Raw genomic sequence first — 144,179 nt, forward strand, 5'->3', positions numbered from 1 at the left:
GGGTACCTAGCCTTTCAGTACACGCATTTCCAGTCTCAGTGGTACCAAACGCTTCCTTCCTCTCCAGCCTCCATCGCTACTCTGACAAGAAGTCCCTTCTGTTCTGAATCACCACATGCCCGCTCACACCACCAGCGCTTGGCGGGAGCATTGAGTTTTGTCTTTTCCTCTCTTTTCACCTGGGAAATGTTGATTTCTCCTCTAAAAGTGACCACTTCTCTAACTTCCCGGGAAAAGACAATTGTTCTTTTCTTGTATTAGTCAGTTTAGAGCGCAGTAACAAATTAGCATAGATTAGGGATTTGAACAACAGACACCCACTTCTCACAGTACTGGAAGATGAAGGTCCAAGCTGGAGATGTCAGTGGGGTTCTGGAGAGGACTAACTTCCTAGTTTGTAGATGACTGCCTGGCTGTCAATTCTTTCCATCCTCATTTGATTGGGGGCAGGAGGGGGGGGGTACACTTTAGTGTCTTTTTTTTTTTAAGGTCACATACTCTAAGACCTCCACCCTCATGCTCTTATCTGCATCTAATTAGGTCCTAAAGGCTCCAATACCACCACAGCATATGACTTCCCAGGGGACACAAGCATCCCCCAGTCTGTTGCATTCTTCCACCTGCCTTCATACTTTCCTAGGTATAACCGTTATGGGGGCTGCAAATACCGAACACTCACTGTGTGTCACCGAGTCTTTATTTCATTAAATCTCCTAAGTCTCTGAAGGGGGTTGGTACTTCTGCCCTTCCCCCAGAAATGAGGGACATCCCACTCACCCAAAGGGGTTCCTGACCTCAAAACTAAGGCGTAGCCACCCTCCTTATAGTGCATAAACCAGGAATTAATAAGTATTTTCTGTCAAATGCCAAAATGTAAATAGTTTAGTCTTCACAGCCATATGGTCTCTATCCTGACTATTCAACTCCTCCATGATAGCACAAAAGGAGCCACAGGAACGATATAAATGAATGAGCATGGCTTTGTTCCAATAAAACTTTATTTAGCACTTTGGAAATTTGAATTTCATTTAGTTTTCACATGTCACAAAATAGACTTCTTTTGATTTTTTTCCCCTAACCACTTAAAAACATAAAAACTACGCCTAGCTCGTGACTATAATATAAACACATAGAGCTTGCTTATCCCCAGTCTAAACAACCACAGTGAAATTAAAACAGTAATTATTTTTTAAAACATGTCTCCCTTCTTGTGACACTCCTCCAGGATTCACCCTGTGTCTATGAGAGTCCACTTAGCAGTTCCCATTTCCAGGGCTTTTCACTTATCCTGCTGCCTCAGTCCAACCCTACTCCACAGGCCGGGGCTGTTGGCTCAGCTCCTTCAGGTGCTGACTCCGATGTTTTCCTCAGCCAGACTGGCCCTGGCTGCCCTCCTGGAAGCTGGGACAGCCTCTTCTGTCACTCAGGTACTTTACCGTTCCCGATCTTCCTCCATGTCTCCCCGTCTAACCAGACATATTTGTCTGTCATTTATTATGTTAACCTCCATGAGGAGGTTAGCAGAATTCAGCCAGGGCTTGTCTTCTGCTCTCGGCTGTAAAACCAAAACCTAGAAAGTTAGAGCCCCCAGTGAGCACTGAGTTACCCGTGTCACTTACAGACATCCAGCACAGAGCACTCAGCATTAAAAAGCTAGGATGAAGCTGGGCACGGTGGTGCATGTCCATGATCGCAGCACTCAGGAAGATTGCCAGGAGCGTGAGTCAGACAGGACTACACAGAGAGACTATGTTAGACAGGGTTACGCAGTGAGACACCGTCTCAAAGCAAACAAACAAACAAACAAACAAACAAACAAACAAACAAAAGAAACAAAAAGTCAACAAAAAATCAAAATTAACTGAATACGTAAAAAAAAAAAAAAAAAAAAAAAAAAAAAAAAGGCTAGGAAAAAGAGCCAGGTGTGGTGGCATATACCCATAGTCTCAGCACATAGAAGGCTGAGGCAGGAGGATTGTAAATATGAGGTCACCCTGGACTACTTGGTGAGTTCAGGGTAGCGTGGGCTACATAATGAGGCCTTATAATAATAAATGAAATGAAATAATAAAAAAAACCAACTTGGATGAAGAGCTTGTAAGCATTGGATCCTATGTTTCACCAGAGATCTGACGGTGAGTTTGCAGAAAGCCTTCCCCGATGTCCGTGGAGTCCATGAGGGACTGACACAGGCCCTGGCCTCTTCTCTTTGAGCTCCCTGGTGGGTGGCTCTGGGCTGAGCTTTCTTTGCTGTGTGAACTCCTGACCCTGCTCCTTCTGGAATGCTGAGCTGGAGGAGGAGGCAAGAGGTGATGAGGGCCTGGGGATCGGTCTCAGACGGAGCAGCAGATGGAGTTGGGGACAGCTTGGTGAGAGTGGCCTGGAATTCTGTCAGAAAAGGGAAAAGGTGTGTGCCAGGGCTCCTGGCGAGCTGGCAGAGGAGGCCTGGCTTCTTGTTCAGTTAATTGAGGTAATTTCTGCTGCCACCTTTTGGATAGAAGTGAGACTCTCTCTCTTCCAGCCACAGATCTCTTCCCGGCCTCTTGCCACATTCCATTGTACAGAGGCAGAACTCTAAATTTAGCTCCATTTATTTAGCTATTCCTTAAAATTTTTTGTCACCTAGAAAAATAATTACAGGATTTCTCTGACAGCCTGAGATACACGGAGTGCACCAAATTACAGGTATAGTTTGGAGACCCAACTGGAATCACCAAATAAAATTGACAGCAGTGGCCTAATTCCAGAATAATCTACACGGTACTGGAGAGATTTTTGTTCCTGAGGCTCTTCCTTTGAATCTGCATATTAAAAGCCAAGAGGTCAAAAGAACTGAATGAAACTAAAGGAAGAGACCTTGAGGCGTAGACATGGGCCCAGCTTTCCTCCTGTTTGGTAGAACTCATGCCTGAGAAGGCCACCTTGGCTGGGCAGAGTAGAATCCAGCCTCTGCTCTGGGCAACCAAGAATCTGACCAGGTGAGCATGGAGAGGAGAAGACAGCTTCCTCCTTTTCTTCTTCCTCCCTCCTTTGTGTTTTCTATCATCGTAAACTGCAGAAACTGAAGCCGGTCTCCCAAGGCAAAAATGACATCTGGGAGACGAGAAAGCAACTCACAACTCTGCTGTGGGATGGTCTGTATGGCAAATGTGTTGCTGATTGGTCAATAAATAAAACACTGATTGGCCATTGGCTAGGCAGGAAGTGTAGGCGGGACAAGGAGAAGAATAAAGCTGGGAAGTGGAAGGCTGAGTCAGAGAGACACTGCCAGCCGCCAAGATGACAAACAGCATGTGAAGATGCCGGTAAGCCACGAGCCATGTGGCAAGGTATAGATTAATGGAAATGGATTAATTTAAGCTGTAAGAAAAGTTAGCAAGAAGCCTGCCACGGCCATACAGTTTGTAACCAATATAAGTCTCTGTGTTTACTTGGTCGGGTTTGAGCGGCTATGGGACTGGCAGGTGAGAGAGATTTGTCCTGTGGGCCAGGCAGGAAAATTCTAGCTACACAACTCCTTCTGGGAAATGAGTGAAGAAAGCCACAGAGAGATGGAGAAATCTGTTAGTCGTTCATTCGTCAAGCAGGGCTGAGGGCCTTCATCTGCAGGTACAGATCAGGGTCTCTTGAAAATGAGGGAGACAGAGGAGTTAGCCGACTTAGACCCGCAAAGGCCATAGTTAAAGGACTTAGAAGGGACAACCTGTGCCATTGGTGCCTTTGGATATCCCCCATCCCCTGCCTGTCAGTCAACTCCTGGATTTGTTTATCATAGCATTCCTTTGGGAGAGAAAGGTTTTCTAACGGAGGTAGCCCCTAGAGTCAGGAAAATGTCTAAGGACTCCCTTTAAAACCTAGTACCCAAGAAGCTGAGGCGGGAGGATCACTCCAAGTTCAAAGCCAGCTTGGAAGACTGAAACACAGCCCGAGACCAGGTTTCAAACAACCAAAAACAAGGGCTGGTTATGCAGCTGAGCCCAAAGCATACTTACCCAGCTTGCACAAAACCCTGGGTTCAGCCCTCAGCACTACATAAACAAATAAACTGCCAATCGTTGCAGCCCTCAAGAGGGGGAGAGAAGAGCATCAGAACTTCAAGTTCATCATTGGTTAAAATAATGAATTAGAGGCCAGCCTGTACTACATGATACCATCTCAAAAACAAGCAAACCAACAAATCAGCATTTCCTTGGGAAGCTAAATCTACAGGAGTTAACCTTTGCACAGCCGTTCATGTACCTCTGAAACACACCCCAAGGGCTAGCCTGAACTTTCCAGCCCCACCCTCTACATGTCCCCACTGAATAGCCCTCCCCACACCCCCTGCCCCTGGCCTCATGCTTTCGATATCTTGGCACAGGCTTGTTCCTCTGGCAAAAAGTCCCTGAGCCGACTTGGGGACTCAACACCATCTTCTTGTGCAGGGTGCATCTACCAATTCAGCAGAGGAGCAACCTCGCCTCTGCTCACTGGCTTTGCCTGGCTCTTCCTCCTTCATCTGCTTAGTAACCAGTGCTCATCTCTTCCCAGCTTTCATTCCCAACAGCAATCTGTCACACGTGCTCTGCTCCTCCACAGATCACCGGGAGCTTCCTGTTCTGTTCCTCATCCTCTCTTCATAGGCCAGGAGAGTAGCAGCACTGTTTAGTGAATGTCCATAGACTGCCGACGGTGAAAGCAGCAGCAACACCAGCCGTTTAGAGAGAGTGTGAGCTGCCGAGAACCACAGTTGGTGTAGGCATTGTATTATTTAACACATACAACAGCCGTATAAGGAAATTCTACTTTAGCACGTACCAAGCGGTGACATGATACCTGTGAGCTATGAATGCAGCCCAAAACAAATCTGTAAATTTACTTAAAATATTATGAGATTCGCGACTGGAGAGATGGCGCAACAGTTAAGACTGCCTGGTGGTTTTCTGAAGGACCCTCTAACTCCAGCTCTAGGAAAGAAGACTCCCTCTTTTGACCTCTGCTGATAATGCACTAATGTGTATGTACCAACACACACACACACACACACACACACACACACACACACACACAAGCACATGAATATTCAGTAGTTGTGAGATTTAAACATTTTATTTACTATCATTGTGTATGTATGTGTGTGCATGATGGGGGTCATGCACATGCCACGATTTCCATGAAGAGACCAAAAAACAACTTTATGGAGTCAGTTCCCTCCTTCTACATTCATACAGGTTCCAGGGATCAAACTCACCAGGCAAGCTCTTTACCCATTGAACCATTACGAGATATTTTTGTAATTTATTTTATAACTCAATTGTGTGACTCTCAAACATGGACTATGTAGATGACAACATCATGTCAAACATTAAAAGGTCATATTCCTACATCCAACACATATTCCCATTTTGCAGAAAAGGAAATGGAGGCATGAAGTAATTTAAATGATTTTCCTGAGCTCTTTCACTTAGTGAGAGTGAGGGCCAGAGGCCATAGCCAAATTGAACTAATGAATGAGAAAAGAAATGATGTCTTTCGTAAGCAATGTCTAGAGCCTCTGCTCAGAATTTAGATAGGGCCCCATTTCAGTAGTAACATTGAACCATGTCATTGTCAGGAAAAGTCTCTGGGAAATGAAAGTGTGGATCTTTGTGGGAAAGGAGAGGCCTTGAGTTCTTTAGCCAGGCATCATCCCACAATTCCCAGTGTGAAGTAACTCTTCCTAAGAAATTCCTAAGAAAAACAAAGCAAGAAAGTCATTCCTCTCTAATCTCCTGCCACCCAGGCTTCCCTCCCTTCTCACACTATCCATCACCAATTCCAGAACCACGAGCTTCCCCAGCGGCTGGAAGGGTGCTTCGAAGAGGCTCACATATTCCACCCCTCCCTTCCAATTCCTCCCCTAGCCCAGTCCCACCACGGCAGAACACTGCCTTGAAATCTGCATGCGGGAGAGGTTGGGAAGGCTGAAGAGAGCAATTTTGGTTTCACATCATTTCTTTGTATAATGTTGTATCCTCCTGACTAGTCCCCATAATACAGCTTAACTCCACCAACTGCTGCCTTAGAAGAAAACACTGAAGACCTATCTTTAATGTCACAGGAACAATGGGCGTCCTTCCAAAGGAGGAAAATGACTTGCTTTGAAAGAGTTGGAGAAAAAAGGTGCAGAATGTTCCAGCTTAACGTGAGGGGGGAAGCAACTTAGCAGCTGTGTGCCGGCTCCCGGCTGCAAGACAGAGCAGCTCTGCCAGCATCCCCCGGCTGTGCGGAGCACTGAGGCAGAAGCCTCTTGGCGAGGTGGGCTGGATAGTGCCGCTTACTCTGAGGGGGATGGGGAACATCCAGTGGTCTGTGTGCTGTGGGTGTGGAGTTTCTAGGGTCAAGTTGATGGAGTCTGTCTTCCCTTCACAGACCTTGGAGGCTCCGTGCTTCCATGAATTTCTGCCAAGTAGTTCTTTTCTTCCTTTGGCCAGAGTGGTGTTTGCATCTGGCCGCTAGGTTTGAAGACAAGTCTAGATACTGAGCACACTTGTCACAAAGACTTGGTGCACTAAACACCGGGTACACATTTTGAGGCCTTTCCTGTGAGCTAGGCATCTCCTGGGGCTACCTGCCCAGGTTCAGATTCCACAGTTGTCACTTCAATTCTGATATTTCATCTACATAAAGCATCTTGGAATTTCCCAATGAAGCAGTTTCATTTGGGTCTGCCCTTTGACCCAGCACCTTTGTGCATATTAATTTCTCTACCTGAAATGCCTCCCTCCCCAGAACATTTTCCTTATCTTCAAGACTCAGCTCACTGGGTAGGGGTGGCACATACCTGTAATCCCAGCCCTTGGGAGGCAGGAACATTGCAACAACATCAAACACATAGTGTCTACATAGTGAATTCCAGGCCACCTAGAGATACAACCGAAGGTTTTTATCTAAAAAAAAAAAAAAAAAAAGACCGGGAGATGGCTCTTGGTAAAGAGTTTGCTGGTATAAGCATAAGGACTCAAGTTCAGTCACCAGTACCCATGTAACAGCTGGGTGTAGTGTCATGAGTATAGCCCAGTGCTAGGGAGGCATCGCAAGGAGGACCCCTGGCCTTGATGGCCAACCGGTCTAGCCAAATCTGTGAGTTCCAAGCCAATGAGAGACTCTGTCTCAAAAAACAGTGTGGGAGCTGGAGAGATGGCTCAGTGGTTAAAGAGCACTTGTTTTGTCCCAAGTTTGAACCCCAGCACCTACATGGCGCTCACAACTGTCCATAACTCCAGTTCCAGAGGAGCCAGTCCTCTACTGCTCTCTTGGGACCTCGGCAGGCACTAGGTACGCATGCGGTAAACAGACACGCATGCAGGCAAAACACTCATTTACATAAAACAAAATAAATCTCTAAATGTGCAAAAGTTAAAACAATGTAAAGAGTGATTGAAGAAAACACCTGGCACCAACCTCTGGTCTCCACAAACATGTACATACACACCTGCTCACATTTGTGCACACACAAAAAAACACATACATACAAAAACAAAGACTTAGCTCAACTAGTTCTTCCTTCTGGCACTCTACCTACTCTCCTCAATGAATCTCCCACCTTCTTTTGGGCTCCAGGCTACTACCATCACTGCAGATATTAGCCTGCCTGGAATTCATTGATTCCCACTACTGCTACTCTATTGGTTGGTGATCATTTCTGTGATTATGTTGTGTCCCCTAATATATTGTGCATCCTAATAAACTTATCTGGGGTCAGAGGACAGAACAGCCACTAGATACAGAAGCCAGAAAATGCTGGCACACACGCCTTTAATCCTAGCATTCCAGAGGCAGAGATTCGTCTGGATCTCTGTGAGTTCAAAGCCACACTGGAAACAGCCAGGCATGGTCACACACACACACACACACACACACACACACACACACACACACACACATGCCTTTAATCCCAGGAAGTGATGACAGGAAGCAGAAAGGTATATAAGGCATGAAAACCAGGAACTAGACTCTCATTAAGCTTTTAGGCTTTTGAACAGCAGTTTAGCTGAGATCCATTTGGATGAGGACACAGAAGCTTCCAGTCTGAGGAAACAGGATCAGCTGAGGAACTGGCGAGGTGAGGTAGCTGTGGCTTGTTCTGCTTCTCTGATCTTCCAGCATTCACCCCAATACCTGGCCTCAGGTTTGATTTTGTTAATAGGACCTTTTAAGATTCGTGTTGCACATTTCAGAAGCAGAGACCTTGTCTTATTTGTGAAAATATAAAGGGAGCTACGGCAGTAGACCCAGCTCAGTGCCTAGGTCTACTGTGTGCTCAATGAGCACTCTTTGAATTTAGAGGATCGAAAACAGATACTGGCTAGAAATGGAGGGTTAAAATGTCTACGTGCTGATAAGTAGGCCCTTATCCTAAAACAAAGTAAAGAACCTTTGAGTGTGGGACGCCTGTATCCTACCTGTGTTTGAGTCACCTGAGGGGCTTATTAAAGCGCCAATGGCTGAGCACATGACAATGTTTCTAGCAGCTGGTTTGGATGGTTTGAATCTGAAACATGCCCCACAGATTCCTCGTTTGAACACTTGGTCCCTAGCCATTGTGACAACTTGGAGATGTGGCCTCCCTAGAGGAAGCAGGTCCTAAAGGACGTAGTTTCTTCTCCTACTTCTGAGCTTGCTTCTGCTTCCTGGTTTTATGATACGGACAGTTGCCCTCTGCCACAGGCTCCTGCTGCCACGGAGTCCTGTTCCAGAACAGGGGACTAAGTAACTATGGACTGGACCCTATGAAACCATGAACCAAGATCAATGATTGCTTCCCTAAGGAGTTTGGGTTAGGTATTTGGTAACAGCTTTGCAAAGGTAACTAATATGGTGGGCCTTTGAGATGTGGATGCGGTGGGGTCTGGGGACCACACTCTGAGAAACACTATGGAGGCAATGTCTTTCCTCTTCACTTTCACTCAGCTCCTGTCAGAGAAGTTCCTCACTCACACCCCACACTGGGCACTGACTCAGGGTTCCTTGCTTGCCCTAAGCAAAAAATCAGAGAAGCACAGGAAGCCACCTGAGACTGTTCAACCACCAAGCCTGATTCCAGGGCCTGAGGTGACCCAAGCCTCTGTATTTTGAGCGATGTCTTAAGCAGTGCCAACATTCTTCAGTAGGAGCTGGCAAACATCATCTGTGCAGGACCAGGTAGTAAACATTTAGGCAACGTAGACCATGAAATCTCTGCTGTGATTACTCAACTCTGCTTCTAAAGCCTGAACACAGCCACTCTCAATGCAGGCATGGCTGCATTCCAATAAAACTTTATTTGTTTACAAAAGCACATTGGAAAGGCGGGATTTTCCCAAATGGGTTATAGTCAGCCAATTCTGATTATGGAGATTTGAGGGAAGAACAATTTGTACATTTGAGATGATAAAGTGGGGTGAAGAAGGTCGAAGAGGAGAGAAGGAAGAGCTGGTTTTGCAGCTTCAAATTAATTAAGCTCTGAACAGGGGAAGGAGAGGAGGGAGGGGCTTGTGGGCGGAGGCACAGATTGAACAAAGGCCCAGAGGAAAGATGGAGAACATGGTAGAAATAATGAAAAGACCGGAATGTGGGCAATTAGACTATGTTAGCTTCAGAGTGACCCACTTAATCTTCAGTCTTTACCCGCTCCCCACACCAGAATTTAAAGTGTGTTTTAGAACATTTACCGGGGCGGCTGTCCTGGGAAATAAAAGGTCAGGCAGAGGTCAAGGAGTATATGATGTGGGACAATATATCCCTGACTCTTGGTTCTCTTACCATTGTTGAATTCCAGGTTCAGTTACAGAAGCAGCAGCAATGGGGAGTCCTGAGATTTTGAGTCCATTATTATGTGTTCCGCATTGTTGGTACCTTATTACACTATCACACTTAATATTACAAGTCTGTACAATATGTCACCAGCCCCATGCTGGAGGACCCCAAAGGTGATGGTAGGGTCATCCCTATTCAACCCACATACATGAGAAATGATGATTCTGTAAAGAAAAGAAGTATTCTGTTACCAGAAGAGGAACACAGTTCAATTTTTCCATGGTCCAGCATAAATACATAGAATTTTCCCCAAGACTCCCACCAAATGTAGTAAAAACATCTAACACTAAGCACACACTCATATATATTCCAGAGGGGAGAATCATAAAATGAATGGCCTTTGTTAAACACTTAATTTATGCCAGTCATGATAATTGTTTACTTGTATCAATTTATGCAATTCTGTAAGATTTCATAATCCTATATGATGAGTTAGTTATTGCTATTTTTATCCCCACTCCTAATATATACATATATGTGTGTATGTATGTATGCATGTGTATATGTATGTATGTATGTATGTATATAGAAACTGAGGAACAGAGAAGAGGTATAAATTGCCCAAAGTTACTCAACTGCTAAGTAGAGAGTATAATCAGCAATATGACTCCAAAGCAACAGCTCTTAATTCTTGTGTTGCTTCAGTTTCTTCTACTTCCGTTGTCTCCAAGTACAGGTTTTCTGTTATTAAATTTGAGCTTTGATATAGATAGTTCTAGTCTTTGCATCTAGAAATTCATGGTTAAATAACCTTCTCTCAATTCTTCCCTTACACATAGCTACACAACGGTAGAGAATGATGTCCTCTTGGAAAAGGACATCAGGAAAGCAAAGCATTTCAATGACTAGTGTAGAGCACACACCACCAGGAACACAGTACAGATAATGGAGACAAGCATTTCAATGACTAGTGTAGATCACACACCACCAGGAACACAGCACAGACAATGGAAGACAGGCATTTCAATGACTAGTGTAGAGCACATACCACAGGAACACAGCACAGATGATGGAGACAAGCATTTCAATGACTAGTGTAGAGCACACACCACCAGGAACACAGCACAGATGATGGAGACAAGCATTTCAATGACTAGTGTAGAGCACACATCACAGGAACACAGCACAGATGATGGAGACAAGCATTTCAATGACTAGTGTAGAGCACACATCACAGGAACACAGTACAGATGATGGATACAAGTATTTCAATGACTAGTGTAGAGCACACATCACAGGAACACAGCACAGATGATGGAGACAAGCATTTCAATGACTAGTGTAGAGCACACACCACCAGGAACACAGCACAGATGATGGAGACAAGCATTTCAATGACTAGTGTAGAGCACACACCACAGGAACACAGCACAGATGATGGAGACAAGCATTTCAATGACTAGTGTAGAGCACACACTACAGGAACACAGCACAGACGATGGAGACAAGCATTTCAATGGCTAGTGTAGAGCACACACCACCAGGAACACAGCACAGATGATGGGGACAAGTATTTCAATGACTATTGTAGAGCACACATCACCAGGAACACAGCACAGACAACGGAGACAAGCATTTCAATGACTAGTGTAGAGCACACATCACAGGAACACAGCACAGACAATGGAAGACAGGCATTTCAATGACTAGTATAGAGCACACATCACCAGGAACACGGTACAGATGATGGAGACAAGCATTTCAATGACTGGTGTAGAGCACACACCACCAGGAACACAGCACAGATGATGGAGACAAGCATTTCAATGACTAGTGTAGAGCACACATCACAGGAACACAGCACAGATGATGGAGACAAGCATTTCAATGACTAGTGTAGAGCACACATCACAGGAACACAGTACAGATGATGAGGACAAGTATTTCAATGACTAGTGTAGAGCACACATCACAGGAACACAGCACAGATGATGGAGACAAGCATTTCAATGACTAGTGTAGAGCACACACCACCAGGAACACAGCACAGATGATGGAGACAAGCATTTCAATGACTAGTGTAGAGCACACACCACAGGAACACAGCACAGATGATGGAGACAAGCATTTCAATGACTAGTGTAGAGCACACACTACAGGAACACAGCACAGATGATGGAGACAAGCATTTCAATGGCTAGTGTAGAGCACACACCACCAGGAACACAGCACAGATGATGGGGACAAGTATTTCAATGACTATTGTAGAGCACACATCACCAGGAACACAGCACAGACAACGGAGACAAGCATTTCAATGACTAGTGTAGAGCACACATCACAGGAACACAGCACAGACAATGGAAGACAGGCATTTCAATGACTAGTATAGAGCACACATCACCAGGAACACGGTACAGATGATGGAGACAAGCATTTCAATGACTAGTGTAGAGCACACACCACCAGGAACACAGCACAGATGATGGAGACAAGCATTTCAATGACTAGAGTAGAGCACACATCACCAGGAATACAGTACAGATGATGGAGACAAGCATTTCAATGACTGGTGTAGAGCACACACCACCAGGAACACAGCACAGATGATGGTGACAGCAAGGACATCTCAGTTCTGGGTCCTCTGTGGCCAGCCTGGCTTCCCCTGGGTCTGTTCTTCAGCCGGAACTCTTATTTCTGGATGCTGTGGTCCAGACTAAGAGACACAATGAGAAACTTTCCCTTCTCAGAGCTTCTCAGCTTCCCTTTGAGTTCACCAGCCCGGGACTGTCCCAGTGGCTGACCACTGTAGATTGTTCTAGTTTGCTTTTTGTTGCTATGATAAAACACTTTGGCCAAAACAATCTGGGGAGGAAATGGTTTATTTCAGTTTTCACTTCCAGGTCATAGTCTATCACTGAGAAAAAGCAGGGAAGGAGCCTGGGACAGAAACCATGGAGGAACACTTCTTACCGGCTCCCTCTCTAGAGTGCTCTTGGTTATCTTCTTATCCAGCTCAGGCCCACCTTCCTATGGATGGTGCTGCCCACAGTAGGCTAGTGCCCGTCCCCCAGTTAGTCAGTAATCAAGACAATTTCTCATACACTTGACCACAGGCTAACTTGATCAATACAGTTCAGTCGAGGTCCCTTCTTCCCAGGTGGTTCTAGAATGTATCAAGTTGACAGTAAAAACTAACCAAGACACAATCATGGTTTTCTTGAATATTAGTGAGATCTTGGTTGATAGACATTGAATCAAACCCAAAGTCAGAACAGCAGGACCTTAGATCTGCACGGTTGTCTGAAGTCTTCTTTCCTTTGGCAACAGGTCTTCTGTGGTCTGTTTTGCATGTTCACCATATAGTAGGACGAAGAGGTAAAATGAAAACCTCCAATTTCCCCTTGCACCCTGAGAACAGCTTTTGATGCTATAGAAGAGGGAGGGTCTGGAAGGTGATGGGGAATCTGCTTCTAGGTCCCAAGCTTTCCTCCTGTGTTTCTAGCTTTCTTTAACATCATTTATGGTAAGTGTAACTTGGTGTGGAGAATTGGGCTTTTACAGGTCATGTGACTCTTCTTGGTGACCTGGACTGTTGGCTAATACAGGATGGGCTTTTCTGAGAAAATCTCTTTTGTTCCCATGCAGCTCACTTCAGTCTCACAGCACATCACCAATGGCCATAAGAGATGAACAGTCTTCTCTAACATCACTGTCCTCCTTCTTCAGGACACGGCTTGAGTCTGAAGATATTGTATGCAACATCCATCATCGTAGACTTGAGTGTTTTCTGACTTTCCAGCCAGTAAGAAGTGGAAGTCTTTGTTCTGTGTAGCCCCTGTGCTTCATCCAGCTCTACATTTGCAGATGTTATGGACAAAACCCTATTCCCATGAGATAAAGTCATTATTATTTAGGACTTAATTGAAAATGAAAGAAGTCTACTTTGAAAAAGCTGCAGAGAGAAGGGAATGTATTGGTTTGCCTAAATGGGAAATCCAGGCTTTCTGCTGTCTTCACTTGTGGCTGTTTCTAGACCTAAAATTTGCCATCCATATACTCTTCCTCTTTCCAAAGTTCAGCTCTTCCTTCCTTTGTATTGGTTTCATTCTCTAATGGGAAGCTCCCTCAGCAATAAAGCTTCAATTCCTCCCCCACTGTTTCCAGGAAAATTCCTGTGACTAACATTCATCTGTTCACCTTCAGCCACATGATCCACCTTCCATCAGTTACCATGGACAGAGAAAATGCAATACAGTAGGTGGTCACACCCGGCCATGTGGCCAAATTTAAAGTCAAGAAGTGGAAATCCTTCCCATCTAACACACAGTGTACGTGTGAAGGGTATTTTTCCTAAGGAAAAAAAAAAAGAGTATTTCAACAGAAGTGGTGCTCCATGGATAGACATTACAAACCACTTTGTGGACCATGACTATGTTGGCCACTGTGTCCCCAGAGTAGAGCCTGATGCATTGGGTAGGCTCCATCGATTTTTGCTGAATGGACAAATAGAATTCAGAGATTATGTGTGTATTCTAACTACTCTGGGAATAAGCCCATTTGAAGATGAGCTCTTCAGACTGCCATGAGTTCAGGTGTATACTCTAATTTCAATGACTTCTGGATTTTCCTAGTGGGAAAATTAATTCTTTCTCTTATAGGGACCCATCTTCCCAACATCATTACCAGAAGGGAACTCTAACAACTTTCATGCCCTTCCAACTTAAAAAATAACAACAGAAAAGTCTTGGAAGCTTCAACATGGTATACTCATTTTTTCCCCTGAATATTCATTCTACAAACATTTACGGAGTGCCTATCACATAACAGACTCAGTGCTAGGAACTCGGATGAACACATGGAAGGCCATAATTTCTTTAAGAAACTCAAGCCTAGTAAAGACACAAATAAGTAACTATTTGTTTAATTAATTTGATTTTTCTTTGAGACAGAGTCTCACTACATAGCTCTGGCCATCCTGGAAGAACTCACTGTATAGACCAGACTGGCCTTGAACTCATAGAGATCTGCCTGCCTTTGCCTCTGAGTACTGGGATTAAAGGCATGTACCACTACATCCAGTTCAATAAATGATTTTTTAAAAAATTACAGGCTTTGGTATATGATCTGAGTTTGAAATATGGCTTTGTCTCTTAATTACCAATAAAACATTGGGAGAGTTAGCCTCTTCAAGCTCTAATTTTTCATTAGCAGTAAAATTGGTCATAATGAGATCACTAACTTCCTAGAGGTTTTATGTGGATTAAATAACAGCTGAACCTCATGTAGCTAGAGCCTGGTATGAAGAGTCGCTCTTCTGTTTGAGGCTGTGAAGGTTAAGAAGAGAGAGCAATGACTCCAGCCTGTAGACATCACAGGTTTGATAGAAGGCATGAGATTTGCACTTCTTCTTAAAGATCATCAGGGGAGTCCAGGTGGAGAGGATGGCGGGGAGGAGGAGGAGCCTTCTGCCAGAATGAGCAGTGTACTCAGAGCTTTGAAAGCCTGAGACAAGCTGGGAGGTGTGGAGCAGTAAACACATCCAGCTGCCTGGTGTACTGGTGGGATCGTGGTAGGAGTAGAAAGGTGGGAAATGACAACATTCATGGGAAGATAGAAGATTCTGGAACTTTGTTCACTGAGGGAAAAGGGGGGGACCTGGAAATCTCTGCCTAATGGCCATCCGTCATTGGTCTCCCATGTGAGTATCAAATCACCGTATTTCTCCTGTGCACACTAAGATGGTGCTTTTTAAATGGATGAAGGCCCACTTATAGTTCCTTCCAAATGCTCACAGTACTGTTACTCAGAGTTTGGTTTGAACAGGGCAGGGTTGTGAGCTAGAGATTTAATAGATTTAATAGAGTGAAATCCGCAGAGTGTGTTGATCTCTCTGTGGTGATGTGCAGTTGCTCCTCAGTGACTCTGCAGGATCTGGGGACACACTGTTTCTACTCAGAGGCAGCAGAGTGCTGCAGTGCTGGGAGGAATGCAGATGGGTGGCAGGGGAGGCCTTGCTTCTTCAGGAATTCCCCACATCAGTGTCACAGCTAGGATAATCTGTCACAACCAGCGTACAGACATCCCTGTTTGACAGTAGGGATGTCAGATGCTCAGGCCTATGGGACCCCTTTCAGTAGGTACCCTCCAGCCCCTACTCCTACCTCCCATCCCCACATCCCACACCCCGCCACCTGATGCTCTCCTGCCCATCTGAGTCATGTGCTGAGCCTCTCTCCTCAAACAGAAGGCCAGGACTCTGGAGCCTTACTTCTGGTGCTCTCTTAAACCTATCTTATGTCCCAACTCCCAACCTGATGCAGGTTGCTAGCCATTAAAGAGGGGGAAAGGTCTCCAGTTTCAAAATCCCAGCCTGCTGCTTGCTGATGCTACAGGTTCCCTGTGACTACACCCATAAAAACAACTTCGTAGGCAGAAGTTTCTGTCCTACCAGCAGCTCCCAAATAAACACACTAGTGTTTCACTCCAGCACTTGGGATCACGAACCTTTAGTCCCAGCACTAGGAAGGTTGAGACAGGAAGTGATATGGCTGGTCAGGGAAAGGAATATAAGGCCGGAGGAGACAAGAGCTCAGGTCTTTTCAGGCTCTTGCAGGCTGATGAGTTGGTGAGTTAAGAGGCAGCTTGCTCTGCTTCTCTGATCTTTCAACTTTCACCCTGATATCTGGCTCCGGGTTTTTATTAAGACCAATTAGGATTCGTGCAATGCACACTGAAGCTTATATTAATTACAAATGCTTGGTTGATAGCTCAGGAGTATTACTAACTAACACTTACAACTGAAATTAACCCATTTCTATTAATCTATGTCCTGCCACACGGCTTGTGGCTTTACCTGTCCTCCAGCATGTCTTGCACCCTCTGCATCTCCTGGCAATTCTTCTGACTCTGCCCTTCTTCCCAGAGTCCTCTGTATATAGCTGTCCCCCCGTACTTTCTGCCTGGCTACCAGCCTGTGAGCTTTTTATTAGCCAATGAGAGTAACACATAGTCACAGTGTACAGAAGGATTCCCATGGCATGTGCACTGTCTCCTGACAGGGTCGGGGAGGGCTGGATTTTCTGCACCATGCTTCATTCTTCCTTTCCTTTGAATCACAGCTTCCTTTCTACCTGGCATATATAGATGCAGGTTCCCAGTTCCATGAGCAGAATCATTAAATATTATCCACACAGAGCTGAGCATGGGGTAAATGCCTGTAATCTCAGCACACAGGGGACTGAGGCGAGAGGGTTTGCCACAAGTTCATGGCCAACCAGGGCTATATGACAATACCTTGTCACAAAAAAAAAACAAAAAAAAAAGCAAAGAAAATTATTCATACACAAAAAATAGTTATTTAATTCTCTGTCCCTTCTAAAGATTATGCCCCCATTTTACTATGAGTACATCCCCTTTTTGGTCCCTGGGAATTCTGGTTATGGTTTGAGGTAGTTTGAATGTGATTGACCTCCATAAGCTCATAGGGAGTGGTACTATTATGAAGTGTAGCCTTGTTGGAGGGAGTGTATCACTGTGGGGGTGGACTTTGAGATCTCCTATGCTCAAGTTACACCCAGTGTTCCAGACCATTTCCTGTTGCCTGCAGGTCAAGATGTAGGACCCTCAGCTCTTTCTACAGCTTCATGTCTGCCTATGCACCACCATGTTGTACCACGATGATAATGGACTAAACTTCTGATAATGTAAAGCCACCCTAATTAAATGTTTTTCTTTATAAGAGTTGCCAGGGTCATCGTGTCTCTTCACAGTGATAGAAACCCTAACTAAGACAAATCCACTGTAAGATTCTCTCTCCTCATGCATTTGAATTTGTTAGGATGAACATAATCGCTGTAACAAAGAGGCTCTGAGAAACTTCTTTTCATAGTGGGCAGCAGTAATGAAGAGATGCAGAACTGGTCAAAATGTTGAAAACAAGAGCCACAGTGGTTATCCCTAAGTAGGCATCTTCTCCTCCCTGCTAAGGCTCAGGGAAGACTGTAGAAGAGAGGACAGACAGGATGGACAAGACGGAGGATGGGAGGGAGTGTTGCAAAATGCTGTCCTCCGGATGGGACAGAGCTGTCACACTCATGGCTTCATAGCACCTGTGGTTACCCGTACAAAGTCAAGCCAGTCAAAATTCCATTCCAGCGTAGTCAGGGGAGGCGCTCTCTAGGATCCACCCCTGTTGTTATTGCTGGGGAGGGAGAATCATTGTTTTTTGAGGGTGCTCCCACTGGTGGGATTCCCATGTTCCTGTGGGTGGCCTCACACCCATGAACTTGTGAGCAGCACCAATTAAACTTATTGGGTTATTTAAAGAAAAAAGACATGGAATTGGGAGTGGAACCTAATGGGCAGATACAGGGAGAGTTGGAGGAGGGAAATGGGAAATGGATATGATCATATTTCTTTGAATACTTGTATGAACTTCTCCAGAGTGAAAAAAAAATTTAAGATTTATTTTTTAAAGAAGCTCAGAGATTTCAGAGTGAGCACTTTAAAAGGTCATTTTTTTCATTCATACCCAGTGTGGGTGTTCTTCACAAATTGGGAGTAGATAAGGGGAGAGGGAGACAGGGACTCCTGTTCCAGCCAGTGATTACAGGTGGCAGGCTGTGCCATCTCCACCTGAAGCAAGAGGAGCAGAGCGGGAGGGGTTGGAGGTGGGACAAGCTTCACCCCCACTCTGGTGGTTTGGACGAAAATGGTCCCCAGTTGATAGCTGTTGTAGATGTCAGTGGTAGCAGGTTTTAAGGTTTCAAAGGACTCACACCGTTTTGGATCAGCTCTCTCCATCCAACATCTGGATCAAGATATGAGCTCCCAGCTGTTCCTGCAGCCAAGCCTTTTCTCTGCCACCCTGGACTCTAACCCTCTGGGACCCGAAGCCCAATTAAACATGTACTTTTATAAGTTGTCGCCCAATTAAACATGTACTTTTATAAGTTGTCGTGGTCATAATGTCTTATCACGGCAATAGAAGAAAACTAGTACGCCCACTCAATACGATTGCACTTACTGTAGGAAATACCACACTGCTGGAGGAGACAGAACAGGAACCGGGGAGCTTGACGAATATTTAGTCAGGTCACCATGACATGGGTGGGAAGGTCACAGTCAGGACACACTGAGTGAGAATCCAGCTATCACAGCACACGGGGGCAAATCAGAAAGGCGGCAACAGCACTTGACATCTCTGTCACATTCGTGGAAAATCATGGAAGGCAAGGTGAGGATGGCCAAATGTCAACTGACCTCCAGAGAGGCTGCTTGAGGGAACCTCACAAGTTGGCACATAGGATCAGGCCTGAGGGCTGAGAGGCCAACCAGGAAACGCCACATGCTTAGGGTCCTCGGTAGACATGGCAATCAAAGAGACCAGCTGGTGGGACAAGCTTAAGAATAAATAAGGGAACTGCTTGGTGAGCTCATCCTAGCAGATACCAAGTCTTTGAGGAAGTTGACAGACACGTGGGAGGCGAAGTCTGTGAGCAAGGCACAAAAAAACATTCCTCCAAGATGGAAGGGAAGTGCCATAAGGTTGGTTAGAGATTTGAAAAAGAGGAGGGAGGGAGACAGTTGGAGGAGACTCTGAGCAAATGGCTGGAGGGGTAGGAGGGTCCCAGCCCCACTGTGTGGTCCTGAGGTAGAAGGTGTGAGAGACTGAGCACATCACAGCCCCACAAGGTACTGGAGCAGTGCACCCTAAAGTTCAGACACCAGAACAAGCCGCAGAAACGCATGCCTTACAGTCACCGTGGCTGAGAAATCCAAGACCAGAATGCCTGTGTTGGCGAGTCTGTGGGAACTGTCTTTTGAGTTGTAGAGCACAGCTCTCCTGCCTCTTCCTCTAAGGGCCCAAATCCCATTCCTAAGGGCTCCACCCTCAGGACCTAATACTTCTTCACCCTGGCCTCGACGCCAGCTAAGATCATAGTTTCACCACACACGGAGGGAAGAGGGTACCAAACACTAGAGTTGGAAGATGTGGTGGGATCAGAGGCCCCAGGATCTTCGGTCAGGATGCTGGTGGAGGGGGCAAATCAGAAGACCTTTGAGCATAAGCAAGCACCTCACTTAACCCCAACACCCCAGCAGAGGCCTGCCATCTTGTACCTGGGCCACAGCGGATCTGCATGTGACAGACAGAGAACCAGGTACCTTGGACTGAGAAAGCTGGTAGACTGGGTGATGATTGGTGCGTTCTGTTGCCTGTAAGCTACATACCACTATCTAAAAATGGAATAAAATCCTATCAAGGCTATTTGAAAAACGACATGTTGCCTGGAGAAATAACCATTCTCCAGGGTCCGATACACATTCTTAAATTTTATGTTTCCATTTGTTTCCAGACATGCGTATGTTCCCTCTCCCCCTCACCTGAGTCCCCTTTGTCCCGTAGACACCTCTACTTTGATGTTATACACACACACACACACACACACACACACACACACACACACACACACACACAATTTTAGGCCTAGACACATCTTTAAAGGCTAAAAGTATGAAGAAAATTACATGTAAAACTGAAAATAGCTAATTGTGAACAATAACAAACATTGCAACCAGGCTCACCTCGTGAAGAACTGAGCTCCTCTGGGACTGTTTACTCACTTCAGGAGACTTATTTGAGCCAGGAAACTTTTTAGCTCAGGTGGGAAATGCCTGACCCAGGAGCCGAGAAAGCGCATTTCCCTGGAAAAAGGAACGATGGATTCTACTTTAAAGGTTAAATTTCGATCTGGGAGCCATAATAGGACTGTCAAATAATTATTATTGTTATTTTTACAAATCTATTTCATTTTAAAACAAGTTGGGAAATTTCTGACTTCGTTTAAATGAGACCTCAATTCTCCCAGGCCTGATCTGCCACCTGAGGCAGGACCGCCCGCTGAAGCAGTGCTGCGCTGAGTCATTAAAATGGCAGCTCCCACTGCGAGAAATAAAGAAGCCAGACTCTCACTGCAAAGCTGCTGAACGGGAGGGGGACGGAGGAGGAGGGGAGCTAATTTTTGCAGGCAGCTCCTAACGCTTCTTTTCCTGGGCACTCTTAGTCAATATTTATCTAGCTATTCACAGGATGATAACTAATCATTTGTCTCTCTCCTTTCCGCTATCTCTCGCGGCCTCTTTGTGGTGCACTGAACTTGGGCGACAGAACAGGGCTGTAACTTCTTCATCCTGCAGAGAGGATGTTGGATGTAAAACCTGTGGCTGAAGTGTCTTCAAACGGTGAAGCCCCGGAGCAACTGGTTGTGGGCAATGAGGCTGAGGTTCCCTGGTTTCTGGGTGCGGAACGTAGAGTGATGATTTATTAAGTGAGATGGAGTTTTCTAGGGTTTTTGTTATTGTTTTTATAGTATCATTTGGAGAAGGGCTGTATGGTGTCATTTGGAGAGGCTTTTCATGGTGTCATGTGGAGGGGGTTTTCATGTGAGGGGTAGGGGTATGTGCATATGTAAGTGTGGGTGTGCTCACAGAGTCCAGAGGGGGATGTCAGGTGCCCTGATCTATCTTCTCTGCCTTAATCCTTTGAGACAGGGTCTCCTGAAGAACCCAGAGCTAGGCTGGCAGCCAGTAAATCCCAGTGATCTTCTGTCTGCCCCAGCAGCACTGGGGGTACAGGTGTGAATGCATCCATGCTGGCTTTTTACATGGAGGCTGGGAATTTGAATTCAAGTCCACATGCTTGTGAGTAAGTGCTCTTACCCACTGAGCCATCTCCTCAGGACTCCTGAGGGAGTTTTTCTAGTGTCATGTGGAAGGGGCTGGCCAACCCAGTCCCAGTTTCCTACTTCCTGTGGCCCAGGATAGTAAAATAGAAGAAATCATGTTTGCCATTTTGAAGTGCAATGGGATGTATAGCTAAAGCCATCTTTGTTATTTATTTATTTATTTTTTTTAGCAGCAATCTGTCTTTGTTGGTTTGGTCTACAGTATCTCTTATTGATCTTTTTAGTTAGTATACGATGTAATGGGTTTCATTATGATATTTTCATACAGATGTATTAGTTTATCTTGTTCTCATTTTTCCCATCCTTGTTAGCCTCTATTATCTCTGCCACCATGCCTCACTGGCACCCTTTGCCCCTAGAAAATCTTCTACTTTCATGTGGTGTGTGTGTGTGTGTGTGTGTGTGTGTGTGTGTGTAGACAGACATATTTTGTTTCTGAGAGAAGACATGAAGACGTCATCTTTAGCACTCTAGCATAGAAGACCTCAGCCTGCATTTCAGTCATTATTAAAGAGCCAGAGAAGGCTTGGCTGACTTCTACCTTGCCTTACTGACAGAGTTCCTTATCCAAAAAGGCAGTGGATAAGGGGTCAAATTCCCTGGGAACACTCTAATTTGGATGGAGGTGGGCTTGGAAACACCCAAAGTAGTGGAAAGAGAGGCTGGAGAGATGGCTTAGTGGTTGAGGGCACTGCTTGCTCTTCCAGAGGACCCAGGACTGACTCCAAGCTCACAACCATCTGTAACTCTTTTTCCAGGAGATTTCACTCCCCCTTCTGGTCTCTGTGGGCATTACACACACATAATATGCAGATACACATGTAGACAAAACACCTATACACTTTAATTTTTTTTAAAGTGAGAAATGAAGAGGGCAGGGCTAAGTAGGGCGAAGGGGAGGTGGAAGTCAGGTGCAGTTCCAGTGGATTGCAGGGGAACTCTGGGCTAGGGCAGTTCTTTAAAGATTTTCAGAAAGGAAATGAGAGGTCTTGGCTCTCACACTCTCACAGCATCTAGTGACTGGACAAGGGCTGTCCCCAGAGACAGGCTACTGGAATGAGCCATTCTCTTCAGCCCAGCATATTTCTGTAATTAAGCAGTAAGCAGACAGTACTCCCCCCAGCTTGGGAGGGGAGATGCACCTCAGTTCTGAAGGGGAGCCAGGAGACATGTCACACTCCAACCAGGGTATAGTTTATGCATACATCATTTACAGCTGCAGCTTCTCTTGGATGCTGAAACATGAATCCCCGTAACATTTGTTTCTGAATCTATCATTTGCACGACATGCCACATCTATTGTCTGGTCTCATAAATCATAACAGAATGCTCGACAAGGAGGACCATGATCTAATTCAAATCCTCCCCTTTACAAAGAAGAGATGTCAACATCACAATGATAGGAACAGTCCATTCAAAATTTCAGCACCAGTGACACTGCCAGGAAGGATCCAGGCCTTCTGACTTCCAATGCACCATTTTGTCCCCTTATTCATATCAGCTGTCTCCATTTCTTCCTAGAGTGATCCTGAAAATACGGAAGAAAGGTAGATTTTCTTCATAAGAAGTGAATGGACAAAGCTTACTCAGGTAGTTAGCAGCAGGATTCTAACATAGGTCTTTTGGGGGAACAGGGCTGTTGCTCAGCCAACCTCAGCACACCCCCATTTCAGGTCAGCTCAGCCATGCCTGCATTGGTACTGAACATTGCTGGACTCTGATAGTGTGGCTGTTTGGTAGACACTGCATCAACTTTGAACAAGTTCACCTCATCTAACTGAAGGAGAAAACAGAAAATAACAGATTATTTAAATGCTACTTGGCCAGTGTTCCAATCAAACAAATCAATGAGCCAACTGAGAAGGATCTCAGCTCAGGCTGAGGGCCTCTTGCAGAAAGTGACTGTCACTGTGCTGTGTCAGAAACAGCAGAGGCAAACACATTCTAGTTCTCCACCATGTCAGACTTCACTGAGTAACAATTAACTCACAAGGTACAATGGTTTCACTGGCAGAAACCTGTGTATCAGAACCCTTCCTTCCCTTGATAGTGCTGGTCAAGGTAAATACAAGTTCTTTTATTTCTACCTTAATTACTAACATTAACTCAGATCACACATTGCACATCACATTATAAATCTTCCTCTCTCATTGGCTATCTATATCTGTATCTATATCTCTATCTATTTCCATATCTCTATCTCTATATATAGGGAAGTTACAGAGTGGTTACAAGGGGGCCTGAGAGGCAGAAGCTGACGAGGATGCAGCATCTGTGAGAGTGAAGTCACAAAACTAGGCTGGAGGGTTGCTGGAAACGCAGCTGCTGCCTTAGAACCGAGCTGCAATGTCCGAGTTGAGCTGCAGAAGTGAGGTGTGGTGGAAGCTGGAGAGGAGAAGGTCAAGACCAGGTCCACATGAACAGAGGATGGACTGCGGGGTGGCAGTTCCAGATGAGTACGTGGGTGGATGAATGGGCAGCAATTCTAGGAGGCAGAGTCAACAATGGGAATTGAGCCACGATGGAGCCCCTGGGACAGTCTGGAGTTCTCTACCTGTTGGTCCCTTGAAGCACACTCCCATGGTCAGATGACAAGTCACTGGGGCCATTACCATGGCTGTATTAGAAGTCTTCTTGTGCCTTCTCATCGGTCTGGTGTGTCTAAGTTTCCATGCTCAAAAGGTTTTAATAAACCAAAATTTACTCTGATAAATTTACAGGGTGGCACCAGTTCTACTTTTTGGAAAGAGTTATCCAAAGTTATCTTTGTCTTTGTGGTTCCAGACAGATGATATTGTTCACATGTCCAACAAGGTTCACTTATCCTCCATCCTCAAAATAAAATCAGAAGCCTCTTGTTAAAAATAGTGTCTCTCAAGGCAAGGCACACTCTAAACAATCGCACTTGGAGTAATTTAGGACGGGACTTAGTCTAAACAATCGCACTTGGGCGTACGATGGAGTAATTTAGGACAGGACTTAGTCTTATCTCAGCAGTGACTCTAAAGGCATTCTCATTTGAATGACAGGCAGTCCCCAAACACAGTCTTCCTACACAACACCACCTGGTTTTCTGAGGCATCCTCTACATAGCCAGTGGCTCCATCATCAATTTACTCAATGACGAGAGCTTGGCAACTATAAAACAAGACTTATCTGTCCCTTATCTGTACCACACCAAGGATTTACTAAATGCTCTCAAATCTCAGTACTTACATGTCAAGATTTTTTAACTGGGTGAGTAAAGCCCTCTTATGTAGTCTTCCAGTCCCAAGTCTTACCTCATTCTTTACATTGTATTCATACCACCCTTCAATAGAGCAAATGAGCCTTGGGCTATCTCTGTTAAAAGTCCTTCTGAGACCTTCCATGGCTTTCTCTTGATACCAAGTTCTTGACAACCCTGGCTTCACATATTTCTCTTTTCATGCAATACCTTTAATGGAGTCCCCCTCTGGCCTTGCAAACTCCTGCTCTTAAAAATTCAGCTCAGCACCATTGTTTCCAGAAAGCCCTTGCTGATACCTCATTCTGATAGCAATGACCCCAGGGCACCCTGTGTTTAACCCAAATGATCCCTAACCATGCTTCTCCACTCAAAGCTGTAATTGTGTCTTTCCTGCTGAACTGTGTAGTCTTAGGGAAACAGTGACTCACTCCATTCCTATCCCAAGCATCTGGCACAGTGAAGCTGGGGGACTACAGAACAGAGGCAATCCAGACCTGGGGCTGTAGCTTATTTGGTAGAATGCTTGTCTAGCATACAGAGCCCTGGATTCCATCCTCAGAACCACATACACATAAAAATAAACTGGGCATAATGGTACAGACCTGAATCTCAGTACTAAGGAGGCCCAAGAATTCAAGATCCTCCTTGGCTACACAGGGAGCTCAACACCAGCCTGGAATACATGAGACACTGGGGGGAGCATGAGACAGCTTTAAGGAGGGGACACAGTTTGTGCAAAGCCACTGTGGGTGATAAAATTAGGATACGAAAACTAACAGCAAAGGGTGTCATGGTCTCATAAAGGGGAGAGGAAACTTTCTCTAGAAAGGACCAGATAGAAAATATTTTAGGCTTTCAAGTGAAGTCAAAGACAGCCATGTTGGTACCTTGTTTAATCACTTAGCAGGAAACTACCTACAGACATCAGAGCCATTCATTCTTAGCTGAGGGCCAAATGTAGGTAGTGGCCTGGAGTTTTCAAACCTTTCCCACAAAAGATGAACAGTCATGGCCCACTGGGAAGGGACAGCAAAAATGATGAGTGAAGTTCCAGATCTGGCTCTGTAATTCCTGGTGAGCCACCAAAGGGTGAAACAGAAGCAACAGGATCTTATTCATGTCCTATAAAGGCACAATTAGCTGTCACCCAGAATGGACAGTTGAGTCATCTGAGCCAGCAAAACAACATCCAGGCAGTTACCACCCCCAAATCCATTCCAAACCTCTCTCTTTCCTAAGCACAGAATTACTGGAGAGAGACAGAGCTAAGGACTCTATAATGTCTTCGTCTTTCTGCAGCAACCAGGGCCCTTGGATTTAGCAGGACACTCCTAGGAGACAGCTTTCCTTATCACTTCTGAGGACAATGCAAGGGTCACGTGGAAGCAGTGGTGCAGAGGCCCTGAAGAACACCTGCTGTGGATCTGCAGATCTGGTTCTACCTGGGTTTCCCAGGGGCAGTCCTTATCTACCCAACCTTTACTTCCACATCAGCCCATCTCCCATACTTACCTCCAAAGCAGGTCTCAAGCCACTCTGGAGCTAATCCAAGCCTGGCTGAAGGAGGAAGGAAGCTCGGCCAGGTCAGTGTTCCAGCACTCTACAGATAGCAAAACAAAGAGGGCAAAGGCTGATGGAATCACCCCGAACAATGAAAGCAGGATATCTCCTCCCTGAGAGGTCGGCCCAGACTAAGATGGTAATGTCTGGGAATAAAACAGGCAACTGAGTCAGAAGGAGGCTTTCTGGAATGAATGGAGGGATATGAGTAGCTGAATCATAGGAACAATGACAGGCTTTTCCAAATGTCTGCACGAGTTAAATGGGGACCTGCGTTCAAGGCTTGTTTTGACTCAGTGGGGACCTCTCAGGAATGACTTGCTCTCACCTCTGTGTGGACACGCCCCACCTTTCTGCCCACTGAACTTTCCTCTGCTGTACAGGAAAGCCACGGTTAACCTGACTGTTGGCTCAGATGGTGGATGTCATAATTCACCACTCTCATGCTGGCTCTACATTTTTAAACAATTTCTAAAGGAGGAATTGGTTTCTAGAGCTGGGGGAAGATCCAGTCCATTTCCACCTGCGACAAGGAGACCGAATTAGTCCCTTAAATGTCCAATGCTCACTGTGATAGCTCTGCCTCTCTCAAAAGCTCAGTATCCAGTCGTAGTCTGAATCTTCAGCCAATCACCTTGAGTTCCAGGAACAGGAAGACTAATTATATGACTGCTCAAACCGTCCACAAACCACAATGACCCCCCCCACACACACAAACAAGTAAATGAGGGAAATTATCTACGATGATGAGGCTGAACCTTGGAGCCCAGCTAATTTGATGGGAACTGTATTGTCCCCTCTATCAATTAAGACTTCTTTGAGCCACCCTTGCAGAATCAGATCTGAGATAATGATGAACCCGACCACACCTTGATAAGACTGTTTAATTATACATGCCTCTTTACCCAGCCCAATTCTTCTATCAAAACTTTCAGTTCAGGTCAGTGCTGGAGAGATGGACTTGGAGTCACTAAATCTCTTCTCAAGGTGGCCATGCCACTTAAATCTTCTTTGCCCACTAACTATCTCTTTGTTTTCTCTTCTTTGGTTTGTGGTACTAGATATTGAACTGGAGACCTCATGCATGTCACCCAAATGCTCTATTATTGAGCTGCAGCTGGCAACCCTTGATCATCTCTTTAATTGGTGCACTGAGACTCATGACCAAGGCCAAGTGTCTCCGATCTGTCAGAGCAAGGACTTTGGCTCTGTACTCCCATAACAGAACTATCTACAGCTGGCCCAGAATAGTCCATCCCATTCCTGTCAACGGCCAACTGCGTCAGATGAGATATTCCAACGGGTAGCTACATCTGTAAGGGTCTTCTAAACCAGATCCTCACATTTTTAACCTTAAATGTCAAATTTGTGATGGGTGTCCTGAGTGGAGAATTGCAGTTGAGAATATAAATAGTGTGGACTGTACATAATGCTGTAAATACAGCACATTATCATCCACGCCTGCCACTCTGCTGACCTGCAGAGACCTGGTTACTCTCTACTGTAGAAAGAAGACATCTTTTCATCTGCTAAGAGAACATAATGGCTAACTCTCATGTTTAGTGCTCAGAAATAAAGGGTTCTGGGGTAGGCAGATGAATTACATGACATCTGTAAAGGAGAATTTCTGGATTAAGCACTTAGTGACCTATTTTGAGGTCCTCTCATTAAGATGAGGTACAGTTGAAGAGGTGGCTGCAAGGACTACCAGTCACCCCAGGCTCTTGTCACCACTGCCTTAGCTTTGGAGATCTAGTAAAGCAGGCCTGTGAGCTGGGAGAGTTAAGCCTGGCCAAGACTATGCTAAGTCCCTATCTCCTTCATACTACAGCCGTGGCTTCACTTGCAATTTTGCAATTAAAGAACAGAGTTATTTATTTTTAGTTTATGTATATGGGTGTTTGCCTGCATGCGTGTATATGTACCACATGAGTGCCTAGTGCTTGTGGAAGTTAGAAGGGGGAATCAGATCCCTTGGAACTAGAATTACAGATGGTTGTGAGTCACCATGTGGGTGCTCGGAACTGGACCCAGGTCTTCTGGAAGAGCAGCAAGTGTTCTTAATCACTGAGCCATTTCTCCAGCCCAAATCTTGCAAATCTGCAGTTGTGAAAAAATGATATAGTCAGTAGAAGCCACACTTTGGATTTTGATGGTTTCCTGAGCTAAGGTTATATGACACAATCCTCTCTTTATGCTGAGGTGGGTAGTTGAACCTCAGTTCCATCAGACACGTGATCAGGCAGTGAACCCAAACAATCCTTCCTCTACAGTGTTCTGTATTGTTAAGCTATGATGTTGTTTGGGAGAGTGGATGGATTCAGTGCATTTTCAACTGTATTTATTATTATTATTTTCTATTTTTCCATCTCTTTCCTCTCTCTCTCTCTCTCTCTCTCTCTCTCTCTCTCTCTCTCTCTCTCTCTCTCTCTCTCTCACACACACACACACACACACACACACACTGTGTTTTGGTAATTTTTCTCTCATTACTCTCTCTCATCACCAGCCCACTCCTTCTGAACCCCTTCTTTTTCCCCACCAAGCTCCACTCTCCTTCCACATTTTTGTTGTTCTGTGTTCTTAGGGTTACTTACATAACCACAGGAGCTATTTGCTGAAGCAGGGCAAGCTTCTACTGACTACACAGGTTGTAACTAATCACTGTACCAGTGTGCCACTCAGCATCACCCAGATGATAGGAGAAGAGTGTTTTTAGCATGTCGATTTCCCAGTGGCACTCTCCCAGTTGACAGCGAATTCTGAAAGTAGCTCACTGAGAAGGCCATAAACAAATGGGAATGCCAAAGTCCCCCGAAACACCACAAGTGGAGCTTTGCACGGGCCCTCAGGTTCCCTGGATGAGACAGCTGTCCTGTGTGTTCGATCCTTCTGCAGGATCGCCCTCAGCTTCTGCTCGGCAGATGCATCTGTGGTAGGCTGTTCTCCTGGGGCAGTTCCCCTAGTCAGATTGCATGATAATCAACTATTTCATTTCATCAACATGACTTCCAGGGCCACTTGCTTCCTTCCTACAAGGGTCCTAGTGTCGTTCCTGTGAATGGTGTTCATTGTGTGGCCCCCACACTCGGCACAGCACCGCTTCCCCTCAAGGTGTCCCTTAGGTCACAATCTGGAATCACAGCATGGGTGAGACTTACAGCTGCAAGCTCTCCTGGAGAAGGCCCTGATAGCAGACCTACAGGCTGGCGGGGACAAACTGGCCCATTTTGAGAGAGGTTTCACTTAGCTTTGCAACACTGCCTTCCCTTGGGTGAGTGTCAGCCACATCAACCCTGTGCTTCAAGACCTGTGAGATATAAATCTAGCTAGCCATTACCTGAGTGAACCTTCCAGCTAGCCTGCTCCCCAAACACATCAACTCATAACAGAACATCGCAGGATCTCTCTGCCTGGGAAAGAAACTAAATTTTTGTACTGGACACATTCCCTCTAGAGGGGTAGAAGGAGTGATACTCTACTAACATAATAGCTAGCGATTCAGGAGTTCTGTTTAACATTGACAAGTATTGGTCAAGCGATGACTCTGCACAGGCAATATCCAAGCACCTTACATGTATGAAGTCATTTAAGCCTCCCAGCAATGAGCCTAAATATGTGCTGCTCTGAGTCTGAATATGAGAGGAGTAAGGCATAGAGGGCTAGGGGTGTGGCCTCATGGGTAGAGCACTTGCCTGGAGTACATAAAGCCCTGAGCTTCCTAGCGCTGCATAAACCAGATATAGTAGCAAACGTCCATATTCCCAGCACTCAGGAAGTAGAGGCAGAAACATTGGGAGCTCAACATTATCCTTGGCTACAAAGAAAGTTCACGTCCAGCCTGTCTCTCCCACCCCCTTACTTTGTACAAAAAGTAAGGTATGCAGAACTTTGCGGCAGAGAGTACCCAAGTGTGTGGCTGAACCCAGGCTGCTGGCTCCCGAGCCTCAGATTCCTAACCTTTATGTCATTCCCAGGACTGGATGTCATCTTCTATCATTCAGTCATCGTAAGTACCCCAAGAGCTCACCTGGTCCCGTTTTACAGAGAAGATGCCAGTCACAGACTTAGTGGCCCACGAGGACATTTCAGGCACTTCCCCCAGGGACTCAAACTTGACCCTTGTTGCTTACAAAATAGATTAATTTCCCACAACTTTTCAGGCCTGTGAGCATGAGAAAATCGGGAGGTGAAAGAGTGATTCAGAGGAGAGGGCAAAGTGCATATTTAGGGAACAGTTAAATCCGTGAAAGACTTCTTTTCCACACATTAGTGGTCTGAAGTTACACCTGTGTTTCTTGGTTTGCTTTGTTCATTTAATGACATGAAAACGTGGCGGACTGAGACAAACTGGGGACCATTAACACATTAAAAATAAAACCCCTGGGCAATTTTACACAGACGGCTAAAAAGCTGTGACATCATGTCTCGTCTTTGGTCAGAGAGCTTTGCAGCAGGCCCCATGTATGTGCTGGCCATTTGCAAGGCAGTATTTTGGCCCATATCTGCAGCTTCCCTGGCCCAGTCACAAAGGGAGGCACACTCCATAGAGCTCCTACCATCCATCAATGGGCTATGCTTTTAGTCTCAGCTTTTAGAGCTACCCCATGGGGAAGGGCAATTGTTCCTCCTGATCCCAAGGGAAGACATCAGTTTGGCTGTGACAGTCCCCTGAATCATACACATAATTGTTCAGGGGGAAGTATTATAGGACCAATAAAAAGAAAGCTGTGCTGTATTATTTTGCAGGTTCCAACTGGTTGAATGTAAAATAAAACAAAACAACAACAACAAAAAAAGAAATTACATCCTTGATGCAAAATTAGAGCATTTAACATTTCTATTTCTTTCAGACGTTTTAATCTATTTCTCCATGAGGACAGCTAATGGTCGTCTAAAAGCTCTTGCCACTTTTCTGCCTCATTTTAGATGCCTATTTTCTTCAGCTAGGCCTTCCCACAAAACCATGTTCATTTTGTTCTTAAGATTTATTGCCAAGGATACAGTTCCTCGAGTAATTTAGGAATTATCCAAAGAATTATTAGAGGATTTAAGTTGTCATATAGTGGTATTAATTTGCCAAGAGATCCGTGAGGCCTTTTTCCCCCCTGAATGTCTATTGGTGAGAACATTTTTAGGAAAAATGATTGAAGCCACAATATTCAAACTAATTAATAGTAAGAAAGATAGAAAAATATAACATACTGTTATGAAAAAAGTCCACTCATACACATAAATGTATACTGTATATTACATTCACACCAAGCAAAGCCCCAGAAAATGTTGTGACATTGTTTCTGCCCCCCCCTACACAAATACATTCTATTTTTCCATCATCATGTACATATCCATGATGTGTAAGCTGATCTAAAGGAGGGATAACATACTCATTGATGAATGCTTTTCTATTTACAGTTCTGTTCCAAATACTAATTACACTGTCCTTTGATCTGAGGCTTAATAATAAGAAACTATTTGGGTTTCAAAAGTCATATTTAATATCAGAAACCCAGTCCTTTAAAGCATTTCCTTGTGTTAGCTACTGCTGAATGAGCCAGATGGTCTTAATTAAACAGCCAACCGTGACACGGAGGCGCACACAGAAGCCCAGCCAAAGGCTTTGCTGACTCTCCGTCCCGCTTGAGCACATTCACACGCTTTTGTCTACAGTGTATCTTGGGCAGCATCTGTTTTGCTCCTAAATCACCCCTACAATGATCAAGAAATAGGAATTATTTGCCATCGAACATTTCTATAATTTGTAGGGAAACGCTGTGAACGAGTTCAAAAGACATGTTCAAGTGCAAAAGGAGATCCTCGTGGACTTTCTAAGGTGCTGGTCCAGCTTCTTGCTTACTAAGCTGAAGCAGGTATTCTGGAAGTAGCAGCTAGAAGAGACTGAACTGTGAGAAAGGGGGAAGAGTGACCTTCCTATTGGTGCAGAGGATAGAAAAGGATACCTTGTGGTTGGGTAATGGGACAGAGGCTGAGAACGAAGTTGGAACTTGCCACTCAAGCTGAGAATAAACAACGGGGCAATCCTTTTGCTCTCTTTCTTATGCTGTCTTCAGTGAAGACCACATTGTTCACAAATGCTGTTGTAATCAGTTCATTCTCTGGGGCATAGTCAGAGAAGAGGGCAAGGAAGGACTGATAGGCTGGTTAAATTCTCATATAACTAAGCCAGCCATCACAGTGACTCCAGTCTACGGGCTTGAAACGTTGTAAGTAGCACAGTAGTTTTAGAAGGTGAACCCACCTAAACTGAACCCCCATTCCTTCCTGTGTAGCTCAGGCCTAAGATCTGTTATAGAGTACAAGTAGAAAACACAAACAAACCGAACTGTGGGAAAGCACTGGCTACTCAGGTTCCCAATGGATGAGCGTTGTTAGCATTCAACATTGACTGCAGGCAAGACAGTTCACCCCTCTGCAAGTCATGTTCCCAGCTGGGTGATAAAAGGCTTTATCCAGACTAGCCACAAGCAGTCCATGACCAGAAAAGTACACACACAGAATCTTCCTTGAGTAGTCATTGTGATCATTCATAGCATCTTTGACCTAATTTAAATATTAAGTCAGAACACTGCTTCTTTGCTGCAATTTCTACAATATGCATAGAAAACAATTTTTAAATTAACACTCAGATTTATTGTCACAGGCAATGTGCCATTAGATTATATATTTCCCCATGGAAATCAATTGGGTTACTTTTCTTTTTATTTTGACTGATGGAAATTTTACAAGTCATTTTTGGTCAATGGCGTCTAGTGCAAAATAGAAATTTATCATTACTGAGGAGCTTAAGTCCTTTGGAACCTTAAGACTGAGGTTTTCGGTGGATTTTGTAGGTGATGTGTACCCAGTGTATCTTAATTAACTTACGGCAATTCTGTACAGTAGCTAGAAATCAAGGGCTGATGGCAAAATGCCTTGGAACTAATGTTGTGACATTTTGTTAACTACGACAAGCCACTCCCCTGACAGTTCCTGATAACTCCTGCAGAAAATAAAAGCAAAAGAAAGCAGCTAGCAAGGGTTTCCTTTTTGTTTTCAACTCCATTTTTGTTGTTGTTATGGAGATGGGTTCTAAGGAGCCCAGGCTGGCCTCAAACTTGCTATGGAGCTGAAGGTGAGCACATACCCCAAGCCTTCTGCTTCTTTCTCCAAAGTGCTGGGATTACAGGAGGCACCACCACATCCAACTCCAATTCCATTTCTAAGGGCTATGATTGCTCTAGGAGATTTTGTGTGCACTCTAAATTCCATGTGAAAAGGTAAATCTCCCAAGAACAAAACAGCGCACAGCAAGCTACTACCCTAGAAAAGAGAGCTGCTTTCCTAGTACTCTGCCTGTTTCTCTCAGCGCTCCCAAGTCATACTAAGCCCAGCCACTGTGATCTTTACCCAATGCCCTGCTCTGATGCTCTTCTTGCTTCATTACCTTTAAGGCCTACCTAACACCTGAGATTTTCCCCCTTGAATCATATCATGTTAATTATATTATAGTCATATCTCAAGCATATTAATATGCTAGAGTTGCCATAACAAAATGCCACAGAGGAGAGGAATTACACAACAGAAACTTATGTCCTTCCGGTTCTAGGTTGGAAGCCCAAGATTGCAGGTCTTTGCCAGGTTGGTTGCTTCTCAGGCCTCTGTCCTTAACTTGCAAGATGGCTGCCTTCTTCCTGAGTCCAGTCATAAACCTGAGGCTTTAGCAGGACCCCAATGCCTCCTGCCCTCAGAATGAGTTCATTGACTCTTCTGAGCCTTGCTACACATCCGACACATGCACTTGATTCACTCCCTGTCATGACCGAATGACCGTTTCTGCCCCAATGTTCTTAGAGATTCACTGAAGAGCTCTTCTTTTCTGGAGAGCCTCTCGGAGAGTTATCATCACACATACTCTTGGGGTATTTTCTACCTCTTTGATGACATAGACTTGTTCTGTCTGCTAATTGATTTAATTATTGGTATCTCATTACCTTTCCAAAACTATAAGCTCCCTAAAGCATGGAACCAAGTCTCATCCATCTACATTCAAGCCCGCTGTTGCAAATGATTCCTTTCTATTAAAGGAGCAAACCACTCCAATGTAGGATGTCCACTTGAAGCTGAGACAGGTGCTGCCACTGCTTGTTGACATGTAGGTAGCCTTTAACTCCTGACACTCAACATAGAATGACTGTGGGCCACAAGGGCAATATCTCTCTGTGTACACACAAATGCATACACATGCATACATACATCTTCATGGGGACACTGTGTAGTAGGAACATCTATCCCCTTAGCTAAACAAATACATTTGCATCCTAGGAAGCAACAGAAGAGAATCACCCTCCTCACAGGCACCAATATTAATTTCTTGGGCTAGTATGACAGACTACCACAAACTAGGTGATCTGAAACAACAGAAATTTATCCACTCACATTTTAGGAGCTCAGTTCAAGTGGTAACATGCTCCCTCAAAAGCAAGCAGTCCAAAGTTTTGACATTATGGCATGATGCTATCATTGTTGTCTACGAAGTTCATGCTTAAGAATCTTGAGTTACAAACGAAATCTCATATTGTTTTAAGTGAGCTTATGATTTTGTATTGGGCTGCCCTCATAGCCATCCTTGGCTGCATGCCTTAACTTTTTGTTGCTTCTGGTGGTTTCCTGAAACCTCTCAAGTTTGTTGACTTGTGTATGTAATGGCTAATCTTAATTGTCAAGTTGACACAATCTAGAATTACCTGGGAAGAGTCTCATTGAGGGATAATTTAGATTAGGGGATTAACTTGATCACATTAACTGAGGTGGGAAAACCCACCCACCCTGGGTGGCAATATTCCCTAGACAGGAGATCCTAAACTGTAGAAGAGTAGATAAGACAAGTGGGTACAATCATGCATGCATTCATTGTCCTTTGTTTCTTATTATTGATGTGAGGTGACCAGCTCTCTCAAACTCTTGATGCTATGATTTCTACACTATAATGGTCTGTAATCCAGAACTATGAACTGAAATAAACCCCTTTCCCCCTAAGATTGCTTTTGCTGGGTATTTTATCACAACAACTGGAAATGAAATGAAAACCTGGTGTCATTTCCGCTTGTCTCCTTTCTCTGCATCTCTTCTGTAAGGACACCACTTACATTGTAAGGCTACCCTCACCTAGTATGGCCTCATTTTATCCGGTCATGACTGCAAGCACACTGCTTTTAAATAAGGTCACATTCCCCAGTGCTAAAGCAGGGTGTTTCAGCACATCTTCCCAGCTCACAACAGCTCTGCAGCCCTCTTGTCCAGCGGATGAGCGCCTCAGCAGACAGCTCCTCTCCACTCTCTAACAAAGAGACCATAGAAACTTCAAAGCCCTTGAAAAAGAACTGATAGTTCCTTAGGAAAACTAACTTACCATGAAAAAATTACTATATGCAATTGTAGTAAAATATATTTAATATAAAACTTAGTAGCTTGGCCACTTCCAGGTTCAGGCTCACGGGCATTAAACACACTCACACAGTTCCACAACTGCCACAAACCACCTTCATTCCCCGTTTTCTTTTGCAAAACAGAACTCAAAACATTGACTGGTCCTAGCAATAGAGTCTCCATAATAGACTGGTGTCATAAGCTGATCTGGTGCAATTAAGAAGACTTTTACATTGCTTGTCCCAGAATGCGACTCAATTCCCTCATTTGACTGATGCAAGTATTGCCTAAGCAAAGGTGACTTGACTGGAGTCCCTTGGGGATGTTTGTGACAAACCCTCATGGGAAGCATTACTAGCCCCATTTGAAAGTACATTTAAATGAGTGTAGTGTTACAAATCCTGTTTGCAGCCCTTACCTATGGCAGACACTGCTCGGCATACTGAGATGTATCTTACCTTGAGCTCTCAAGTCTATCGTAGATGGAGATATTTAATACTAGAACGTCCCTGAGAGCACATCTTCTGTTGTTTTAAGATTGGGTCTAATTAGCCTGAGCTAGCTTAGAACTCATTATGTAGCTGACGAACCTTGAACTTACTATCTTCTCACCTCTGCTTCCCGGTGCTGAGATTTCAAGCATTTGCCGCTGCACCTAGTTTATGTAGTGCTTAGGATTTGATCCAAGGCTTTGTATGTTCTAGACAAAGTACTCTACTGACTGAGCTACAGTCTCAACACTTACTCCAAGTTTTATTTTAACAAATAAATACTTAACCTAATTATTTGTGTGTATGAGTGTGGGCGTGAGTGTGTACTTGTATTCAGCTGTACGGGACAAGACTCCTGGGAATGATTAGCAGTGTCTGTCAAGAATGTAGACCCACATAGGAGTGTCAGACACAAAGTACTGCAGTGCCGATGGTGTAATTACTAGTTCTCAGGATTGGTGACACTGAACGGAAGTGGGAACGTGATCCACGGCATCCATCAAGTTTGTTAAGCACTCCCACCACGGCTGATTTAAAGCAACCAAAAAGTTTCAAACTGGCTCTCAAATTCCTGGACATTGAATAACCAGTCTTCATGACTTGACAGGCGCCAATCCCAGCACCGCATTGTATCTGCTGATGATGTGTATTTACCATTGCACCTGAGACTGCCTTGTGCTCTCCTTCTCCTTAGAAGTGAATTGAAATCCAGAGTTGGGGGCACTGAATCAAGATCATATAGTAATTACCCCAGCATTTTGGAGTTAGTAAGGAGGGATGGGAGTTCTAGGCTAACCTGGATGACTTATCAAGACTACGTCTCAAGAACAACAACGCCTTGTCCAGCAAGGCTGTTGCCCCGGCCAGTTCCTTCTGTTGTGGCGTAGAGACCCTCAGACACTGGCAAAAAGAAACTACCAAGAGACACCCAACACACTCTTGCTAGGCGTGGTTGTTGAAAACTACAAGCTTTGAGCAACGAAGGCTTCTGGCTACAGCTCAAGCAGGCTTGCAGACTCCTGCTTTGGCTGTGAAGACTCAACTCCTGCCTCTCGCTTGAGGCTGCTGTGCTGGACGCAGGTACCTTTCCCTCCTCTGAACTGCAGTTGCTTCCTTTGGCCACATAGACCCAAATGAGAAAGCCAAGGAACTGACTCACTATCTAGTCTATGTTTTCACCTCCAGGCATACAATTTAGGAACACTTAGTGACACTCAGCTACACTTAGGGACACTGTGACATTTAGTCCTTGTTATTCAAAGCAGAATTGAATTCATAAGTTAAAAGAACACTTAAAGTGAAACACACACACTCCTTATACCCATGCTTCATCTGAGCCATGCTTCTTTATATTCTAATAGCAAGCACGTTATATTCACTTCCCAGGGATGTTCATACAGTAAACTTGTAAGATCTTTGGGGACAGGAAGTTGTTCTTACTCGTATTATATCAGTGAACAAATGACCATTTAACCCATCCTTCTTATTGGTCACTTTGGCTTACTCATATTACACAAACCCACATGATCCAGAAGAGACTGATACTGGAAGAAACTAGAAAGCAAAGGACAGAGATAAAGCCTAGCTTGGAGCTCTATTCTAATTTCAGTGAGAAGGGGCTAAGAGAAATTTTACAGCTGCCAACAGTTCTTCCAAAGGGCCCACTTAACTGAATGTCCTCTTTCTCTTCTTTAATGCTGATGACCAAGGGCTGACCAAATCCAGCCACTTCTGCTCTTGCATGGTCTGGGAGTCAGAGAGGCTTTTGCGTTTTTATTTTATTTCATTTCATTTTAAATCAAGTGTATATGTATATACTAAGTGAGTATGTGTATGAGTGAGTGTAGGGACCCATGGAGACCAGAAGAGGGCACTAGATCCTCTGGAGCTGGAGTTAAAGGCAGTTGTGAGGCATCCAACCTGGGTCCTGGGAAACAAATTCAGGTTGTCTAAAAGAGCAGTATGTGCTCTTAACTCATAACCATCTCTCCAGCTCCTGCTTTTACTTCTGTTTTATTATTATTATTATTATTATTATTATTATTATTATTATTATTATTATTTTGGGGGACAGGCTCTTGCTAACTAAGTAGCCTTGACTAGCCCAAACTTCCTATGTACCAGGCTTTCCACAGACTCAGAGATGCACCTATCTCTGCCTCCCATGTGCTGGGATTAAAGGTGTGTGACAGTCATTTGTACATTTTTAAAATGTATTTTTTTATGTATGGAGTGTTTTGTCCGTATGTACTGTATAAAGTATGTGCATTACATGTACATTTGGTACCTGCAGAGGCCAGAAGAGTGCATCAGATCCCCAAGACTTGGCATTATATTCAGTTTGTGAGCTGCTATGTGGGTGCTAGGAATCAAACCTGGGTCCTCAGAAAGAGCATCAAGTGCTCTTAACAGCCAAGCCATCTCTGTAGCTCCCATGTTCACATCTTTAAAAATATTTACTTTTCTGTGCATTGGTGTTTTACTTGCATTTATGTCTGTGTGAAGGTACCAGGTCTCTGGAAGTGGAGTTACAGACAGTTGAGTTGCCATGGGGTACAAGGAATTGAACCTGGGTCCTCTGGTAGAGTCGTCAATGCTCTTAACCACTGAGCCATCCCCCCAGTCCCCACTTATACATTTTTAAAGGATTAAAAACCTCAGAATAAGCCGGATGGTGATGCACACCTTTAATCCCAGGACTCAGGGGCAGAGGCAAGCAGATCTCTGAGTTGGAGGCCAGTCTAGTCTACAGAGTGAGTTCCAGGATAGCTAGGGCTCTACTTTGTCTTGAAAAAACAAAACAAAATAACAATAAAAATACAAAACAAAACCAAAAACCCTTAGAAGAATTATGACACATGTGAATTATATAAAATTCAGATTTCAATGTCCATAAATAATAAACTTTTATCAGAGCCAAGTTGTGCTTATTCACTTATGGGTTGTCTGTGGCTGTTTCAGTGTTATAACGGTACAGATGAATAAATAGGACAAATGCTCTATGACCCATAGTAGTTAAGATGGAGATTATTTGATTTAAATGTGGACATTTGGCAGATACTTGTCGGTGACTATTGGCCAGGGCCTAGTTTGACTATATTCTAGTAAAAATAAGAATTTCTTGTGTTCATAGTTATAACTACCTACCTCCCATTTCCTCGGTCTAACATCCTATCCCCAACAGGTGTCCCCCACTCTCATGTCTTTTTTTCCCTCAATGAACTACTAAGTCCAGTTAGTGCTGCTCCTTTGTGCACAGGTGTCACTCAGTGCAGTATGGAAATCCAGGTGACCACAGACCCCCAAAAGAATGATTCCCCCTCCCCCAGCAACCACCGTCAATCTCCAGTAGAGTCTCAGGAAGGGTGGAGCTTGGTAATCATCATCTTCTACCTAGAACAGGATTTTGGTTGGCTTGGTCTTGTACAGGTCTTGTGAAGGCATCCACAGCAGCCGTGAGTTCGTAAGTTCAGCAGCTATTTCATGTCTAGAGGACAGCATTTCATGGACTCTTCCCCATCCTCTGGCTCTCATACTCTTTCTGCCTCTTCCTCAGCAAAGACATTTTTGTCCTTGATATGACACTGCGTGACATCTTTATAACCGTCTCCATTCCTTCAAATTATCTCCACTTTCCATAACTTAAATTTTTTAACTCAACTAATATTTAGGTTCTACTCTAATTCTGATAAACAGTTCATTTTTAATCACTTTTAATAATTTTATGCTGAGTCCCTTTATGCCTCTTGATTTAAAATAGCTAATTTGTATTAGTCACACAAAATGACTCTTCCCCTTAATCTGTGTCCACTAGATTCTGTCCCCTGACTGTTGGGGCTATCTTAATCTACCTTAGGACTTTCTATGTTCTAAGTATGCCACAGGTATAAATCATAGGAACAGTCAGACGCCTGAGCCCCTCAGAAGACACCTGCTTCTCCCGTGGCCTCTGCATGATCCCCTCTTTCCTAGCATGTGGTCCAACAGCAGCCAGCTCATGGTAATAATTTAGGTGCTGATCTAGCTGCCAAGATGGCCACTAAAATGGGGCTGGACTTTGCTATGAGAGTCTCAAAAATGAAAGCCAAGAAACACAGGCAGATTTATCCAACCCAAAGTCAAGGCCAAAATTCCAAAGAACAGAAGTAATATGAGCATCAAATGAGGCAAAGGTGTGAGAAGAACAAATACTCAGTGTTGAACAGGCAGGGTCAGGAAGACCCACAGATACCCACTGTAAGGGAAAGCAGTCTCGCCGAGGTTATGCTCCATTCTCCATGACCTTCCACACGGTTTTCACCATGGCGACAACCCTTGGTTTTCTGAGCTTCCAGTCTTGCCAAGTATTTCACCTCATCAGACTCCTGTTTCTGGAAAAAGCTCAAGGGAAGTTGTAAATGCTTTGCAATCCCAGGAGCTTACAGAAGATTTCAAAAACAATTGGCTAGGGTGGTGGGGGGCAGTAGCCCTGTGGTAGAGCACTCACCTTACATGCACAAAGTCCTGGGTTCAAAGGCCAGCAATGCAAGAAAAGGGCTGTATGAAAGGCTAAATGAGTTGTCTGCATATTCCTTACACTGGGTTTTTGAGGGAATGTGGGGTTATTTTGTTCTCTTTTTCTAGTTGAATTCATAATTGGGAGTAGGAATTTTGGGCAGTAGTCCTAAAATGCGTGTGGGTTAGACCACGCACCATCTACAATCTATAACAAGATCGTCAAGGGCCTTGCATGCCAGGCCAGGGAGTGTGATTCCATTCTGTCAGCACAGGTGTCGCTGAGAAGATAACAGGGATTTGCTAGAAAAATGGAGTTCTGACTCGAGCAACTTCTTTATTAACAATTACTGCGCAGAGGCACTTCTGTGGTTTGAATGCCAACACTGGGACCCCTGTTATTGTCATTTCCAGGGATAACAGGCAGGGCTGATACATTTCTAGCAAACGTGGGTCGTCAAACACAGATGTGCCTCTGTCAGATGCAGCTGTCCTCAAGGAGTTCACGGCTTTTGTGGCTGAGTAGGATTTATTTCTCCGGTCATTCCCCTGTCCTTACGAAGGCTGTGGAGTAGCAGTGTCAAGATTTCCCGACTTCTTCAGCCTTAACACCTGTGCCAGCGATGAGTCAAAGAAGGGGTGAATCAGCTTTGTGGGGGGGCCAATGGGTCTCAGGGAAGTCAGGGTCTGTCACCAGAGAACCCTAAAAATGGCTTTGTAAGCCACTGGCTATTTCACGTGATCCTCTCAGAGTCCCAGTAGAGATTGGTGATTGCTTTTATTTCTTACTTTTCTTCTACTGGAGGCAGTTTGGGACCCCCTCACCGAAATGCTGTGTAGAGAGTTACGATCAGGCTCAGTGGAGAAGGGCACCATTTTCCAGTAGGAATGTCTGAGAGAGGAGCAGAAGAAAAAGGAGTGGGACAGGGGTCACGGTCACTGCCCCAGGACCTTAGGAACCTGAGGCCCCTAAGAATGAGACTGAATCCTTCCAGAACAGTTTGTTACTTTCTTTACATTGTCAAGCCAGGGAAGAAGTGTAAGAAAGAGGTGGCCGAGCCTCCAGTCAGCTAACTACAGGAATGCCTTGACCATGCAAGAAATGGTTTCTTCCCACTGACGGTGTCCAGATCTGTCCTTTACCGGCCATGCCACCTCCATACATCTTAATCTCTCTCTCTCTCTCTCTCTCTCTCTCTCTCTCTCTCTCTCTCTCTCTCTCTGTCTGTCTTTCATTAGAAAAAGGAGGTTGTCTACCCAATAGCCATTTCCTTTCCCTTTTGTCTTTACCAACAAATTCATCCTCCTGTGGTAGAGACTAAATAGAGAAGATGTTAAAAATGTTAAGCTCTGCAGCTAAAGTAAAGTGGGGCACTCTGTGGCCTATAAGATCTGAGAGGCTTACAGGATTTACCACGAAAGATCACAAGGGAGGTATGTGCAAGCGTAAATCCCAGCACATACATGAGGCCCTTCCTGCCATCAGCTCAGACTTGGACCTGTCATGCCTTTAAATGTCAAAGCAAGCTGGACACTAAGGGTGGGGACAACTTTGCTCAAAGAAAGCGGTGTCTGCTGGCAAACAGGTTGTGTGCAGCACAGGTCTGGTTTATAAAACTGTCCAGGAAGTGGAGGCCTAGAATGAAGGTACTGGGGAGGTGGGGGGATGAGAAATCAGAGAGTCAAGACTAGTTTCTAATGCTTCCTCAGTTCAAGGCAAGCCTGGGCCATGGGACACTGTCTCAAAGTACCAGCACAGCCGGGCAGTGGTGGCGCATGCCTTTAATCCTAGCACTCGGGAGGCAGAGGCAGGCAGATCTCTGTGAGTTCAAGGCCAGCCTGGTCTACATATTGAGATCCAGGACAGGCACCAAAGCTACACAGAGAAACCCTGTCTTGAAAAACCAAAAAAAAAAAAAAAAAAGTACCAGCACTACTAACAACATATAACACTCACTTGAGACTCAGAACTGTGAAGCCACCTTGAGAAGAGGACCCAAAAGCAGACAGTTGAAAAGTATACAATTGCTGATCAGCTGTGTCCCCCTGGAACCTCCTGCCTGCAGACCGCTTGCTATGTGAGAAAAATCTGCTGCCTGCAGACCACTTGCTATGTGAGAAAAATAAATGCTATTGTTCAGATCGCTTCTGGTCAATCACATGACCAGACGTGAATGGGAAAACCTGTCCTCATTGGTGATTATATAGAGAAAATCAAATCTACATCAGAAGATCTTTCAGTATTATTACTTCTAAGAAACCATTCAACCCCTGTAGCATGAAACTGGAGCCATTGGTTTCTGTTAATGGAGTCTGCGGATTTGGAAAGAGCACACCGGCATTGAATTGTGCACCTATAATGTCTATAACTAGATGACTAAAGTTATGGGTGACTGCATCACCAAGAGCTGGAATACTTGAAGGTTTTTTTCAGGTAAGTCTGATAGGTGCCAGCTTTCACCTTGGCTAGGACACCTACGTAGACATTTTCCATGTGATTTCCTGAAAGTCCCATAGCATGGTGGCTGAGGTCTCAGCATGTACATCTGAAGAAAGCCACATTGCCTTCTGTGACGCACTCTTGAAAATCACCAAGCTACCATCTACTATATTTGCAAGCCCAGCCTACTCAAGAGGAAGGACTGCAGATGCCCAGTCTAAGAAGTGCCAGGTAGGGCATGGAGGGAGAGTGGGAGGTGTTTCTGCAGCCAGCTTTAGAAGCAGGATCTTTACACATGCTTACTTAGAAGAAGAAACGAGAGCATTATGTAAAGTGCTCCACCCGTTCACACTTTCTCGGCCTCTCTCACCCTCACCTGAGTATACTCATCCCTGTGTGTATTCTGGGTACCTCCTCTACACCACACCTATTTTCTGATGTGCTGATTTCCCTGTGACTCTCATTTTAAATACAATAGTAAAGCCTTACAACAATGATTTGTCAAGAACTAAACCATTAACTGGCTCTTACTAAATCTGAGGTAAATGGAAATTCTCAGATATATTCCTGTCTTGCCAGTACAGGCTTCTTTTAACCTAAGGGAGAGAATTTTTTTTTAAGAAAGTTTTTTTTTAATTTGTTTAATAATACAGTTTTTCACGATATTTTTAATCCAAATTTTTAAAAAGATATATCTATTTATTTTAATGATTCATTCATTTTATGTGTATGGGTGTTTTGTCTGCACACCAGAAAAGGGCATTTGGATTCCATGGAACTACAGCTGTAGACAGTCATGAGTCGCCATGTGGGTACTGTAGACAGTCATGAGTCACCGTGTAGGTGCTGGGAATGAACTCATGACCTCTGGAAAAACAGCCAGTGCTCACCTACTAAGCCCTAAACCCAAAATTTTCCATCAGAGATTTTCTCTTTAGCCAGGAGCTAGACCTAGGGCCTCATTTTGATGGCCAAAATCTTAATACCTTAATACCTGTGACCTGAGAAGGTTTTTTTTTTTTTTTTTTTAAGAAAACACTTAGTGCCAAGGACCACCTAGTACCCAATTTTTAACTCAATTCCAGGTCTGAGCCCCTTGCAAATGAGAAAAGAACCTCCCTGTGTCTTTGGCAAGCACAGATAAAATGTTGGAGAGGATCTGCTAGCCAGCTTCCCATCCCTAGTGAAGTGCTGGGAGTAATCAGTGTATAAAGAGAGAAGATGTATTTTGGATCACAGGTTTGGAGGTTCCAGTTCACGATTAACTGGTCCTGTTTCTCTGGGGCCTCTGGTGAGGATGCCAGATGGCAATGGCTGGAGGGGTGTGGTAAAGCCAAACAGTTTTCCTGATAGATAACCAACAAAAGAAAGAGCGGTGGTAGGAGCCCCAAACCCCCTTCAAAGGCACACCTCAGTGAGCTAAGCCACTCTTCCTAACACTTTCTCTAAACAGTCTCCTTAACAGCACCTCTCTGGGTGATCCATCACCATAATGGGCACTGAGGACCCTTTGAAGATCAAAACCATAGTAGAGTCATTCCCAAACTCACACTCCATAGTGTTGCCTGAATGTTTACTTGTTGCCAGAGAATTAGTAATCAACACACTTGGTGGAATGGTTCCAATATTAGTTCACTAAATAGAATGGCTCAACCATGTAGATTTTATTAACCTTTGCGAAGACAACACACATGGATTTATTTTAGACACAAACAGAATCTCATAGAGCCTGAAAATGGTTTCAAGTTCATGTATCCATTCAGCCCACACAATGATCCCTGCTATGTTGGGGACAGAATCAGGCATTGAGGTGTGGGAGAACAAGGCCTCATCTTTGGAGACCTTGGCATCTAGTGGAAAGAGAAGAATCCAGGCCAGCCAGAGCACCTTTGTCTCCTCTGGGGGTGTATAGAGAGATTCTAAGGCATACTTCTCAATTTGTACACTGAGAAGGCTGGGGCATTTTGAAAGGTCTGTGGGAGCTCCTGGAATTAAGGGGTGGGCAAAAAGAGGGGAGACCTACAGGTTAATTTCCCTACATGCCACTGGGGCAATCCATATATATATATATATATGTTAAGTTCTAGATTTCTAATACAAGATATCCAACAACAACAACAACAAAATACTAACCCTACTTTTTAAAAAATGCTTACTGGGGACATTTGCATTAGAAAGATGCTTCCTAACGGTTACAACTGAAAAACTTTAGAATTTATATGTAAAACAAATATATGAACATTCTGAAAGAGATGAAAACAGCATAGTTAAGAACTTCTGGACCTCAAGGAATAACATGTGGTGTGTTCCTGGGGTTTTCTTTTGCTTCATATATCCCAAATTTGGAGCTGAAGAAACTGTCACCCAGACACACACTGAAGAAGGAGCTGAAGTCAGACGTCTAGATGAAGAACCTGGAAAGGGGAGGCCTATGAGAACTTGCAGACAATAAGCACTGTGCTCCAGGCAACCCCACAGAGAAAGGCTATGCGCCCCCAACCACACAGAGAAAGGCTATGCACCTCCAGGCCCACACACCAGCAAAGACAGAGACTTCCACTCTAAGTGTCACAGTTTTTAAACTGAGATCAAATAGTGGTTCAAGGAACTTAAAGAAAAACAACAAGAATACAGAAAAAAAAACTATTTAAAAATTGTTTTTAGTTAAAAATTTTCACAAAATATATTTTGATCATATCCTTTCCCCTCTCCCAACTCCTCCCATGTTCTTTCCACTTCTGTAACCATCCAACTTCATATTCTCTCACAGTCTTGCTCTCAAAAAAAAAAAAAACAACTTTAAAATAAAACCAATAAGACAAACAAAACAAAAATCCACAAAAAAACATAAAGTCCACTCTGTGTTGGCCAGTTGGCTAACTTGTCCTGGGCACAGGACTGTTCTGGGTGTGGTTGATATACCCAATGACACCCCATTGGAGAAAACAGCCTTTTCCTTTCCCATCAGGTATCAGTTGAAAATAGCTCATTGGTTACTGGTGGGATTATGTGTCCACTTCCCCTGCTCAGTGTGGAGATTTTGTCTGATTTGAATGTGGGCAGGTCTTGTGCATGCTGTCACAGGCTCTGTGAGCTCACCTGCGTATCAGTTCTATTCGGAGAGCTAAAACCAGAGAATAAAATCCACAGGCATCCTTGTCATAGCAACAGCTACACTGACTGTAAATGATGGAGGTTCAGCAATTGCAATGCAGAAGTGGCTAGGCTTGATTACATAACATGACCCAACTACATGCTGCCTCAAAGAAACTCACCTCAGTTATGACAGGCAAGTTGAAAGACAAAGGAGAGACATATTAATCCAAAAAAGCAGGAGTTGATGCCTTAGTATTAAAGTTGATTTGAGGACAAAGGAAACTTGCAGAGACAGAATGGGACACTATGTTATGGTAAAACAGTCAATTTGCCAAGAAGACCACAACCCTAAATTCATAAATAAGAACAAAAGAAAAAGAAGTAAAATAAAGGCTAAAGGGGAGAGGAAAGGGGGAACACAAACTTTAGAATACGTGAATTAAAGCCAGGCAGTGGTGGTGCAAACCTTTAATCCCAGCACTCGGGAGGCAGAGGCAGGCGGATCTCTGTGAGTTCCAGGACAGCCTGGGCTACAGAGTGAGTTCCAGGACAGCAGGGCTACACAGAGAAACAAACAAACAAACAAAAAAGAATTAAAATGGACACATCAAGTCACAATTATGTTTGAAACTTCAAAGATCTTATTCCAACAATTAATAGAACAATAAGACAGAAAAAGCAGTAAGATTAAAGAATAACAACCAATAAAAGAAAAAGACCTCATAATCAACACACACTCGCATGTGTACACACCCACCGTTAACCAACAGAATCTACCAAAAAACAGTGTATAATATTTCCAAGGGCTGTGGTGGTATTTTACTTGTACTGAAATGTGATTTTAATTGTATGTTAATAAATAAAGTTGCCTGGGGGTCAGAGTTATAGAGCCATAGCAAGTGCGTGGCGGTGGTGGTGCACGCCTTTAAGGACCTGGAGGGCGGTACATACAGGCAATGACAAGGCAGTCACGTGTTTAGTTTACAACCAATGAGAAGGCAGAACATCTAGAGTATTTAAAGACGTACACACAGGAAGTAGGCCTCTTTTTCGGAGAGCTCTCTTGGCTGAAGCAGGATAGCTGAAGCAGCAAGGGTAAGGCTCTTAGTTCTGACCTCTTGGCTTTCTTCTCTGAATCGGCTCTGTGTTTCTTATTTAATAAGACGGTTGGTTACATCTACATTTGGCGCCCAACGTGATAAGAATCCATTAAAACCGCTTAACTTGGCTTGGCGGCAGGTCCGGGTTCCCGCCAGGGCGGCCGGCAGGTCTGGTTTCCCGCCAGGGCGGCCGGCTCCCTAGCCCGGGCCCAGGTCGGCTTGGCCTCAGGCCGGACCAACCTTGAGCTACTTGCTTAAAGCCAGTGTTACAAACAACTCAGGCCTGCCCTGCCGAACAGGGCCCCTGCCTGTAAAACCAACGCACGTGGTTGGAGCTTAAGGTAGCCAGAGCCAAGGCTTGACTAGGCTCAAGCGGGAACACGTGGCTGGATTCAAGCTCTTAGGCAGAACTTGTGGCTACGCTTGCTCTCTCTCTCTCTCTCTCTCTCTCTCTCTCTCTCTCTCTCTCTCTCTGGACTCGCACCTCGGACACTAGGTGGCTGTTTGAAATTCCCTCGGATTGGTACTGTTCTACAAGGACTTGGTAAGTCACTTAACATATCAGATATTTTAAAGAAAATTATTTAAAAGAAAAAAAAAATTTTTTTCCACATTAAAAAAAAAATGGGTTTTCTGTGTACATTGGAAGAAAATTTGTTTGCACTTTTAGACAGTCTGACAATGGAACAGCTATATGAGAAGATTACTGTTGATCGAATTATGCATTTTATTACTATGTTTATCCTCATTTTACTATTTAAAAAGATAGTCAATTTAAGTGCCAGGATGACAGCTTTAGAAAAACCTATTAAACCTGTAAAAACTCAGACAGAAGAAACTAACAGTGAAGCTGCTTCAAGATTGGATCATAGGGTTACAGAAAGAAAGCCTGTTTTCACACAGTCACCCTTAGTTTGTCCAGTAACCGTACAGCAGTCGCCTGATCAAATGACTACACAAAATATTTGGGCTCCAATTGATATGATAGATTTACGAAGGTTTAAGGAGGCAATAGTATCTTATGGTATGCATTCCCCATATGTAAAGCAAATGTTAAACTCTTGGTCAACATATAATAGGATTGTACCACAGGACTGGCGGGAGCTGGCACAAGGTGTTCTTGAACCCAGTCAAAGGCTTCAGTGGCTAACTTGGTTCAAGGACGAAGCTAAAAACATAGAAAAGCAGTGGAGGGATAAAGGAATACAAGTCTGCCAGGATCAGCTTATTGGAGAAGGTCAATATGCTTCAGCACAAACACAATGTTTATATGATGTCCAAACCCTAATTTTATGTCGAACAGCAGCCTTGAATGCATGGGACAGAGTTGAGGAACCAGGAAAAAAAACTGAGTCATTTACAAAGGTTGTACAAGGCCCAAAAGAATCTTTCACAGATTTTTTACAAAGACTGGCTTCAGCAGTAAAGAGAATGGTCCCGGATTCAGAAGCTAGTAAGATAATAATTGAATCTTTGGCCTTTGAGAATGCGAATGCAGCATGCAAAACAATAATCAGGCCGTTAAAGGCAAGATCTGCACCTTTGGAAGATTGGATTAGAGATACGGTTAATGTTGAAGCTCATGAGCATGATGATACATGGGTAGGAGAAGCAATTTCAAAAGGTTTGAGGAATGTTAGATGTTTTGGATGTGGAAAGCAAGGACATTTGAAAAGGGACTGTAAACAGGTCATTCCTAGAAACAATGTTTCTTCAAGGAACAATGGCAACAGAAAGCCCCTTCCTTCTGGAGTATGCAGAAGGTGTGGTAAGGGAAAACACTGGACCAACGAATGTAGATCAACAAGAGACAGACAGGGTAATCCTTTGCCTCAGTCTTCGGGAAACTCCCAGAGGGGCATCATGCAGGCCCCAATAGCAAATCCAGTTCAAACCTTTCCTGCAGTCATAGAGGAAACCCCTACCCAGAGCAATTAAATAACCAAATACCTATTGGAATAAGTCATGCTGGTCAGGATGATGAAACAGATAGAATAGAAAATTCAGGAGCAAATATAAAGAAAATTTTTTGGCAAACTTTTATTAATGAACAAAGACCAAAATTATCGATAAAAATAAATGGTGTTTTGTTGTCTGGTCTGGTAGACACAGGTGCGGACATTACCATAATTGCACCAGAATTTTGGCATCCAACTTGGCCTCTTCAGGAGGTAAATGTTCAACTGTTAGGAATTGGGACATTATCTCAGGTGAAACAGAGTGCAAGATGGCTCAAGTGTATAGGTCCAGAAGGACAGAGAGGAAAATTGAAACCATATGTAGCTAACATAGCTATGAACTTGTGGGGTCGAGACTTGTTGCAACAATGGAATACTCAGATTAACATCCCTCTAATCTCAGAAACAAATCATAAATTAGCACATGTTTCTGAGAGAAATATTAGAAGGCATTATTCTGAGTGGTCACCAGCCATCCATATTATACAAGAACAGGGCACAACAACTGATGATCTTCCAAAGACACCAACAGCTCTACCTTTAAAATGGTTAACAGACAAGCCTGTATGGGTCCAGCAATGGCCTTTAACAACAGAGAAACTCCAGGCTTTAGAAGAGCTGGTAGAAGAACAGTTAAATGCTCAGCATATTGAGGAATCAACCAGCCCTTGGAATTCTCCTGTATTTGTTATTAAAAAGAAATCTGGTAAATGGAGAATGGTAACAGACCTTAGAGCAATTAACAAAGTAATTCAGCCAATGGGCTCTCTACAATCTGGAATTCCTCTGCCTACTCTGTTACCAAAAGGATGGCCTCTCATAGTTATTGATTTAAAAGACTGTTTCTTTTCAATACCGTTACAAGAAAAAGACAGAGAAAGATTTGCTTTCACAGTGCCTACTTATAATAATTCTCAACCGGTTAAAAGATTTCAATGGAGGGTCCTCCCACAGGGAATGTTGAATAGCCCAACTCTGTGCCAAAATTTTGTACAACAGCCATTGGAAGTGATACGTAAAAAATTTCCTAAATCTATAATTTATCATTATATGGATGATATTTTACTAGCTGACTCAAATGCAGATACTTTAGAAAGAATATTTGAAGACGTAAAGAAAATTTTGCCTTGCTGGGGATTACAAATTGCTCCTGAAAAGATACAAAGAGGAGATTCTATTAATTATTTAGGATATAAAATAGAGCTACAAAAAATTAGACCCCAAAAGGTGCAAATTAGGAGAGATAGACTACAGACTCTTAATGACTTTCAAAGATTATTTGGAAATATTTCTCATCTACGAACTATTGTTGGGGTAAAAAATGATGAACTGCATAATTTGTTCAAAACCTTAGAAGGTGACAAGGACCTAAATAGTCCAAGAGAGTTATCACCTGAAGCTGAGAAAGAATTGGCCTTGGTAGAAAAGAAAGTACATGAAGGGCATATCGATCGTATTGATCCAAAGCTGGATTGCATTTTGGTTATTTTACCTTCTAGGCATTCTCCTACAGGAATATTAATGCAGAGGGAAGATATCATATTAGAGTGGATATTTTTACCAAATAAACCAAACAAAAAATTAAAAACTTATGTAGAAAAAATCTCTGACTTGATTTGGAAAGGAAAATTGAGACTTCGTCAATTAGCAGGAATAGACCCAGCAGAAATTGTCGTACCTTTAACTAAGGAGGACATTGAAAAATTATGGACAGAAAGTGAACCTTGGCAAAGAGCTTGCAGTAATTTTTTGGGAGAAATTAACAGCAAATATCCCAAAAGCGATAGAATTGATCTTATAAAGAGAGCTGATTGGATCTTGCCTCGAATTGTACGGGTAAAGCCCATATCTGGAGTTCGTACATTTTATACAGATGCCAACAAACAAGGAAAGGCAGGTTACAAATCAGAAAATTTAAGTAAAGTGGTTCAAAGTCCTTATAATTCAGTTCAAAAATCAGAATTATATGCTATTCTATTGGTATTAATGGATTTTTCAGAACCTCTCAACATAGTAACTGACTCTCAGTATGCTGAAAGAGTAGTATTACATATTGAGACTGCAGAATTTATCCCTGATGCTTCAGAATTAACTTCATTATTTATTCAATTACAAGATACAATCAGGAAAAGGAGTCATCCTTTATATATAACTCACATTCGATCCCATACTGGTCTGCCAGGCCCTCTAGCACAAGGCAATGATGAGATTGATAAGTTATTAATAGGAAATGTGCTGGAGGCCTCAGAATGTCATAAAAAACATCATGTCAATAGTAAAGGTTTAAAAAAGGATTTTTCCATAACCTGGCAACAAGCCAAAGAAATAGTAAAGAAATGTCCTACTTGTTCCTTCTACAATCAAACACCATTACCAGCAGGATGTAACCCAAAGGGTACTCAAAGGAATGAAATCTGGCAGATGGACGTGTTTCACTTTGCAGAATTTGGAAAACTGAAATATGTACACCACACTATCGATACTTATTCAGGATTTCAGTGGGCAACTGCTTTGAGTTCTGAAAAAGCTGATTCTGTAATCACTCATTTGCTAGAAGTTATGGCCATCATGGGTATACCTGCACAAATCAAAACTGACAATGCTCCATCATATGTCTCTGTTAAAATGAAACAGTTTTTTGCTTATTACAATATAAAGCATATTACAGGCATACCACATAATCCTACAGGTCAAGCAGTTATAGAAAGATCAAACAGAACTCTAAAGGATATGCTAAATAAACAGAAAGGGGCAACAAAAACCCCCAGAAATAGACTGCATAATGCTCTATTAACTTTGAATTTTCTTAATGCCAATGAGAAAGGAACAACAGCTGCAGAGAGACATTGGATAATAGAAAAAACTACAGAATTAAATCAGCCTATATATTTTAAGGATGTGCTGACCTCAGAATGGAAACCAGGGTATGTGTTACATTGGGGACGAGGTTTTGCTTTTGTTTCTACAGGAGAAGATAAGTTGTGGGTACCATCAAAATTGATAAAGGTTCGATTTGAACAAGAGAAACCTCTTAATTAGAGGAGGTGATAGCTCATCAACCAACATGAACATCCAATTTAAACTAACTTATACCAGTAACACATGTCTTTTCATTTAATCAGATAATAACTTGCCAAAAAGGAACATCCCCAAAATTAGTCTTGGGGAAAGGTTTTTGTTTTTGTCTTTTAGGAGAATGAAGGTTAAGGAATCTGAAGAACACTGGACAAATAAGACAACTGAAGGAAAGGGACAAATCATCTATCCCAGGAAGCAGAGTGAAATGGCGTATGGGTATATATTATCTAAAAAATTTTATGTCTTCCTAAATGTTTGTTTCTGCTTTTCTCTAAAGATTTAACACTATTGGTCTTCTAATAGTCCCAGTCCAATTAAAATTTAAAGCTGACTTTGGAGTTGGAGAATGGCTCTCTCCTTCTTTAAACTCAAGCATGTTGTTAAAAGAAAAATGCAAACTCCCTGTATCATGCCAGAATAAAAGAGCCATCTTCTGCTATGAGACAGGAGAAAAGCCAAATTAATTAAGGGACTATTCTATTACTAATCTCAACTCTTTGATTCTATTCTGATTCTTTAAACTTTTCTTAAAGTATAAATTTTATATCAAAACTTACAAGATTAATATATATAGATATATAGATATATAGATATATAGATATATAGATATATATACATTTTAAACTTTGCTAAGATATGAATGGTCATATAGAGTACTGATTAATTCTTAAAAAAAAGGCTTCAATTAGCTGCATATATATGTCTTTGTGTTCGAGTCTCTTATCAGTTTTCTGCAGGAATTCACGGCCAGGCCTAACACCAACTGAAGTCTCCAGGAAGAAGTTGGGGCCCCACAACAACAACAATTCCACGTGGACAATAATAACATCACTAAGCTGACAAACATCACCTACAGATCAGCTTTGAACTACAAGGTGCTCAGAGCAATTTTGAGATGACTAGCTGAGATGATCCAGTCTCAAAGACTACTTGAATAAGGACTTGAGATAAAACCTGAACTTTGGCATTATACACAGAATGGATAATGAAGGATATAGTTACCTTTCCTAGAATTTGACAATTAACCTAAAATTTTTCTTTCAGGATAAAGATAACTTCGCCCATACCCAGCAGGAAGCAATTTTAAGAATACGACGCCCACATTCCCAAAGAGGTGGTGTGGGGTGGGTGGTTTTTTGGTCTTTTTAATGGGTTTTGGGTCTGGGATAATTTTCATTGTTTAGGGGGGTTGGTTACAAGTTGTTGTCAAGGGTTAGGAAAAAGACTAAGCAGATTAGATTTAAGGTTCTTATTTTAAAAAAAAAGAGAGAAAGAAAGAAGAAGAAAAAGACAATTACTAGTTTTAAATACTTTACATTGGATTGGATTGTTTTATATTGTATACAAATTATATATATTGAAATTGATATTGTTAGAAAATGCTATATGTATATTTCTAATTGTACTTATATCGTTCATTTAACAATGCAATTTTCTGATCCTTGAATATTATTATTACCATTAGGATATAAAGAAATGATAGTTAGTAGTTAGACATTACAATAGAACTTGTAGTCATATTAGATATGTTTTAAAAATTGAGCAGATATATTTTAGATAGGTCATCTTCAAACCCTTCAGAGATCTACAGAATATGGCATTTAAAATGTTTTAATAACTTAGAAAATTTTTCTTTTTTGTTATGACTATGAGACATGTCGGCTCCTGGCAGTACCAATCTACTTCAGAGAAAATATGGGCATTGAAGAAACTGCGTATGGAGTTAGCTTTCATTGTGGCAAAAGTTAGCCACTGGACAACAAAGTATCCTCGAATCAACTGATGACAAAATGGACAGACAGGACATGAAACAAAGGACTACTGATTCTTGCCTAAACAAGCGTGGTTATGGCTTTATCAAAAGGCATCTTCTGAGGCCAGGACAATATGGCACCATCCCTGACGTGGCCTTCGCAACTCGGAAAAGGTACAGTGCCCTTTTCTTCGAAGGCAGCTGAACAGGCAGTGGGCCGATGGCTTCTGATGTGCTATGGAACAGCAGCTGAAACAGTTATTCTTGAAGAGTAACTAAGCTCACGCCTCTCAATAGTAGACTGGCATTTGATAGAGAGATGTGGAGAAGAACGGGATGCTGAGATGAAGCCATATGTACACAGCCAAGAAGAATGGAGAGCTGAACTAAAAAAACCATCAACATTTTCCAGAATTTAAAATCCTGAATCATGACATGACATTAGTGGAATTCAGGTGTTTCTGGTGCATGGACTGCTCTCACCCAATGTGAGGTTGAACTGTTGACCTTGTGTACATCCTACTTCACAAATGAGTCTGTCAGATATGCTAAGCCTATATAGGCTGAAGATGATGCCCCAGCATTGCGGAGAAACCTCAGGTGACTGTCCAGGCAGTTGGCTGTTTCTGTCAACTCACAAATTTTTTGGAAGTTGCTTGCATGCACTTTCTGTTTTTATTTTTGTTAGCTAATATTATTTCCTTCTTGGGTCTCTGAGGGAGTTGAAGATTAGTTAGTTACAGTTGAAGGTTAGTTAGTTGAAGATTAATTAGGATAGAAAGTGAATTAGATACATTTTGGACTTAACAAAATAGGATAATGAAATTATCATCTCTGAATTTGTCAAATACAAATGGACTAGACATTGTTTAGACATTTATTATTTGTATATATTGTATATAGTTATTGTACTTTTGCATATAGTTTTTCTTTTGTTAGTTATAACCTTTTTCTTTTTTTTTTCTTTTTATTAAAATAGAAAAGGGGAAATGTGGTGGTATTTTACTTGTACTGAAATGTGATTTTAATTGTATGTTAATAAATAAAGTTGCCTGGGGGTCAGAGTTATAGAGCCATAGCAAGTGCGTGGCGGTGGTGGCGCACGCCTTTAAGGACCTGGAGGGCGGTACATACAGGCAATGACAAGGCAGTCACGTGTTTAGTTTACAACCAATGAGAAGGCAGAACATCTAGAGTATTTAAAGACGTACACACAGGAAGTAGGCCTCTTTTTCGGAGAGCTCTCTTGGCTGAAGCAGGATAGCTGAAGCAGCAAGGGTAAGGCTCTTAGTTCTGACCTCTTGGCTTTCTTCTCTGAATCGGCTCTGTGTTTCTTATTTAATAAGACGGTTGGTTACATCTACAAAGGGCCCATGCAATATATTTCAAAATAGGCCACATTCTGGGCTATAAAATAACCTAGTCAAATTTGAAAGGTTGAAATGCTATGAACTGTGACCACAATGGAATCAAACTATACACTGATAACTGAAAGACAATGGTAAAACCTCCAAATACATGAAACTAAACAAGTATGTTTAAGTTATTCACAGGCTGAACAAAAAGTCTAAGGAGAAAACGCTTAAGCTCAAAGAAGTGAATGAAAATAAAAATACAATATTTCAAAATATTTGACACAACCACAGCCACTGTGAGAGGGAACTTGACAACATTACCTGCTCAGTCTAGGAAAGAGGACGGATGGCAAGGTGGCTCACTCCTCTAAGCTTCGCCCTCCAGGGAATAAAAGAGCAGAACTAAACCAGAACAGCAGCTGGGGAGACGGTTCAGCCAGGAGGGCACACTGCTCTTCCTGGACCTGAGCTCCTCTCCTGGCACCATGTCAGAATGCTCACAGCTGCCTACAAGTCCAGCTCCAAGGGATCCAATGTTTTTAGTCACTATGGGCACTAGGACTCATGGGTATAACATCCCCCATACACATAATTAAAATAATAAAATAAACCCTTTTTAAAAAGCAGAAGAAAGGAAATTGAGAAAATAGGATCCAAGCAATTAAAAACAACAACAACAACAACAAAAAGTAATGAAGAAGCAATGTACCAAAGATGCTCCCATGAAAAAAATAATAATAAAATTGACAAACCTCTGACAACACTGATAATAAAAAGACAAATTGTCAGTACCAGGACTTAACATCACAATAACCAAAATGACAGTGTGGACGTGTTACAAATAACGTCATATACGTGATTTGACCTTGTAAATACATCAAATGTGTAAAAGTCACGTACCTCTCCAGATTGCCCACCATGAAATGCTTTGGATGATCTTATAACTATTAAAGACATTGAAGTCATAGCCTTAAACTCTCCCCAAAAGGAAATTTTCTGGTCCAGATAGCTTGCTGGAAAATTCTAACAGGTGTATAAAGAAAACCAGTGTCAATCTTACATGATCTCTTCCAAAAAACAGATGAAGGGATTCCCCTCCAGTTGGGGCACAAAGTACTTCCCTGATACCCAAACCAGACAAAGCATATAAGAGAGACCAGCAGTCCTTCTGAATACAGACAACAAAGTCCCCAACAAAATATTGGCAAATAGAATTCATATGTGAATATGTAGAGTTATATAGAAATATATAGAATTCAATATATGAAAAGAATTAAATGCAAAGAGCAGTAGATTTATTCCAGGAAATATAAGGCTGGCTCAGTATTTGCTTATTCAATACAGTGGATCACTTGAAAAGGTTAAAGAAAATTCATAGTAGAACAGGAAAGCTCTTTACAAAATCCAACACTGATTCATGACTAAAAAGGTGAAATGTGAGTGGTGCTGCCAGGAAGGTTGGTGAGTGAGGGTGTGAACCAGCTTTCCTGCTACTTGAGCTGTGGGCACTGCAGCTGGAGCTGAGGATGCAGGCTAGTTGCATCTGGAGGCCGTATGGAAGGGAAATCAAGGCGGTATTTCGGTAACCTGGGAGTTGGTGCTGGGAAAGGAGAGTTAGAAAAGCTTTCAGTTACAAAGGGCCCTTAAGAACGGTATGGATTGCCAGAAATCCTCCGGGATTTGCCTTTGTGGAATCTGAAGATCCTAGAGATGCAGAAGGTTGGATGGGAAGGTGATTTGTGGTTCTCCAGTAAGGACTGAACTATCAACAGGCATGCCTCAGAGATCTCATGTTGATAGGCACACGCCCAACATCCCTTTGATCTTAATGATAGATGCTGTGAGTGTGGTGAAAAGGGACATTATGCTTATGACTGTTACTGCTATAGCCCTAGAAGAAGCAGGACAAGATGTAGATAACATCCCCCATCCAGAGGTCATGACACTCTCACAGGACACAAGCCAGGGAAGGGGGTCAACATTACCCTCTCCTCTACTTTCAAGGTCTGTGTCTTTTTGTAGATTAAGATAAGCTTCTCTCAGAGGATCTAGAAAAAGATCAAGTCCCCACTCAAGGTCTAGATCAAGATTCAAGTCTATTTCACTACCGAGAAGCAACTGAGCAAAATTCAGATCTCTGTCGCCTAAAAGAAGCCGTTCTCCATTAGGAAAACCGCACAGAAGTGCAAAACCAAAAGAATGGACTGCTGTTTTCAAGTTCACCCTGTAGGGGAAAGTTGTTTGGTTTACATTATCATCAGGGATTTGTTACATCTGTAAAATATAATCTAATCAAAATGGATCTGGATTATTACTCTGTACAATTCAGAGCAGTAAAATACTGTTTTGTTGAATATATTAACATCTTATGGTCTGAAAATGTGGGTTTTTATTTGACACATTTAAATGAAATGTTTCTAACTAGGAAAAAAAGGTAAAATGTGATAGACACATACAATAGAATATTAATCAGCTGAAAAAGTACAATTATATAATTTACAGGAAATTGATAATTGGAACTGAAGAGCATCATAGTTAGCAATGTCAGCCAGATTCAGAGAGACACAGATCACATGTACTAGGCTTTTTCTTTTTGAGCCACCAACCAGTTCTCAAATCACGACACGGAGATGTCTTACTTGTTATGAATACTTGGGCTTATTTTATGCTCATTTCTTGCTAGTTCTTATAACTCAACCTGGTTTTCACCATCTATGTTTTGCCTGGGGCTTTTTACCCTTCTTTCCTTCTGTATGTCCTACTCCATCTAGCTAGCTGGAGGCTGCCTGGCTGAACCCAGGCATGTCCCTCTCTTTCTCCCTCATTCTCTTCTCCTATTCTTCCCCCCTTTTTTTCTCTTTCTCTCTCTCTCTCTCTCTCTCTCTCTCTCTCTCTCTCTCTCTCTCTCTCTTTTTTGCCTATATTTCTCTTATGTAGTCTCTCTGCCTGCCAGCCCCACCTATCTCTCTCTATTGGCCATTCAGCTCTTTATTAGACCAATCAGGTGCCTTAGACATGAAAGGTAAAACAAATGCAACCCATCTTTACATAATTAAACAAATACAGCCCATCTTTACATAATTAAACAAATACAGCCCATCTTTACATAATTAAACAAATGCAGCACAAACAAATGTAACACACCTTCACATAGTTAAAGTAATAGTCCACAGCATAAACAAATGTAACACATCTTTACATGGTTAAAATCATATTCCACAACAGTCATATTGTTGTCATTCATATATATAATCTGGACATGACATTTTTAAAAGTGTAATATATATGGAAGTATAAGGGGGCCTACTTTGGAGAGGGGAAAGAATAATGGAATATTCTTATATGTGTGTGTGTGTGTGTGTGTGTGTGTGTGTGTGTGTGTGTAAAATGTCAGAACAAAGTCCACATTTTTATATGCATAATGAAAGTTAATTTAAAAAGACTGATAGCAGACTTCTGGTCTCCAGCACAATGAAAAACTAAATACGTGTTGTTTTAACAAATCCAAAACAAATAAAAAACACACAAAACAACAACAACAAAAAGAAACACTGCTCAGCAAACTAGGTATCAATGGGATTTCTCCAAATTGGCAGTCTACAAAAAATGGTTAACATTAAGCTGAAGGATGAAGGATGAATGATTTCACACCATGACTGGAAGCAAGCCATGGGTTTCCTACTCAATACAGTCAATAAGGATGGATGGGACAAGTTAAGAAACAAACTTATAGCAACTGGAAGGAAGAGTAATATTGCCTATATTAGTAGATAATGTGAATGTTCATGTAGAGAAACTCAAGAAACCTGCCCTCTTGAATCCCAGGGCCAGCAGAGGTAAAAATTGCCAGCATTTATGTATGTATGTATGTATGTATGTATGTATGTATGTATGTGTGTATTTATTTATTTATTTTAAAGATTTATTTATTTTTATTTTATGAGTGTGTTCCTGTGTGCACTTATGTGCACCACAGGCATGCCTGGTACCTGAGTAGGCCAGAGGATGGTGTTAAATCCCTTAGAACTGGAGTTATAGGTGATTGTGAGCCACCATGTGGTTGCTGAGAGCTGAGCCCAGGTCCTCTGCAAGAGCAATGAGTGCTCTTAACCACAGAGTCATTTCTCCAGCCTCCCTTAAGAGAGAGAGAGAGAGAGAGAGAGAGAGAGAGAGAGAGAGAGAGAGAGAGAGAGAGAGAGAGAGAGAGAGTTTATTTAAGAGAGAATCTCACTAGCCTGGCCTGGATGGCTTAGAATTCAGTTATGTAGACTAGGCAGGCTTTGAACTCAGAAGGCCAACTGCTTCTGCCTCCTGAGTGCTGGGATTGGAAATGAACTCTACCTTGTTTATCTTGAAAAGTGGAGGGGGCATTCAGATTACTGCTTTATTTGCTTATTTTTTATGATGTTAACTTGTTTGCATGTGTGAAGGCCGGAGTTGGTTCTCTCCTTCTACCAACTGGACCTGGGCATCGAACTCAGGTGATGAGGCTTGGGGGCAAGCACCTTTACCCACTAAGCCATTCTACAAGCCTTTCACACCTGCAGTGCAGTTCTGACATTAATTATCAACACATAAACATTAGACTTAAAGATGCAGTATCTTGAAAGTAACTTTAAAGTTGCTACAAAAGATTTAGCTGTAAATCTAACAGAATACGTGCAGGACTTGTGACTGAACATGCACATTGGTGACAAGTATCAAAAAGGGTATAAATAAATGAGGAGACACACTGGGCTCATACCTTGGAGGGCTCAGCATGGTTAAAAAGTTACCTCACCAAACCAGTACACGTACTTAACACAATCCTTTTTTGTGGAGATAGAAAACTCTCTGATGTATGTATTTAAAAAAAATCAAAGGAACTAGAAGAGCCAAAGTGTCCCTAAAATAAGAGGCATGTGGAAGGAATCCATCAATAGCTAATCAAACTTATCAGGCTATTGTAGCAGTCACGACCGTGGGAGCTAAGTGCAAGACACCAGGACAAGTGAGCCAGAACAAAGAACCTATAGGTAGAGTCATTTAAAAAATGCATGTCCAACTGATTTTTGGTTTAAAAAAAAAAAAAAGCCAGGCAAGCTTTCCTTTCTTTTTTTTTTTTTTTTTTTTTTTTTTTTTTGAGACTAGGTCTCACTATGTAGCCCTGACTGTCCTGTAGCTTGCTATGTAGGTTGGCCTCAAATGGAGATCCACCTGCCTCTGTCTCCCAAGTGCTAGGATTAAAGTGTTAAATGTATCACCCTGTCCAGCTAGGTTCTTCAATAAATGTCGCTAAAGCTATGGGATAGCCATGGAGCAAAAATAAAATAAAACTTAAGATTCATACACTATACTACAATTAAAAAAAAATCAATCACAAGTTTAAATGTAAAATGTAAAACCACAAAATCTTCAGGGGGGAAATGAAAGTCTTTGGCATCCGGGGTTACGCAGCACATTTCGGGGGTGTGGAACTCAAAGTACACTCTACGGAATGAATGGTGGATGAGCTGAACTTTAGATAAAGACCTGAGAACTCTCCCTCTGTAAAAGATCCTGAGGACAGAAAACTAAGAGCCCGCGAAAGAAAGAAAGTTGTGTGAAATCACATGCCTGACAAAGAATGACTACCTAGAATATTCAAAACTCAACAGTAAAGACAAAAAAACAAGCGATCCAATTATAAAATTGGCAAGAAACATGGAAAGACATTTCAGCGCAGTGGGTTCACAGATGGGAAATGTGCACATGACGGGTGCTCAACATCATTAGCTGTTAGAGAAATACAAATTAAAGCTGCGTCGAGGAGCTACCACACACCTATCGGGACAGCAACGGTGAAAAGCAGACCAAATGCTAGCAAGGAGGCGAGAAGTACATATTGTTGGTGGAAATGGAAGCTGGCAAGCCACTCTCAATGACTTTGGCACTTAAAAAAAATGGAAACATAAAATACCATATGACCCAGAAACTACTCCTAGGCACGCAGCCCTGAGAAATGAAGATTTGCACTGATTCAGAGATCTATCTGTACATGTCCTGGTTAGTTTTTTTTTTTTTTTTTTTTTTTTGGTCAACTTGACACAAAGCTAGAGTCATTTGAGAGAAGAGGAGACCTCAATTGAGAAAATATCCCCACCAGACTGGCCTATGGGTAAGCCTGTGGGGCGTTTTCTTGATTAGTGATGGAGGCGGGAGGGTCCAGCTCACAGGGGTGCTGCCACCTCTGGGCTGGTCCTCGGTTATATGAGAAAGCAAACTGAGCAAGCCGATAACCAGAACTCTTCCGTGGTCTCTGCTTCAGTTCCTGCCTCGAGTTTCTGCCTTGACTTCCCTCTATGATGGCCTGTTACAGAGACAAGTACGCTGACATGAACCTTTCCCTACCCAAGATGCTTTTGGTCATGGTGTTTTATCACAGCAACAGAAATCCTAACAAAGACAGTACAGTCACAATAACCAAAGATTAGAACAACTTTGAAGTCCTTGAGTGGGTGGGTGGTTAAAAAGCTGTGGCACATTCAAATTTTGGAATATAACTGAGACATGAAAGAAAGAATCTGCTGGCACTTGCGGCAGCCTGATGAATTTGTTGTGAATTATACTGAGTGACAAAAAAAGTTCACTTGAAAAGTTACCTGCTGTTTGATCCTATTTATGTAAGTTTTTGAAATGACACATAGAAATGGAGGACAGGTGGGTGGCTGCTAGGAGTGAGGGGAAGAAGGAAAGTGTGTGTGTGTGTGTGTGTGTGTGTGTGTGTGTGTGTGTGTGTGTATGTGTGTGTGTGTAGATAGCTCAATTAGCACCATGAGCCTAAGGACCTGAGTTTGGTCTTAGGTACCCAGGTAGAAAGTCAGACATGGTCGTATGCACTTGTAACCCCAGGGCTGGGGAGGCAGAGATCCCTGGGGCTTGCTAGCCAGCCAGCCTAGCCTAATTAGCTAGCCCTGGGTCCTAGTGAGAGACCCTGTCTTAGAGAAAAACAAAACAAAACAAGGCACATGGCACCGAGCTTGTCCTCTGACCTCCGCAGTGGGCATATACGCCTGCACACACGATCAACCACACCCAGAGATGGGGACAGAGAGAGTCGCCTCTCTCGTGGTATCTTGGTATGTCAGAGCAGATGAGAAACTGTGACCTTCCTGAAGATAGATCGGCACCATCTGAGGAAGTACCTAAGAGTCTAAAAGCACAGAGGAAGCATCATTTATTAACGGTGGCTGGCAAACTGGCTCACATCTAAGAAACAGGTGCTAGCTTTAGAGACTGGAGAGCAGTCGGAAACTAGAGGGTACTTGCCTTATGGGCGAGCATTATGGACTCTTTTAGTATATCCTATATAAATAGCCCATAATGGGAGCGTAATTTTAAAAATGGAGACATGGATGGCATAATTGGATCAGAAAGGGCGGTGCTCCCAGGCAGAAGGAGCTCTCTAGAAGTGGGTTGGGGCACGTCTGGGAATTTATTCCCCCACTGAAGTGGGTCTCTGCTTCCTTGAATTGATGCCAAAAGTATTTTCTTCTAAGAGTGAAATACCACTTCATGCTTCATGGAAATGTCTCTGCTCATAGAGCATGGGAGAATGCAAAGGAAAATCTCAAACACTAATCCAAAGAAAAAGGGGAGACCTTTCAAATTGAGAGCCCAGCAGGTGAGAGCCGGAAATGATCCCAGGCCCCATGAAGGACAGCAGCAAGCAGCTCATCCAGCTTCCCTGGCAAGAAGGGTTCCCAGGGTTTCCGGAAGCAGGCTCCTCTTCGGGGATTTGGTGTGAAGTTTAGAGTCGGGTTAGAATGAGAAGTTGGTAAAAGGGAGGTACCGAAAGGAGGAAGGCCAGGAAAACAGCAGCAGGTACAATCCTGGGGCCTAAATTTGACGGTAGCATTACAGACTGTCCAAACACAGTTTGCAGGACTGGCTGGCTGAGGACAGACAGAGGGGCCTGGTGAAATCCTCAAGGGCAGGGAGGAAACTGCTTTTTTACAAGGCCGTAGCACCACCACCCACTCAGACTTACTTATGCGGAACAGAAACATCCAGAAAGAATGTGGGGCTTGTCACCAAACGACAGGCACACAGGCCTCTACCACCCAGGTCTGCAGCACTCGGCCATTTGCTGACACCTTCTGGGCTTCCATTTCCCTCTCTGGAGAAGGAAGAACTTCTTATGTCATCTGTGGTGACAATCAGAGGGAAGTGAATGTCTTACATCCCGCGTATGACCACTCTGTCGAGGGAGCTTCTGCGAGACACACTGACTCAGGTTAGGAATAGCCACTGTCCTTCCAGAACTGAAACCTGAAAAATTACTCTCTTTCCTTTGGCTAAGTCAGATGTGAAGTGCTCGGTGGTTTGGTGTCTGAGTGTTTGCCACCAGCACAGTAACAGCAGGATGGCTACGGTCCTCCATCATGGCTTCTCCATATACATTTGATAAACACATTAAGGCAGAAATACAAGATTAAGGGAGATGGAGGAATCTACTGTGTGTGTGCAATGTGATACGTTACTAATGGATATCACATCCAACTCTGAATGTCCTGGCAGCCACAGTAGTACGGTAAGTGTGTTGAACTACTTACTTCTCACTGTCTGGAAGAACATACCCATCCCTGCACACATTCTAGAGCAAACTGATGATGAGCACTGCCCTAGCTTCTAAAGTAATTCCGCAGCAAACATAGCAATGGTTTTATGGCAACTATTTCTTGGGGGGCTAGGGGCAGAGCTCAGTGGTAAAGAGCATGCGTAGAATAGTCAAGATTTCCCCTGTGCTGTTCTCCACAAGGACCCAGCATAAGATCTTCAAGCACTATTCAGAATCTTTTGCCATGAGGGAGACAGAGTGATGGAGTCTCCTTGCTTTTTAGTGATCCAGCAGAGAGCTCAGAGCAGGCTGCCGAACCACAAAGGCACGTTACCACCTTTACCTGGCATCTGATTCTGACTGCCTACCAGGAGCAGGTAGAAAGAGACTTGTAAACTAGCCCTGGAGAGGGTCCTGAAGTGCACATTCTGTCAAATTGCTCCCGGAGCCGATGTGCACAGCCTGATGCTTGGAGAGCCAGGGGAGCCCAGGATGATGGTGTGAACCTACAGAGTCAGCACTCGGGAGGTTGAGACAGGAGGATTTCAAATCAAGGCCTGCCTGGGATGCATACCAAGAATCCCGTCTCAAAAGTTAAGACAAGGGATTGGGGAGGGTGACCAGGTCTCACGGTTTAGCCTATCATCCCAGCTTTTGGGAAGTGGAGGCAGGAGAAGCACCTACCATCTTTAGCCATATAGGGAGTTTAAAGCCAGCCTCATCTGGCTTTTGAGACATTATCTCAAAAAATACAAAGGCAAAGCAAACACAAAGCTCCAAAGGCTGAGGATGTGGCTCACTGGGTTTGATCCCCAGAACAGTAAAACAAAATAATCCACCACCACCCTTACACGTATTGCCAATTCAGCAAGTGAGTTATCACATAGCTAGAGACCAGATCCCCCTCCAAGGACCACAAAACATTTGTTCTTGGCCACTAACCTTTTAAAGAATACAAATAAAACCCTCAGTTCTTCAGAACACACCCACCTGCATTTGATGGGTCCTGGCACCCTCTCTTTTCAAGGTCTCCCAAGCATGTGATAAGATGTTTGGGCGAGTCTGCCCTTGAGAATTCTGGTGCTGGGAAATTTACACTCTTTCGTGCCTCAAGCAACTCTATCATTCCATTCCCTCTGTCTGATCTCTTATCTCCATGGACTCCCCCCACATCCATTCCGCCACAGGCACCCTCACCCTTCATCTTCCAAGCTCCCTCTGATCTTGTGACTTCCACTTAAAAACCTCTCATGCAGGAAGTCTTCTTTTCCTGGGCACACACTCCCACAAGGTTCTCTTGCCACTGGCTCCCTCCTGACCCTCCCCAGGACTTTCTGTTCACCACACCTTCGCTCTACTGTAAGTTCTATGAGGGTAGCTACTCTCTGACCCCATGTCTCTGGTTCTCAGAATAGAGCCTGGCTCACTGTAAATGCCTAATCAATATTTACCAAGTGCTTGAAAGATTCTCTGGCTTGTCATATTGCGTGCATGAGAAAACGGAGGACCAGAAAACTTTCACCTAAAGTTCAAATGAGCGCCTTGCAGAAAGCCAGCACCAGAAGTAAAACAACAAGCATGCACTGATCCTTCATGAAGTCTCTGGCACGGAGATAAGTGCTATTCATCCGTTATCTGGGTCAGTCCTCATCAGATGACTATGAGGTCATTCCCAAAGCCACGTGCCATCTTGGAGTTCTTACTTTTCCCCACCTTCTCCACAGTCTGCCACCTCCACCCACAAAGTACATCCCATCTCTGATGACTGTAATTGATTGCCCAGGTAATTGCAGGCCGCCACCTGGTGACCTAATGCCTTCCACCCTTGGCCTCTGTGTTAGCTGCCTTTCTCATACCCGACAAAAGTAACTCAGAGGAAGAAAGACTGATTCGGGCTCAGGGTCTGAGGGGAGAGGGCCCATCATGGTGGGAGAGTCACAATGGTGGTGACTCTTTGGTGATGTGGGTAGCTCACGGCTGTGGCAGCGAGAACATGTGGCAGCTGGCTGATGTCTCAGCAGACCAAGAAGCAGGCTTAGGCTATAAGCTTCAAGGTCTGTACCCAGCAACCCACTTCTTCTAGCTGGGCCTCACCACACTGTGCAGGATCCACAGTCTCCCGCAAACGGCGCCACTGCCTGAAGGCCAAACATTCAAAGAACACGAGAGACAGTCCCTATGCAAACTATTTACAAAAACCCCTCGAAATTTCTTCCCACCAATGGACAGAGAGATTATTTATTTATTTATTTTAAAATTTTATCTTTGTGTATTGTTTGAATATGTGTACAATGCCTATACACGTGTGTGTGTGTGTGTGTGTGTGTGTGTGTGTGTGTGTGTGTGTGTGCTAACACACAGTGGCATGTCTTTGGAGGTCACAGAACCTTGGGTGTCTGTCCTCACCCTTCTCCCTCATTTGAGGCAGCATGTCTCTGCTGTTTCTCCCTGCAGGAGCCAGACTAGCTTCTGGAGAAGATCTGCCTCTGCCTTCCATTCTGTCACAGGAGCACTGGGACTAGACACCTACTGTCACACCTGGCTTTTGTGCGGGGTCTTGGGATTTGAACTCAGGTCCTCATGCCTGTAAAGCAGGTGCCTTACCAAGACATCTCCTCAGCCCCAAAGATGCTTTAAAAGTATAAATCAGAGCCATGGGTAGTGGTTTATGCCTGTAATCCCATCACTTAGGAACTGAGGCAAGAGGGTTGTTGTAAATTTAGGGACAGCCTGGGGCTAGCTACGTGGTGAGTTTTTAGGTCAGCCTATGCTACAACCCTATCTCAAAAACAAAAACAAGTAAACAAATAAACCACCCTCAAAAACAGAACAAAAAGAACACAACAAAAACGAGGACAGATTGTCATTCTTGTGTCTCAGGCCTTCCAGTCTTTCCGTCATCACTCTGTGATAAAGCATGATCTTGAGACCCACCAGCTCGGGCCTGGGCCTGGTTCTCTCTCCGCTTTCCCCACTTCCTGTACCATCTTCGCACGCTGGCTACCTTCGTCCTATTCCCTGAGATCGTCCTACTTGTTCCTGCTGTTGAAGCTATGCCTGAGCTGTCCCTGGATGCCTGTTCTGGCTTCGAAAGTTCCAGCATCAGGGAAGCACTGCTCGTTCGTGCCGCAGGCACACTGGTCATTGTCTGGAACACTCTCCCCACTTGTTCATAAGTCAGATACAGATCCTGACTCAGCTGCCTCAAGCTTGTCATTCTGATCTCGTTCAACTGCCTCTTTCTCAGAGAAGCCACCCGGATCCACCCCTTAGGGAACCCCCTTCGGCCTCCTTTCTTTACAGCTTTTAACACTCTTCATATCTTCTCTCTTAGGTTTATATTGCTGTGAAGAGACACCATGACCATGGCAATTCTTACAAGGAAAACATTTAATTGGGGCTGGCTTGCAGTTCAGAGGTTTAGTCCATTATCATCATGACAGGAAGCTGGAGAGGTAGCTGAGAGTTCTACATCTGGATCCTCAGGCAGCAGGCAGAGAACTGGCTTAAGCTTCTGAGACCTCGAAGCCCATTCTCTAGTGACACACTTTCTCCAACGAGGCCACACCTACTCCAACATGGCCACACCTCCTAATAGTGCCACTCCCTGTGGACCACGTATTCAAACACGTGAGTCTATGGGGACCATTCCTACTCCAATCACCACATTCTCCCTCGTAGTCACTAACTGCTTGCTTGCCTCACTAGCATATTGCCCCCACCCTGAGTTACTCAGCCCCCAAGACCTCATCTGACACATTTACCCCCACGTTTTCTATACCCTGAGTATTACACACCGCTTGAGTTAATGATGAACATTCATTTTTCAGATATGATAACTGAAGCTTAGAGTTCTCTGAGCCCACACATTTTAGAAATTGCAAAACTAGGATTCCCCCACACGCAGCCTATCTCCAGAAATTCAGTTCATCCCTAAAGTCCCTATTTCTTATCTCTGTGGCACTCAGTGCCCAGGCCTCTGTAGGAGTCATGATTCTGTTTGTTTGTTTGTTTGTTTGTTTGTTTTTCAAGACCAAGTTTCTCTGTGTAGCCCTGGCTGTCTTGGAACTTGCTCTGTAGACCAGGCCGGCCTCAAACTCAGAGATCCACCTGCCTCTGCTCCTAAGTGCTTGGATTAAAGGCATGTGCCACCACACCTGGCTTGTATTCATGATTCTTAAAAGGGGAGGTCTGGGTAGCTTCCTTCCATGATGGCTCAGGTCCCCCAGATAAAATGGGCTTTGAGAAAACAACCCTGTTCCCATTAACTTGAGGACTTATGACACCAAGGTCCTAAGGGCCACACCTGCCACCCAAGCCAAATGAGAAGACACTCAGGCAGCCCCAGCTGTGCCCCCCAGGAGCAGCGCTCACACAGCCCTTTTCCTGGGGCTTAGCTGGGAAGAAAACTGTGTTCTCTGCTTTAGAGGAACGGCTGAGGAGATGGTGATGTGTACAGATGCATCTTGACTGTGATTTGACATGTACACAGGATTCTCTACAGCACGTGTTCTGAGAGCTCGAGGTCATGCACGAAGAAGGCCAAATGGAGCATGAGAGGGCCCCAGACAATGAACTACAGCCCTAAGTCTATGTGGGTCCAGCAGCAAGAGCAGACCACTCCCTGCTGCCTCAGCTTACTTATCTGTAAAATGGCCACAGTAAGCCCTACTACCCAGTTCCTCTGTGTCATCTGTCAGGTGATAAAGCTGATGAGGCAGGAGGAGAGCCAGTCCCAGCCTTCCATCTGGAGATGAGAAAACGTTTGCAGTGGCAGGGATTTGAAAAGTATTGATGCCCTACCCCAAGCTGTGTCCAGTACTCCTGCTCGTCCATTATCTTTATGACATCTGACGGACCTCAGAGAGCCACAGCCCTGTTGCCGTAGTTACTCCCACGAAGATAATTAGGCAGATGATAGTCAACAACCGTGAGGTACCTAGGCTCAGAGATGCACTGTCGTGTATTAACAGATAACAGTCAGATTTCAATTTGCCAACTAATATTTCAATCCCTGTTGAGATCTCTGCCCACTGCTCTTTCAGGAAGTGGCAGAGGTCAGCTCTCCTCTGCCTGCCTTCCCCAGCTCTAGCTTTACCAGTGACCTGTTAGAAGATGAAGGTCATTGTCCTGGAAGGTGGCGTGTAACTTGTCCCACTGGTGGATGTCACTGGCTTCTGCCTAACCCTTTTCTGAAGAAGAACTGGTTTTCTCAGGAAGCAGCACTGCCTGTCAGCTTTCCAGAATCTGGGAGAAGATTCTAGCACCATCTAGCATAGTCCACTAGTCTTAGAGCATTATGGACTAACTGCAGCCTTAAGAAACATGAATCTGAGGTGTCTGAAGACTCAGAGCTACACATAAGAGGCCTGGGCTCCCCACCAACTCATTACTCAATGTAGGCCTTTGTCTTCTCTAGGAGAGATCTCAGAAAGACAGGACCACAGTCCAGAAATCAGCCCACAGAGGACAGTGTCACCACCAAGCTAAGGAACAGATGCCTAAGCTGTCAGGGAGAGAGCTAGGCTGCCGGAGGGAACTGATTGTGCTTGCTCTCAGGCTGAAGGGCCACAATTACTCCTGTCCATCCGTGCCCTGTCTGCCCCCGAGGTTGCATGTGCCACAGACGAGCCCCTCAGCAAGTGCTCTATTGGCGGCTCCAGGCTCAGCACATGACGGCCCCCCGACCTCCACACACCAGGCCTTGTCTTGCTCAATTCTCCACTTATTGTGCCATTTAGCAGCAAGAGAAGAACCATGGCCTGCCCTGGGGAGTGTCTGTGGCAAGAGCAAGCGCTGAATTGATTTTCAAGATTAACTCTCATCCCCAGCTGGGAGGCAGCGTGCCCCGGAACTGAGCAATCTTCCTGGGTTTCCTCCTGTTTCAGAAACCTCTTTCTCTGCTAGACGTCTGGCAAGGCTGGACTGGTAGGTCCGGGAAGGTCTTTTCCTGACACTGATAGATAAAGCCTCCACATGTATGCACCAGCAGATGCCAAGAGAGCTGCTGGTAAGATCTAACCTACAACTGTTTCATCTTTACTGTGTGATCCTAAGCAAACTTCTCATCCTTTCTGAAGCTTGGGCTTCTCCTCTGAAAAGAGTCAGCACCTCCCTCGTGGGTAGGCTTGGGAAATTAGAGATCCTTTGCATGAAGTGCCTGGCCCAATAAGGTTTTAATAAAATGACTGATGGCCATTATGCGATCCCTACTCCCCTCAAGTAACTTATCTTACCCAGGGCTATTTTCTCCGAATATCTGGAGAAATAGTTCTGGGTTATTTCCATTTTCATCAGAAATTATATAAACTAATAGAGAACTCCTGGGAGATAGAAGAAGCAAGAAGACTGCCTCGTGTTCGAGGCCAGCAGTGTCACTGGGGGCTACACAGTGAGACACTGTCTTGAAAAACTGAGAATGAACAAATAAGCAGAAGGACAATGACAACGGACCCATAGAACAGTGAGCAGCCGGTGACAAAATCCTTCAACAAGGAAACTTTGTTGTTTCTATAGCGGGGGCTCCTGATGGGTCTATACCTTTGTATCACCGTCTTCTTTACCAAATGCACCCGCCCATCCTTATTTATTTATATATTTCTTTATTATGGGGCCCATACTAGCTTGACTTCCCTATGTAACCAAGGACACCCTTGAACTCCATATTTCCTCACCTCCACATCTCAAGCGCTAAGATGACAGGGATGCACCACCACACCCAGGATATGTGGTGCTGAGGGTGACTTATGCATGGTAGGCAAGCGCTCTATCCACTGAACTCCATTCCCTGGTTCCTGGTTCACTTTTAGACAGTGACCAGTTATCCAGGTCTCCAGAAGAGATCTAGACAGTATGTGTATCCACCTTGTAGACCAGCGTCAAAGCTCTTCCTCGTTACAGTTCATCCTGTTTCCTCTTGGAATTATCCCCGCCCTGTCAATGTGCCCTTTGGCATAGGATCCTCGTCCCCATCACAGTTTTAGATATCTATTGAGAGCCAATGAATACTGTTGGAGCCATGTATTATTTTTTTGTTCACCACAGATAGGGCACTGGTAACAGACAGAAGAAATAATTCCACTCAAGTCTAGAAGTGAATTAATGAGTTTATTGGGCTTACTTACAGGAACATTAGTTAGAAGTCACGAGTATGTGACTTCCCTTTCCGGGATTGTCTGCTGTTTTTATAACCTTGGCGAGGGGCCTTGTGAACCTTGTAACTCTCTGAGCTTCCTGGACTTTGTAACTTCCATCAGCATCTCAAGTCTTAAGAGTCTTCCTTCTGCTAGGAGGCAGTGTCAACTCATAGGTAATGGCTACACAATGTGCCCTCGGTTTTAACCATGGCTGCCTTCTCCGTCACAGCACGCTTACCTTTCAAGAGTCTGCTTTCCTAGCCACCATGTATAACCCAGTTCTCAGTGACACGACCCCAGTGGATTCTTATCAGAGGTGCAGAGCCCTAGGCTGTATCCATGCCCAGTGTTCTAGTCAGCTTCTTTGTTGCTGTGATAAAAACACTGACCAAAAGCACTACTCAGGGAAGAAAGGGTTTATTTCAGCTTACACTTCCACATTACAAGTTCATTGTTGAGAGAGTTCTGGTCAGCAACTAAAGGCAGAAACAATTGCTTACTGGCTTGCTCTCCATGCCTCGCTCAGCTTACCTTCTTATACAATTCAGGATCACCTGCCAGGCGTGGTACCATCCAGAGTGGGCTGGACCCTCTCATATCAATAATTAGTCAAGAAAAGGCCACACAGACTTGTCTATGGGTCAATCTGATAGAAACAATTCCTCAGTTGAGGTTCCCTCTTCCAAGATGACTCTAGTTGGTATCAAGTTGACAAAAACTACCCAGCACCACCAGCCCAGCAGAATCCCTAAGGATGAGGCTCAGGACTTGCCTATCTGTCATTATGCCTAAGGAAGTTTGAGGGCCACTTAAGAGATACAGCAAGAAGGAGTTTTGTCTGTAGGGAGGAGCGCGTAAGTACCCAAGTAAAGCAATCTGCCACACGGAAGCATTTGCTACTTGTGAAGTGCTCCATGATTTTGAGAGAAAAGGCCTATTTCTTAGTCAGGTTATATATTCATCATTTCCTGGTGTGTAGAGCTGTGCAGGAAAAATGTGCACCAAATGATCAGGTCGTGTCTATATTTCAATCTGATGGGCAGAGGAGGTAGGCCTTGACTTTCACTTGAATGTTGCCAGAAGGAATTTAGTTGTCTAATATTACAGATTCCTTGATACCTGTGTGTTATGTCATTTTTTTCCTGAGAAGATGCAACAGAAGTGCCTATTCACCCCAGCTAGAGAGGGCAATGATGGACCAAAGAAGCAACTGCATCCCAGAGTAGCCTGAAGGAGCAAGGGGTCTATTGTAGTTACTTACAGGAGCATGGATGAAGGATGAAACATGGATGATTTAGGTAGGGCAGCTGAATTATTAAAAGCCCACCCCAGCATGGCTGATGACTCACAAAAGCTGCATTATTGGAGTCCCTTCTACAGCTTGTGGCAGCTGCACCGTAGAGTCCACCCCAATCCCCACTCTCCTCCCCGCACAAGCTTTGGCTGCTTATATAACCTCAGAAGAGCTCTGTGAGAATGTTGTAAGCTCATGTGATTCCTGAGTCTATGTTTGGCCAGCTTCTGTCTTCCCTTGAGTTGAGAATGTTCTAAACAGGAGGGAACAGCTACACAACATCATGGAGAAGAGGTTTGTGGAGAGCTGGATCAATGGCTCCATCAGTAAACTGCCTGCTGTGCAAGCATGAGGATCTGACTTCAGATCCACAGAACCTACGTAAAAATCAGGTGTGATAGCGCCCAGTGCCGGAGGTGGGGACATGCGGATCCTCAAGCTCACTGGCCAGACAGCTTAGCTCAATCAACAAGCATCAAGTTCAGCAAGAGACCTTGTGTCAAAAAGAAAAGGTGGGGAGCAAAGGAAAGATACTTGACATGTTCAACAAATGCACATGTGTCCCCACATACATGAGCACACACTTACAAATATACACATCACATCCCCTGTGGTGGTTTAAAAGAAAATGGCCCCCAAAGGGAGTGGCACTATGAGGAGGCATGGTCTTGTTGGAGGAAGTATGTTGTAGAGTATTATTTTAAGATGTGTTACATTTGTTTATGCTGTGGAACATTTTTTTAATGATGCAAAGATGTGTTGCATCCTTTTATGTTGCATTTTTAACTCTGTGAAGCTGTTACTTTGCCTGTCTACAATATGTGATGGTCTAATAAGGAGCTGAACAGCCAATAGTGAGGCAGGAGAAAGGATAGGTGGGGCTGGCAGGCAGAGAAAATGAATAGAGAAATCTGGGAGGAAAAGAAGAAAGAGCAAGAGAACAAGGGGAGGAGGACACTAGGGGCCAGCCACCCACGTACACAGCCAGACATAGAGTAAGAAGAAAAGAAAAGGTATACAGGAATAGAGGAAATAGCCCAGAGGAAAAAGGTAGATGGGATACGTTAAAAGCTGGCTAGTAACAAGCCAAGCTAAGGCTGGACATTTATAATAAAGAATAAGCCTCTGTGTGTAATTTATTTGGGAGATGGGTGGTGATTCCCCAAAAAAGAGCAAAAACAACCAACAACAGAAGTATGTCACCATGAAGGTAGACTTTAAGGTCTCATATATGCTCAAGCCACATCCAGTGAGAAAGACCACTTCCTGTTGCCTGGAGTCAGATGTAAGAACTCTCAGCTCCCTCTCCAGTACCATGTCTGCCTTGCTTCCTACCGTGACAATGATGGACTAAACCTGTGAACTGTAAGCCAGCCATCACAATTAAATGTTTTCCTTTATAAGAGTTGCCGGTCATGGTGTCTCTTCACACCCCTCCATCCCACACACACACACACACACAGTGGGGTGGATTTGGACAGCAGAAGATATATGATGTAAAGAAAGTAATATTTAGACTCATTATGTGCCTGATAGGCTATATGACTTTATATAATCATATGTCTAATCCTCCCAACTATCTTAAGAAGCAATGACTAGTTCCATCTTCATAAAAAAATTGTTGCACAAAGTTGAATACTTTTTCCTGTTTCCCTGAACTACTGAATGGAGTCCATCTTCAAACTGGAGCCAGACTAATTTCAGCCTCGCATCCTGCCTCTCTTTTGTTGCTTTCCTAGTATATGTTTATGTGGCTCTTGTATCTACAAAAGCATATCTATGTAAATCAGGCTCTACCAAAACACATAAAAGAACCACATCTATCAGGGGGTCAGACTTGAAAAGAGACTGCAGAAGCTCAAAGGAGGTGGCATTTGCCCCTCGCCATGGGGGGGTGATGCTTGGGATTGGCTTGGAAAGACTGCACCAGGGGAGAGAGAGTGAGAGGGCATCCACCCTGGCAGTGACAGTAGAAACAACTGCCTGGGGGAGAAACTAGCGTGTCATTCAGACTGACTGCAACAGCTGCTAAGACGCAGTAAGGGAAGGAAATAGGGACTTAGAATATGGCCACTGGGTATCATTTTATACTTCTGCTATAATACTCCGCACCCCTGGGAACTGGGGGCGAAGGCACAATGGTGGGGCTTGTGGAAGTAGAAATGGCCAAATGTCAGCTGCTTAAGGATTAGCAGGAGTGTTTTATGGGCGGGATGGCCGTCTCTGAGGCTCTAAGTCCAGAAGGAAGTTGGGGTGGACCATGAGAACAGGAAAGATGGGTGATTGATAAAGAACAAATGTCTGTACTGAAAAGGCTAAGGGGATGCCTCCAGCTGCAAGCATCAGAAAACCCCAAAGAAAATCAGTTTAAATAATGGTAGAGTGTTTGTGTCCACCTACATGACAAGAAGTCCATAGGTAAGACACAGCAGATGAGGGCTGGGAGAGCTCTGGTTCTTTTATTTCCCAGGCCAGCAGCAAAAAGAACTACAGAGGCTATCCCAGAAAGTGCAGTATCCAGAGGAGCAGCAATTGGACTCTCTCTCTCTCTCCATATATAGTCTTTCACTAAGAAGGAGGTTTTCAAAACCTCCAGACTCCTTCTCATGTCTCCTTAGGCAGAATTAGGTCACCTCACCACCAAGCACAGCAGAAGGAAGAGGTTCCTGTGATTGACATCAGCTGGAGTAGAGGAGCTGGGGACAGGGAGGGACCCACACATGCTGACCACGTGCTTCTGTACTGTTAGATGTTCAATCCCCAGTCACGCGCTGCCGCTTTCTCTTTACAAATAAGAAGCCAGAAGCGCTGGAGATGGGCCCCTGGCCCAGGGTCCCACAGCACTGCCTGCTCTGAAGTCCCCGAGCTTTCTGCTGCTCCTCACTGCAGAATCTCGGAACAGAGTGCAAAAACAGATGCTGTGCCCAAAGAGGGGATTACGAACGTTCAATGCCCTCCATGTCTTTGAAGAGTTACATGCTTGGTTGGCTTCAGTGAAGCCCTTCAGGACTAAAGACTGAAAGCACCAGTTGAAAGCATTAAAAAAAAAAAAAAAAAAAAAAGACCAAAAAACCCCCAAAACAAAACCAGAATCCCTCAACAGGAGCAGTGGGATTAAGGAAGGTGGGTAATGTACCAGACACTGAGGCTCAGTGAAAAGGCACATGCTGGGACCTGGAATGTAGCTCAGTTGACAAAGTGCTTGTACACGAGACACTGGTTTCTACCCGCCCAGAGCCACATAACACCGGGTGATGACACACATCTGTAATCCCAGCATTGGGAGGTGGAGGCTGGAGGATCAGAAATTGGAGTTATCTTCAACTACACAGTGAGTTCAAGGCTAGCTTGGGCTTCATGAGACCCTGTCTTGAAAAGGCCACAAGTTGAGTAGTGAGGGAGGGGGGCTGGGTACTTTTATTATTATTTTCTTTCCCCCTTTTATCTTACCAAATAAAGACATGATTATCATACTACCAGCTGTCCCTAAGGGAACAAAACACCCCACATCATCCTACATAAGGTGGGAACTTGATGGAAGTGTTTTCATTTTCTCGGGCATTCATAGGGTGCAGGATCTGAGAGCTAGCAGCAATACAAGTGATCATCTAGTTGTTTTGAAGTGGGGGCAAAAATCAGGAACCAAGGGTCAGTAGCAGATAGAGACTTGAACCAAGTCTCTAATCTTTCAGACCAATATCTCCTCCTCTAAACATGCTATCATGTAAGTTGACAACCAAAACTGGTCACTAGCCAGATGTGATGACCTAAATTTGTAATTCCAGCATTCAAGGAGCAGAGGCAGGAGGATTACTGCTTATTAGTCAAGGCCAGCCTGGTCTATATCGTTAATTCCAGGTCAGCAAAATCGGCATCATGTGACCCCGCCACCTCTAAATAAATAAATAATTAACTATGGAACATCTCTAAATAACTAAATAATTAACTATGGAACACAGACATGCTTTCCTAAGGGAATCCCAGCCCACTGCCATTGACGTTCCCAGGTAAGCAAGCATGCTCACAGTGACCTTGCTGGGTTGGCTGTTGACTCTTTTCAAAATCAACAATGCTAGAACTTTCTTCATGCTCAGCCTCGCCCTTGCCGCAGCAGGGTCTACCCAGATTATGTGTCCCGGCTGACTCTGCAGCTACTCCCCGGGCTGGACCAACAGTGTCCCCTTCCCTCCAGCAACCTGACACCTCACTGCAATTCTGCTCTTCAGCCACTTAATCCCCACTCCATATTAATAACCCAGGGCTAACCCATCAGGAATTATTGAGGTTGAAAACACAGAGGCAGAAGTGGCCTGGAGTGGCAGCTGCTCTTTATTTAGGGCAAAGGTGATTATAATTCACAAAGAGCCATGAACTGGTTTGGGAGCTGACAGAGTCAAAACCAAAAAGACTGGGAAGATTTGAAAGGATCCTGGCTCTTGGATTCTTGAGCTTAGAAAACAGACGCAGCTCCACTGGCCTCCCAACCCAAGTGGTAAAGTTCCTGTCTGACTTTGAATCACGTAAGTCTCAGGGACCAAAATGAAAGTACACAGCATGAGCTCTCAGAACACACCTGCATTCCAGGACTGCTGGACTCAAGGCTAGTTCAACAGTAAAAGGCAAGTTACTAAAATCCCAAGACGCGTTTCACGAAGACACGTTTCACGACACCTGCCAGCTGCCATCCGAATGTCTGGTCCTGAGTCCCAGGAGAGGACGGTAGGAGGACATGGACATAGCTATGGTCTTATCTTCTTCACTAGGACATCTCTAACTAACACTCCGGAAGTCATGCTTTTACCCAGCTCCAGGTTAATTGTCCACTGCCTCTGCCACTCTCCATAGTTGATCATGTCTTATGGAGAGAGATCCAAGTTGTATTTATCCTTTGATCCCAAGTGCCCTCCAAGTCCTGGGCATGAGAGGCAACCCAGACACAGGAGGGTACAAGGATGTCCTCCTCTGATAGTCCTCAAATTCTGCAGGCTCCTGACTGCCTCACCCTGTTCCCGGTATCATCACCCTGTAAATCTCGGAAACATGGGAGGTAGATATCTGTCTGCTCTGCCTGTGTTTTAAAATCCTCAGATATCCCTCCATCACATGCGGAAGGATGTCCAAACTCCTGATTTGGCTAGCCTGCCCTTTGGAGCCAGTGCTTGTCTCATTTCAGGCTCAGAGACATCTATTCTTCCATATTCATCCTCTAAGGATTGATCCTTAGCTCCTGCACATCCTCTTCCACAAGGTCCAGTGCAGAGCTGGCATTCAGTGAAAGGTTTTTAAGTAAACGAATGTACAAGTGCCAAAACACCATCAATACATGGATACAATGAGTCCATATGACAGAGGGCAAGAAAGCTAAGCCAGTGACCAGGCTGTGGCTAAGATGGCAGGTTCTAGAGCCTGGAAACGTGGGTGAGAATACCAACTCCCTTGGGAGCTGAATGCACTAAGAACTGGTTTCCCCAAATATTCAGTTGAAAGAGAACCTACTTCATTGGTTGTTGTGTAGAATTAAAAACAAAGTAGTTCCTGTGAACCTGTAGCATAATGGCTGTCATATCTACTTGCTCAATAAGCGATAGTTAATGTTCTTACCAATTGGAAACTGAATCCATTCTTAGGGAAGTATTTATAAATCTACTGACTGCAGCTGAATGTCAGGAGGTGACAGTGGCACAGTAGATGCCTCCAGTTACCACGAGGAGTCCAAGTCCTCCCTTTATAAGGTTTCTGCCAAGACCAGGATAGAGAGACACCTTTCCAGTCTGCAGCGTCTCCCAGGAAGATGCCATCAAGGCAGAAAGGCACAGAGTGTAGGTTCCTATGTCTCAGGCACAAGACCTGCACCAGAATTTGTTCCCTCATTACTTAGTGTCTGAGCCTTGAAGGAAACATGTAAATTATGCAGAAAGGCACCATATTGTCGGAGGCAAATGAGACCTTCATTATCCCTGTGTGAGCATGGCTTAGCCAACAGAGCAGAGAGAAACAGTAAACCCTTCAAGGTCTGGCGGCACAGATGGGTGCTCAGAAAGGTTCCAGGGACCCTCAGAGCAGGGCCAAATGCTGTCATTATTCAAGTGATTAACACATGGCCAGGCACGTGGTGCGTCCCTAATGATTCTGCTCCTCTCCAGTCTTCTCTAGGGGAGGTAGCTCATCTGTCCTCCACGCTCATCTCCACACCCTTAAAACACTCAAGCCCACAGCTCAGCGCTTAGCAATACCCTCGCCCACCCCCACCACTGTTAACAGGAAGGCCTGTTCTCATGTGCTCCAGACACCTTCCTGCCACCAGGTGTCAATATCAGTTTATACCATTGTCTCCTCCAGGATTCCCATACATCAATTCACTTTCATTCACCGGGTTTACTGGAGATCGTAATAACCTCTGTCTATCGCAAAGCACTCATTCACCTTTGGCTGAATGTTGACATTTGTTTATGGTCTTCCTCTCTACACCACTGCTGCTGCCATCAAGATCTATTGAGAAAAGATTTTACCAGCAACTCATCCTCCAGAATATTGTTTTTATTTTGAGACAAAGTCCCATGTAGGCTAGGCTAGTTTCAAACACTGTGTAGCCAAGGCTGGCCTTGAATAGATATTCCTTCTTCTACCTCTCCAGTGCTGGATTACAAGGGAGCACCACCACCCCATCACAGTCTTGCTCTTCCTGTGTCATTGGCCTTCTCTTCCATTCCAGAAGCCCTTATTCGTAACCACATCTTATACCTGCCAAGATCTACCACTAGCGTCTTACCCTCACAGCATTGTAAATCTGCTCATAAGGATCTTTCATTCTCCCATTCCTCTCCACCACCAGTGTCCCCAAGTCCCACACTTCATTTCTTCCACCCCTACTCATGGGGAAAGTCCCCACATAGAACTTCTCCCCATGCCTGGTGGCAGGTCCGCTCTCTCCCCCTCTACTCCTACATACTGACATTGACTCTGAAAAGTGCACAGTTCAGCAGCCCTCCTTTGGTTCTCTCACCCCATCTCTGAAGTTACCCCCTCTTTGTCAGATCCAATGAACTTTTAAGATTTAACCTTCCCTGACTTACCTGAGGCATTTGGCAAGGTTGGACACATCCTTCTTAGAACTCTGAACTAGTCCTTATCTTGAATTCCTCCCTCTGGTCTACATTCATCTTCACAAGTAACTTTCTCTACTTTCTTGTTTGGGCTCATTGTCTACATGTCAGTGTTCTAAGGGGACCTGCTCTCCATTCTCTGCTTTTGTCACACGGTGGCTTGGAGCATGGCACCTATTCACGTGGCTTCTCCTCTATCTTTGTCCATGTCATAACTCTCAAATACCTCCAGACCTCTCCCCTGAGCTTCAAAGGCGTGTATTCAGCCACACATGGAAATGTCCACCTGGGTGGAGGAGCTCCATTACTCAGGACCTTGTGTTATCTGTTGCAATCACCTCCACTGTGCTGACCAGTGTTATGTCAACTTGACACAATCTAGAGTCATCTTGGAGGAGAGAACCTCAACTGAGAAATAAGACTGGGCTCCAGGCAGGCAAGTCTGTACAGCATGTTCTCAATTAGTTATTGACGAAGGAGTGCTCCTGGGTACTATAAAAAAGCAGGCTGAGCAAGTCATGAGGGACAAGCCAGTAAGCAGTCCTACTCCATGGTCTGTACATCAACTCCTGCCTCCAGATTCCTGCCCTGTTTGAACTCCTCCCTTGGCTTCCTTCAGTGATGAACAGTGATGTGGACGTGTAAAAATAAACCCTTTCCTCCCCAAGTTGCTTTTTACCATGGTGTTTCACCACAGTGACAGAAACTCACCCAAGATGGCCACTCTTCTCCCGCCTCCCTTAGAGTCAGTCCTCTGTCTGTCTCAAGGAGGCTCAGACACATGAGCCATGATCCGGCCTAACAGTTTGTTGGTTTGTTTTCTGACTTAGACAGGTGAGCAATGAGATTCCCCCACAGCAGCAGAATGTCAAGCAACTGATCCTGCAGTATGAAAGAGCTCTGCCCCATCTCCCAAAAGAGGAGTTCACTCTGGAGAGACGGAGACTGTTACTAGGAAACTGCTGGTCATCAGAACTGAGAGGTGGTCCCCCAGTGAAGCCCATTCTTTTAGGGAATTCTTTCTAATTTGCAAGCTATATTTTGAGGGCCTGTCTATTAAGCTCTGGGATAAAGTAAGGGAACTGTCCATTCTGGACAGTTTCTGGATAACTGCTCCCACTCCAGTCCTGCCCACTTACCTGATTGATGGGACAGGAGGAAAATACAATTCATGTTTGTAAGTGGAAATCACAGGAACTAGAAGAGCCAGGTGTGGTGTCACTGACCGGTGATCTTAGCACTTAGAGGCAGGCCTGGGCTACGGAGCAATTTTCAGGCCAGCCAGGGCTACATAACAAGATCCTGCCTCAAAAAACAAAAACAGACCTAAAAGTAGACAGAGCCAATAGGCTCTACAGAAAAGTCACACACTAGCAAGATCAGCCTTTTGCCTTTTAGTTTCCAAATCTGTGTCCTTGAAGAATTCTCTCTCTCTCTCTCTCTCTCTCTCTCTCTCTCTCTCTCTCTCTCTCTCTCTCTCTGTATGCAAATGTTTTCCTATGTGAGTGCATGAAGAAACCACAAATGAATATAGGGTGTCCTTCTAAATTGCCTTTCACCTTAATTTTTGTGACAAGGTCTGTCTGTCTGAACCAAGCACTCACTAATTTGGCTACACTAGCTGGCAGTGAGTCCTTGGGATCTACCTGTCTCCACATCCCCAGCACTGGGGTTATAGATGTATGCTACAGTGCCTGGCTTTTATGTGCAGACTGGGGATCCAGTCTCAGATCCTCATAGTTGTACGCTGCACTGACAAAACCATTTCCCTAACTCCCTGGTATTGTGGGGGGACAAACTCTTGCTGTGTACTTCAGGATGATGTCACACTGTTTCTGCCTTAGCCTCCCGAATGCTTGAATTATAAACATGTGCCACTATGCCTGGCTGAAGAATTTGTTTGGCTTAAGGGAGGCATTTCCACAACGAGCATGGCATTATTCTTTTTTTTAATCCCATGTTAGCCACAGGTAATTCACTTCTTCAAATGGCTGGTGTTGTGTGTATTTAGTGCTACATCAACTCCCAGGACTTTGGAGATGGCTGGTCAGTTCATCTTAGCTGTGATTGGCTGAATTTTTTCACGGTCTGATTGATTCTAGTATCACATATGATGTAGATTTCCAAGATGGCAGGCTTCAGCGGTGGTTCCTGCTATGACATCGGGCAGGAGAGCTGTCTATGGACCAAAGCACTTGGCTTTTGAGTAAATATCTAGTAACATAGATCATGTAAATGAAACATTCCCCTACATCTGAAATCATTAGCTAACTATTAACAAGCATCAGGTCACACTCATCAGTTTATAGCGGTTGGTCAAAGTCACCCGCTGCCCCATTGCTCATGTCGCTCAGGCCCATTGCTTTCTTGCTTGAGAGGCGAAGCACTGCTTACCAAATCTGGACATCTGGAGGCCCTTTTCTTCTGACTCCTGCCAACATCCCAGTGTGAATGTGATGGATCTGTCATGGCAGTCGTCATGGGTCTGTGTCTTATGTATTTCTCATCTGAGCTCCCACAGCCCCCTTGTGAGAAAGGCTTTTTAAACCCCATGTCTGGAAAGATCAAGACTCCACAAAGCCATCCAGCTAATGCAAGGTGGAGCTGGGATGTGCACCTATGTCAGGAGGACTGCTTGTCTTTGGGCTTCTTGTAGCTCCTTGTACACGGACTCCTTCCAATACCCAATAAGGTTCACAGCAAGACTCAGAGCCTAGGCAGCAGGTGGTCATCCCTTCATTCTGTGGCCTGGATGATGCCTCCTTTCTAACCCTTGTCTGTCTTTGTGCTGGACTGCTATGCTACCTTGGAGTACTCCCTTTCTACCCCAATTCAGTTCAGTGCCTTCCCTTATGAAGACAGCCATGGGCTAGGATTCTGTTCTCCACTGTAAACATCTTCCTATAGTGACCCTCCTGCACCTCCCCTTGTCCTTGGGATTTATCTCATGTCCCACAAACACCAAAGGCTTGAGGTTGGCATCATCATCCCTGACTCATTGCTACACCACTAGTAAGCATGGCCTAACACCAGGGACACACATAAGAACTGTCTGAGGCTGCAAGGATGAACAGAAAGATGGATAAATAGTGAATGCCTGAGAATGGAAGAAATGAATGAATGACCGAAGCAGTTGTTCCAGAGAGCAGTAAAGTAGGCTTTGCATGAAGCATGAAGGCGAGAAAAAATGTGCAAATTCAGAGGATTCTCTAGGCAAATGAGACTCCAGCTCTGAGAGCCATTTCCTCAGAACTCTGTGTTTCCATTCAGCTTACTTTATGGAGAAGTGGTGGACCAGCTTCTGGAGCCTTTCACTCTTAGAAGGCCTGCACCTTTACTCCTGTTACCACAACTCCACAACTGTCCACCGAGTGAGAAAGGAAATTCTGCTGACATTTCTGAGACATATACTACCGGGTCTCATTGACATACAAGCGCAAGGTAGTAGTGTTGTCAAGGATGAAATTCGTGTGCACCTGCAATGTGCCAGGCATCTCCCAGAACTTTATTTCATTCTCCCAATGACACTGTGATGCAGGAATTTCACAGATGAGGACATGGAAGGTTAGAGAACGTCACAATTTTCATAGGGTCAAATGTCTCATACATGACAGAGCCAAAGTTTAAACTCTTACCACCCCTCCCGAGCACCTTCTCACCACGCTCTTAGCTCATCCCCATGGCTGACTTGTAGCACCATTTCCTCTCTCATCTACAGAGCACTTGACACAATGTTCTGTGCACTCTGGGGACACTGGATCCATAGGAACCTGGCTGGCTGAAGGACCATTTTGAAGCTCATTTTATAAACAAGCATGCTAGGATTTATGAAAACATTAAAAATTGACAGTTACTTATTACCCAAGTTGACATATTCCAAAACCCATGTTCTGCATAGTGTACCATATACCTCAGAAAAGACATGTATAATTTTCTTTCTCATAAAGTAGAAGGCTTTGGTGGTAGAAGAGCCTCATGGTTGAAACCATGTTATCTGCAGTTTGGTGATGATGTTTCCCCTTAGAGCTACATTTTAGGCACATCATTTAACTTTCCTGAGCCTCCATTTCCTAATGTGTAAGACAGAGCCTGACTGTGAAACTTTATAGGATGGCTTTGAGTGTTAGACTTAAAAAGTCCATGAAAGCACCATGCCAACTTTTACCTGCATGTGGAAGGGAGTTGATGGTTATAATTGTACTTGTCTCAGAATGGATAAAATGAACCTCACAGAGATAAAGTGACTGCAATAGTCACAGGGAGACATTCATTAGACCAGGAACGAAGCCCAGATGTCCCTAGGCAGAGGTCCATGTGCCTTTTGCTCCGTCGCCAAGAATGGCTGTTTTGCAGGGGTAAGCTTCTGCCAGCACCACGTGTCTTCCCTGCTCTTACAACACCTCACCTTTCCCTCCTCCTGCCCGTCCAGCTCTTTCAAGGCCCCTTGACATTCAGGGTAAAAATCTTTTTCCATCTTCACTTGCCTTAACTGTTGAATTAAGTGGTCTTATTCTGTTAAGAAGTCCTACCCAAAATGAGCAGTTTTGAGAGGAGGCAGCATGAGTCTGCTCGGGCCTGCTTGTCAAGAGCCCGAGCACCTTCCCTAATGAACATCGTTTGGGAGCCGGCTGGGATTAAGCCATTATCTGTGTGATCTTCACATGACCCTTTATAGACCCAAATTCATACATTCCAATTCTGTGTCTAACTAGGGAGGCCATGCAACTCCTCTCCCCTCTGCGATCATCTCTCTTCAATCTCCAGGAGCCATTATACAGCAATCTCACTTTCTCCAATTTCATTTTCACTTTCAGAGTAAATGCCACTTGTCAAGCAAACTACATATTCTTTGGATCCCTATCTGCTAAATTATTCCTGAACTTGATTTTTTTGGGGGCCCCACTCTAGCTGACCTAAATTCTTCTTTGTCTTCTACCTTTTCTCCTTTCTCTCTGAAGACAGCCATTTGTGACATTGTTGCCCAGAGAACTTGTTCTGGAATCACATATCTGTTAGCCCAGTTGAAGAGTTATCATTCCTGTCTGAATTAGCCAATGCTAATCTTTTATCTGAACTGCAGACAGAGCTGATCCTTTGAATGAGAACTAGCAGTCCGGGTTTCAGCCCCTCTGCAGCAACTCTCTCAGATGATTCTTCTGGAACTAAGATCCAAGTCCTAGGCGCATCTAACTGCAAGGATTGTCTCTATGTACAGTTTCTAAAAGTCCTTGACTCTCTTGGGAGGGTGCTTCATGGATCCCAACTCAGATCTCTTCTGCCCCAGCCCATCTCATATTAGATGCCTTGTACAGATGCTGGGCCTTTCTGCCAGCTGTGGACAAAATGCATAATGGGGGAAAATGATCCCTGGCTAGCAAAGAGCAAGTATATATCATTGCCTCTCAGTGGTAGCAGCTGAGAGTTTCCACAGTGAAGCCATGGCTGTTAATGCAGGGTGAAAATGACCTCACAAGGAGGCCGACAGCCTTGCTGCATTCTACTCTGAACAGACCAGGGGCAGAGCACTGCCCTGGGTTTGAAGTGCCCCAAATCCAAAGGACATGACTACAAACAGAAACTCCAAAGAGAATAGCCAAGCTTGTGAAGACACCAAAGTGTGTGAAGGATGGTTACAGGAATTGGAATATTTACCCTGGAATAAAGAGTGCAGATGGGATAAGCCAAGTGGAAAAGTTTGTCTCAATCTCCTGTTTTACAAATTAGAAATCTGAGACTTAGCACAGACCTAGGAATCGCCAGGGTGAGCTTTTTAAAGAAGTGAGGTCATTTTGTTTTGCCACCTAAAACCCTCCAATGGCTTTGCCACGCTCTTGGAATAAAGGGTCAGCCCCAAGCCTTGCCTCCCACCCCAAAGATCTCAAATGGTGGTGCCAGCCCTCCTGTGTTAGGGAGAGGAGCAGCTCAGCTGCACCAATCAAGAAGCCCCCCATCCTCCCAATACCAAGGCAGAAAGTCCGTTCTGCTCTCTTAGTATCTATGACACTGTAACCTGTCACCCAAATGAGACTGTGAGAAGACCCAAGTAGTAATCACCATAACCAGATATGCAGAAACATATTCGTGCATGAATGGGACATCACTATGTCTTCTACACGATGATGAGAAATAAGAGCAGACTGGACCGGAAAGAACCAATGAGGTCAACACGCATCTCAAAGGGATGAATTATAACACCAATGCTCAGATGGTGTCTGCCACATGTAAGCCCATGAATCCTGTTACATCTTACTTTAAATAAAATAGTTGGAATGACAACTTCTGAGCATGGTCACTTTACAGTCTAGCTAACCGTCAGTAGGACAGGAGCATGCCCACACCGTCTGAAGGCTCTACCTATTGGAGAGCTTTGCCTCAGCTCAATCCTTTGCATGTTCATTCCCAGCACTCCTCACCCTTTATCCTTATTTACTTATCTGATGGCATCATTCTGTCTATCTTTCTTTTCCCATCCTGCCTACAAAACCATGTTCTCTATAAGGGTAGGAAGCTTAGCCTGAATAGCTAAGTTTATGCGTTCTCTAGTATTGCTTAACAAAGTATCCCCAAATAGAGTAGCTTAAAATAATAAACCCTGATCATGTCCCAGCTCTGTGGGTCAGAGATTCAGAAGCTGCTTTGCTAGGTGGCTCTCCGTCTCTTCATGTGGCCATAGGTGCAGTAATTGAAGTCTTGGCTGGGGCCGAAGCCCTGCTGTATTCCAAAATGGCTCCTACATGTGGGGCGGGCTGTAGGCAAAAAGCCTCAGCCTCTTCTCACACTGTGAGAAGGAAAAGCAAGTCAGAAGTCACAGTGTCTTTTGTGAACTGGACATGGAAGGTGCACATTGTTCGTTTTGAGTCCTTTTTTTTTCAACATTGTATAACTATAATTGCTATTTTTACTTATAATTCTGATGTTAGTAGTAAGTTTCATCTGAAAGAACAAGCAGTAACATAGCCAAGAAAATTCCCAGTGTAAATGCAAGTGTAATTTGGACAAGAAGCCAATGTATATGCAAACAAAACAAAGTGATGCTTGAAGTGTGTTTGTGTGTGTGTGTGTGTTTAAAAGAATCATCTCTGCATTTACGGATGCCACCACTTGGCTGAATGAAGAGCTGGCTCCATGGGTCAAATGTTTATTGAACAAGCATTAGGACTTACTTGAGTTCAGAGGCCCAGTGCTCACATAAAAAGGGTGAGCATGGTAGAGCACACCCACAACCTGACAGCTGGGAGCCGGAGAAGGGCAGATCCAGGCTTACTAGCCAGCCTGTCTCACCGAAGCGGTCAACTCCAGATTCAGGAAGAAGCCCTTTCTCAACTACAGTAAGGTAGAAAGTGATAGAGGAGGATATAAGTTGTCAAACTCTGGCTTCCACATGTGCCCTCATACACATGCACACACATATACATTATACACACACATATATACAAACAAGTGCACTCACACACACATTATACACATACATACAACACATGCATTATATACACCATATACACATTATACACATACATACAACACATGCATTATATACACCATATACACATTATACACATACATACAACACATGCATTATATACAGCATATATACATTATATACATACATACATACACACATATACATTACATACACATAGATTGCATGTTTACCAATACAATAACCAGAGAAAGTTCTTGAAAGACCCAACAACTACTTTTTTTTTTTCCGAGACAGGGTTTTTCTGTGTAGCTTTGGCGCCTTTCCTGGAACTCACTCTGTAGCCCAGGCTGGCCTCGATCTCACGGAGATCCACCTGCCTCTGCCTCCTGAGTGCTGGAATTAAAAGTGTGTGCCACCACCCGTGCGCCACCACCGCCTGGCCCCAACTACTACTTTAATTTGCATTTGGTTGTAGTCACAGCACCTGAATAAAGTAGCTCAATTCTAAGACAGAAGTAAAGATCTTGATGGTGACTCCTTCCCAGATTTCTGTGGAGAACTAGGAAATTGAACTAGGTTGAGAGGGAAGAAAGTGGTGGCCAGAGGCAAACTGCCTTTGAAAGGAAAGAAAGAATAAGAACCTCAGTGAAGTTCAACGAACCAAAGATGAAGGATCAAGCCAGACAGTCCTAGGGTGCAGCACTCTCAGAAAAGACAGCATGTGCAGCCTTGGGAGCAGGAAAAAGTGGGATGTACTTGAGGAATAACAAGACTAGAGTGTCACAACAAGGCACCAGATGGAGTGTGGGAAGAAGCATGGCAGAGAGAAAAAAAATGTAAGGCCCTGGATTCAACTCCACAATGTGAAAAACACCCTGCATTATCATGACATTTATTTGTTTGTTTGTTTGTTTGTTTGTTTTTATCTTATGTGTATGTTTACCTGCATGTGTGTATTGCACCAGGTGTGTGCCTGATGCTGATGGAGGCCAGAAGAAGGTGCTGGATCCTCTGGAACTGGATTTACAGAGTTTTGTGACCCACTATGGCATGTTGGGAACTGAACCAGGGTCCTCTGCAAGAGTAACAAGTGTTCTTAACCACTGAGCCATCTCTCCAGCCCCAAAACGTTAAAAACACTCAAGTTATTAATGAGGCTCACTACTTTGAATGCTACCCAAAGGACCGTGTTTATGTTTTTGTTTCCATGATGGTTTTGATTGACACAGAAGTATTCACTCTGGGTTTGCTAAGGCTAGAATTGATAAAGTGTTTTTGAAACTCTACTTTGAGACCAAGGAGAATATGTTTCTGAGGCAATTATATTCACCCTAATGAACACTTGCTCCTGAATGAAGAGCTCCTGGAGACATTTGAGCAACTACCCACCTTTCAGAAGGCAAGCCTTCTAGTTGCATAGCCGTGTTAAACACTTGATGACATTGAGTCTCTGGCTCCATTTTCTCCTTGAACGTTAAAAATGGAATCCAACATTTGGAATACTATGTGTTCACTCCTTTTCCAGTGTTCACTATAATGACATGATATCCTTTGACCTCTGCAATATCTCATAACACTACAGATGGAATCAATAATGTGAGTGGGGTTCATGCAAGGGGTTAAGTCTGAGGAAACAGGGATCAGTGTGAGCCACCTTTCATGTCTAGCTAGCATACAAACCCTGTTCTGCAGCTGCCAATTTAGTGTTAGCATATGTATGCTAACAAAGCATAGCATATGGTAGGTTCTTAGTATATGTCATGAGTTTGTTTAACCAACAAAGGAAGGATGAAGCCCACGTGAACTCAATGTTACTAAGACTAGTAGCTGAAGTCACGTGTTCAATCTCCTGTTGGTGCTCTTTTCCTATACAACAAAGCTTTCCATCTTTAGGACTTCCCTGCTCTTGGGGCTAGAGAAATGACTCAATGGTTAGGAACATAGGCTGCACTTCCAGAAGACCCAAGTTCAGTTCCTAGCACTTACTTACATGGCAGCTCACAACTGTCTGTAACTCTGCTTCCAGGGGATCCGAAACCCCATACAGACACACAAGCAGGCAAAACACAAATGCACATAAAATAAAAGTAAATAATTTAAAAAAAAAAAGACTTTCCTACCCTATACTCCATTTTCCGATATCATGGCATATGTCCCCATCTTTCCCAGATGTGCCAGAAAAAAATGGACCCTGATGATGGTTTTTCCAGCAAAGAAATGAACAGCTTAAAGATATCATTATGAAGAATGTAGAAGTGTGGTACAGAGGCTTAGCTGGCTGAGAGGATGTGAGATGTCGGATGTCACAAGTAACCCTTGATAGCTGAAGCCGTCACTATGAAACTTCATCCTACAGATGAATTATCAGGGTGTCAGTTTGGCCAGACGTCCAGGGTGGAGCTCAAGGTTCCATTAGGTGATTGACAGAAATCTGAGTCGTTTTTGGTAAGGGAAAAGTAATCCCACTTCTCTAGTTGGCATCACTGAGGGCACCCTTGTGGAAGGTGTTCATGAGATGAATCTCAGCTGTGAGTCTACAGTATTGTCGGAAAACAAACAATGGAGAGAAGAGGAAAGGCGTGGGCGGTAAGACCTAGACAGCAAGATGATTTCCTCAGTAGGGGCTTCGTGTGGGACGGAAGGGTTGTGTTTTCTAAGGGTTTTTAAAAAACATTTTTTTTTTTGCAGGAGCTGATGCATGTGTGCATGCACCTGTGTGAGCACATGCCTGTGTGTGCATGGGTGTGTAAGTTAGCTTCTGGTATCCGCCTGGGAATCTGAGTCATTTCACTTGTTTAGAGTCAATTGCAATAAACCAGGGGGTGGTGTGTCACTCATGCAAATCACTTCTCCTCACACATGGCTGCAGCCCCAGCTGCCAAAATGGTGTCATGTTCTTGTCTCCAGAGCCTTAATAAGAAGGAAAAAATACAGCCTGGAGTGTAGATGTACCCAACACTCCCTGGATATCATTGAGCATGCGTGGCTACCACTGAGCCTGTTAACAGCTCATGACCAGCCTTCCCAAGACATGAGAAGGAAAGGGGATGCAGATGATGCTGAAGGCTAACGGTCCAGCCTTTAAGGCCAGAGCATCTGCTGACCTACTTGGGTTATCCCTTACTTGAACCACAGGATCTTGAGTAGGGAACTAACATCTCACCTTCCTGTCCTACATGAGTACCGCTGGTTAATTTGGGGCTCAAACTACTGGTACCAACAATGCCCTAATTTTTGTGAAAATCCAAACAACCAGAGTCAAGCTGCCCAACTATTTTGATTTTGTGGTTCAGAAGACAATATTCAAATAGTGCACTTCCAAAAGGAATGTTTAGCGAAACCTATTCTCTCTTAATGAAATGTTACGTGTTCAGCAGTCACTGTTAACTACAGGCACCCTGTTGTATGAATGTTCTCCAGAACACACTCATCTTGTGTAACTGGAACTTTATACCCATTGAACAGTAAAATCCATTTCCCTTCTCCCTAACTTCTGACAACCAACATTCTCCTCTGTGTATTTGACTGTTTTGGGTTCCTCATACAAGTGGATTCAGACAGTGTCTGGTCCGTGACTAACGTGTTTCATTTAGCACAATAATCCCTCTAGTTTCATGCATGCCATCATAACATGTGTCAAGATTATCTCCTTTTTTTTATTATTATGCAGTCTTTTGATAGTAATGACAGAGAGAAACTGGAACTTGATTTTTCTCTTATACACTTAACTTATAACTTAAATGTTGTACATATGATTTATGTTAGCTATGGGAATCTCAGAAGACATATATAAATAAAAAGAGGACCCAGCACTCAGGAGGCAGAGGCAGGCAGATCTCTGTGAGCTTGAGGCCAGCCTGGTCTACAAAGCAAGTTCCAAGAAAGGCACAAAGCTACACAGAGAAACCCTGTCTCGAAAAGAAAAAAGAAAAAAAAAGAGGAACTCATCTGTAACTTTTAAAAATATTTATTGTTATTACTATTTTTATTTATTTTTTTAAGATTTTATTATTTATTATGTGTACAGTGTTCTGTCTGCGTATATGCCTGCATACCAGAAGAGGGCACCAGATCTCATTTTAGATGGTTGTGAGGCACCATGTGGCTGCTGGGAATTGAACTCAGGACCTCTGGAAGACTAGCCAGTGCTCTTAACCTCTGAGCCATCTCTCCAGCCTATTACTATTTTTAAATTGTGTGCATATGTGTGCACCTGTGTGTGAGTATGTACATGTAACAGGCTTTATTTCAGGCCACCAACCAGCTCCCAAATCACAACACGGAACCTTATTATTATTAGTGCATAGCCTCATCTTATGCTTGTCCCACTAGCTCTTATAACTTAAATTAACCTTTTTTTTTTCATCTAAGTTTTACCTTGGGGCTTTTTACCTTTCTTTTATTCTGTATGTCATACTTGGTGTCTGTCTGTCTGGCAGCTGTCTGGATGACTGACCCCGGACACCTCCCTTTCTTTCTCACTCATTCTCTTCTCTCTTCTCTTCTTTTTCAAGCCTAGATTCCTCCTCCTATTTATTCTCTCTGCCTGCCAGCCCCACCTATCTCTCCTCTCCCTAGCTATTGGCTGTTCAGCTTTTTATTAGACAAATCGGGTGCCTTAGGAAGGCAAAGCAGCACATCTTTACATCATTAAACAAATGCAGGATAAACAAATGTAATGCAGCTTTACATAGTTAAAGTAATATTCTATAACATGTGTACATGAGTGCAGATGTCCTTGAAGTTCAGAAAAGGGCAATGGAGTCCCAAGAGCTGGAGTTATAGGCAGTTGTGAGCCATCCATCATGGGTTCTGGGAACCAAACCCCTGTTCTCTGCAAGAGCAATACACACTTTTAAACACTGGGCCTCTCTCCAGCTCCCGTCTGTAATTTTTACAGCAGGGATACAAAGGTACCTCTTGCAGCATTTTTCTCAGTATGCATTATATTTTTGATGTCATAATATACATGGCTTCATTCCCTGTACTGTCCTTAGCAATGTTTTGGATATATACATTCCTGCAGTGTCCTTAGCAATGTTTTGGATATATCACTCTCCATTAATAAGTACTTATGACTGTTTATGACACCACTGTGCAATATTCCATTGTGTAAATACAGCCTTGACTTTAGACAGCTTCCTTTTTATTTTTTGCTATTATAGTCAGTATTGTGATCCTCAGTGTTAATCACCAGGCCAAGCTTTATTAGCTCTGTTGTCTAACTCTGGCCTCCATTCATAACTCCCCCTTCCATTCATAACTCCCCTGTCTGTCCCCATTATAAATAATTAAAGTGTTTTACAGTTTATGCTTATCAAATTACATATTAATGGCTCCTAAGGCAAAAGATCATTACTATGATTAATTACAGCAGACATTCAGTTCACACAAACCAAATCCTCACTTCATGTCAGAAGTAATGCCTTTGTCTACAGACTGAACTTCATAGGCCAGAATGATCTTTCACAAGGAACAGATGTCATGCAGGAGCCTCCTAAGTAAGGACAGAATTACATCATTATTTAGTAATATGGACAGGAAAAATTGTTTCAAGGTAAGAGGATTGGGTTATAAAATACAGTTTGCTAGATTATAAGCACTATTGCAAGGTACAAAGAATGTGAGCTTAGAGTTAAAGGCAATGAGACGGAAGTTTGGCACTAACCCGGATTTGCTCTGAGATGCTGAACAGCTAACTTCTTTGAGTCTGGGCCTTATCTGAAAGACACTTCCTACTGCTGAAGGCAGGGTGCTCTAGTTTGCGTTTCTCTTGCTATGATAAAACATTCTGACCAAAGCAACTTGGAGAGGAAAGGATTTGTTTGGCTTATACTTCCAGACCACAGTTCATCATTCAGGAAGTCAGGGCATGAACTCAAGCAAAAGCTAATGCAATGCCACTGAGGAACAACGTTATTATTAGCTCATGTCTTCAGAGGCCCATGACTAGCTAGCTTTTTTATACAGCTCTAGACCACCTACTTAAGGGTAGTATTACCCACAGTGGATTGGACCCTCCTGTATTGATTAGCGATTGATCAATGTCCCTATGACACATCTAATCTGATTTGGGCAATTCCTCACTCTAGGTTCCCTCTTCAAGGTGACTCTAGGTTGTGTCAAGGTGACAATAAAAACTAACTAGGACACAGAGTTATAATAAAGATTAAAACAGTTTTAATAATATCAATGTGAGTTTTTTGTCATAGATTAATAAGGGGAGAAAAATCCTTCCTTCCTATGCAGGAAGCAACAGAGTAAAATATCTCCCATTTGAGAATAGGACCTAGAGAATAGCTAGAGCCAAGATTTTTCAGCAACTTAGAAAAAATTCTCAGTCTGTGTTTCCCCAAAATTTGGAAGCATCCTAACGGAGTCACCACATGTCACTGGGAAAATCAGGGTCCTTTCTTGGGGCTCTTAGTCTCATTAAGGAAAGAATTTAAGAATGAATTTAAATAGAAGCTCAAGGACAATTTTACTAGAGTTTAAAAAACACTTCCTCAGCCCCCACCCCTGGCTGGCAAGCTGCCATTTTGGCAGCTGTCTGGAAAAGGAAGATGAAAAAAAAAGAAGAGAGAAAGCCATGTTATTTGAATGAAACCAACATGGAGGACAGTCACAGGGCAGACAATCAACATGGAGGACAGTCACAGGACAGACAGTCAACATGGAGGACAGTCACAGGACAGACAATCAATGTGGAAGACAGTCACAGGACAGACAATCAATGTGGAGGACAGTCACAGGACAATCAACATGGAGGACAGTCAGGACAGACAATCAACTGCGTGGCGGGGAGCGAAGATTTAGAGAAAGAGTAAAGCCCAAGAGTCAAGGAAACCATTCTTAGAAAAGGAAAAGTTACACTTTTCAGAATGGTTCAGAACAGTGTGGCTGTAGCTTTGTGAGTGACTGCACTAGTGGACAGGAGTTCTGGGAAGAATAATCATATTCTCTCATTAAAGGGATAATTATTCCTCCTATTTCTTTAACACAGCTTAAGGTGAGCCCACCTTCCTAGGGGTGGGTCCTTGGCCAGGTGATTGCCCTTCCCAACTACCATGTCAGGTCTCCACTCAAACCAGGTATGCCATTCTCTTGATCTGAGTGAAACATTTTCCCCACAATGGGATTTTATAGCTACTGTAACATGGTATCTCAGACAAGCGGAGTCCTCCATTAAAGGGGCAGGCAAAGTATTTACAGCCACACTGAGACACTTTTCAAATTTAACTGGGACACTATAAGCAGTTATTTCAGGCAACAAGTACATCTATGATCTTTTCCAATAGACTGGTTTGGGCAAGAGGTGGGTGATGGGCTGGGGATCTGGCCTCATCTGTGGTAAGGAAATGCTCTGTTGCTGAGTGCAGCTCCCCAGCCCTAGCCATCATAGTACCAACCTGTTTACGCCAATCTATATGAGGCAAGTGGGAAAACCAGGTCATTTCATTTCAAAGTACTCAGTTGTTACCCAGGTGATTAAGAAAAATAATCCAGACAGTCATGGAAGTGTGCGGTTTTATTTAGTTTGGTCAGAATGATCTTTGGCACTTTCTCTTGGAATTATCAATTCTCAGTCTTCTTGTGATGTTTCTTTTCTACTTACTTGACATTTTTTACACATGCATTGTATGTTATGCTCTAGGCTGAGTCCACTGGAACTATAAAGACGGCTGAGACATTGTCCTTGCTTTAAAACAAAACAAAACAAACAAAAAGCCCTTCCTTTGTTGTTAAGCCAGGGAAACAAATGCAGGGGCCACTAACAAAGATGTACAATGCTGGCTGGGAGGTGGCTCACTGGGGACAGTGCACAAGTATGAGGACCTGAGTTTGAATCCCTGCTACCCAAATAAAATCCATGTGTGGTCATGTATGTTAGTAACCCCAGGGTCCAGGGCAAAGACAGGCAGACCCCAGGAGCTTGCTTGGCCAACCAGCCTCGCTGAAACAGTTAGCTTTGTAACTGGCCTCCCTGCCAGGAATGAACATATTGTAAAGAGACACTGGCGCTCCTCTCTTTGGCTACCAGACCACTGATGGACTCCACACCAAGAATTTTCCCAAGACTCTCTGGCTGGGAGGAGAGACTGCTGAAGCTCTGGATGCAAGCAGAGGAGGAACTTGCCTCCTGGAGAAAGATTCCACAACTTTCTGATGATCTTGTTTGAGAGAATGTCTGAATGTCAAGGGTCTTGGGGCTGAGGCAATGGTGAGCTGGAGGCCGCCCCTTAGCCAGATTGCTTAGTTTTTCATATCTCTTGCTTTCTATTCAAGCCCTCGCCTGCTGTGACCCTCAAAGGTGGACTTGGAAAGGTCGCTGGATCTCTCTGTCCCTCTTCCCAACTTGGCCACATTGAATAAACACCCCCTTTTCTGCTTTTTCCCTCAAGTTTTGCTCTTTTAACTGTCTTATGGAGAATGGGTGTCTAAACCTGGCTTGTTAGCGGTACAAGCTGTGATCCCCCAAGTCTGATAACAGCTTTAGGTTTGATGTAGACCCAGCCTCAAAGGAATAAGGTAGGGAGTCATAGAGCAGGATCCCTGACAGCCTCCCCCAGCCTCCTCAGTGCACACACATTTATACACAAACACACAGAGAGAGAGACAGAGACAGAGACAGACAGACAGAAACACAGATATATAGACACACTCACAATTAGACAAGTTTAAAAAGTAAACAAATGAGTACATTGTAACGTGTGAAATTCCATCATGGTGTGTACAAATCTGCATGAAATTCAAAAAGGGCCATCAACACTTCCAAAGGAGGGCATGGTTAGAGTGATGATGTTTGAGTTGTCTTGACACTTTCTAAGTGGACAAAGAGGGGAATAATTTTTCTAGGCAGGTTTGGGGAAGTCTTCCAGTGTGTTGTGTGAACTGGAGCCCCCGTGTGAAACAGGGCAATGAACTGGTCTCGGAACACTCTCCCAGTTGCTGGAACCCTCCCCAGCAACGGAATTGGAACTCAAAATTCTCCCGACCGCAGCCACCTGGAACCGAACTGTACCAGCCCAGAACGTCTCAGAAAGCTTACACCTATTTTTCTTCCAAGTCTTTCATAGTAATGTCCCTGTCCTTCTCATTCTTAAAATCTTTTCCTGAGTGTGTGCATGTGTCAATGGGGTCATGAGTCCATTGAGCTCCACTGGACTTCTGCCATGATTTTGTGCGAATGAAAGCTTTCTGAATGCCTGCTGCACCCTGACCTTCAAACACTTACGTGTGATTAATATTTGGCAGAGTTTCTTTTTATAAGATTCGAGGTTGTTGTATTTATGTGAGCAACAAATGTGAATGCAGCCTTCGCCCTCTTTTAAAGGCTTTTCTGCTATCATTCACACAGGGCATAAAAAAATTAATGCGATTCTAAATAATCTTGACCTCTGGAGAAGGCAGCAAATGCTTGTATTTCAAGGTAATTTTGTTATAGGCAACTGAGAAAAATGAACAGTCTAGACATATGGAGCAGGGATAACCAAAGGCAGACCTATCTCAGAGGTCCCATTTTCACACCAATAGATAAATGGGCGTGTCTGTGGCCTCTGACCTCCTAGGAAGGAAGGAGGGAAGGAGGTAGGCTAGACTTCTGCTAATGGTCCCTTACTAAGCCTTTCATTTATAAAAGACTAACTGGGCTCAAGGAAAACAATGGAAACTGGTATGGTGGTGGTGGTGCATGCCTTTAAATCCCAGCACTCATGGAGCAGAGACAGGCATATCTCTGTGAGTTTGAGGCCATCCAGGTCTACATAGAGAGTACCAGGACAGCCAGAGATCCATAATAGAGACCCTGTCTCAAAAGAAAAAAAAAAAAAGAGAAAGAGAGAGAGAAAGAAAAGTGATTGAAAAGTGAACATCTTAGCTGAAAACTTCAGGAGAAGGACGGTTCAGATAAGCTTAAACAGAAACACTCAAAAAAATGCTACACTGAGCTGGTCGGTGGTGGTGCATGCCTTTGATCCCAGCACTTAGGAGGCAGAGGCAGGTGAATCTCTGTGAGTTCAAGGCCAGCCTGGTCTACGAAGCCGAGTTCCAGGACAACCAGGACTGTTACATAGAGAAACCCTGTCTTGAAAAATCAAAAAGAAAAAAAAAAAAAGAAAAGAAAAAAAAACAATGCTACACTGTGTATCTTTTTATTTCTTAGAGCTTCTCTGCTTGCTTTCTAGCTTCCTTTCTAAACTGACTCTCCTGCTGTGATGACCAAATGACTCCTCGATGGTCCTGGTTCATCTCTTTACAGCCCAGCCACCTTAATGGTGACTGGGGTTCTGAGACTGTGTCTCACTGGGCCAGCCAGGGTTGTGTCTCAGTTACTGGACTAGTCACCATGCGCAGAGTATGTACTGAGGTCTGAAGGTCATCTGCAAAACTCAGGTTGAAATTTAACTGCCACAGAGTATCTAAATGAAGAAATGGGCAGAATTTGGGAGGTGGTGGCAGAATGATCTGGAACTCAAGGCCAGCCCCAGCTACATAACAACTTTAAGACCAGCCTAGGACATATAACATCCTGTGGTGATTTGAATGTTTGAATATTTGGTCCCCAGTTGGTGGAACTGTTTGGGAAGGATTGGTAGGTGTAGTCTTGTTGGAGGAGGTGTCACTGGGGGTGGGCATTGAAGTTCAAAAGACTTGTGTGGTTCCCAGTGTGTGCTCTCTCTGCTTCACGGTTGTGGACCTCAGCCTTCTCTTCACTATGCCATCGCGGATGCTAACCTTCTGAAACTGAAAGCCAAATTAAATACTTCCTTTCAGAAGTTGCCTTGACCTGGTGTTTTATCAACAGCAATAGAAAAGTAACTAAGATAAAGCCCTTCTTAAAAAGAACAGAAGAAAGCAGGGAGATCTTCCAGAGGTGGTGAGGTCATGAGGGGCTCTAGTGGGGATGGGAGCGAGAGTTATCAAAAGACCCAGCTTGGCAGAACTGAGTTCTGCCCAGCTTTCCTCTCAGTAATGGGCGACTGTTCACTGTGCTGTGTTTTACCGCAGCACGAGGGCCTTTGCCAGTTGCCGGTATGTATTATGCATATGATCTTGGGCTCCCCAGCCTCCAGAACTACAAGCCAGGTAGACCTCTACTGTTCTTAAGTTACCCCATCTGTGCTGTTCCCTAACAACAGCTGAAAGTCAGTGTCCAGCCCTGGGTTTGCCGTTTCTCCCCACCCCTCCTTTTCTTCATCTGAAATGTTGTTGGAAAAATCCATCTGACTGTGAGAACCAAGTATAATACTGAGTATTCCAGTGTGAGGTAGACTATGCAGGGCTGGCCTCTGAACAAACTGATAATGAGTCCATTTCATTTCATTTTATGTTATTTACAAAACCTTAAAAGCCAGCAGCTACTGGAGCTGGAGAGATGGGTCAGTGGTTAGAGAGCGGGGTGCTCTTCCAGAGGATCCAAGTCCAAGTCCAGTGCGTAGCTCCCACATGGCAGCTTACATGGCCCCAGACATGTGTATAATGCATAAACATCCATATACACACAAGAAAGTAAAACTGAAAAACTACTGGTGCCTGGTTAGGCTTTCGGAAAGAAAACGTGAGTGAGGAGAAGGACCCCACAGCAGTGACCGACTCTACCATGAAAGAGCTTGAGGCCTCCTCCCCATCCCCTTGTCTCCTTCTCACTGGAGCCCAAATGCTGCCTGATGCTTATTCATTTGCTAGTGCCAGCCACTCTGAGTGGGTATCATCCTCTCCCACCTAGACTACAAAATCCAGCCCAGTCCTTCGGCCACGGACTGCCCAGTGAGACTTCTAAAACCCAGTCATGTCTTATCTCTGGGAATAGAGGCCTCTGTTCTTAGTCCTTAACCTGAGACACATGAAGCTCACCCCGGCTTTTGGAAATGCTTACGACATGCCTCAACCTACCCCTCAGCTCATGTCAAACATTAGCCAGACGATCCCAGCTGCATTCGGAATGGCTGGAACCTGGAGTCCAGACAGCATAAGAGCAGAAAACACAGGAGGCAGAACTGGAGTTGCAAACCAGGAAAGTGAAGCCTGGACAATTGGTAGGGCCCGGGGTGGAGAAGAAAGGGGAGAGGAGCCCAAGAGAAGGGCGGGGAGGGATGGGGAGTGCTTGAAGAAGATTGAGGGTAGGTATGAAAGCCCCAACAGCTGAAGGAGGAAACCCAAAGATATCTGTGTGGAAGAAACTGAAGAGGGGAGCCACCCCGAGCACAAAGTGACAAGGAGGCTGCAGGACCCTGATCCCAGTGCTTCAGGAAAGTTAGGTAGGCAAGGGGAGAAGGAGGAGGTCACTGGATCTGGCCAGCAGGGTCCTCTAAGTGTTTTCACTGGAACAAAGTGGGTGGGAAGCAGCCTACAGGTCTGAGAGAAGAGAATGGGGGGGGGGGGGGTTTGGCCCTCTACAGGAGAATGGCTGAGGTAACCTGAGTCCATCCCCTAAGAGGCAGCCCATTGTTCCTGGCCTGTGGTGGTGTGCCAGCTCCTTGCCTCAGCTCCATGGAGATTTCAGCAGCTACCACCTGTTCCTTGTGGCCCAGCCAGGCAGCTGGAGCGTGAGCTGGTCAGCTGTTCCCAGCACTGGCTCAAAGGTATCAAACAGCTGATGCTGAAATCCCATTCACCTCAGGAAGCCTTCCTCCTTCCCTGACCTGGATCACCAATGCCTTCCCTCTGAAGCTCCTGGTGGCCACCCCTCAGGACGCTACTTCCATCCCTGCGGGTGACCAGCAGCAGGATGCTACTGAGCACAAGTTCTCGGAGAATGGAAACACAGCTCCTGTACACTGCCGCTTTATGATGCTGGTTCATCGGGTCACTGTGGGTCTCCTCTCAGACCCACAGTCTCTTCATCCACACGATGAAGACAGCAATACCGACCTGAGAGAACAGACCTCAAAGCCAATCAGAAAACATGCCTAATCCTTTCCCGGAAGGTTCATTGTCAAGACAGTGCTCATTGGCCTGAAGCTCCAGGCATGCCGTCCCCAGGTTCCCCACTTCTCTCACAACCTATAGCCAATGCTACAGCCACTTATATGTGCACCACAGACTCCACATGCCACCTCCCACTCTGCTGCCCCCGTAGCTCAGTGGGACATCATTGCGATCTGGGAAATGGCAATCTCCTGACAACTAGTTACAGGACTTAAAATCCTGTATCTAGGGCTGGAGAGAAAGCTCAGCGGTTTGGAGCACTTGTTACTCTTACAGAGGACCTGGGTTCAATTCCCAGCACCACACGGTGCCTCACAGCCATCACAACAGTTTCAAGGTTTTAGATTCCTTCCTCTGACCTCTTTGTGCACCAAAGACATGCGTGATGCACGTATATATGGAGATACACACACACACACACACACACACACACACACACACACACACACACACGCACGCACGCACGCGCACAGGGAAAATGCATACCATAAAATAAATAAACCTATTTTAAAAAAAATCTTGTGTTTGCGAGCTGGCGAAGTGACTCAGCGATAGAGAGCTTGCCTAACATACACCGGACACTGGACTCTATCCCCAGCATTTTTTTAAAAAAGAAATCCTTCCATCACGTCATCCTGCCTTCAAACCCTTCTCATCCATTGCATTTACAAAAAAACCTGAAGCCTGTGCCCTGTGGAGCCCTATGGTCTACACTATGGGATCCTATATAGTCTAGCCCATGGAGTACTCCAGGGCCTCCTCCAGAGCAGTGTGTTCCTGCTGCACAGTCTACCCCATGGAGTACTCCAGGGCCTCCTCCAGAGTGGTGTGGCTGCTGCACAGTCTACCCCATGGAGTATTCCAGGGCCTCCTCCAGAGCGGTGTGTTCCTGCTGCACAGCCTAGCCCATGGAGTACTCCAGGGCCTCCTCCAGAGTGGTGTGGCTGCTGCACAGTCTAACCCATGGAGTATTCCAGGGCCTCCTCCAGAGCGGTGTGTTCCTGCTGCACAGCCTAGCCCATGGAGTACTCCAGGGCCTCCTCCAGAGCAGTGTGTTCCTGCTGCACAGCCACTCCCAGCCCATCTCTGGGTTCTTGCTCCGACACAGCCTTACTTATGCTTTATCATAGTCAAGTCTTTGCTCCAGCAACACCTCCTTCAAAGGGGCCCGCACAGTGTCCTATTACAGTGTGCACCCCCACACACAGCTCCCAGTCCCATACCTTACCCCAGTCCTATCCTACTTTATCCCATTTTCCTATGGGCTGTCTCTGCAGAACCCCAACTGTCATGTTCATGTGTGCTTGTTCGCTGGAACAAGGGTTCTGTTCCCTCTAGTTCTCTTGAGTACCTAGACAGTGCCTGCCACATGAGAAGCCTTCAACATCTCTTGACTGAAAGGAAAAAATGGACGAATGTAGTTTCCACATCTGTGTAGCTCAGGGATGTCCTAGATCCTGTCTGGCCCACTCTACAGTGCCCAACTCCATACACAGAGGGCTCCCGCTCAAGCATGGTCTGGGCAGTACCCACTCTTAAAGTGCAACTTGCTTGATTTGCTCCATGGAACTGCTTTGTATCAATACCAATTCAAGCTTCTTCTTCTTCTTCTTCTTCTTCTTCTTCTTCTTCTTCTTCTTCTTCTTCTTCTTTTTCTTTTTTTTCTTTTCTTTTTTTTTTTTTTTTTTTTTTGGTTTTTTTGAGACAGGGTTTTTCTGTGTAGTTTTGGTGCCTGTCCTGGATCTCACTCTGTAGACCAGGCTGGCCTTGAACTCGCAGAGATCCACCTGCCTCTGCCTCCTGAGTGCTGGGATTAAAGGCAGGTGCCACCACTGGCCGGCACCAACTCAAGCTTTGAATCAGCAGCAAAAGGACCAATCTTTCAATTATTTTTATTATATGAACACTCAAATGGGTACAGTAATTCACACCTATACTCATAAACAGTGGGGAGGATGGAACACAAGTGCCCTGAGTTCCAGGCTAGCCTGGGCTATAGAGTGAGCCCTTGTATCAAAAAAACAAAACAGTTGGGCGGTGGTAGCACACGCCTTTAATCCCAGCACTCGGGAGGCAGAGCCAGGTGGATCTCTGTGAGTTCGAGGCCAGCCTGGACTACCAAGTGAGTCCCAGGAAAGGCGCAAAGCTACACAGAGAAACCCTGTCTCGAAAAACCAAAAATAAATAAATAAATAAATAAATAAATAAATAAATAAATAAATAAATAAATAAAATGAGTGGAAATCAAAGGGGCTGGCCAGGCAATAATGGTGCAGGACTTTAATCTCAGCACTTGGGAGGCAGAGGCAGGTGGATCTCTTAGTTCGAAGTCAGCCAGGGCTACAGAGCAAGTTCCAGGATAGCCAGAGCTACATAGAGAAACTCTGTCTCAAAAAAACAAAACAAAACAAAAACAACAACAACCAAAAAAACCCAAAAGAAACAAACAAACAAAAAAACCCAAGGGACTGGAGAGATGAGTCAGAGATTAAAAAGTACTGAGTGCTCTTCCAGAGGACCCTGGTTCAATTTCCAGCCCCCACATGGCAGCTACAAATGCCTGTAACTCCACGCCCTGGGGATCAGGTATCATCTTCTGGCCTCTACAGATACCAAGCAAAACACTCATACACATTAAATAAATACATAATAAATAAAAGTTTAAAGCTAGAACAATAAAAAATATTGGGAAGTGGATACATTCATTATAAAATACTGTACACAAAACAATTAATAAAAATTTCTTCCTCTTTATCACATTTCTCCAGTCTCATACCATGTCCCATCAAACTGCTGATGTGTGTCCCTGAAGACTCTTCCTATGCACAGACACAGGTCTACATATGTGGTGATATTTTATTTGTGCTGAAATGTGTTGATACTTTATTTGTGCATTAATAAATAAAGCTTGCCTGGAGATCAGGGGGGAAAGGCTAGCCATTTTAAGTAAACAAAGAAGTCAGGCAGCACACACCTTTAATCCCTTAGCAGGCAGGATCTCTGTGTGTTCAAGGCCACACTAGGGAACAGAGCCAAGCGTGGTGACACACGCCTTTAATCCTAGTACCAACCGAAGAGACCTGGAGGTCTGTACAGACAGGCAAACAGACAGTGACAGAGCTGTGTAGGAAGAGGAAGAAAGGTAGCTGGACTAAGAGCCTATGAAAGGGCAGAACAGCAAGGCATATAAGCCTGGGTAGACAGGAGGTCGCTCTCCTTGGAAGCTGCAGAGTTGCTAAGGTGAGGTTGGCTGGTGGTTTTCTGTATTTCCCTGATCTCTCTAAGGCTTTCATCCAAATTTCTGGCTCCGTGTTTTTAATTTAATAAAAACCATTTAGAAATTTGTCTACATCCATACACATAGCTCTCTCTTCCAGAAGGTGGTAACACACCATGCTCCATCTTTTACTCAGCAGCATGCCTTAGACATCCTCCTACCTGTCTCCTTTCACTCTACATCATTTCTAGCACCTGCCTGGTAGTCCTGAATACAGATAGACTCAAGCCTTAGTATAAGTCCTGTGGATCTTATATGCTCCACGTGGGAGTTACGTGTGCTCCCATTGGGGCTGCAGATACTGCTGCAGCAAGCATCCCTGTACAGAGTGCTGCACTGCACTGCAGCAATTGTCCCTGTACAGAGTGCTGCACATAGATATTTCTGTAAGAGAGAAACCCAAAACACCAAAGAATGCAGGAAATGCAACTTATGAACAGTTGAAAACATAAATAATTAAGCTAAGGGATGATGTTTCATCAAAAGACCCACAACCTACCAGACGTGATGATACACACTAGAAATTCCAGCAACTGAGAGAAAAAGGGAGGAAGTTTGGAAATTTAGGATCATCTGTGGCCATATAGCCAGTTCCAGACCAGCCTGGGCTACAGGAGCCCCTGTCTCAAAACAAAACAAAATAAAAACAAACAATACACACATGAAAAAAAATCAACAACTCAGTTTATTAAAGACTCAATAATAAGTTTGATGGCAGAGGGCAGTGAATGGCATTTGATAGGGACCCTTTTGTGGATCTATCACATCCAACCTTACAGCTACTTTGCAAGATGGGTGGTACTGCTGTCCTTTGAAAGTTGAAGAAACACAGGCCTGGCAGTGGAGGTGTCATGCCTAAAGTCCCCCTCTGTTAGGTGGCAGGGCTGTGGCCCAAACCTATGCCTGCTAACAAAAACACACTTTGGACTTTCAGATTTCCCTGCCTCTCTCTGTCTACAAGAAAACACCAAGCCCCGCTCAGCTGCCAGGTCCACTCTGAATGGCCTGCTGTTTCACAATTCTTCACATTCTTACGGCTTACCATGCAACCCTGAGGACCATCCAAGGCTAGAAAATTCCCTGCATGGTTTTCCCCAGGAGAGAGCAGAGAAAACTCTTTGAAGCTGCCTCCATTTAGGAGAAGCCAGTCTCAACGGCTCTGGCTTTAGTGAATGAGTCGGGCCTGGGAGAATTCTGTCCAGTCTTGGAGCTCAGATTGAAGAGGAAATTGGGCGCCCATAGAAGCTGTGCCGTTAGCCACTGCCAGGAACCACTCCCTCGGTGACAAAAGAGGCTCCGAGGTGTTTTAGTAGCTTTATTCCCAAGTGGCTAACTGGCGAACAGAAAAGGCAAAGGGCCCCAACTGTAATCCATACAGAAATCCACAGCTGGGAGCCTGGGAACAAAAGCAATTGAAAAGAAAAGGCTGGAGGTGTAGCTCAGTCTGTTGAGTGCTTTGCCTAGCGTGCCCGAAGCCCTCAGTTTGATCCCTGGGACTGTATAAATGGGTCATAGTGGGGCATTCCTGTAATCCCCACCCTGGGGAGGTGGAGGCAGGGGCATCAGGAGCACAGGTCATTCTTGGCTATATATTGAGATTGAGGCCAGCTTCCAATACATGGGACCCTTTCTAAAAAGGAAAAAAGGAAGGGAAGGGAAGGAAAAAAGGAAGGAAGGAAGGAAGGAAGGAAGGAAGGAAGGAAGGAAGGAAGGAAGGAAGGAAGGAAGAATGGTCGATTTTGTAGAAATGAGCTGATGGGTTTAGGAAGCCCCAGCATCACAGGGCTGGAAGTAGTGGGAAAGATCTGCCCGCGTGACTTTAGATCCAAACCTTCCGCTCTCCCGTGGAGAGTCGTCCGCTGTGCCCTTACAGGCATCCCTTACACGGAGCACACCGCTGCCCCATGCCCAGGTGTGTCTTGCACCTCTGTTAACTCTTCCTCGGGGACTCTGAAGCCGGCCTTCATGTCACTGCCGACACTGGCCGTGGGTCTGCTCCTCTGGGACCCTCCCAGAACGAGTTCGGTCCTGCCACCCAGATCCAGCCCTGGCAGCCTGGGGATGCACTCCAATTCCCCAGCCTCGAGGAACCTTCACAGCTGGGCTGAAGGGCCGGGAAGCTTTCTTAACAAACAGGTCTAGCCTTTCTGGTTAGCAGCCTGCCGTCTGGACAAAGAAAACCAATCCGGCTGGTCTTTTGAGTCTGCGGCCAGATGGGGAGGGAACAATAGCCCGGGGAGTCATGGAGGGAGGCCCAGCCTCTTCACATCTTAATGAAGGTGTGAACTTTGAAGTTGTATTAGGAGCACTTGAAAGCCCACCCCGCTTAAGCTCCTTTCAGAGACTCCCAGTCACCCCGGATAATGAGGCTGCAGCTGTGTGGGAAGCGCTGGGGCCGAGAAGGGGAGGACGGGGTTATCGAGGCAGGAGCCCGGAGGACCCTGGCAGAAAAGCCACCCTTGGCTTCAGCCCTGCCCCGTGACCAGGCCTCCATGGCTCTCAGGGACAAGGAACTCTCTGTTCTTAGCCAAAGGAGAGCAGCCACCTTGTTACAGACACGGGGATGGCTGGGAGAGTCCCTTCGACAACTTCCTCAGTGATAAAAAATAAAATAAAATAAAAATAAAAAATAAAAACGACTCACCTCTGGAGGCCACTTGACATTCTCCTGTCGTTCTGAGGAACACAGGAGTCTCTGTGGGGCCGAAGGGACAGTGGCTCAGGGAACATGGCGGCCCTCACACGGTCATTTGGCCAGTCCGTGGTAGGTCCACTGGCTCTTACTCAGGTCTTTTCCTACTCTACAGGCAACTCTTCCCTTTGAAGCCTTCAGGTCAAGTCTGAGTGTCCACTGAAATGTCAAACCGTAATTAGGGGCCAGCAAGATGGCGCAGCAGGAACTTATCATGTGAGCCTGGAGACCTGAGTTCAATCCCCAGACCTCAAGTATATGCAGGAAAAAACACTGTGTTCCCGGCCTACCATCATGAGCGCGCGCGCGCGCGCGCGCACACACACACACACACACACACACACACACACACACACACAACACGATGATGATGATGATGATTATGATGATGATGATGATGATGATGGTGATGGTGATGGTGATGATAAATAATAATAATTTTAGGGAAGACAAAACCAAAATAACGTAATGAGTTTTCAATACTACAAAAGAATGCTTACCTTGACAGAGGGCTGTCTGTCTAGCCCTGGTCTGTCTACAGGTGTGATGTCCATGAAATGCTCACCACAGACTCACAAGGAAGGCTTTATTCTTACTATAGATAGGGGACCGGAGGCACAGAAGGAAGCTTGCTCAAGGTTCCTCAGCCAACAGATGACCAGGCTGTGATCTGAACTCAATCTCTTCAAGCAGTTTGGGTCACTTACCCCATTATAACAGTAGTAGCGTGTGTGTATTGTGAAAACTGGAAAAAAAAAAATAGAGAAAAAGAAAGTAAACGTTTTATTACCAAACATGAATGCTTTTGTTGTGTCCTGGCTTTTTTCTCTAGGTACTTATGTATTCATGCAGTGTGCATGTATTAAGCACCAACAGCATGCCACGCATCGTTCTGGACATTTAAAAGGGAGTAGGGCCAGGTTTCTGTTCTCTGGTTTGGTAATCTTCTTGCATCCTTCAGTGCCTCTGATCAGCCCCTTGGCACTGGGCTTTCTTCCCCAACACTGCCTCATCTGGAGCCCCTGAGGGCTTCAATCATGACTTAAGGAACACCTTCAGGTGTCCCCAGCAGCCAGTATCCACGTGCTTCCCACTGTAACCGCCAATCTACAATGACAGTTAGTGTGCTGGGTCTTCACCCTTCCTGAAAACAGAGAATTGCTCTCAATCGCCTTCCTTCTCTTGACTTAATCTTAAGACTGACCAAAGCTGAGCCCAGTGAACATGAGTGTTAGATTCTCCCGATCCCTATCCCACCTTGGTCTCCAGCCATCCCCACTCCTGTCTGCTTTTGATTTTGTTCTTACTTCTTATTCCATTCCCAGGTCTGTCTAACGAACAGATTTATTGGCTCTGTCCCACATTTCATTTTTTAAAATTTAGTGTGTGCGTGTGTGTGTGTGTGTGTGTGTGTGTGTGTGTGTGTGTGTGTGTGTGGTGCCATGCGTCTGTGTTCAAGTATGGAAGTCAGAAGACAACTTGCAGGAGTCGATTCTCTCCTTCCACCATGTGTTTAACTCAAGGATTAAGCACAAGTTATCAGACTTGGTGTCAAGAACACTTACCCACTGAGCCATCTTGCAGCCCTGTCTCTCATTTTTATAGTCTTTTTTGACTTGAAGGTGAATGTTCACTTCCATGGTTTTGTCCTTCAGTGCTCTCTAGCTCTTGGTGCATTGTTTGCCTCTGTCTACTATGATTTATGATCTGAAGGAAATGATCGCCAAGTTGTGAGTTGCCCTGATCCCCAAATCCTTCCCCAGTGAAGAGGCTTGGCAGATGCGATTGAAGGAATGTCCAGACATAAGAAGATGATTCTGAGCCCTTCCCACTGGAGAGTCTTCCCCCTTGAAGAAGTCACTGTGGCTATGGAAGAGAGCTGGGGATAGGCAGCCTCGCTGGTGGCAAACACAAGGGAGGAGGGGGCTATCATGGGGATCCTGGAGGCTGGAAATGGCTGTGCCTTCAACCCCTGCACAAAGGACCCATCCCTGCCGACCCCTTCCTTTTAGCTCAGGGAAAACCCTGTTGGACTTCCAATTTACAGAACTGTAGGATTTCAACTCTTGTGATTCGAAACAATTAATTCATGAAAATGTGACGTCATAGTGATGGGAGATGAATAGTCAATCCTTTCCCCTCTTGTCTTCTCTGGGAAGTTTTCCTGTCTGAACGGGCCAAGGCATTCTAGGCCAGTGTGCCTAGAGGTGGGATAGAATATCAGAATCATATCCAAGTCTCCCTTGACTTGGAAGTTACAAGAGAAGGTTATACCCAGGGAACCGAGGCAGAAGAAGCCAGGCTGATGAGGAGGAGGCCTGTCTCCATCACATGGAGTCTTCCACCTGTTCATTTTATACACCTTTGAAATATGAGGGCTTTGTGTGAGACTCCACATGGCCAGCTCTTGCTTTTATTTCCTCCACCTGTCCTCTTCTGGACACTGACCACTTAACCAAGACAAGAACAGCAAAGGCCAGAGCATCCAGGGTGGCCGCCACAGCAGCCTCTGCTTGGGTTATGGGTTGGTTTTGAGTGGGAGTTGGATGAGGCCAAGGAAAAGGAGCAAAAGCCATCACAGGTTGGCCGCAATCAGATTTGGAGTCCAAATGCTAACTCTCCTATAGCTTAACCTTTCATTTCAGTTTTTATACCTGTAAAGTTTAGACGACAGCATCACATGCAACATTGTTGTAAGTATTAGTCTGGAGGACGTACAAGTAGAGAACCCAGCACACAGTAGGTACACCACCAGCTTCACGGAGGAGGAGTGGACCACAAAGAAGCACAGGCTATTGATTTCATGTTGGCTATGAACTGTGGCCACTAAGGGGGTAGTCAAGAGCTCCCTCCACTCTGTTCCCAAGGAGAAGGAATTCTTCCTTAGGCTGTACTCCATACACAACCAGGACAAAGTTAGGCCCTGCTGCCCTTCTGGCTATCACACTCGTGTGGGTAATCACAGCTCCTCTCTTGAGGGACGGAGAAACTGGGTTGACAGCAGTCATTTCTCAAGTTCTGAGTCACTCCATCCAAAAGCAGAGAGACAAATGTAATCCTGTTTATAGGTGTCAATTGGATTGAAACAAGGATTTATGAAAGTACACACAAGAAAGCTGAAACATAGCCTGGGGTGAGGAGCAGGCCAGAGAGGACACAAGCTGTGGCTTAGGAGAAGGACAGGAGCTGGGCATGGTGGCACACATCCACACTCTAAACACCTCGGGAGGTGGAGGCAGAAGGATTGCCACAAGTTTGAAGCCAGCCTGGTCTACATAGAAAGTTTAGGGCAGCCAAGGCTACAATAAGTCAGATCGTGTCTCGAAAGAAAAAGGAGGGGAGGGGGCGGAGAGTGAAAGAGAGGAGCCGGGAGGTGGTAGCCAACTAGCCAGGGAGGTGAAGGACAGAGGCTTGGAGTAGAGAGAGCATTTGAGCAAAGAAATTCAAGGCTTTTTCATTATGCACTGAAGAGCAGGTGCTTGTGGAGTGTGGAAACAGAGGGCTGGCTGATCACACAGGTCCAATGTCTCATGCTGAGAAGCATGAATCTTAAATGGTACTACCAGGAGTTTTCCAAAGATTTTAGTTTCAGATACATCCCTTCAACAGGAAATATAAAGGATGTGCTGGTATTTGGTGGCATACGCCTTCCAGCATTTGGGAGGCAGAGGCAGGCGGATCTCTGTGAGTTCGAGGCCAGCCTGGTCTACAGATCGACTTCCAGGGCAGCCAGTGCTACACAGAGGAAACCCTGTCTCAAAAAAAAAAAAAAAAAGCAAAACAAAAAAGAAAGAAAGGAAGGAAGGAAGAAGAGAAAGAAGGAAGAAAAAAGAAAGGAAGGAAAGAAAGAGGGAGAGCAAAAGAAAGAAGGAAAGAAAGAGAGAGAGAAAGAAAGAAAAAGAAAGAGAGAGAAAGAAAGAGAGAGAGAGAGAGAGAGAGAGAGAGAGAGAGAGAGAGAGAGAGAGAATAAGAAGGAAAGGGAAATACAAAGGATGCTTTGGGAACACAGGAAGAGACCATAACTCAAGAGGCCACCCAGGAAGTTGTTGAGTAGTTCAGGTGAGCGATGCGGCCAGTATAATGGCGTGACTGATGAGTGTTTGGGTATTGGCTCGGGTATTGGCTCGGCTGACATGGCTGAAATGAGACAGAAGTGTTTCTTTCACTGGTTCCAGGACTGGATTTGGGTGATGCAGGTAATAGATTTCTCGGCTTCACAGAGTCATAGCAGGTTCTAGCTGCCTGGACACTCCTGGCAGCCCACCATGTTGGGGAGGGTGTATATAGTAAAAGAGATTCCTTCTTCTTATAACTCCGAGAGAGGTGAGGGAACGTGGTCCTTAGTTGGGTGGTCATGTGCTCGCCTGAAAATCAGGAAGTTCTTTACTCAAAGGGCACAAAGGCAATAGGTGTTTGATGCAGGTAGCTGTCTCCACAACTCAGGTAGAGAAGAGCTGTCAGAACCAAGGGTAGTGCTAGGAATTGTGTATTTCAAACTCTAGAAGAAAGAATTTAGAAGGTTTCTATCACAAAGAGGTAAGTGTCTGTGAACACAAATGTTGAACCTAGTTTAAACAATGTATTGTGTGTACATATGCCTGTGTATCAAAGCATGTCATATTTTGATATGCGATTACATGAAATGCACAATTTCTGTTTTGTTTATTTAGTTTGTGTGTGTGTAGGTGTGCTAGTCTATGCATGCATATGTGTTGGCCAGATGTTGATGTGGGCATCTTTCTTTATCACTCTTCATCTTATTTTTTGAGGCAGTCTTTCATGAGCCTGGAGCTCTCTGGCTTGGCTAAACCGGCTGGCCAGCAAGCCTGTGGGATCCGCCTGTGTCTTACTGCAGTGTGGAGGTTATAGATGTGTGTACCATACTTGGCTTTACATGGATGCTGGGGTTCAAATTCAGGTCCCCATGGTTACACAGTAAACACTTCACCCCCACAGAACCATGCCCCACCTCCATTTTCATCTATATAAACAGATGTGTTACTCTTTTTTAAAGATTTACTTTACTTTAAATTGTGTGATATGTGTGTGGGTTTGTGCACATGTAAATGCAGGCGCCCTGGAGCCCAGAAAAGAGCATTGGCTTACCTGGAGATGGAGACAGAGGTGGTCCTGTGCTGCCTGGTGTGGGTGCTAGGAACTGAATTTGTGTCCTGTGCAAGAAGAGTGTGTACTCTGAATGAACCCTCTCTCCAGCTCCAATTTTCACATTATAAACATATGAGTCAAAAATAAACTTAATTTTTAAAGAATAGACATGAAAGAAAACAAAAAAAAGGAAAAGTTGAATCAGCAAGATGTGCTGGATTCTGAACTCCAAACAAGAGAAATGGGTTCTCATTTGAACAGGAATGGCTTTTAGGAAAAGGGACATCCAGTGTCTACAAATCACTGGATTGACTAGAGAGTTGGTTTAGAAATCACCAGGATCCAAAGAAAAGCAAAGTTGGCATCATAATTGGAGCAGGAACTGCCGGGTGGGACATGCTTGGGCTGCTGTTCCCACTGGGTCACATGCCGCTGTGTGCAGCAGGGAACAGCAGAGCTGCCATGGACACCGTCACCACCCTCCCCTGCACTCTGGATACTGTTTGTGTCACCACCATGCCCCTTTGCTTCCCTGGAAAAAGTCAGGAAAATGGGGAGCAACCCCTCGCAACTCTTTAAGTACAGGCCAACCATGGAGTCATTCTTTCAAACAGTACAGGACGGAAGGAAGACAAAAGGTCGCTTTACAGTGGAGAAACTGAGGACATGGACAACAAGAGATCATGCTGACAGTGTGCCCCTCTGTAAGATGTGAGGGAAGAGAAACCCCACTTCGGGTACATTTGTCTGCCAAGCCTATAACCCCAGTCTAATAATGAGAGGAACGTCCTATAAACTCCATTCATCCTTAAACCTAAAACTCCAGCTAAAGACTGTCCTGGGGGCATATATGACCCTGTGTTCCCTACAACTGTCAGAAATATCCAAAACAGAGAACGTCTGAAAAACTACCAAAGGAGTCAAGTGTGGTTGGGTGTGTGTCTGTAATCCCCGGACACGGGAGGATGAGGCAAGAGAGTCATAAACTCCAGGCCAGCATGGACTACCTAGGGAAAACTTGTCTCAAAAAGCAAAACAAACAAACAAACAAATAAAAATAAATAGATAAATAAATAAATAAAGCAATAATAAAAATAAAACCACAAGGAGATACAACCACAAATGTCACGTGGCATCCTGGATGGAATCCTGGACCAGAAAAAGGGGTATGGGAGAAACAGTTAAAACATTTGCTATTTACCCAGAAGAGAAGTACATTTAGTCTAAGATCAAAGAAGATGTGGTTGCTAAGGAGATTATGTCGTTACAAAGAAGGCAAGTTCAGTCAGCCATCAGAGTAGATGGTGAGATCCTATTGCTGAAGACACCACATACTTTGGACACAAAGAATATAGATAAACCAAGCTGGAACTGGGCTAGATGTTTCCTCCATGCTGGCCCATGTTTGTAGTACTGGCAGATGTTAGATAAGTTTCTGGGGGAGAAAAGACATCAGCAGTCTTACTCAGTTATGGACCCTGCGTACTATAATACCAACCTCCAAGGCAAGATGTGTGGTGCCCATTGATGCAACAGTTACATAATCGTGTGGGAACAACCATTCCCAGATTGGAATTGAGTCCCACCCACTGCACAAGAAATAGTGCTGGAAACCTAGACAAAAACATTTTAATGGAGAGGTCACAAGCCTGGGGTGGAGCACTTTACTGTTGGTGCTCTGCTAAATAGAAATGTCGATAGACTGACTTCTAAATATTTATGTCTATATTCTTAGACAGTACTGCTCTCAGCCTTTGCCAGAGAAGACTATTTGTTGACTTGTTTATGTGTTTGTTCATTATTTTAGTGGGTGAAAATTGATACAGAGACTCATAACCAGTCCAAGTGTTGAGAATAAGTGACAGATGAGTGCTCAGCCCTAAATGACATCATATCAACCCCTCCAAGACCCAAGGGACATCACAGAAAAGGCAGAGGAAATGTAAGAGTTGGAGGATGAGGAAGTATGCTACAAAACTGTCCTCAAGATGGACATGAGCATTGCAACCACAAACACACAGCAGCTGTGGCTAGCTGCACAAATGTGAAAGGGGGGACGGAGGGGGCTAGCTGGGAATAAGGAGGGCACTATACATTGAATGTGTGTATGAAATTGTCAAACATTAAATTTAAAATGTTTTAGAAAAGGAAGAAAGGAGGAGGAGGCCACTGCATAGCCAAGTACTATTCATGAAGTTAGGAAAGATGTCTCAAGGGCATCTCTGCAATTGGCCAGACTCCACACATTAAAGTGCTAAGCATCTAAAAGCATTCTTTGAAAGATATTACTTTGAGTATAGAGCCCAAAGGTCTCCTGCTCACACAATCTACCTATGAACTCGACTCTCCAATTTTTATTTCACTATGTTCAGCCACCCAGGTGTTCAGAGTCCAGCTATGGTCCAAGGGTATCAAGACTCTGGGTAATGGCAGACCTGGGTATGTTTTCCATCATGCTGGTCTTGTAAGCACTCAGGATGCAAGAGCTACAGATTTGTGGAGGCTTGCACCCAGATTTCAAAGGGAAGCCTAGAAAGCTAAGTGGTTGGTGGTAAAGTCAGGGTCCATATAACCAGCCCTTGAGAGGGTGAAGTGTGAAGCTGGGACAACGAAGATGAAATTGTAGTGGTTGCCCAGGAACTTAGAGATACCAGAAATGTAGAACATGTGCTGGGGAAATTCAGAAATAGAAGTACTACCAGCCCAACAAAGCAGCCATGTGTGCAGCAACTAACAAGGTCATAAGGTAAGCCTGCCCAAGTTCTTCCAGCCTCAGGTCATGCCACCGTGTGCCCTGGATCCAGAACTATATTTCCCTGATGTGTACTGCCTTGGTCCAACTCTTCTACTTCATACTGCTATCCCTTCTTTTATAATGGCTTTGCTTTAGGCTGTTGGGGACTACGTGACTTCTGTTTTCACGATATGTAGGCTTGCAGCTAACACTTCACCTTGACTGTCGAAGAAGACTCTGGACTTGGACTCCTGAGGAAGGCTAGAAATGCTGAAAGGTGGGGGCTCTTGGACTAAATTCATTTCTCTTTTAATTTGGGATGGATTTGAACTTCTGAGGACCAGGGGCAGAATGTTAGGGTTTGAATATAAAATGCCCCCAAAGGTTCAGCTTTGGTTCCCAGCTGGTGGTGCTATTGGGATGTAATTAGGTCACAAGAGGGCCAGCTTCATCTGTGGATTAACCATGTATGAACTCATAGCCGAATGGGCTCTTTGGAGGTAAGGCCTGTTTGGAAGAAGTACCTCACTAGAACATGCTTTTGAAAGGCATATTTTGTCATCATAACCTTCCTCTTCCCACCCAATCTCTCTCTGTGTCTGTCTGTCTCCTTCCTGCCATTCCATTCCCCACCCTTCTTCTCTCCCCTCCTCTGCTCCATGATGTAAGCAGCTTCCTTCTCCCACATTCCACACCATGGTGTTCTACCACATCACAGACTGAAGGCAATGGAGCCAGCTGGCCGTAGACTGAATCCTCTTTGTGTTAGTTACTTATTCTCTTGCAATGTCCAAATACCTGACAAGAAGCTGCTTAACTGAGGAGAGGCTTGTTCCTGTTCACAGTTTGAGAAGACACAGTCCACTACAGTAGAGAAGACATGAAGATGTGGTAGAGGACACAGTCCACTACAGCAGGAAGACGCGAAGACGTGGTAGAAGACACAGTCCACTACAGCAGGAAGACGCAAAGACGTGGTAGAGGACACAATCCACTACAGCAGGAAGACATGAAGACGTGGTAGAAGACACAGTCCACTACAGCAGGAAGACGCAAAGACGTGGTAGAGGACACAGTCCACTACAGCAGGAAGACATGAAGATGTGGTAGAAGACACAGTCCACTACAGCAGGAAGACATGAAGATGTGGCAGAGGACACAGTCCACTACAGCAGGAAGACGCAAAGACGTGGTAGAGGACACAGTCCACTACAGCAGGAAGACACGAAGATGTGGTAGAAGACACAGTCCACTACAGCAGGAAGACATGAAGATGTGGCAGAGGACACAGTCCACTACAGCAGGAAGACATGAAGATGTGGTAGAGGACACAGTCCACTACAGCAGGAAGACATGAAGATGTGGTAGAGGACACAGTCCACTACAGCAGGAAGACATGAAGATGTGGCAGAGGACACAGTCCTCTACAGCAGGAAGACACGACAATGGTGGCTCCATGGAGGCAGAAACATGCTGTTGACTGAGGGAAGTGGAGGAAGAGATGGAGGAGTGACGAATCAGTGAACCAAGAATCAGAGAAAAGAGACTGATGATCCTCAGCTTGTTTTCTCCTTTATTATTTTTGTTATTCAATTAGGGACCCCAGCCCATAGGATGGAGCCACCCACATTCAGGACAGTTTATCCCTCCTTAGTTAATTTTCTCTGGAAAAGCCCATATAGACATATCCAAAAAGTGCTTCTCATGAATGCCCTTGATGTTTTTTTTTTAATACTATCAAGTTGATAATAAAAATTAGCTGTCACAGTCAAAAACCATGAGCTAAAATATCTTTATTCTCTTAAGTTGTTTATCTCAGGCATTTTGTCTCAGTGGTAGAAAGTGGTGTAGCACAAGCCCTCATGGAATGGGAAAGGTTTCCAATGTAAAGCACATAGAGACCCAGAAGTTTCACAAGGCCATAGAAGGGCAGGGATCATAACTCCATAGGAGAAGAGCATGCTGATGGCTGGCTGGATCCAAAGGCAGGGCATGTAGAGCTAGACTGGAAAAGAGAAGATACATGTGGCAAGTAAATTGTCCCACAACTTAATTGAGCTAGGACAACAGTTTTAAAATGGGTGTCATCTCAGAGAGAATATTCTGGTTTTGGAGTGAGGGGTTAGCACATTATCCTAGAATTTGGCCAAATGCTGGCTTGCCTCATCTCCAAGAACTGACTGCAAGGATACTCTAGGAAGACTTTTACACTATCCTTCCTTGCTTGACACAAATTTGTGAGGGCATAGAAAAAAGCCAAGGCCTTCCTGCCATTCAAACTTTGCCTGACCAGAAGAAAGACAGTGGTCCTGCCCTGTCTATGATCTCCATGGTTATAAAAATCCCAAGGCAGAAGCCATAAGAGACTCACATGGTAAAGATTTAACACAGCTGCCCCTTGGATAAAGGAGTGCTTTGTTCCAGACTAACAGTGTGTGTCAGTTCGAGCCTCACTGGCTCATCTTTGCCATGCTCCCCTGGTTTGATATACAAGAATGAGCATGAATTCTAACATTAGATCAGGTCTGAGATGTATCTCCATGGTAGAGCATTTTTCTAGCATGCACGAGGCTCCCGGTTTCATCCTCAGCACTAAATGAAATAAAGTAACATATAAATTAGAGCAACCCAGGATGATATCCTGCCTCCACCGCTGTCATGTATGGCCACTTCACATCTGTACAGACCCTTCCACATCTCAGATTCTTGGCTCTCAGATTCTCAGTTTTTGTGTAAATTGGGATTGGTTTGACTCCTGCATGGTATGGGGTCATTGAAAATGAAATTGGGAGGTATTGGTGAATCCTGAGACATGCAGAGTACTTGCTAAATGACATCTATGGGTACTGGTAAATCCTGAGACACGCGGAGTGCTTGCTAAATGACATCTATGGGTATTGGTGAATCCTGAGACATGCAGAGTGCTTGCTAAATGACATCCATGGGTGCTGGTGAATCCCGAGACACTCAGAGTGCTTGCTAAATGACTTCTGTGAGTACCGGTGAATCCTGAGACATGCAGAGTGCTTGCTAAATGACATCCACGGGTACTGGTGAATCCCGAGACATGCGGAGTGCTTGCTAAATGACATCCACTGGTACTGGTGCTTGTTTCACCTGGCTCACAAGGGCTGATTGGTAATATTCTGCAATCTGACCAGCGGTTAATGCCTGAGTAATGACTGTGGCCTTAGCATCCATGCTACAGAAGTTGGCAAACACATTACATGAGGGCATTCCTTTTCCTGGAAGCTGGTTTAAAGACCACTCTCCTTTTTTTATTATGTTTCCTTTTCTCCCTTATAACCTGAAACAGCTTTGTGAAGCAATGTCACTATTCTTATTTCTCGGGTTTTTCTTTCTTTTCTAAGATGGTATCTCATTAAATGGCTCAGGCTAGCCTAGAACTCATGCTTCTCTTGCCCCAGCCTCCCAAGTACTGGGACAGCATCCTTCTAGTCCAGAACAAAGCAAATGATATTTAGATCCACTTGTCCAATCAAAAGCAAGTCACAAATACCGCAGCCTATCCCCACCCTCCCAACCCTGTGCATGTACCAAAAGTCTGGGGTGATCTTCACTCTGCGACACCAGCAGGAATCTATCAGTCTAGTGGAGAGCCCCGAGCACACACAGCTTCTGTCTTGGTTTCTGCCACTCATGTTCCTTTTCCAGCCACTTCAGTGGAGATGCACTCTCCTGGGGCCTTCCGTTCCCTCCCCATGTAGCTTTCCTTTCACACCAGCAAGCCAGAACTCTCTGCCTACCACAGAAAGGTCGGAGGGGTCCCATTCCCTCTTCAAGGCTTCGTGGGTTAACTTCCCTGCGTGTCTATAACCACACTTCTGTGTACACCTCACCGTCTGTGTAGCATCCTTATGTTAAGTGACTTCAAGGATCCCAGAAATGTCTCATCTCTCTCTCCACACTGCAGTGGAGAGAGCTGGAGGTCAGAGCCTTTATTTTACAACTGAGAAAAGTTGACGTGGTCAAGGCCACGTGAGGAATCGGAGGCGGTGGCAGCTGGCTTCTCTTTTCATTCTGGTGATTAGCTAACCCAGTCACTGGTGAAGGGTGGGGCAGAGGCTGCAGTCTTTCTCCTGAAGGAGGAGACTATGTCAAGGGCTATCCAGACTCTAGCTGCAAGGCACAGGCTTATTACCAGCTAGGGTTAAAGACAGAAACAAAAATTCCCTGCTTCAGACACTACCTACCAATTATGAACTTCACCAGCAACACTGAAGCCACGATACGAACCATAATCCAGACTCTAAGCCCATTCTGGATGAGGGCAGAGTTGCCATTCTCTGGCTATGAGACAACACTGAAGTAGATCTGGAAAAAAAATAAATAAATAACGCAGAGGGGTTTGTGCTGCCAGATTATCCGAGCTGACATTATTACTATCACGCCCAGTGATTTAGAAGAAAATAAAAGCCGAGTCCCACTTGTCTAATTTGATTATCAGAGAAGCCCTGTGTTGATTACTAACGTCTGCTTGCAATTGGGGGCCGAAAAGAGGGAGCCAACCAGCTGAAAGCCAGGCAATCACACACAGGGGCCTGAGGTCTGCCTAAATGAAATTTAATAATAAATGGGATGTGCTCCCAGATAAAGAGGTAAATAACAGAGAGAAGGGAGGGTCGGCTTGTATAGGCGGGAAGAGGATTCCAGCCAAGCTGGCACGTTTGGAGAAGTGGCCTGTTGAAAGAGGAAGACAGGCTCGGGGCAAGAGGAAATGGGGGGAGGCAGAAGAGAGAGAAAGCAGATGAATTAGAGATGAGGCACGTGTGAGTGTGGTCTCTGGAGAGGTGATTTTAAGTGCATCAGGCATCGTGAACAGGAAGTGTTGGTGTACGGAAGGAAACTGTGGCCAAGTCACCAAGATCCCAGAGCCAAGAGATGAAGGATTGCAAGATGGAAGACCATCACTTACTTAAACACCACCTGCACGTGGCAAGGGAAAGAAAGGAGTCATTTCAGAGGTTGTTCTGTTCCAACACTAAGGAGAGAGCCAAAGAGTCAGACAGTTGTCACAGTACCCGCAGATTACAGAGTGGCCGTGCCACAGCCTAAGGATACCCACAATAAGTACCACCTGCAATCAGATGTCCCAGAGGAACAGCTTCCAGAGTGGTGCTGATAGGGGTGGGGAAGAAAGGATGCTAGACTGATGCCGGACCTGGGGCTGTTCTTTCCTGTCTGTCAAAAGAGTACAGTGACATAGTTCCTAACTGGAAGTAAGAGGGTGAAGAAGACAACTTACAATGAGGAGACTGAGGTCACCCTCTGGGGTGGGAGGGGGTGTTAAAATTGTCAGATCAAAGCAGACATAGGCAAATTCCCCCTAAACAGCCAAAAATGTACCAGGTGTGATGGCTCATGTCTTTAATCCTAGTACTCAAGGGGCTTAAACAGGACAGAGAGGTCAAAACCAGCCTGGGCTACACAGTAAGGTCCTATCTCAAAACAAAAAAAACAAAAAAAAATGCTAGGCATGGTGGTGCACTTAATGCCAGTTCTTTGGAGGCAGAGACAAGCAAATCACTGCAAGTTTGAGGCCAGCCTGGTCTACATAGTGAGCTAAAGCTTCATAGTGAGACCCTGTCCAAATAAATAAACCCAATGGTGTTGAACAGAATCTTGAACTGAATAGGAGGTGAGTTCATAGCAAAGAGGAGGAACAGAGGCCATGCCTCTCCCTGTAAACTCAGTTCCCAGACCTCCAGAGTTCTGGCCCCATGAGCAAGACCATCCCTGTGGAGGCCGTCCTAACAAGGCCATTGTCTATTCTAACTATTCTAGCTCCACATCTTGGCTCTGGTCTTGACAATCTTAACTCAAGCTTGTTTTATCCCATGGGGGAAATGCTCTGCTTACTTTAGAGTCTCCCCAGGGCTACCCCCTATAAAAACTGGTTTGACTTTCCTTGGAGAGCAAGATCTATGTGTTCCCAATGGAGATGAAGAGGCATCATGCCACCTGAGTGCTCAGGATCTTCTTCTGTGCCAGGATCATGCCAGGGTACTGCCAGGTTTTCAGGTAGAGAGCTACAGCCAGCCTTGAGCTTTGCCTTCAAGAAGAGCCAGCTCATGGGGAAGTCAGGCCGAACAATGATGGGATGTGGAAAATGCCTCAAAAGACCTGCAGTTGAGCTGCTCATTGGCTGTGAGTCTCTTAACTATAAAATGTAGCAATGACAGAAATGGCCTTCTGTGTGCCAAGCTCTAAACCAGCACCAGGCATGCAGTGAGCTCTCAATACACGCTAACCATGAGCAGTTCCAGGGCATACGGTAGCATGTGTCCTCAGTCCTTGTGCCCACTGTCCTCTTGACTTTGGAAAGTTTTATTTCTTAGTGCCATTTTTTTTAAATCAGCTGTACTGTGCTTTCTCCTTGCAGATACTATATGATTATCAGGACAGACGCCCTGCTGCATGCAGAAAGGAAAAACAGCTTTGTTTAAAATTGAAATAATCATTTATAAAGTGAGGAACAGAAAGACCTTCTAATACATTCACAGGTTATTTTAATATGTTCCAAATAAACGCTAAGAAAAGGCAGTGTTTATAAATAGCATTCAAAACAGCCCCCTCCGCTTTGTTGATGAATGTGCTCCAGCTTGTCAATGTCCCCATTGTGCAGGGCCCCGAGCTGAATATAATTAAATCTTATTACCCAGGAAAACTTGCAGCATAGTTGGTCTGATGAATTTGATAATTTATTAACTCAATCTCTAAATGTAATGAGATGAATGCTGGGCCTGGTACTGTGCCAGCCCTGCCCTCAAAGAGCTTATCATCCAACAGACGACATGCCCACGGAAATGGTTAAAGACAGTCCCAGTCAAAATGGGTGGTCACTAGGACCCAGTCAGCAACCAGAAGCAACAACTTACAGGATCTTCGAAAACAAGGTTTTCTCTGTGTTCCTGCAGTAGTCAGAGACAACCCAGCAAAGTGACTGCAGACGGGAACTCCAGTCAGCCTGACAGGGTGTGAATCTGGTCCCAGGCTTTTGCCTACCGAATGCTCTTGTTGCATGGGGTGGTCAACATCTATTAACCACGGTGTCCTGTTCTTTGAAATAGGGATGCCAGAGCCAACGACTTCACAGATAGGATGAAGGTGGAGACAATGGCTATAAAACACAAATGGCCGAAGTGGGGAGACGCTCAGTTGGTAAAATGCCTGTCTCACAAGTACGAGGGCCCTCAGTTGGGACCCCCAGAACCCGTGTGCAGTGGCTATTCTTGGTTGCCAACTTCACTACATCTGGAACTAAAACCCAAAAATGGAGGGCACACCTGTGAGGGATTTGTTTTGTTTCGGTTTTGCTTAATTTGAAGTAGGAAGAGCCACTTCTAATCTGGATCTTTGAGTTAGGAAAATGCAGTCTTTAATCCAGATCTTTGGAGCTAGGAATCTGGATCTTGAGGCAGGAAGACACACACCTTCAATCCAGATTTTGAGGCAGGAAGACACACCTTTAATCTGGGCCATGCCTTCTGCAGGAAGCCTATAGAATGGCATGGCAGAAGGAAACTTTTGTTCTTTGTCTGCTTGCCTTTGCCTTGCTGGTAAGTCCATTCCTTCACTGGCATTACAATCTACTTCTCTGGGATTCCAGCTTATAGTGAAGACCAGCTAAGACATCCAGCCTCGGGGACTGAGCAAGTATTAAATTCTTGGACTTTGTGTTGATAGCCAGCCATTGTTGGATTAGCTGGACTGCAGTCTGAAAGTCATTCTACTAAATCCCCTTTCTATATATATAGAGAGATTCATTCTGTAAGTTCTGTTACTCTAGAGAACCCTGACTAACATACCGTGTAAAAAGCTGGATGAGGCAACACATGTCTCACTCCAGGGCTGGGGCTAGAGCATGGAGACAGGAAGATCCCTGAAGCTCATTGACCAACCAGCCTAGCCAATCCATGAGCTCCAGGCTCTGAGAGAGACCTTGCCTCCAAAACTGAAGTGGAATGTGATGGAGGAAGACCCCTAATGTGAACCTCTGACCTCTTCATGCATGTATGTACATGCACACCTACATATATGCACGCATTTGCATATAATCACATGACCATGTACACACCACTCACACACACACACACACACACACACACACACACACACACACACACACAAATGGCAATACATGCCACATGATAAACTAGTGTTCATCTTATGCAGTTCCCTTCCCTTCTACTTCCCCCATCCATAAGGATGGCTTATAGTAGGCCCTGCTATTAAATGAATAACGGATCATGAAAAAATAAAACAAGGAAATAATGAATAAATTACTTAATGAGTGTCATGGCAATAAAAGTGAGAGGAATTACTCTTGTTTTGTTGTTTGTTTGTTTTATAGTTCTGAGGATCAAACCCAGGCCTTGCACTTGCTAGGTAAGGCTCTACCACTGAGCCACACTCTTGGCCTGAGAGTCATTATTCTTGATCAGAAACAGAAGTTTCTCAGAGGGTACAACATTTGTGTGACCCTTGGAGAGTGGGTAGATATGCATGAACTGGGATTGTAGCCTTGGAAGGAACACTAGAACTGTGGAGTACTTTTGCGAGGAAAGAGCAGATTTTAGCAGAGCTGTGATATGATACTACCACACACGAAGACATGGTAGAGGGGAGTGCAGAAGTCAGAGGCCACCCCCACAGTTCAGGTGGGAAATGGAGAGGGGGTGTGTGAACTAGAGCAAGTAAAGTGTTGGGGGGGAGTGTGTGGGTGGGGGTGGAAGTCAGGACAGAGGGCAAGTAGCGGGTAAATAAAGTCTTTGGGGCTTGTTGCCCTGGTGGTCTGCACAGCCTTTATTACAGAAATCATTATTAAACCACAGAGAGAAAATGATGCATAAACCAAACAATTGTTCAGCTCTTTCTCCTGAATCCCATAATCCTAGATTATCGTAGTAGATGAGACCAGCCCCCCAAACATTTACCATCTGCTGCTTCTATTCTGCTCATCTGTGTCCTAATTCCAAGCAGCCTCAGGACCTATTTAGTTCTTGGGAAGACTGGCCTTACCCTCTGTGAAAATGTACCTGGCCATCATTCCCAACACTTGATTCCAGCTTGGGGTTCTGGGGGCTGAGATCAAGTTGGGATCCTCTTCTCTACATGATTGTGGTTTCAGACATAGTCACTTAAGTGGAGAACCAGGACTTCACTATTATTTTTCTAAATTGTTCATAAGAATAACAAAGTGTCTTGTTGAGTATTTTGCTGAAATCAACATATGTGACATCTGCCTCTATCTGCCTCATTGTTCTATTCAGTCTGACCTTAAAATCAAACAAATAAACACAGATAGGGTGTGTTCGTGAAGCTGGATCTGGATGATCATCTGTTTCTGTGTAAGTGCTTATGGACAATTTGTTTAGTTATCACAAAGTTGACTTCCCAAGTTCAAGTTTAGAAGAATGTGCTCTCTGTGTCTCTTCCTCTGTGTGTTTGTGTCTGTCTGTGTGTCTCTGTGTGTGTTTGTTCAAAAGTGTGAGCAGGCAACACATATGCACATGAATGAAGAATCCAAACATCAGCTTTGGTTGTTGTTCCTCAGGAGCCATCCACCTTGTTTATTTTTTTGGGACTGAGTCTCTCACTGTGACCTGGGGCTCATTTATTAGGCTAGGCTGACGCCCTGGCTAACACCTGCCCACTTCTGGCTTTCCAGTGCTAGAATCACGGATGCATACAAGCATACCTGGCTTTCTCCATGGGTTCTGGAGATCAAATTCAGTTCCGTATTCTTGCACCCACAACCCTCCTTTGCATCTTTAATCCTATGAAATCAGTAGACTTTTGCCTCTGCTGGGTTCCCATAGTTGCTGTGTGTACAACTGGTTCTGTCTCATTACTGGGTTTCAGCTCAAATATATTTACCCCAGGGTAGACTTCTTTAGCAATCTGATCAAGGCTCTAGCCTTCCCCACTCCATAACTCTGACTGTTTGTACAATGTTTTTAAAAGATTTGAAATAATTGTACTCGTTTATTTACTATAAATAGGAGCTTCCCAAGAGCAGGGCTGTTACATTGTTCTGTGTTTGGGGTATTAGCACTAGGCATGCCTCCTACCTCAAGCATGTGCTGAATCCATACTTATGGTTACTGGCTTAGAATTTGAATGGCCCAGCCTCCTGCGCTTTTGGCTCTCACAAAGCCCAGGGTGACACTCCTGCTCTCCCCTGAGGTCCCTGTCATATCCACTTTGCCAAGCAATTTTTCCTAGTTGGTCAGAATTAAGTCTGGGACAGAAGTTCCCCAAATCTCTTCTGCTTCTGGCTGAAAGATGAAATTATCAGCCACGTTGAACAAGGCAAAATAGATCTGATGCCCTATGTGAGGCTGAATAAAGTGCCCAGCAGTTACTCACCCATACTGGTCATCAAACAAAGAGGCTACATCCCCCAGAAGTCTCTTAATATTTTACAGGCTCCCCAACTTCATGAAAAGGCTGGATCTGCTCTGCCTTTGCCAAAATCAAGTTCTCCATGACACTAATGCTAGTTTGTGAGTTTAGGCTTTGGTGAGTGGCATTAGGCCAGACTGATAGGTGCTTTACCCGTGGAGTTCAGGAAAGCTTTGATTGTATGGGGAAGAAGCCACTGAGACCATATAAAACAAGACGTGAATAACTGAAATTGAACAGAGACACTCATAAAGCACAGAGGCATAGACAGCAAACTATTATTGTTGGCCGCCCCTCCACCCCACCTGAAGCAACACAGCCTTGCATCTGTCCTGATTTCTAGAGCTGAGTCACAGTCCTTCACTTATCAGCTGATTTCTATTCTTACTCATGCTGTGAGATAATGCTCTTGTACACTGTAAAGATTTGTCACTTAAATTGGTTTAATAAAATGCTGATTGGCCAGTAGCCAGGCAGAAAGTATAGGCGGCGCAAGCAGATTAGGAGAATTCTGGGAAGAGAATGGGTGGAGTTAGGAGTCACCAACCAGATGGAGAGGAAGCAAGATGAGAATGTCCAACTGAGAAAAGGTACCAAGCCATATGGCTAAAATATAGACAAGAATTATGGGCAGACACCAGACAGCCACTCAAGGAGCAACATGCCAGCAGACAGGTAATGATATGGCCATGTGGTAATATATAGATTAATAGAAATGGGTTAATTTAAGATGAAAGAGCTAGCTAGCAAGAAACCTGAGCCATAGATCAAATAGTTTGTAATTAATATTAAGCCTCTGAGTGTTTATTTGGGACCAAACAGCTGCGAGACACAGGAAAAATTCCATCTACAATTGGCGCCCAGACGTGGTGGCAAGAGTTTCTACCTAAAGCCTGAGAGAGCTTAAGAGGATATGCTTACGTACTCCCAAAATGTTGACTTACAAGTGCTATGGTTTTCCCTTTGTCATGTTGCAAATACCATCTCAAGTCTACACAGACTTATGGCGTAAGCACTCACCAATGATGACTGCAGTCTGCTGGATCAATTACTCAGGAGAAACAATTATCAGAGAGTTCACTAGCTAGTGAATGTGGGGACTTGTTTCAGGAGCTTATTCTTGATTTAAACAGTTGTGATGGTGTCAACTGTGGTTGTTCATTACTCTTTTTGGGGGCCTGCCACCCAGATCCCAAATAAATCACACATGGAGGCTTATTCTTAATTATAAATGTCTGGCCTTAGCTTGGCTTGTTTATTGCCAACTTTTAAATTAACCCATCTGTCTTTCACCTCTGGGCTTTTATCTTTCTTTTGTGTACCTTTCTTTCTTACTCCATTGCTGGTTGTGTAGCTGGGTGGCTGACCCCTGATGTCCTCCTCCTTCTCTCACTCCTAGATCTCTTTCTATATATTCTCTCTGCTTGCCAGCCCTGCCTATTCTTTCTCCTGCCTAACTATTGGCCATTCAGTTCTTTATTAGATCATCAGGTGTTTTAGACAGGCACAGTAACACAGCTTCACAGAGTTAAACAAATGCAACATAAACAAAAGTAACACACCTGAAAATAATATTCCGCAACAGTTAACTGTCAGCCTGACAGAATCTAGAGTCACTTGGGAGGTGGACCTCTAGGCATGTCTCTGGGGGATATCTTGATTGTGTTAATTGAGGCAGGAAGACCCACCCCTTAAAGGTGACATCATTTCCTGACCTGGATCCTGGATTGTATCATTGGAGAAAGGGACTTGATTAACAGCTTATATTCATCACTCCTTTGCCTCCTGATTATGGATGTAATGTGCTCATCTGTTTCAAACTTCTGTTGCTTTGACTTTCCCACTACAGATAGATAGACTGTACCCAGGAACTGTGAGCCAGAGTAAACTCTTTCTCCCTTAAGTTGCTTTTTGCCAGAATATTTTATAACAGCAATGGGAGAAGAAAATAGGATAAGAGTCACAGGTAGAGAGAATATCATGTGGTATACAGGATGCTCTTCAAAGTTAGTGTATTTGTTAGACTTTCTGAGTTAGACTATAGTAATGAGAGAAATCTCAAAACATTCTAATATACACAGCATGATACCCTTGCTAAAGGGATGTTTCATGCTTGGTCGTACTTTGTCTCTGTGGTTTGAAGCTCAGATCAAAGCTCTGCATCCTCCTCCACCTGGACATTTCTTCCCAGGGAGGAAGTGGGCTTCATCTCTGTGACTTGCTCTCACTGTGCTTTACAGCTGTATTGCTTATAGCATCACCAAACATACTGTTACATCTGAGTGCTGACACCTTCGGTATTTGGTACCAAGGCTCTCAGTTATGAATTGCACCACCACAAGAGATGTCTGAAAATGCATGGGGTTGTTTCAATGACTGAGAACAGCTACTGACCTTTAGTGGACAGAGACCAGGGATCCTTAACTTTCTGTAGTATATAGTAAGTTCCTCTCAGCAAAGACCTATCTTTTCTATAATATCTGCAGGAGTCATGCTGAAAAGCATAAGAAGTTGGGAAATCACCTAGACATCTATGCTTATGCTCAGGATCTTTATCATCAAAATTTGAATGTAACTGAATATGTATATTATTTAGAAATATTCCAGAAGACCTAACCAGAATTGAAGTGGCTGCTTCAGGGTAACAGGTGGTAGGGCAGACGTAGGCTATTTTGGTAGCAGACCTTTTTATATTATTTAAATATTTGGCTTGTGTGCACATACCATCCTTCAATACAAATTTTAAGCTAATGAAGTGATGAAGCCTGTCTTAAGGGGATGTGCAAGATGTTATGTGTCTATTCTTAATGTTATAGTGTCTCTAATTAGTAAGGCTGTGAAAAGGTTTTGCTAGACTACATGGAAAGGCCTATGGAAACATATCAGCCATCCCAACACAGGAGGAAGCTGTGTTCCGAAAGCTTATTTCTGTTTCTTAGCACCTCTGTTGGAAAATGCCTCACTAATTCAGCTGAGGACAGAAAGCAGAACCTCCAAGAATCCCAGCACTGGCTGCCACTCGGTGTTGAGCACACAGTCTGTCCCAGAGGGACAGGAATGGGAATTTGGAAGAAATCTAAGAAAGAGGAAATGAGAAGAGAGAAAAGAAGGAAAAAGCAACCTATGAGTCTGCAGACAAGGAAAGGAGTGCCAGAGAGGCCCTGATAACTTTGATGGTTGTTCACTTTCTTATTGCCTCGGGTAGTTCATCTGCCTCAGTGGCATCCCACTGTCAGGTCCTGGCATCACTTGCCACACCTCAGTCCCCACTTCAGTCCCCACTGACTCCCTGGAGTCTAACAAGAGCCATGCCTATGCTCCCCACATAGCGGAGAGTTGTTGCATGTTTATGCCTGGCCGATACTGTTCCATATATATACTTTCCATGCAGGAACAGGGCTGTTCTAAGGAATGCCTTATGAGACAGGCATTGTTAATCCCACTGGGCAGAGAATGAGATCATCACCTTGCATTTCTCTGAAATCCTAGGTCACAATCCAATATGGCTTCCATTTCTTTTTTTTTTTCTCTCTTTTTTTTTTTTTTTTTTTTTTTTTTTTGGTTTTTCGAGACAGGGTTTCTCTGTGTAGCTTTGCACCTTTCCTGGAACTCACTCTGTAGCCCAGGCTGGCCTCGAACTCACAGAGATCTGCCTGCCTCTGTCTCCCGTGTGCTGGGATCAAGGCGTGTGCCAACCACCACCCGGCATGGCTTCCATTCTTGTAAAATTTTCTTTAATTTGTAATTCCCACATCAATATCTATCTATCATCTATCTATCTATCAAGTTATTTCTCTCATCATTCTAAAATTTCAATGGAGGAGAAGGAAAAAGTGAGTTAATATTTATTGAGCAGTTGTTTTATATGCCTAACATTTGGAATGTGCCAGATTGAACACTCCCCATAACCACTTGAGGCAGCTTTCTCTTTTAATCTCCATCTTACTTGTGAGGAAATTGAAAATCAGAAAAATGAATAGACTTTCCCAAGATCCCCCAGATGGTTAGTTGAGATGAGGTCTATTTGAAGACCATGCCTTTCAAGACAGCCAGCCTCTAATATGGCCCCCAAAGATGCTGCTGGTGTGAACCTTGATGGAGTTCTCCCTTGATTATGTCATGGTTGTGCTACATGACCAACAGGAAGGATGATGTTTAGTTTTAGAGGTGAAGGTCACAAAAGATCGACTTCCTTCAAGTCTACTGGTGATTTCCATGGGCTAACAACTTGGACTTGAGTCAGAACCATGCAGTTAATCTGTTCTCAGATTCCTGACCTTCAGAAACCATGTAGTACAGTGAATGCTTATTCTCAGCAGCTAAGTTGTGGAATAACTCGTTACATAGCCATTACATCTTGTTCTCCCTTTTGACAGGGTCTAAGAACCAGACATTCTATCACCATCACTTCCTCAGCTCCATGGGAATGCTGTCTGCTCTTCCTAAAAGCAGAGCTAATCTGTGAAGTCCGATGACATCCAAGAGTAGCCACACAACCACGATGACGTCATGGTGAAGATTAGTCTAGAGCAGGCAGCAGATGCAGCAGGCACAAGAGAGAAACGAGCCATTTTGTACCTTTGCATCCTGAACCTGGGGCAGGGGTTTGGAAACCCACAGAAAGTGGTCTTATTCATCCTTCACATTTGTGACTTTGCCATTTCAAGGGAATCACAGAAAATAGAGAAGCTTGTATATTAGGAAAATTCGGGGCATCAAATTTTCAAGGGAAATGATTGTAACACATTTAATCAGGGTTCTGTGGCCATGAGCAGACAAGAGCACTTTCCAAAGACTGCTGCATTCCTGTTTTGTAGCAATTCACACAACATTAGGAACTGCAGAGTGGACCTGCCTGTGTTGAAATAATAATCCTAAAAGGGTTGTTTGTCTTTGAACACAAATTCGGTGAAGTCAGGAGACCAGGTAGGTGATAAGCTGATCAGAGGAGATATGGGTAGTTCAATCATCTTTGAATTATTGGGATGACTAAATGAAAATACAGAAAGTGCTGAGGAAATGAATGAACAAATGAAGAAATGGATAAAAACATAAATGCCCAGTGGAGGGCATGATTTCCCATCTTGCCTCTGCTTCCTGGAGTTTTGAGAAGCCACCATACAGAGTAGAAATAGAGGTGTCTTGACATTCTAAAATTCACCTGTGAGAATCCCCAAAGCAGGAGGGTAATAGTCAGGGACATTGCTCCAGGTCCAACTGCTTCAGCATTCAAAAGGGCCTATGATCAGTTCCTGCATCCCAGGATGATGAACAAAGGGGATAATGTATGTGATGTGACAGTACTAGAAAACGCTGAGCTAGATGTGATGCTGCACTCCTGTGGCTACATCTCTCTGGAGGCTGAAACGGGAGAAGCCCAAGTTCAAGGCCAGCCTAGGCTGTAGATTAAGTAGTCAGGACTTCATAGTGAGAGCCAGGCTCAAGAGCAAAAATGAAATAAAACAAGTGAAAATATTGAATAGAAATCACCCCACCCAAGTAAGATCTCATGCAACCAGACTGCCCAAGACATAGAAAGTGTGTTCTCAGAGACAATCTAGGTTTGAGTCTCATCTTGCTTATTCAAGTTTGTTTTGCTAAAACAAGCATAACATTTAATGCCAGAAGCTTGTGTTTCAATCCCAGGTCTGCCACCTACTGGCTGTGTGACCTCAGAAAGCCACCCCACCTCTCTGAGGCTTATAGCTTTGGTCAGACTTTAAGGAGCTAACATGGGTAATTAGGAAAGACTGATGACTCAGACAGCATGGTCCTGTCAGTACTGAGTTGAGCAGTGGTTTTGGAGTGTCTTGTGTCCTGGCTTTCTAGAAACCAGAGCATGGCTGTCTAATGTGTTACATCTCATCCCCTTGCCCAAGTCATTTAAGAAAAACCCTTCAATACCTCTGGGATGGTTCCATGGGCGATCTTTTGCTCAAGTAAGAGCATCCACCCCAGTATTCTCTTGCAAGAGAGGCCAATTTGCTGCTCTGAGGCTACGTGATCTCAATGTTGGTGCTACTTGGTTCTGATGACTGATCACTAAGGATCTCTCTTTGCCTGTGACTCGGGGAATCTCTATATGCTGGTAGAGTGATCCCCTCAATAGTTAGGATGCTTTATGGGTATCACACAGCTCAGCAAGGACAATCTCTGAACCAACGGAGCTTTGGGTTCTGCAGTGTAGTGATTTGGCTGAGAAATGTCCACCATGGCCTCATATGTTTGAATACTTGGTCCTCTGTTGGTGGCTCTGTTTGGGGAAGTTCTGGAACTTTCAGGAGGTGCGGCCTTACTGGAGGAAGCACTTCACTGGGAACTGACTTAAGAGTTCATGGCCTTGCCCTTTTCCCCGCTCCCTCTCTCATTTCTGTGTGAGCGGTTGAGATGTGGTCTCTCAGCTTCCTGCTCCTGCTCCCCTGCCCTCTCTGCTGTTTCAGACACCTAACCCTCTGGAGCCATATGCCAAAATGAACTCTTCCTTAAGCTGTCTTCTGTAGATGTAACCAACCGTCTTATTAAATAAGAAACACAGAGCCGACTCAGAGATGAAAGCCAAGAGGTCAGAGCAATAGCTAAGAGCTGAGATTAAAAACCTTACCCTTCCTGCCGCTGCTGTCTTACCTCTCCACAAGACACCTCTCTGAAAGAGACCTGCTTCCTGTCTGTTTGTCTTTATATAGACTTCCTGTTCTGCCTTCTCATTGGTTGTAAACCCAACCACATGACCGCCTCGTCACTGCCTGTCTGTACAGACCTCCAGGTCTTCTATGTTTGGTATTGAGATTAAAGGCATGTGTCTCCAATGCTGGCTGTATCCTTGAACACACAGAGATCTACCTAGTTCTGCCTACCAAGTGCTGGGATTAAAGGCCTGCACCACCACCGCCCAGCTTTTGCTATGGCTCTAATAGCTCTGACCCCCGGGCAACTTTATTTATTAACATACAAATAAAATCACATTTCAGTACAAATAAAATATCACTATAGTCTTCAGTCACAGTATTTGATCACAGCAACAAAGGGAACTAATACATGCAGGTTGGACCAGGTGTCGGTGTCAGCTGCAAAATTAACAACACAGTGAACATCTCCCAACTCACAGAAATGCATCTGTGCCACTGACTGCAAAGTTGTCAACTATTAACTTTTTCTTAGATTCCTGGTGCCTATTAAGACTTTGTAGTGCTATAATCTGGTGTTAAATGGGCATCTCATGTATCCAGCTATTTCAAACTTAACATATCAGTATTTTAATGATATTCCACGAATAGTTCAATTCAAGATGTATATAACTTCAACCCCGCTAACTTTCCTATCCATCTCCGTCTGTACCCAGCTCACGGACATACTAGCTGTAAAATGAAAACCCTGTTTTCTTTCTCAAAGGAGGATAATGATACAATAGTGTGGTGGTTTGAAAGAAAATGGCCCCCAAAGGGAGTAGCACTATTAGGAGGTGTGACTTTGTTGGAGTAGGTGTGGCCTTGTTGGAGGAAGTATGTCACTGTGGGATGGACTTTGAGGTCTCTTTTGTTCAAGCTTCACTCAGTATGACACTCAGTTCACTTCCTGTTGCCTGCAAGATATAGGACTCTTAGCTACTTCTCTAGGACCATGTCTGCTTACATGCCACTATGTTCCCCGCCATGATGATAATGGACTGACCCTCTGAACTAAAAATAAGCCACCCCAATTAAATGTTTTCCTTCATAAGAGTTGCCATGGTCATGGTGTCTCTTTACAACAATAGAAACACTAAGATGAATTGCCTTTTTCTGTCGCCTTCTAAGCCTGACTCCTCTGTTGTGCGATGGACCCCATCCCTCCTTCCCACTTGCTTGCAGAATACACACTTCTTCACAGAAGGCTCCCTTTTAGGTCTCTCTCTCTCTCTCTCTCTCTCTCTCTCTCTCTCTCTCTCTCTCTCTCGTGTGTGTGTGTGTGTGTGTGTGTGTGTGTGTGTGTGTGTGTGTGTGTTATGCGTGGGTGAGTGTGGAGTGTGACTGGGGCCATATAAGTGCCATAGTAGGATTGAGGTGGTCAGAGGAAATTTCAGTTTTCCTTGTGCTCATGGTCTCAGCTCCCTCTTTCTGGAGCACTCCTTCCTTGTTTCCAGGACATCACGTCCTTGTGAGTCTCTGCCTGTCTCATCCGGTGCTCAGTGTCCCTTGCTTACTTCCCCTGATGCCTTGGAACTCAGTTCTTAGGCTGCTTGTCTTTTGTGTCTATTTCCACTCCTTGGAGGATGACAAGAATTCCATCCTGTACCCTGTGGATTCTGACAACTGACAGTGAATAGCCCCAAGTTCAACGTGTCAATGACATTTTAGACTTAGCAAGTTTAAAACCCACCTCCTAGCTCCCTGTCCCAAACTGCCAACCCACATTTGGCTCTTTTGGAGGTGGAGACTCCATTCTTCCAGGTACCCACAGGCGGCCTCATATTCTTAGTTTTTCTTTGCCCACAGTGTCCAACCCATCAGCAAATCCTAGAGCTCTATCTTCCAAATGCTCTTGGTGTCTGACTGCCTTTCACCCCACCCAGATGGAACCACTGTCTCCCCTGCCTAGAATCCAGCAGCAGGCTCCTGTCTGGGCCCTTTGCTGTACTGGATTCCTCTGTACCCAGTGAGTGCATTAGTCATTTTTTTGGTTTGTTGTTCGTTTTGTTTTGTTTTCTGATATTTATTTATTTATTTATTTATTTATTTATTTATTTATTTATTTATTTATTTATTTATTTTTGAGATAGAATTTCTCTGTGTAACAGTCCTAGCTGTCCTGGAACTCGCTTTATAGACCAGGCTGGCCTTGAACTTGAACTCACAGAGATCCACCTGCCTCTGCCTCCCAAGTGCTGAGATTAAAAGCATGTTCCACCACACCCAGCAACATTGGCTACCTTTTGTGGTGATAAAACACTAGAGCCAAAGCAACTTAAGGAAGAAATACTTTATTTTGGTTGATAGTTCTAAAGGGAGAATCCACAATGATGGGAGTAGCATGGCAGCAGGAGGCTGGAGCAGGAAGCTGAGTGATCACATCCTAACTACAAACACAGGCAGAGAGAGAGAGAGAACTGGAAGTGAGGTGAGGCTCTCAAAGCCCACCCCCAGGGACACTCTTCCTTCAACAATGCTATACCTTCTAAGGGTTCTATAAAGTCCTAAACAACATGACCCATCAGGGACCAAGTGTCCAAATATATGAGTGTTTGGGAGACATTCCTCATTCAAGCCACTCCAGCGATCCTGTGAGAATGTGCCCATGTGCCCATGTCCTATTCCTCCTTGGTCCAGTGCATGACCCATGGCTTTCTGCATCAAATCCTCTATGCAAACTCCATCTTTCTAGAAGGTGTTATTTATTAAGCAGCACTGTTTACCATGCAATAAAAGCCACAAGGCACAACGAAATCTACTGTAAGAGTTTATTAAGGACAGGGAACAGAAGAGGTGTACATAGGCCTATGGAACGAACGTATAGGAAGAAAGGGGAGGAATAGGTCAAGCCCACTGTTATAGGTCCCCGCCCCTGCCCCACACATGCGCATATGGGCTTATGTAGCTATGCCATGCATGCACACAGATTACGTGACCATGCAGCACACAGATTACGTATGACGTAAGGCCCTAGAATGACTAAGCATCTTGCCTGGCTACTGGACATTGCATGTGTGGTCATGTAGCTGGGGGAGTGGCTAGGAATTCTAACAGAAGGCTCTTCCCAAACGGCCTCATCAGAAACCACTAATGCCCTTCAGCACACTGCACCCCTTTGTTCTCACTCAACTTGATTTTTATTTATATTTGTTTACCAGATACATTTATCTGTCTCTTTATGGGGCTAACACTTCACCCTTTACATTGACTACCTTATCCTTAACTCTGAGAGTAGGGTGTAACTCAGCATACATATTGTTGAATGAGTCACTGACCCGCTAGAACAGAAGTATAAGCACAGACCAGCGCCTAATGTCAGAACGGAGAAGAGGCAGCTGGAACAGCCTCCTTGGGGGAGAGGCTATGACATGCTGGAGAATCCAAGTGAACAAAGTAAAGCATGAACTTATGCAATCCAAACATCTCCATCTACTGGTGGTCCTTTCCGTGGTAAAGTGTTCAGGTGTTGGGATCTCAGGACGAAGCTAAGTGGGTAGAGAACTTGCTTAGCTTATTTGAAGCCCCAGGTTTGATCTAACACCTCACAAACTAAGTGTAGTGGTGCATGCTAGCAATCCAAGCACCCTGTAATCACAGCACTTGGGAGGTAGAAGCAGGATGTTCAGAAGTTCAAGGTCATCCTTCGGCTACATCATGAGTTTGAAAGCCAGCCTGGGTTACACGAGACACTATCCGATGGATAAGGAGAAGAATAAAAGAAAAAAATATGACGGACATCCAAATTCCTCTCCTATAAAGAGATCCTACATTTGAGTCCCCTTTTCCATGTCCAGTTGAAATGAAGGCTTATGATTGTCAGCACAAAGCATCATTCACATCCATGGTTCACCCTTCATCCATGAGCAAAAGAAAAGTCACTGAGAGACTTTAATAGATCGTGTTTGGCTGGACCAGACCTGGTGGTTTCCTGTCCCTGGAGATGGTTTGTTGAAATAGCATGGTTGCTACCATGCTTATAGTAAGGACTCACACTGATTGGTACACAAGCCTGTCTAGTCTCTACATGGAGATGGTTAATGTCAGAAGCTGCCACTAGAGGGCCATTCACAGCTAGAACTGAGAAGAGACATTGCATACAGTGTGCCCTTGGACTGCCCCCAGGGCACAATGAACTCTTAGCTGTGAACTAGCCCCACTACTGTGGCTTTGAAGTGCCCAGAAACTCCATGTGGTGCCTTTTCCCCCAGATATCATGAAAGGACACCCCTTAGAAGTGTCGCCTTCCATGAGCCTTAGTTTAAAGATGGAGAGACAGGGAGATGGTTTCCGTCATTTGAAAAATATGTCTCCCTTCAGTAGCAGCATTTGGAAGGACTCCAAACAAATGTTCCGTGTTTTATGCTATAAATATTAAAGCATGTATGGGCTACCTAGGAGCTACATCTTTATGCAAGAGTTGAGAGCTCACAATCTGAGAGACTCCTTCAAGAACCTTAGGAGTAATGAATTGATAACTCAGAATAATACATCTGTTTGGCAAATTCATGCCTGAGGGTTTCTTTAAGTGGTTCTCAGACTCCTGTGGGGACAGGTTGAAGTACCAGCTCAGAGTGTTCAGGCCTGAGCTACACACCTGATTCACTTCCATTGTATATTTTGTATTAGTGTTCACAATCTTATCCATTTTAAAGTACACAGTGTAGTAGTCTCCAGTACATTAATGATGTTCAACCTTCATAGTTACCTAATCCCAGCACAGAAAAGAAACATGTCTCTTTCCACCACCCACTCCCAGGAAGCCCATTCTCATTGGACAGTCACTTCTCGTTCCATCCCCCAGTCTCCTGAGCCCTTGGCAATGACCAGCGTGCTTTCTGTCTCTATGATTAGTCTTTCATGCACATTTTGGGTAAATGACATTGGACGGTATGTGGCTTCTTATGTCTGACTTCCTCCACTTACTATATTTTCAAGGTTCAGTCACTGTAATACACAAGCAGAACTTTATTCCTTTTGTGACTGAGTATTAGCCTGCTGCATGAACACATCCCTTTCCAGAATTGTCAATCCATTTGTTGGTTGGCATTTGGGTTCTGCTCACTCTGGGCTATTTTAATGATTCTGTTATAACTACTTTGTACAAGTTTGTGCTTGAACACCACCTTTGCCTGGTTTCTTCAATATCTGCTGGAAGTCGACATAGAGTCCACACTGAATGGGTCTCCTTGACATCACAGCACACAGAGAAATAAGATTTGGTTCTTCCCTCCTCCAAGCAAACTCCCTCCTTCCTTCTTAGCTGCCATTCATTTGTACAACAAGTACCTGCCGGACGCTGGTACTGCATCTGTGAACAAAACAAGCTAGAAGCTAAGCACTGTGGTACTAGTTACTTTCCTTGTGTCTGGAACAGAGAAACCCGACAAAAGCCACTTAAGACAGGAAGGGCCTATTGGAACTCACAGTTTGAGGTACATTCTATTATTGGGGGAAGGCACAGTGGTAGGAATGTGAAGTAGCTGGTCACATGGCATTTACAGTCCAAAAGCACAGAGATGCTGGTGCTCAGCTCACTTTCTCTTTTTTTATTCAGTCTAGGCACCAGCCCACTGGATGGTGCTCCCACAGTTAGGGTGGGATTTCCCATCTGAATCAACTTGGTCTAGAGACTCCTTTGCAAACAGGCATAGAGGTTGTCTGGGTGATTCTAGAGCCTCTCAAGTTGACAACCAGTACAGCTCCCAGTCAAGAGAGGAGGTGGGAATGAGGCAGAAGAAGAGATGAGCAGATGCAACCATTTCAGATGAAGATGAAGGATTCCCTTAACTCCGATGGTCAGTCAGGGCAGCATTTCTGATGAGTTGACATTTGAGCTGGCATCTGGCAGGAAGGAGCCAGTCATATGAAGAGTCACAGAGAGAGCCATGTGAGGACACAGAACAGCAGCAGCAAGGGCTCTGGAAATCTGACATGTTTAAAGATCCAGCTCTCATCTTCAGGCCCCTTTCTGGGCCACTGAAGGCTACCCTCTGTGCTTGTACTTACCAGTGGACCCCCCTCATCAACCACACCCTAGTTCCTTCCTCCTTCTTCTCTCTGCTGTCCTATCTCAACAGTTAGACAGAAATAAACCTTTGACACTTGGAAATATCGTTGCTCTTCCCTTAGACAATGAGCCAATGCCTGTTGGGTTCTTTCCAGGCACCAAGCCCCCCTTCTCATCCTCTCTACTTGGAAGCTTATCAGGGGACATCTGCAATGGAATGGCCATTCCCCTGTCATTATTCTTCAGCCTCCTGCAAAGCAGATCACCTTCTGTCCCCCAGTAAGTCCATGGAAACTTCTCCCCAAGGTCTCATTCCATTTGTAAAATTAGGTAGTCCCCTTCGCTCCTTAGTTAACCTCTTGCCTGTGGTGGATACCCTGGGAGTGCTTCTTTAAAAACTGCTTTTAATGAGAATAGGTTTTTGTCAAACAATATATTGTGATGATGGTTCCCCAGCCCCAACTCCTCACAGATCCTCCCCACCCGCCCCCTAATGGTTCTCACCTGTGCATGCTGCACACCATGGGTATGAGCATTCCTTCTTCTACCCTCCCTCCTTCCTGTTAGCCGTTTTTGAAATGTTGGTGACATCCAGGGCTTATTTTAACCCCCTTCTCATCTCATAATCCTTTCCTGAGGTGATCTCAACCAAATAGTCATGATGTTGAATGAACTTGCCCACTCTGTAAACTTTCCCTGTAACCCCACCATCTCTCTCTCTCTCTCTCTCTCTCTCTCTCTCTCTCTCTCTCTCTCTCTCTCTCTCTCTCTCTCTGGTTTTTCAAGACAGGGTTTCTCTGTGTAGCTTTGCGCCTTTCCTGGAACTCACTCTGTAGCCAAGGCTGGCCTCAAACTCACAGAGATCCCTTGCCTCTGCCTCCTGAGTGCTGGGATTAAAGGCGTGCACCACCACCGCCTGGCTCCACCATCAGTTCTCAAGGCAGCTTTTACTGTCATGATAGACAGAGAACCAGGAAGTTTAGGGTCTACTCTACATATTCCCAACGGAGGCTGAACAGAGCAACACTGTGCCTCCCCGCTTTAGTTCTTAACAATTAGCATATCCCAAACTGGACTGCCATCCTCATCCCATCTGTCCCTACTACTCTGTTCATCTTTCTAGTTTCCTTGGCTCCATTAATGACTAAAGCAAAGCGTGCTTTTATTTTTATGATCAAATTAGCACTATTTCAGTTTTACATTTTTGTCCACTTTCTTGTCCTAAGCATAAAAGTCCATGTTATGCCTTATGGAGAAAACGTATTTTAGAAAAGCTTTATTATGGAATGAAGTTGTAGTGCTGTTGGCCATGGTTTCCCTAGTCAGGAGTCAGAAATATTAAACAAGGTGTCCTTAAATGGAAACATTCATAAAACAAGGTTATATTATATATATTTATATATATATATATACATTATATATATATTAATATATTGTATATTGGGATGAAACTTATGAGACTCACGGGACCCCCACTCTCTTTCTGCTAAGAGCAGTGGCTTGGTACTCACTAATTTACTGTTTGTGGTGGCTTTCTAGAACATAACTGCCACTAATAGAGAGAATCAATTATACCACCCAGACAGCAATGCCCCTGGGAGAGTTTTATCTGCCACTCAGGTGTCTCATCCTTTGTAAATTCAAATATTCAGTTGTTGGGATGGCTAACCTTGATTGTCAACTGGACATGCTTGGGAAGAAAGAACTCATCTGAGGGACTGCCTCTGTCAGATCCGCCGGTGGGCGTGTCTGTGGGGGCACCTACTTGATCAGCAATTGATGTAAGAGGGCCCAGCCCACTGTTGGTGGTAGGTGGTCTGGGCGATATAAGAAAGGTGGCTGAATGTGATGCTTGAAGCAAGCCAGTGAGCAGTGTTCCTTTGTGATCAACGTCATCATCATCATGATTAGCATATCCAAACGTGGACTCTAATCTTTGTCCCATCTGTCCCTACCTCCCTGTTCATCTTTCTAGTTTCCTTGTCTGTACTAATGACTTGACTATCTAGCAATGGTCCAGGCCACAATTCTAGCATCCTCAGGTGTCCCTTCTCTCAAGTCCCTGCATCTAGGCACATCTTCTGCATTCCCCTTACTGCATCTTGAGCTAGCTTTCTTTGCTGCTCCATTACTTTTGCCTCACCTGCTTCTGCCTATGATTGTCACTGGCTTTCTGAAGTGTCTCTCTTTTAGCCCTTTCTGACAAGGTCCTATCTGCTACCAGAAGCTTCTTCCTGCTGTGCAAATCCAATCATGTTCGGCAAATCTTCCCGATTCAAACCTTAACTGCCTCTTCGACTGCAAACAACGTTGAATCCAAACTGCAATCTGTCATAAAGGACCTTCCCCAGCCGAGTGCTGCCTCCAGTATCTCCCCACCCATCCATACACCACTCCTTCTCCTGCAGAAACACATTCATTTGTGTTTCATTGGGCATTCCAGAGTTGCATGCTGTTCTGTCTGCCTGGAATATTCTTCTCTCTCAACTTGGTCTTCCATTTCCACACACTATCTTCTCCTAGCTTAAGGTGATTAGCATGTGCCTTTATCATTCTACAAATGTTGATTTCCTTATATGGATAAGTGTTTGGCTCCTTCTATATCTCCAGGACTGAGTGCTTCCTACAAGATGGACCTCTGGGCAAGACGTTAGCTTCTCAGTTTCAAGTTCCCTTCTGTGAAGGAGAATTGGTCCTGTTTACCTCAAATGGCTCTGCTAAGACTAAATGAACTACACCTTAAAAAATTAGCCAAAAACTTGCCCAGAATTTGGACAGGAGACACTCAAACACTGTCACTACCAGTGCACTGTGGCAAAACGCCCTCTACCATCCAATCGCTGTCCTTACTGTCTCCCTACTGCTTCTGAATTTCCAGCAGACTCGATGCCATATCAATTACCTGTGGTCTAGATGGTTCTCCCTTTACTTCTGATTCTGACTGAATTTGTGTGATGCTTGTGGAGATCTGTGAATTTTCTTTTCGTTTTCTTAGCAGCAACATCTCTTTGTCCATTTTCAAAGCTGTTCTACCCTTCTTTAAGGACTGATGAAGTGGGTGTTCGGATTGCTCATTATAAATCTTTGTTGGTCTTCCTACTCTATCCAGTTCTGCCCTCTTCGTGCCTTCTGGTACAGCAACCTGATAATGCACACAGCAAATAGCTGCCCTTGGGTTGGTAACATTGAAAACAGTTCAGCACTCTGCTGTTAGTGCTGTGTGGTGACTTCCTGAAGTGGGAGAACTTTTCTTTGTCACTGTGACCTGCTCAGCATTTGGTTGAGGTTAGGAGTGACTCACAGAGGAGGACAACTAACCAAATGACAAGAAGTTAAGGGCATAACACAAACGATGAGATTTCCTTCCCGATCCAACCTTCTAGTCTGCTAAATAAAAATCAGTAGGATAGAAGCGTTCACAAGCTCTCAGGTCCACTTCCACCAATCAAGTACCGCCCTCGGACCCACCACCACCACCTAACAACAGCACTCATGAAAACAGGAGGTAATGCAACCTCTAGAAAAGAGGGAGCAAGCAGAGAGGGTGTCACAAACTCCAGAAGCAATTGATGCTTTGTTCTTGGCTCCACACAGATAATATGTGGTATGTGGGACCACACCTGAAGAGGAACACAGACCGACTGCACAGTGTTTCTGAATGAGCAATCAAAATAGAGGGGTGGAGGCACTAACAACAGAAACCGTGAGCCACTGTTTATTCCAACATGGTAGACAGAACCTCGGATGGATCTGCATTATATCATTATACTAAAGGCCAATTTTATGCAAAGCAGTAAAAAGCAATCACCTAAAAGACATAATATGAAGGATCATTCTACTCTGGCAGCTTTAAAAATGGCACCTTGGTTTTGCTTGTCACCCACCATGATTGCTTCTGCATTTGGACCAACTTAAATATTCATCCAGTTATGTAATTCTTTTTGCATTGAACTAAATAAGTGAAAATCAAGCCCGTTGTCAGTCAAACTGTGATAAATAGTGTTTACAACCAAACAGAATCAAGGCCGTACTAGAGTGGAAATGTTTCCTTTGGAAGATTGTTGCTTTCCTGTCAGTGGCACACCTACCCAGCCTCATTCTGTTCTCCCTACTTCCTGAGCTAGCGTTTGTTTCTAAGGTGCCAAATTGCTCACATCTTGGCATCCAGTACAAACTTGACCGATGTTTCTCTAGTTCTTCCTTTCAATCACCTTGCCAAAGGCCAGATCCTTTAACAAGCCCCTCGAATACCCCCTCACCAAGGAACTGTGCGTTCTCCTTCACAGAAGCAGACTCAGCACACCTGCATTTGTCTGACTGCAGATGTGTTCCTGAGTCTTTGATTAGCGAGTATCCATATGACAAATGTGTGCAGAACATCTGCTGGAGGCTAAGAACTGTACTTTCCAAGAAAGCCATGAGTTGACTAGAGATGAGATAGAGGGGCTGTATCAGTTCTAGAACTACTGATGGACTACAAATAGGAAACAAATTAGAAACAAAGCCCAGGTAGTAGACACTGGACCTGCTGGGTATAGAGCACCAGGCTGTCCCTTCTTTCCCAATGAAGTTCCCTCGGAGTCACCACAGCCAGTCTCTGTTCCAAATGGCACAAAATAGGCATAGACATCAGCCCCAAGTGAAGCCTGTCCTCCTATGAATGAGGAGTTCTTGAATTGCATGGCCTTGCTCAACCTAACACAGTAGGCTAATTGTGTTCCCTTTGTAAAATGTTGAGCTAAAAATTCATATGGACCACACTCTTAGCTGGCAGTGAAGACAAGAGGATTATCAAGCATTACTTCACCTTACGGGGGGGAACTGGAGGCCCCTCTGGACCATCTGCAACAGACAAGAATAAACTGATCAGCCTGAGGCATGAGACTCAAAGTTACATGCAAATGGGGGAAGATGTCCAACATGCTCAAGGGGTTGAGGGGGACCTTTCAACAACCTCCCAGGACTAGTAACTAAGAAAGGACAACAGAAAACAAAAGAAATGAAGTAGACGTTACTTTTGTGAACTCAGGGTTCAAAGCAAGGTGTGGGCAGTAAGATGCCATGTGGCACATTCTCCATGCTGCCACTGTGCTGCTTTTCAAGGTGTGGTGACTCCCTGGTAAAGCCAAGGAGACAGCTGATTCCCTGGGGAAGCTCCACCGCCACCGCCACCGCCACCACCGTCATCCTCCGGTCTGAGCCGGGAACCTTCTTCCCACCTCGTGACCACCCTTCTTTTAATCTCTAGAGCAATGACCACTCATCACTCCCACTGCTGACATTACATCTGCCAGAGTGTCCTCTAGCCTGTGTTCTCTAGTGGGTACGTTAAATACCCGTGATGTGCATACGGCCAGTTCTTGACGGCCAGGTAATCATCTGGACTCTTGGAGTCGTGCTAGCGCCAAGGCTGAGATCCCTGCTCTAGAGTCCTCTATAATCCGTGCTGTCCCACACAGTCGCGGCTCCCCACATGCAGCCATCGTGCACTGGAAATGCAGCTGTTGCGACTGAGAAGTCTGCGTTTTTTCAAATTTATATTTAATTTCAACAAGTTAAATTTAGATAAACACAAATGGCTGGTAGCTACAACACAAACTCCACGCGCCTCCGTGCTGTAGTCAGATTTTACAGTGTTAGTTTGACTGTTACACCCCTCAGCGAACTAGAAGCTCCCTGTGGGCGAGGAACGGGCTCTTACTCTCCTAAGTGTCCCCAGTCGTAGTCATCCATAATCCTCCGGCGGTTGTTTTTCATAAAAGTCAATGTTTTTACAAACAGAAAGGTCTTCTGTCCCTTTGCTTCAGAGAGCTACCCTCTTGACAACCTCTGAAGAGCACCTTCTTTGTGTTTGGGACCAAAGGACTGTGGCACGCTCCTGCCACCTGGTGGTAATGTATAAAAAGTCAGGCAAAGGCTCTCGCCCTGAGGTACTGTGGTGTGACCAAAGCAGGACAGAAACTGAATGCTTTGAGATTTGGGACAGAATTCTATCAGTTCATGGAATCATAAACCAGAGAGAGAAATCTGTTTCCTGATGAGGAAACTAAAGAGGAGAAATATTTGGCGACTCACTCAAATATAAAATCAGCCGGGAGCACAGCCACCTCGAACCATGTGTTACTTCCCCTCTAAATGATAAATGTGTCCCTATTTGAGGTGACCAGAGACATTATTGATTAGTAGAGTTGTACAGAATTAAATATAATAATGATGCAAACAAAGGAACCATTCTCGGTTTCAGGTACTTGTTCCCATGGGCACCAGTCTCTCTGAAGAGGGTATCCCTTCCAAAGTGATAAAAATCCTGCTAGAGCTGGTTGATAATGGGCTTGTTCTTTCGATTTAATTGACTTCAGGTAGCTCTGGATCAGCAAAAACCAAATGAGTAATCCCTCCCCTCTGCAGGATGGGCTACAATTTCATTTCTGATTCGTGCATCAAATACGTATTAAGTGCTCCTACTTTAGGTAGGCACCAGGGATATGATGGGGAGAAGAAAAGCTAATGTGGTTTCTGCTCTTGGGGAGCTCACAATGCGCTAGGCCCCAGTGTGAGCTCTGTGCAAGGTAGCAGCAAGGATACAGCACATGTGGTCAGGGAAGGGAGATGAGCTGGGACTGAAGAGGATGCCCGTCAACAGGAGCAAGACCAGCTACAGCTCCTAGTCCTCAGAGGGAGCAGTGTCTCACCGACCCACATCCCTAACACAGGTGGTGCCCAAGCAGCCAGCTAGGGAGGGTTGGGCAGTATTAAGCAAACCGCGAGCCAAGTAGCAGTGGATGTCAAGCAGAAGAGCCATGTGGGCCGTTATATCTAAGGACTATAGACAACTACAAAGTCACCTCCTGGGAATGGGAGGTTTCCCTAAGGGGCACATCTGAGGTGGGTCAGAACAGAGGCTAGCTTGAGTCGAAGGCCTGGGAACCCCTGAAGACTGGGCTGAGGGAGCGTGAGGATTCCAGCACATCTTGCCTCTGTCGGGACTGGTCTTAGGTCTGGTATTGGACAGCTAACACCGGTGGCCTCTAGGATAAACCAACCAACAGGGGCAATGGAAACTATGGCAGAATTGTTAATTCATTTCCATGTGAGTCTCTTATGTGTTTATTCAGCTCAGTGGTTCTCAGCCTTCCTAATGCTGTGACCCTTTAATATAGTTTCCCATGTTGTGGTGACCCCCAGCCATAAAATTATTCTGTTGCTACTTCATAACTGTAAATTTGCTAGTTATGAATCATAATGTAAATACCTGATATGAAGGATATCTGATACGTGACCCACAAAGGGGTTGCACAGGCTAAGAACCGCTGATTTACCTTA

General features: G+C 44.4%; 1 pseudogene; it reads left to right on the plus strand.

The window, feature by feature from the left end:
* Positions 1-1,658: 1,658 nt before the first annotated feature.
* On the plus strand, positions 1,659-57,716 carry LOC131904769 (serine/arginine-rich splicing factor 7-like; annotated as a pseudogene).
* Positions 57,717-144,179: the final 86,463 nt, after the last annotated feature.

The sequence above is a fragment of the Peromyscus eremicus genome, chromosome 2, assembly GCF_949786415.1.
Source record: "Peromyscus eremicus chromosome 2, PerEre_H2_v1, whole genome shotgun sequence".
Lineage (NCBI taxonomy): Eukaryota > Metazoa > Chordata > Mammalia > Rodentia > Cricetidae > Peromyscus > Peromyscus eremicus.